Source organism: Mytilus californianus, unplaced genomic scaffold (assembly GCF_021869535.1).
Source record: "Mytilus californianus isolate M0D057914Y unplaced genomic scaffold, xbMytCali1.0.p SCAF_6, whole genome shotgun sequence".
Classification (NCBI taxonomy): Eukaryota; Metazoa; Mollusca; class Bivalvia; order Mytilida; family Mytilidae; genus Mytilus; species Mytilus californianus.
Window position 1 is genome coordinate 108756292 of NW_026262712.1, and position 111144 is coordinate 108867435.

Genomic DNA, 111144 nt, shown 5'->3' on the forward strand with positions numbered 1-111144 from the left:
ACTTCAAGTACCATGTTGATTCCAAAAAGATGGAATAAATAACGATTAAAAAGAAAAAGAAGATACTAATTAGAGAATCGAAACTCATAAGTCTAATAGAGACTGACAAAATCATGATTAAAATTGAAAAAGACCAAAAGACAAACATGATTGATTACAAAACACTACTTAAAAACTAAAGCCTGAGCAACACATATCCCCAAAAAAAACTCCCGGGGTGATCTCCGGAAGGGTAAGCAGAATCTTCTTCCCATGTGGCACCAGTCGTGTTGATCATGGTATGGAGAAATTTTGTTTGTATTCTCATTCGGTAATGTCACAATCGAAGAAAAGAGAATGAAAAAAATGGTAACGACAGTTGGAACATATCCATGGTCATCTGGGACACAGATTTTCAATGATGGCCAACCAACTCATGATGGCGCCTGTAAAATTTTCGAACGAACGAGTTAAACTTTGCCATTAGGAACCCTTGGTTCAATAGCTTCATTGTAAGCAGCAACCGTCTATGAAGAAAATTATAATAGGGAACGAAATCTCTGGATTATTAAAGATAAATTTATTGCAAATACTCCTTTTCATCTCAGGCATTGTTTCTCTGGATAATGTTGAAGAAGCAGCCGCGCTTGACATCTTTAAAAGCTTTTTTTTAACACACATGCTCCGGATGAAAAAATAAAAGGATGAAGAACACTCACGGACGTCAGATATAAATAGTGCTTGATACCAAGAGATTATTTTCATGCATAGAATTGGAGATATCTATAATTATAGAATATGGCGTTACAAAAATTAATATTTAGATTAGCCAACACAGGAAATATATTTTAAACATTCTATTTCAAATTGTAAATTTAAGATAGAAAATAAATTTGGGATGCATGTTAAAATTTTGAACCCGAAAAAATTCACCGTAATAATATAGTGTAACACTTTTAAATTAGAATATAAAAAAAACAGTGTTATTGAAAGGGATGTTGATATACCAAATACATTTAATAGACATTTCACAATGATGGCTGAAGGTACAGTTGGTAACAGTATAAGTCTAAATTTGACTCAACGGTTTTATACAATCAAAGTTAAATAATGAGAGTGAAAATTAGTATTTCAAACGTAAGAAAAGTATTTAAAGACCAAACAGCCTATTCAGTTCTACCAGTGATTTTTCCTTAAAATTTTGTGTGAAGGTATTTCATGATTTGAGGAACAAAATATGATAAAAAAAATTGGGGGTCACCTACTTAGTTTTGTCACTATAGCAACCTCAGTTTCGTGTTTTCCCGAATATTAACATGATATTTGCTTGTTATTTAAACTCTCAAAAAATCCCATTATATCAAACCTACAAGCATAATTCTTGTTTCACGTTAAACAGTAGATTTGTGTCTATCAAATACAAGTTCAAGAGTTTAAGACTCTTATTGTTTTGATCTTAAAAAATATGATTTATTTCATTCCCGCCAAAAATAAAACGCAAGAATGAAAAACGTTTCAAGTATTAAAAAATATCTACCAGTGATTTTTTCATAAAAATTTCAAGAAGGAAAGTGCCATGTGTACTCTTCAAAATAAAGCAAAAAAATGTATATGTCACCGACCTTTCAAAAAAGTTATGATGAATTTTCATGTTTTTTTCTCGTTCGTTTTGAAGAAAAGAGTTGTCTTTCTTCAGAACATTGAATCTGACGTCATAGTACAAGTTTTCATTGCTGGCGTACTGTTTGAAAAAAAATGCAAATTGGACGTTTGAAACCCACATTTAAATTTTCAAGAATCAAGAATAACAACTATATTCACCTACTTTATTATCCGGTAATACAAGAGATCATATGTATGTATCAGTATCAGATCTCATGATGTTGTTGCCGCACAAAATTAACCTTCAGACAAATCATCCGTCGGAATGAAAAATTGTTCGAAATAATCTTTTACGACGCTTTAGAAAGGAAAGTCTAGATCTATTTTTGTCCTCTCCCTCTCATTAGCAAAATCATTGGAAATAAAAAGAGAAATGAAGATGACACTGGCTTACTTACAGACTATTTGACTATATTAGACTAGATGTGTGGGTTTTTTGTCACGTCAATGTCAGAACTTCGTCCTAGCGCACTCTTTCGCTACTGTTAACAGACGGACAGACATTAGCACGGACGGACTTCTTTATACCATTATGTGTCCCGACTAAGACGAGCGTATACAAATTATTCCATCTAGTTTGTGGATTCATTATTTCTGAATATTTAAAATATAAGAAAATTAAAATTATAGGTATAATATATGAATTATGTTTTTGATTCTAAAACGTTTTACATCCATTTAACCTATGATAAAATACGATCCCCGTTATTACTACCTCACGTGTTTTGAATAAACGAGACAGTAAATATAAAATACAAATAAGTTTTTAATTCAAAAATTGGTTTAGAATCTAAGAAATAATTTTCCGTTGAAAACTATAAAGTATTTCTCAAAACAGGATGAAATATTATGAATCTAAATAGCTCATTTTGGAAATTAAAACAACGACAAGGTTGTATGTATAGATTGCCGGCATTGAAAATCGAAATTTGTTTTCAATCTTTCCGGTCATTGTAGTTTTTTGAGAGTCAGAAATTTTATGTTGGATTTTATTCTTGAAGCAATTGTTTTTTGTCATAAGTTAAATTTACAACACGTTTAGTTTTAAAAACCGTAAATTTTTTATTTTAATTCACATTCACTGAGTATATATTTATTTCTTATATTTTTTGCCTTAAGCTTCTGTGAGATCAGGCGAAATCTTTATCATTTCCCCTTGAGACAATTTGAAATGAAACAAATGACAAAAGACAATGAACCTTTATCATTTTTATTTTTACTATAAGATTTTGTCAATTAAGCAGTATAGATAAAATTTAACTTCATTGCAAGATCACCATTATTTTACGAGAATCTTAAAGAAGTAAGTTAATCTCAACCTGCATACGTTGCCAGTATATCGAAACTTCTAGAAAGTATTGTTTATCGGCCTAACCTTCTGAAAACTCAGTTTTGAAAATCACATATTAAGTTAAAACTCTAAGCGTAAGTCATAAAAATTTACCAGTGTAAAGTTACACGGGCGTACGAGATTTGCGTCGATTTAAAAAAAATTTTCGATCTTTAATTTGCGCCGATTTGATTCTTTCATTAGTGCCTATTTTATTTTTTTATCACTAGCCCCGATACTTTATTTGCTATACGAGTAAATACATGTACATGTAGTAAACCTAGAATGTATATTGCATGGTAATATATGGATATAAATAGTGTTCCCTTATGTTTAAGATAATTTTGGTCATATTGTTCGAGAACTTCGTTTTGACACGAGAAAGAAAAGATGGACTTCGTTATTGGCAAGTACAACAAGTATAGAAAAGATAAAATGACAAGAAAGGAATATATCAGATGTGTGGCATATAAATTCTCGGCAAGATAATAATTCATTTGTACTAGTATTACATTTTTATGGATTTTATTGTGGTGCTTTGAAATGCTGTAAATAGAGTTTTACTCCGTGCTTTTAGTGGATGTAAACAGAGTGCACAAATATCTTTTAAATTGACCTATCTTGCTCGAAATTCTACTCCCACCTCCCCTTTGTGAGCAGGGGACAACAGTTATATACATGTTATAATTGACAATTCATAACATATGTACAACTGGCTAACGGAAGAGGTTTATATGATAAATAAAAAAATAACTTTCACCTATAATTTACCTGTACACAATCGGCGCAAATGAAAGACAAAATCGGTGCAAGTGAAGGAAAAAAAGTGAAATGCAGATCGGCGCAAATGCAAAAAGCCGAGTTCAAAATTTATATTTTTATTATTATTTTTATTAGAACGGAGGTTACAGATAGTGTAGTATCTTTTGTGTCCATTTGTGTTTAATTTCCACTAGATATCAGTGCGACGCTTAATTCCACTTTTCTTGGAAGACGTAGTTTTAAGCGTACACTATGTTGGAATCCGTGAAAAACGCGAAATAGGACGTTATAATTTGACGTTTTTCTTTCATGGCTAAAAACAACGTCATAGAGCTTTTATGTCACTACCAAGTTGCGTTAGTTGATGCGCATCAACAATAGGCTGTTTGGTCTTTAAAAAACTTTAATAAGTCTAAAGTAACTCGTTATGAAGTTGCTTGACCAAATGTTTTGCAGCATCCGCAGCGACATAACTACACCACCTTTTAAATATTTATTTAATCATGGTATGAAATCAGGGTGGCAATTCCCTTGTCACCTATAGTAAGACTACAAGAGTTTGTCCAATTTTTAGAAGTGGCGATGTGTGTAATCCTGATAATTATAGAGGTTTTAGCGCCCACAAATTCATAATTCAAGAAATTTATTATTACGGTGATTTATATTTGCTTACATCTAGGTAATTTGGACTTTGATTGATAGCTGTCTCATTGGAACTCATACCACATATATATCCGTCCTTTACTATAAATCAAATCAAATCAAATCAAATATTTATTATTCCAATCATAAATCGGCAGAGACGTATATAAAATTAAATATATGTATAGTATATGTCTCTTAAATCGCGGCGCGGTTACACAAGACATTGTCACTATATTAAATGATCCTTATAAATTAATGAGAGCATTCTCCAAGATTTGGCAGATTATTTTTAAAACACAAACATGACAAAAGACAAATATGAGGTAGAAACTCAATTAATATCACCAGTGAATCGTTGTCCGTTTTCTTTCCTTTGTATGTTTCAGTAAGAAATTGTGTTTATGCTATGTTAAAAAAAAGTATGTAGCACATACTTATTTCTAAAAACTTTTAACGTCAATATACTGAGATGCAAAACACAGGCAGTTGTCTCGGATTTTTTTACCAATGTACTTTAATATATTATGTATTATATGTCTCTGATTAAAGCATATAGGTAAAACAAAAACCAGAGACAACTGCCTTTGATGCAAAAGCATAAAATGAGAAGGACCCCATTGGAAATAAATTTCATTAACTTTTGTGTGTCATCCGAAGGTATTAGTTTGCAGTGGTAACTTAGTCCATTTATTTCCACAAAAATTGAAATTATATATAATGAAAATTTCCATAATTTTATCTTTTGAATTATTATGTGTAGTGATCATAATTGTAATTCATTTAAGTGTCTGTTGCTGTAAAATCCTATTCATGTCTAGTGCTATATTTGTTTGTCATTTTACTGTAATGTGTCTGTCAATTTCATGCCTTTTATCTTGAATAAATATATATATATATATAATATATATATTTTTTCCAAAAGACAAAAAAAGTGAAAAATTATATTTTAACAAAACGCATTTGACGAACAGGTCGAACAACGGATGTTCTTAAACCCTGCTGACTGCCATTGGCGATTGCCAAATAAATGGATCACCAGATGTAACAAAATGGATCTTAATTATTAGTCTAATACCAAACAGAAAACAATAAACTTGCGGAAAAGATGGTATACCGCAAACAAAAGGTGCAAACATTGGTACACCATATCCGGATTTCGACAATTAATGTCTCTTCAGTGATGTTAAAAATCGAAATGGTATATGGAAGGCCATATAATTTACCTCAATTTAGGATAGACTCTTGAATTTTGAAGAGTCGAAATAGGATGAACGGATCATATAAACCCGAAGGAAAATATAATACAAGCCCAAACGAAAAAATATAAACAAGTCTAAATTGAAAACAACGTTCAAACCTATGATTGCGTTGGATAAAAACCGCAATTTTTATACGTGTGCATGCAAAACATATTTCTTGGCACAGGGGTCTAAATACAGCACAAACAACTTCTTCCAAAAGACAAAAAAAGTGAAAATATATATTTTAACAAAACGCATTTGTCTAACAGGTCGAACAACGGGTGTTCTTGAACCCTGCTGACTGCCAATTGCGATTGCCAAATAAACGGATCACCAGATGTAACAAAATGGATCTTAATTATTAATTTAATACCAAACAGAAAAGTTTAACAATAAACTTGCGGAAAAGAAGGTATACCGCAAACAAAAGGTGCAAAAATTAGTACACCATATCCGGATTTCGACAATTAATGTCTCTTCAGTGATGTTAGGAATCGAAACGGTATTTGGAAGGCTATATAATTTATCTCAATTTAGGATAGACTCTTGAATTTTGAAGAGTCGAAATAGGATGAACGGATCATATAAACCCGAAGGCAAATATAATACAAGCCCAAACGAAAAAATATAAAAAAAAGTCTTAATTGAAAACAACGTTCAAACCTATGATTGCGTTAGATAAAAACCGCAATTTTTATACGTGTGTATGTCAGTTGTTCTCTATTCTTTATACTTCATCACATCTTTAATATGTTTTCTATATTTTTGGGGCCCATTGTTTTCTTATCTTTACATTTTTGACCATTATTCTCTAATCTGTAAACATCATTTATACCCCCATTAACGGTAACCCATTCATATCTTCATAAATATAATTGGGCCTGACTAGAAAAATATACATATATTACTGTATTATGTCATAAAGAAGGTCATGCAAAAACACAATAGCATTTTATTTATGATTATATATAAGGCACTGACCCGCATTCAATGTGTTGTGGAGTGAGGAAGGTTTTTAAAACAAATTGTTGGTTTCCATTGAAAATAAGGGAAAAGAAACACGACATTCTGTTTTAAAAACAACTGTTCATGAAGTCGTTTGTTTTTTAATAAAGTTCGATAAAGATTGACTGTTCCAAGAAAGATATATTCCCAATAAAACGTTTACAATGTGAGTGTTTGGTAATAACGACATTTCTCAAATCGATACCAACATTTGTGATACTAAACATCTATTTATATTAATATTTCTTCCGATTTTAGTTGGTAATTTATTTCCTGATCAGATGATTTAACTTTTCACTCTCAATCTTAATCCTGTAATATTCGTATTCCAATCAGCATGTACATGTAGTTTACATAAATGCTTTTGAGTATAGCCATTACACATAGGTACGTGTCAATATTTACACACCCATCGATAAGTTGTGATAAATCACGCAAATATGGAAGCTGGGGGTAATTAACGGCCAGTTTAGGAAGTCAAATCAAGCTGTGACTTAATTTCCGATCTAGATAAGCAGAATCAGTAGCAATAAAATTATGTAAGAAAATTTTTGGTAACCCCGATTTGGGGGGGTTGGGGTTTTTTTTGGGGGGGGGGGGGGGTACGTGCCCCTTGTGCCCCGGTAAATCCGCCACTGATAAAGGACAATCATACATTGTCTCGAAATATAAATTTTATTTGTACTCGGCTCAAAACAGGATAGAAATGCTCGGCAATTCCTAGCATTCTATCTGTTTCTAAGCCTTGTACAAATAAAATTTATATTTCGAGACAATGTATGGTTATTCTATATCTATTTTAACGTTTTCCTAATGTTACGGTAAACGTAACGTAAATATAACGTTACCAACGTTATGTTTACGTTGTGTCACTGTGTTTGCTGGGTTGTTATGTCTTGTGTGTCGGTTAAAAGCTCATTGAAGCTTATGTTATGTCCTTGTTTGTAAATATGCCGACTCTAAATAAAGCTTATTTAGTTATTTATATGTTATATATGAAGTTGACAAATTTTATCACTAGTTTCTTTTTTATCTAAATAGATTTCGGTAGCATTTATTGACTGAAACCCAATTTTCAATTGTTGTCGAGCAAATTGAAATTGGTAATTTTAGTTCAATAAGCTAAAAAAAAATAGCAGAAACGACGTCATTGGCAACAAACATCAAAAGAAAAGGTTGTCGATTTCAGGAATGCAGTAAGTATAGGGGCGAGTTTTAAAAAGGGCGAAATCATCCAGATTCCCAACGGAAAATGCGTAAAATGATTGCGCATTGACATTATACCCTAGCAGTCGACGCAAGTGACAAGATATATAATTTTGATTGCAATAATATACAGAAAGGAAATGATACATAATACATCGGACTGACATGGGATGTGGCGGGAGTACAGATAGCCCAAAGGCTGAGCATGGACATCGACGTACTTCAATCTTTGCAAAACCTGTGGTCAATTTGGATATAGGAGAAAATGTTAAGCTGAAGGATTCAAATCCCAGATTAATATTTGTGTTCGGTAGGTGATTGTGATATCGAAAATATCTCTGATAAAATATTGACTACGTTACTACCCCTTTAAAATTTGTGAAAGGAAGCTAGTGTTTTTTTCTTTGCTTAACTGCTCCTGTCAACTCTGTCTTTAATTTACAAAGCCAACTGCTGTAAGATTTCAGTCACAGGCACTTGTCTTTGAAATTTTTCCCTCAAGAATACCTTGATATAACACAAGGTACCCAACCCATTTGTATGAAATGACACTCTGTTGTGTGAAGTTTCATTATATTTCGAATCTGCAGTTGTCTGTCTAAGTGTCTTACTGAAACTTGTCGTGTCCAAGATCTACATTGTCATATTGAATTGTCTACAAAATGATTTATGACATGCTTATTTATGTTGTCAGAATAAGTTTTGCAGGCTTTCCAAGAAGGTTATCTGAAAATTATTTAGTGTTCTCACAGCAAAATGACAATGTTAAATTCGCAGTGAATATTCTTTATGGTTTCCGATTGGTCTTCTTGCAAAAAACAAACGATTCTGATTTTCGCTATGTGAATTTGCTACAAATGTACATGTACTTCATGAAACCGTAAATGAAATATCTTTAAATAACCCATACAGTGAGGGGCTGTAATATTATCATGATTATGGCCTTTAACCAAAATACCAGTTTTTGGCTCCAATGGCTCTCCATACACATAAAGGGTCAACTGTATGATTCATATTTTAAAATTAATGCATGTTACCTCAATCAAAGACTATTTATTGTCATGTTTCTCAGGTTTAAGGTGCAGTTAAAGCCCAAATACAAACTTGGAAGATTGAAATCTGATAAAACTGGTTTTTCTGGAGGGGTCACCGGTGGGCTCCTTTCACTAAGTTCAGTGTCTGGCTCACAAAGTACAGAGGCCTAAAACTTTCAGAAATAGTGTAAACCAGTGGGCATAAGACTACTGATCGTGTTTGTTATTGAAATATGCTTAAAAGGGAACAACTACTTCTGGTTGCAGGTCAAGTGTAGCGAAAAATTAGATTTTTGTAGGAAATGACCTTCTTTAGACTGCCGTACCAAGATCAGTTTCACAAAACCTAAGCACTTTTGTGGCTTATGTGTTCACTGGGGTTCATTCTACATGCAGATAACAGTGAGGTTCATCTATCAGCATCCCTCAGTCTTCCGGTCAAGAAATAGTATTAAAAGTTCATGATTTTTGCACCAGATGACTAACTTTGGGCCAGCACCCCACCCTTCCAGCTCCACACTTTAACTATCCCACCCGTGATCACCTATCTTAGCTTTATTGTCATTAAAAAGCATCAGAAGCAGGGTATAGTCATTTGCATATTTTTGCAAATAAACAAAAATTAGACAATTTCTGAAGAGTTAATAGTTGGCACGTTTTAAGTAGTTTAAGCATTCTTTTCCTATTCCATTTCTTGAGATTAGAATTGTTTACCTGTATAGACGGTACATGTATCTCAATTTTTGTGAGCACCATTATTTATACATAGCTGGGATCGGAAACCATGACTGTAATCTGTATTCATATGTTGAATAGAACAGATGTACATTTGTATAAACTAATGTACAAATGTAGGACTTATCATCTGATGAAAGATTAATTCTATGTGTAATGAGCCCAAAAGTGAAAAATATGCATTCAACACGCACTCTGACACTTATACTCAATAAACCTTATTGTCACAGCATTAGAAAATGAGACCATATATGAGGGTTGTAGAGGGGGTACCTTCATGACTAATAACGGTAAAAAATCTTGCCAAATGAAGTTAACGGTAATTTTTGGAGCATGACTATAAAATGTATGTTCTTTATGACAATAAAACAATTGACTGATTTTGACAAATCACATTAAATTTTTTCCAAAAATAACGGTAACGGATAATTATTTGAGACCTTTGACGAATCACGATAAAGATATTTTGACGAATCATGATAAAATTTTTACCAATTTGACGCTAACGGTAGCTGAAAATGACCAATTGACGCCTGACAGTAAAAGGCATTCTTATCCTCATATATGATACTATTAACACATAACAGATAGTTCAAAACTAGATTTTGACCTTCTTTTATAAAATTGATATATTTGCAACTCTTGAACTGTTATTGACTCACCTAGTCTTCACGCTGAACCACAGGGCCAGCAGCCCAGGCTTGTAAAATTGTTGTCGGGCCTGTAAAAATCATATCTACAGCTAGGCCAACAGAATCTAACTAAAATTTTTCAAAAGTTGAGCTCTGGGCCTGAAGATTTTAAAGTTCATTGTGAAGACTGCAGTCACCTGAAAGGCCATGTGAACTTTTGTCATCATCCATCGTAAACTTTAAAGAAAAAATCTTCGCCACATGTTACCCAAATTTACCTGAATGTTCCTAAGTTTAAAAAAAAATTATCTGTTTTAATCGATTAACAACTGTTGCTAAAAAATAACACATCGGGGGAAAATGCAGTTTTGGGCTTATAAAACTAAAGCAGTTATAGCAAAACTGACATGGGGTAAAATATGATTTAGTAGGTCAAGGTCTATCTCCTATGAAATTTACAGAAAAAGGACATAGGAGTTATTGCCCTTAAAAGTTGTTTACCTATTTTTTGTATTATTTCAGAAACTATACTATATGATATATATTTATCCATATTTTGCATTTTTGTCAAGTGTAGTGTTCCCCAGAGTGATGATTATTATCAATTTTTATACGACCGCAAAAAAATTTTTGCAATCGTATATTGGTATGACGTTGGCGGCGTCGTCCGAAGACACACTGGTTTTCACACTCTAACTTTAGTTTAAGTGAATGGATCTCTATGAAATTTTAACATAAGCTTAAATACCACAAAAGAAAGGTTGGGATTGATTTTGGGGGTTATGGTACCAACAGTTAAGGAATTAGGGGCCAAAAATAAGCATTTTTGTAACTTCCAGACATAACTTGTGTATTAGTGTATGGATCTCTCTGACATTGTACCACAAGGTTCCATATCACAAAGGGAATGCTGGGATTGATTGTGGGGGTAATTGCCTCAAAATTTTAGGAATTAGGGGCCATAAAAGGGGAAAAAAACAAGCATTTTTATATGGACAAATACTTTAGTACAAAACATAATTTAAAGCAGTGTAAGGGAGATAAATAAAATACATCATTTAAATTACCTCCCTTACACTGCTTTTAAACTATGTATAAAGTAATGGTTAATGAACAATTAAGACAATTTAAAACAGTGTAAGGGAGGTAATCCACATACAAAGCTTTGATTACTTCCCTTACACTGCTTTTAAATTATGTTTAAAGAAATGCATATTTATAAAGGAAGACCAGTAAAAGTATCTGCAAATGTTGCATCTTTTTTTTTTTACAAAAAAATCCATATGAAAGATTTGACACCATATTTTAAATTCTATTATAAAATAAATTAAGTTAGCACTATGGTAAATTTAAATGGGTAATTATGGTTGCAAATTCCATTGGAAATTTGAATTGAGATTATGACCATATCTTGAGGGAAAGAATTGAGGGGTGTAAAAAGAAATTGTGGGGGGTAAATTTTTTCTCATTTCAGTTTTCAGAAATTAAAAAGAATTATTCTTCAAATATTATATTTTTTCAAATTTCAAATATTGAAAAATTTGAAGAAGTAATCTTTAATTGCACAGTATGGCGCATTAGATTTGTAAAATCTTTGACCACATTTATTTATTTGTTATGCCAAATCTGACCGTGTATTTAGAAATTTTAATTTTGGGTCCAGTTTTCAAATTGGTCTACATTAAGGTCCAAAGGGTCCAAAATTAAACTTAGTTTGATTTAAAAAAAATTGAATATATGGGGTTCTTTGATATGCTGAATCTTAAAATGTATTTAGATTTTTTATTTTGGGCCCAGTTTTCAAGTTGGTCCAAATTTGGGTCCAAAATTAAACTTTGTTTGATTAAAAAAAAATTGAATATATGGGGTTCTTTGATATGCTGAATCTAACCATGTATTTAGATTTTTGATTTTTGGGCCCCGTTATCAACTTTGTCCACATTGAGGTCAAAAGGGTCCAAAATTAAACTTTGTTTGATTTCATCAAAAATTGAATTATTGGGGTTCTTTGATATGCCGAATCTAACCGTGTATTTAGATTCTTAATTTTTTGGTTCCGTTTTCAAATTGGTCTACATTAAGGTCCAAAGGGTCCAAAATTAAACTTAGTTTGATTTTAACAAAAATTGAATTCTTAGGGTTCTTTGATATGCTGAATCTAAACATGTATTTAGATTTTTGATTATGGGCCCAGTTTTCAAGTTGGTCCAAATCGGGGTCCAAAATTAAACTTTGTTTGATTTCAACAAAAATTGAATATATGGGGTTCTTTGATATGCTGAATCTAACCATGTATTTAGATTTTTTATTTGTGGGCCCCGCTATCAAATTGGTTCATATTGAGGTCAAAAGGGTCCAAAATTAAACTTTGTTTTATTTTCATCAAAAATTGAATTATTGGGGTTCTTTGATATGCCAAATCTAACCGTGTATTTCAATTTTTAGTTTTGGGTCCCGTTTTTTAAATTGGTCTACATTAAGGTCCAAAGGGTCCAAAATTAAACTTAGTTTGATTTTAACAAAAATTGAATTCTTGGGGTTCTTTGATATGCTGAATCTAAACATGTGTTTAGATTTTTGAAAATGGGTCCAGTTTTCCAGTTGGTCCAAGATTGGGTCCAAAATTAAACTTTTTGTTTGATTTCAACAAAAATTGAATATATGGGGTTCTTTGATATGCTGAATCTAACCATGTATTTTGATTTTTGGGCCCGTTATCAAATTGGTCCACATTGAGGTCAAAAGGGTCCAAAATTAAACTTTGTTTGATTTCATCAAAAATTAAATTCTTTGGATTCTTTGATATGCCGAATCTAACCATGTATTTAGATTTTGGATATTGGACCATAATAGGTAAATTAAAAAAAAATTAAGTTCTTAGACCACATTCATTCTGTGTCAGAAACCTATGCTGTGTCAAATATTTAATCACAATCCAAATTCAGAGCTGTATCAAGCTTGAATGTTGTGTCCATACTTGCCCCAACTGTTCAGGGTTCGACCTCTGCGGTAGTATCAAGCTGCACCCAGCGGAGCATTTTATTGCATATTTTGTCAAGTTTATTGTCTTTAGATAATGATATTTTACTTATTTTGTATAATTTTGCCGATTTTTATTTTGAAAACTTAATAGATAGGTTTAAACATTGTTAAACTGTAAACAGTAAAACTGATCATCAACACAAGATCTACAAAAGGCAACTAAATAATACTTTTACAAATAAGAAAACATATCTGATTGCAATAAAAGTAAAATAAATATCAAAATGGCATAATTTTACCAGATGAGCAATTAACGTCTTTTAGAGCCTCTTGCTAAAGAAAGGCAAGATATACATGTTACTTCACAGAATATACCTTTCAGCTAATTACAGAATTCTCAAAAAAAAAATTCCCAGATGGTCCTAGAAGAAAATCCGCTGGCCCTCACTATTTTTTTTATTGCAAAAAAAAACAAAATTATTGGGTATTTTGCAAAATTTTGGTGGTCAAAACCTTCAGACCACCACTTTTTGAGAACTCTGTTACTTTTGAAATGAAAAAAAAGGTGTTGCTCAAAGACTTCCAGCAAATAAATACATGTAAGTCAAGAGGTACATTGAAAATGAAAAGGAAAGAAGGGATAGTCCAGGGAATTAAATATAAATAGCACCTTAAATAACAAAAGAAATGTTGTTTTTTAAAACATTTCAAAGTACCAGCCCTTATAAGAAACATGCAAAATGTTATTCATGGGTGAAAAGTCTACAAATGAATTCTTTTGATGTCTTGTTTTACAGTTTAGGATATACCTGATGTTATAAGATGTTGAAATTCATTTATATTTTTTTGCATAGAACCTTACCAGGTGAGATATAAATTCTATAGAATGCATTATAAGACTTATGTTGAGGGAGTTAACTCCAATAATATGCTATAGAATCTGTTGTATGCCAATTATCTGTCCTGGTAAGGCAGTGATTGGAAAATATCACCTCAAGGCTTTCCTCTACACCTATATTGCAACTGATTGACAAAAATAAACAATTTTTACTTGGATGGAGAGTTGTCTCATTGGCACTCATACCACATCTTCTTATATCTATCTATTTGTAGCCTTTCATGAAGTGTATCACCCTATACCGTTATTTATCAACTTACATGTATTTAATATTATATAAATTCAATTGCTAATACTCTTTGTTTCCATATACAATGTATATGTGTTAATAGATCTATATGTATATGTCTAGCGTTTATTGTGAAATTTTGGTAGCATTGCTACTAGCAATTCTGTAATATTGGTTAGAAACCAATAAAATATTCTTTTAGGTTGATTGATGTGTAAGATAGGATTAATTTAGGACAGAATAAATGGCTTATAATTGGTACCTAAATATAAACATTGTTATTTTTTTATAAGTTTTTATTGCTTGAACACAAATTAAATAAGATTTGGAAGTCACAAAAGATCCATAGGAACATAGCAAAATTTTATGTCAGAAATTTACTTTTTTCTGCTTATAATCAGTGTTATTGAACAAATTAAAAAATAAAACATTTGTAAAAAAATATGGGAAATTAATAATTCCAGGGTTGGCAAAAACCCGGGTTTTTCAGAGTCTTGCCTAGTCCAGTGGGAAATACTGGGAAAAACCCAGGTTTTACCAGGTAATACTGGGTAATATGAAAAATCTTAAAGAGGATTTAGTTCTAAATTACAAATGCAATGCATAAAACAAAAATATGTAAGACATTATACTTTAATTTATTTGTTTGAGACTCTTATTATAAAGTGTATAAATTTGAGAAAGTATTGGTCCGTTATGATTAATAGATAATCCTAAACATTTATTAAATTGCCAGAACTGTCTATATTGGACAAACTGTTAACATGAATCCAAAGTATTCAATTTGTTTTTTTTACAACTAATATTTAGAGTAAACAATGTATTATATTATGTATATGTAAGGAAAATGGACTGTTTTGTTCTCTACAAGTTTGGGTGACAATGTCCCCTAAGAGTGTTTATTTAGCAATATGATTGTATACCAATTTATCGGTGCTTTGCTTTTGCAGCATTTCATTTGCGCCAAAATAATCTTTCATTTGTGCCACAAACCATATTTCATTTGCGCCAAAATAAAACATTTTATTTGCGCCAATAATACAGGTAAATAGTATAAAAAAATAGTTTTATTCAAAAGAGACTTTTGATATTAACTTCAAAACACAGATTTTGATTGCATTATAAAACATATTCCTCCAAAATTAGTCATCGTAACCATAATGAAAGCACTATACACGTTCTTAAGAAGAGACTTTTCACAATAATGTTAAAACCCAGTTCTGTTATAATTTAACTAGATCATAAAACCTAAATGAAAGCACTATACACTGGAGTAAAACCAAAAGTTTGTTCTGACACAAGACTTGTAAGCAAAGGCTCAGATGTACTCATGTACACTTGATAACCTATATATGTGTCATAAAAAGACTTATTTCCTCTATATAAAAATAAGGAGATGTGGTATGACAACTATCCACCAAAGTTTAAATGAATTATGAAGTGGATGACAGCAAGTACAGGCAACCATACGGTCTTCAACAATGAGAAAACCCATAGCGTATAGTCGGCTCTAGAGTCTAGACGGCCCTGACATGAAAAATATGAAACAATCCAATTCTGAGAAGACTAACGGCCTGTTTGTCTTAAAATTGACAATGTCCATCTTGACACCTCAAACATGTGAACACTATATAATTTTAAACCTAAGTGACTCAGTTTTATATTAAAAAATTAATTAGAACTTACTTAGACTCTTAAAAAAACTTTTTTATTCACGATGTAGCAATGAATATTATAAACTTTTCCGTTAAATGATACCTGTAAAATGACGCAAATGTAGTTTTTATCTTTTGGCACAAATGAAATATAACCTTGTGGGGCAAATGAAAGATTGGATTTTGTAAAAATTGGCGCAAATGCAATGCACCCCAATTTATTACATTATACAATTCACTATTACACCACACTAAAATGCATTTTTTCAAACCTTGGCATCCAAAAATAAGCAAAACTTAAATGTATTCTGACTTTTTCATGTATATAGAATTAATAGTGACAAGAAAGAAATAGATTTTATCCTCTGAAAATGACTCCATGTGTATCTGTATAAAATGTGTATATTTAGCAGTAATACTATGAAACTTAATCTTTCTTTATTATTCTGTGTAAAATTCAGCTTAAAAAATCATATTGCCCAGTATTATCCATTTCTATGAGTATTGCCCAGCCCGGGAAAGTTCATTTCCCTTGCTACCAAAATTTCACAACAAACATTAGACATATACATGTATTTTCATTCACTAAGAGTTAAATAATTTGTCAAGCTAAATTAATCAATTATTTTCATTCACTAAGAGTTAAATAATTTGTCAAGCTAAATTAATCAATTAATGATTGGCTTTTCAAGGAAAACTTTTAATTCAAATTGAATAAACTCCACAGAGAACAATAGCTGTCGTATTTATTCAATGGGACAGGTGAACTTGCAAAAAAATTAGATACCCTGGCAAAGCGGAACTCATTCTGGGGAAAGGTTTCGTTTCTTTCGTAATAAATTAAATGTAACTCCATAATTGTTATAAAGTTTTGCAAAGGAGAAGGTTCACAAAGGGTCCATATTGGCCCTAAAATTCTCAGAATGATTCTGTGATATTTTTAACTTAAGATATGAAAAAAATTGATGACAAAATATGTGAAAATATCTGACTAAAACAAATTCAACAAGCTCATACACATTAGAACTATTGTGAAGTCATTATGAGGTCACAATTGTGCCCTCTAATGAAGATAATTTTGATTAATTTTTGCCTGAATTTTAATAGTTTTTGCCAGTACCATAATCATTTTTTGTTGGGATATATATGTCTTATCGCTATTTTGTGTATTTTTCCTTTGATCATTTTTTGTGATAATTTTCCATATCATGCTACTCGCTTGAGATAGAAAATTATCGTCCAAAACTAAGGACACACTTGATGTTGTCAATGTAAACATCAACGATGTCATATGCAAAATAGCGATAAACAGAATATCTGGTCTTTCAAACTCAAGGATGTTTCTCTGCCACTTCTCATCTCGGGTCTGTCGCCTTTCGATGAGATTGTAGCTGAGAAACACCCTCTCGTTTGAAAAACCATTGATAATCTACATATAATATTAATTGCCATGACTGTACAAATTTCAAGACTATATACCTTAAGGATTGAAACTGACTGTTTCACACATGAAAAAGAGGGAAATTGATTGTTTGATATTACAATGAGATTGTGTTGACAGACTATAAGTAACATGCTTTGACTGGATCAAGATTTAAATGGCTTAATTGATGAGTAGAGTATATAATCAAGAATAAGATGCAGGTTAATGGAGATTTCTTTCTAAAAAATCAAATATAAATCAATACTTTATGCAATGTCGTGAGAAAACATTGATTCATAACAATATTACTGTTCAAGACAGGCTTGATTAATTTGACTCAATACAAAAACCCTTCTCTCTTTACTTTCTGTTAATTTCAGTTTAGTGATTTGTGTAGGCTTTTAATGAAGCATTAGGTAAAGTAATCAGAAATTTAATATTGTAAAAATGTATAAAGGGTCTGTCAGTTGTAGCAGATTGATTATGATAGGAAGGAGTAATTTATTTCAGTAATCATTTATAAGCAAAGCAAATATAAATCTGAAGAATAAATACAGGGAATAGTCAAATATTTACAGACCTTTTAATATACATGTTATACATGTATATATATAAATTGTTTGTTTTCATGGTTCATATTGGTCTATTCTTCATTTATTAGATACTTTAGTTTATTCAGACTACTTTTAGCAACAAATGGAGTAATTTTTGTATAAATTGTTACAAAACTTACATATTTACAAACTTGAAAGAAACGTTATCAGTATTGTATGTGAATTCCAATGTACATTTTCACATTATTTGAAAAAAAAATTATAATGAACTCTTAAAATTCTGTATACATTTAATTTAATTTGTTTTTCTAAGTAAATTAGTCCTAAAAATTCAAAGTTGAATAAAGAATTTGAAAAGTAATTAAACATAAATTGATGTTTGCATGACCTGTATTTTAATCAGTTGTTACTGATATTTATTCAATACCGCTTGGTCAGTGAATTCGTATATAGGGATCATTGCATCTGTTGGTGCCTACACATTTCGTATTTACAGCACCTCTTTTATCAGTATCAGGTCTGTTTGCCCTTGGTTCATTTGCCCACAGAATCTGTTCGACCTACTTTAAAAAAAATATATATATGGTAAAAATTAAAGAAAATATATATTTCTCAAAAAACGTGGATTAAACTATTTAAAAATAAATGGCTTGTTTTGTAGCATTGATTGGCTTCGTTGTTACAGTTGTTTTCATTTAGAATTACGTTTAATGACTGTTAATTGTAATTTAGAATGGTGATTAGTTATATTTATGATGTCTTTGATCTCATTGATTGTTGCATTAATTGTCTTTGGTGGATTAATAATGAAATTTTGTTTTAAATGAACTACATTGTAGTCAGCTTGAAATGAGTAAGAACAATGATGTATGAATTGTAAGACATGAAAGGGAATTTTTTTTCGTGATTTGGCTTCTTTGATCTCGAAGGGGATTATTTAGTAAATAGTGTTGTTACTAATGTAGAAATGAAGAGTGAATGACTGCGTGATTGTGTCTTTTTAGTATTTTATTTTTATAGCCCCGCAATAAAGTTTTCTGGGCCATATAGTTTTACCCTTATCAGTCATTCCATCATTCTGTCCTTCTGTCATTTGGCTATGAACAGTTATACAGACTTTCATTCTCAAATTTCCACTCCTAAAAATGGCTTCAAGCATTTTTTTGCAAGCGGAGCCATTGGTGTCGCTCTGGCACATCTAGTCTAGAATATTTTGTCAGTGCTCTTTATAATAGTGATGTTAGAACATCATGTAACGGGTGTGTGTTGCGAAGGACTAAGTTTGACTGTTCAAGTTGGATCTTGTAATAACTGTTTTAAAATGATTGTTTTGAAATTGTCAAAATGTATCAATAAAGATTCAATTGTTTTATATTATATACCTTGTATTCCTGTACTCTACAGTGCAAATCAAAGGAAAATAATGATATGGTAGCAGCAATACAACATTAATATTTGGCCAAATTTCCAAAAAATTTTAACATACTCATTTTTTTAAATTTATATACATTAAACAACATGTCAACGAAATAAAGTAAAATTCAGGGCAAATGAACCTGGGGCAAACATGTTTTAGGGTGAACGGACATAGGGCGAACAGGTACTAGGGTGAATGTGAATAAGGGCGAATGGACCCAGATTCTCCTTTTTCAGTGGCAGGATTGCCAGAATCTTTAGTACCTCTTATTATACCTGAGCTTCACAGAAGTGGGAGGAGTATACTGGTTTACCTCTGTCCATTTATCCATCCCAGGAAATTCTTCTCACATTTTTCTCAGGAACTACAAATCAGAGCTTTCTGAAATTTGGTAGCAAGATTCATGTAAGCATGTTTTACTGTGATGCATTTTCACATAATCATCACTCATCAGTTTCCTGCTAACTGAATTCTTATATATTCTAACAATAACCCATAATGGCCATGTATAAATTTTCATCTAATTTTCTCTGGAACTACAGATCAGAGCCTGAAATTCAGCATCAAGCTTCATGTGAAGTAACAGTGAGCCTGCTATAACATATGATGCAGTTTCACATCCATAGCTTATCAACTTCCAGTTCATTGAATACATAAAGTGGGGTATCATTAGTATTGCACACATTTCATCTCGTATTTTTGATACTTTATTTCAAGGAAAATTTCATAGAATCTGTCCTATTATAATGTCTATTTAAAGCTGGGACAATTATACTAATAGTTAGTATCATAGTCCCAGTTTAACATGTTTAAAGCAATATATTAGACTCCTACTCATAAATATGCTTCAATGACTTTAGATTAATATAATCAGTAAGGGATAATAAAAAATTGTAAAAACCATTTTTAGGCAGTAAAGCTGCCTTATGCGAGCACCCTAGATTTGTGTTCTACCCAATAAATGCTGAAATACGTGCCATTGTTATTATCTAGCTGGATATAATGTTATTTATAACTAATTAAATAGTTTTTTCATACTTTTAATTCTGGATTACAAAAATATGACCAGAAAAAACCTTAAATGATCGTCGAACCACCCAAAAGTTTTGAAGTTGCACATAGGAAGTAGAGCACATTAGGAATCCTTATGTAGTTTATTATCCCCTGTGCTTTTGGCTAAGATGTCGAAGAACAATTGTATGAAATATTTAATCGCCGAAAATCTTTAAAGACAAGTAGTTTAGATTTCCCAAATGGCAAAAGTCGTAGGAATATTGTTTGTCGTCAATACGTGTTACAACTACGTCAGTAGTCTATTAATAAGTTCCACTGTACATGCTGTTGGCGGCAATTTCAAATTAGAAGACGAAATTTTCGTATCTTTTCAATTTGGAGGCAGGGATTCAAATTAAAGGTGGTCCGAGGTCCGCGACCTTCCACTTTTGCAATCGGACTCTCGACTTGGTTACTAGCTACGCCCGACGGACCTTTCACTTGAAAGAAAATTAAAAATAACTTTGCAAACCTTTTTACCAAAGTCTCTAAATAAACGATCTCAAAACGTATTTTCATCTTTATTATTCATGACAGCGATGTTCATTTTGTTCAACCGCTAGCTTTATACAGATAATCGCCTACAAGTAATGTGTAAATTCGAGTAAAATCGTATCTGACTGACAAAAACAACATTGAAAAACAATGGATGCCGTGTAGACAATTACAATATCGGGTCCGATTCCGGAAGCGGATAAGGGTAATTCCGGGTTTTGGAGATCAACTACAAAAAAAAATTTCAGGCAGGTGACAAAATACATCTATGCATGGTAAATAAATATAAACACTAGAAATGGAAACCAAAAGATATATGTAAAAGAAAGAAAAAGCAAAAAATATTTGATACAGAAACTCAAAATTACTTTTTGACAAATTTTAATGTCAAAATCCAATACAATGTGACAGCTGGGAACAGTATATCTAACAATATATATGTTCCTGGTGACAGTATAAATCTTCTTTATCAGTGATAAATGTTGATAATGCATGTAAGATGCTTTTAAAGTGTAAACACATTACTGCAATTTTTTTCTCAATTTTGAAGGGTCAGTTAACATAGCTGGAAGTTTCTTACTTTGTTTTCGCAAATAGTGCAACTAGATTTTATGATACCTGAATGTAAGCAAATCATATGATATAAATGTGGAATCCTTTGGGTCACTCTACCCCCTCCTGTTTGATAACTTTGAAACGGATGAGATCCCCACCCCTAAACCATATATATTCATGTATGGGACTATATAACTAATCAAATGAAATATAGGGGGAAGTCCCTAGGGTTACCCCACCCCTCCTATTTGAGAACTTGGAAACAGTCGAGATCCCCACCCCTAAACCATATGTATTCATGTATGGGACAATATAACTAATCAAATGAAATACAGGAGAGTCCCTGGGGTCACCCCAACCCTCCTGTTTGGGAACTTTGAAATGGTCGAGATCCCCACCCCTAAACCAAATATATTCATGTATGGGACAATATAATAAATCAAATGAAATATAGAGGGAGTCCCTGCGGTCACCCCACCCCTCCTGTTTGAGAATTTGGAAACGGTCAAGATCCCAAGACAAGACAAGACAATTTATTTAAACTTAAGCACACGTATGGTGCTACAAGAGGATAACAATTATACATTAACAATTACATATATACTTATACATTTACAAGCAAGACACACAATAAATAAATAAGTGATATCATACAATAAAATTGAAATAAACCATAGTTGGTTGATTTGTTTGCAAAATTCTTAATTGCAACGTGGATATGAAGTTATTGTAACATGCTTTGTATTATGAAAATATTTTTTCAATATGTCTTAGAAACATGCACACTTTTGTTAGCAGTGGCACGTTACAGTGTGATAATAGACCAGTATTTTTCAATTGGGAAGGATTTTGTGTGTAATATGTAGGTATATATCTTTCTCTTAAAGACATAATTTGTTCATTGGAGCATACAAAAAAATAATGATCCCATAAACCATACATATTCATGTATGTGACAATATAACAAATGAAATGAAATATAGGGGGAGTCCTTGGGGGTCACCCCACCCCTCCTGTTTGAGAACTTGGAAACGGTCGAGATCCAACCCCTTATCCATATATATTCATGTATGGGACAACATAACAAATTATATGAAATATAGGTTGAGTGCTTGGGGCCACTCTACCCCTTCCTGTTTGAGAATTTGAAAACGGTCGAGATCCCCACCCTAAACCATATATATTCATGTATGGGACAATATAACAAAACAAATGAAATATAGGGGCAGCTCCTATGGTCACTGTAAACCATCCTGTTTGAGAACTTGGAAGCGGTCGAGACCCTCACCCCGAAACCATATATACTCATGTATGGGACTATATAACAAATCAAATGAAATATAGGGGAGTCCCTGCAGTCACCCCACCCCTCCTGTTTGAGAACTTGGAAACAGTCGAGATCCCGACCTCTAAATTAAACCATATATATTCATGTATGGGACAGCAGAACTTATCAAATGAAATATAGGGAGAGTCCTAAGGTTCACCCTACCCCCTCCTGTTTGATAACTTGGAAACAGATGAGATCCCCACCCCTAAACCATATATACTCATGTATTTGGCAATATAACAAATCAAATGAAATATAGGGGAAGTCACCGGGGTCACCCCACCCCCTCCAGTTTGAAAACTTGATAACGGTCGAGATCCCCACCCCTAAACCATATATATATTCATGTATGGGACAACATAAAAAATCAAATGAAATATAGGGTTAGTCCCTAAGGTCACCCCATCCCCTCTTGTGTGTGTTTTAAGAACTTGTAAAAGTTTGAGATACCAACTCCTAAACCATATTCATTCCTGTTCGTCATTTCAAACAGATTTGAATGACATACAAGGTCAATCTCATAGGCATCACATATGCATATCACTTTACTAGACCTAATCAATGTGTACTAGACTTTGCCCAATGTCAGGCGACCATGGGAATGAATAATTATGGCAGCTTTGTTTGGGAGACTTCGTAACAGCATTCTGTTACAATTATTTCTTGTTTATTATAAAATTTTATTGATGCAAAAAATGAGTAGGTTTAAAGAATTTACCTTAATTATATTTTGAATAATTTCTGGTTCTATAAAAAATTTCATTTTAATATGGCTCATTTTAAAGAAAACATATCTTTCAAGCCCAAGAGTGTTTGACCAACTTTATTATAATCACCTGTCATTTTATTCCAAACTTAGACATCATGGACTTGGGGTGAAGGCGGGGGTCATTTACATTTATTATGGGCAGGTCAGTCAGACCTCACCTTTGATCCCCGTAGTAGTAAACATTTGTCTGATTTGTGTCTCATAACTTTTGCACTGTAGAACACAAACTCAGTTTTCTTTCCAGGGAAGCAAGTCCATGCATACTATTACAAGCTCGTACTAAGTCAACTTGAACTACTAACAGTCAACTAATACCAACGTTAACTATCAACTAGAACAACTGCAATCATTTCGAACTTGTACCACTGCAGACACATGACCATTAAAAATATACTTGATATATGCGTTGCTTTTGAAAACCTTGATAAAATATGAATTATTTGCCTTAATAATTAATTCATTAAATGAACATAAATGCACAATATATGAATGTTTAATGTTTGTTCTTTTAAATCTTAAAAAAAATGAAGCAACATAGCCACAGTTTTCATAATTATGTTTGCCTTGGTTTTTGGTTAACTGCCTACAGCGCTTACAGTGCTTTGATTGTTTACTGGAACCTTTTAGCCTTTGTTTTAGTTTAAGTATCCTTGTCTTAGGGAATTCTTTCTCATTAATGTAAATCCCACACTACCTCTTATTCAGAGGCTAATACTTTTAAATATAAAAATGAGAATGGAAACGGGGAATATGTCAAAGAGACAACAGCCTTTGTTTTAGTTTAAGTATCCTTGTCTTAGGGAATTCTTTCTCATTAATGTAAATCCCACACTACCTCTTATTCAGAGGCTAATTCTTTAAATATAAAAATGAGAATGGAAACGGGGAATATGTCAAAGAGACAACAACCCGACCAAAGAGTAGAAAACAGCCCAAGGCCACCAATGGGTCTTCAACACAGCAAGAAAATCCCACACCAGGAGGCGTCCTTCAGCTGGCCCCTAAACAATAATGTATACTAGTTCAGCGAAAAGTGACATCACACTAAACTCTGTAACATATAAATGAACAAAAATTATAAAAAACATACAAGACTAACAAAGGCCAGAAGTTCCTGTCTTGGGACAGGCGCTAAAATGCGACGGGGTTAAATTGTTTTGTGAGATCTCATCCCTCCCCCAATACCTCTAGCCAATGTGGAATAAACAAACACACAGCAATACGCACAGTAAAACTCAGTTTAAAAGAAGTCCAAGTCCGATACTAGAATAGGTAACATATAAGAAACTAAGCAAAATGACAATGATCAACATAAATTAACAAAAGACTACTAGCAGTTACTGACATGCCAGCTCCAGACCTTAATTAAACTAATTGAAAGGTTATGTCTTCATCATATGTTTGCTTTCAGGTGGGCCTGGTTCCAAAAAGGGAAAAATGGTGTACAACATAGCTCAAGTGTTTGGCTTTAACACTCTTAATGTGGAAAATATAATATTGGAAGAACTTGCAAAGAAGCTGGAAGAACCTGATCCATCTCGTCTAACAGCACAAGTTCAACAACTTATTAAAGTAAGTTACAACTTCTTGATACAAAAAATTTCACCATGAGCTCTGCTGATTTATTGATATAATTTTTAATTGCTGATTATGTTTATCATGTTAATTGGCTGATAGGATTGAACTCACCTTCTTTAATTGTTGAGTAATATGATGTTCATATTTGAAACTTGAAGTACAATGTACCTAAGAAACAAAAAAAATTATGTTCATTTGTATGTAAGTTACACAAACTGGCTTTCATATATTTTATGACAATACATGTAGTATGTTTACTATATTACATGCATGATATATCATGTATATATATATATTCATTGTTTTCTGTTTGGTAATAAATTAATAATAAGATCTATTTTGTTACATCTTGTGATCTGTTTATTTGGCAATCGACAATGGCAGTCAGCAGGGTTTAACAACATCAGTTGTTTGACCTGCGAGTCAAATGCGTTTTGTTAAAATATACTTTTTCACTCATTTGGTCTTTTGGAATATGTTGTTTGTGCTGTATTTAGACCCCTCTACCAAGAAATTTGTTTTGCATGCACACGTACAAAAATTGTGGTTTTTATCCAACGCAATCATAGGTTTGAACGATGTTTTCAATTTAGACTTGTTCATGTATATATATATATATATATATATATATATATATATATATATATATTTGTAAACTAAATTATGTGCACTAAAAATATTTCCAGCAAACATGTTTTGTTAGAAGATACATGTTGTATTGTATATATTTCATGGTGTTAATCTGTCATGTCTTGTAGGCACAACCAGAACTTCTCAGACTAGATGTTGTTTTGAAGTGGGTTGCCAAAGCTTTGAGTGAAATGAACAAAGACCAGACCATATTGGTGGACTGGATGCCCAATTTGAAATATATGCAGATGGTTTCTACATTCGTAAAAGACTGCCATCATGAATTTAGATTTTTTGAGGACAAGGTAAACATTTTGGATGAAAAAGCCACATGAAAATCTTGGGTTTCACTGGCATAATTCATATTACTGTTTACACAAAAATCAAATTAAGATACTAAAGCTTGTTTAAAGCATTCGTCATATTTTAAAACTTCAAGTAATTTTTCTACCTTGTTTAGATAATGTCTGTTTATACAGTAGAAATACTGTTATAGTTAAACAATAATCCTAAGTAAACAAATTCATTACATACTTGTATTATTAACTTCAAGCGGTCAGGCAGAGCAAATTATGTAGCATTAAAATAACACAAGAACAGCCCTCATCATTTACACATTGAAAATGAGATTACTACATATTTTCCTTTATACTATGCATAATGTAGTGATCCAAGGAAATATATATCGGATGATCAGTTTTCTTAGATGTCCTCTACTAATTACTTAGAAACATTACTAGATAATTATAGAAAAACTGTAGATCAATAAATTGTGAAGTAAAAACATACAAGATGAAATATAAAAATAAGAATACTTAAGGTGGTTCTGGTCTTTTAAAAAGAGTGAAGGTGGTTTGTATATATTTTGACTGGAAACCTGGAAGCTTGAAATAAAAATGAATTTGTTTGCATAAATTTAAAAAGTGTTTCAACAATCAAACATCTGTGTAATGTACATTGAAATTGATCAGGGAAGAAGAAAAGTGACAGACTGACACATCTTCAATTTTGAGCAAAGAAATACTGTTGAGGTTCAAGAAAAAAAGAGGTTTGGAAAAAAAATGTCATAAAACACAAATAATCTTTCTCAAACATACCACAGACACTAGTGGGAATATGATAAGATTACTGAAGATGCTTGGGCCCTCTATAGGATAAGCATTTCCTGTGTTCATGCTTACGCCTGTTCAGGTACTCATGTTGGATAATGAAGTAAGGAAAGAAAGACCAGTTGTGATTGTGACAAAGAAGATAAAAATGTACCATTTTTATGCCCCCCCCGCAGCGGATGGAACATTAAGCGTTGACATTGTCCATCTGTATGTCTGTCCGTACGAACATACGTACATCCCGAAATTGGTTCCTGTTCTCTTACTTTAGTTTGCCTCAACCAAATGTTATGAAACTTATTCACAATGCTTATTACCACAAAACACAGATCAAATTTGAATTTGGGTGGTGTTACTTTTACAGTTCTAGAGTTGTGTCCCTTTACAAATGGCATATTGCTGAATTTTTGTTTCCGTTCTCTAACTTAAGTTTGCCTCAACCAAATGTTATGAAACTTATACATTATGCTTATTTCCACAAAATAAGTTACCACAAAACTAAGATCAAGATCAGATTTGGGTGGTGTCACTTTTACCGTTCTTGAGTTATGTCCCTTTATAACATTATATGCAAGCGGGGGCATCATCTGTGTCCCATGGATACATTCTCCATTTATTTCATCCTCATTTGAAAGATTGCTTTGTCAGTTGACTTGCATACATTGACAGTTAACACACATATTCAATTCAATCATGTCCATGCAATTTGGAATGTGTCAACTAGTTACTTTGTATCAGAAACACAATAAAACCTCATACATGTATTAATTCCAGAAATGATCTGAAGTTAGAAAAGTTGTTTTCAATTATTTTTGTATTAGAGCCCCCATATGCACTCACCATCACAAGAGGGAGAAAAAGATATATGTAAAAGTAATTGTCAGTTTTGAAATCTACTTTGTTTAAATTTTGAATTTGTTCAATTAATTTCAGTATCCTGTATCATTTGCCTTCTACATGTTAATATCCCAAGAAAAGTTTGTAAAGAAAGCTGTAGCTGAATGTGCAAAACATCCTACAGCAACCCCAAAAGGCAAGGAAGGAGCTGCTCAAACAGATGAAGCTGATGTCACTAGAACTTCTGTAAGATTGATATAAAAATAAAGAGATGTGGTATGATTGCCAATGAGACAACTATTCACTAAAGTTCAAATGAAGTGGATGTAAGCAATTATAGGCAACTGTATGACCTTCAACAATCAGCTATAAAAGGCCCCAACATGAAATATATGAAACAATTCAATTGAGGAAAAACTAAAAATACAAAACAATTTACGAAAAACAAATATAACAGACATGAACCAACTACACCCACTGAACTATGTGACAGACTTGGGACAGGCACATATTTATATCCTTAAAGTGATTTAAAACTTGGTTCTTAGTTTGACAAGCAGATGGTTAAAAAAACAATTACATACTAAATTAAAGTTCACAAACAAATTTCCCCCTATAAGTTCTAACAATTGTAGTTTTCAAAAAACTCTAATCCTTCATGAAATAAAGTCCAATTTTCAACTTGCCAAATGTTGAGTTTTCAACCACTTGGTATCTGTTGCCTTCCTTTGGCTTTAACTTTTGTCTCCTTTCTGAAATTTTTTTTCTCAAAAGCCCTTGGTTAGGTTCTTTATATTTCGACTTGTTCAATATACCATAGGCAATTCATTACAGGTAGACTGTATAGAAGCCTTTTCTTAAATTCCTAGCCCATATGTAAACTTGGATATGTATGGATCTATGATCATGATTATTGTTCATTTCAAATCTTAGACATTTTCACATACTGTCTATTCATTTATTTTCATGGTACCAATTTTTCATGGATTAAGGAAAAAATAGTATTTTTATGGATATTTGATTTCGTGGTTTAACAAAAGTCTGCATACAAAGGGATAGAAAATTTGCACTTCATTGAACATTTAAATATGTGGTTCAATTGAACCCACAAAATCCATGAAAATTAGTATCCCACAAAAAAATAAAGAATCAACAGTCTGTGGTTAAATTTTGAGGTATGAATAGACCATGAGAAACCCTTTATGAGGCCTAAATTAATATATTGTTTGTTTCCCCAATCCCGACCCTGCCAAGCCAGGTGTGGGTAGGTAGGTAGGGAAATAATATTATTTTTCCAAAAAACTTGAACATTATCGGACGATCTGGCAAGCCTGAAAATCCAAAATGATTAAAATAATATTTGACTTAGTTTTGACAATAAAATTTTACGAGTAGCACCATTTTTGCAGGGTCGGTCGGGATTGGGGAAACAAACAATATTTTATTTTAGGCCTGATGCTGCTTCCTGAGTTTAAAAACCATTATTTTCACACAAAATGTTCTCTTGAAATTCAGTTCTTTGAAACCTTTTTAATAACTCCATAGTTATATATTTCGGTCCACTACTCTTCAAATCAGCAAAACATGTTTAATCTCTGTCCAATATAACTGCACAGAAACTTTTTGCTTACGTTTTTATGATTGAGATATTGACCCAATGAATAGAAAATTAGCACTTCTCCATAAATGTTATTGATGGTATTGAAAGAACCCTAATCTCTGAATGATATAAATCTGATTGGTCTGATCTGTTTCAGTTTAAACTAATCTCTCAATGATATAAATTTGATTGGTGTAATCTGTTTCAGTTGTATGTATTTTGTTTTGTCAATCTGTGTTGTTTTATTTATGTATATATTAAAACATCATAATTGTACATTATAACGTGTCCCTTTCCATATTGGCCCTGTTATCATCCCCAGACTACAATATCATTCCAAAGTGGTCATTTGTTCTTGGCAGAATATGACCAATGGATTTCTGTGGTTATTACATCTGCATTACCCAGTGTTAATTTTATCAATTATGTGATAACTTATTTTTAAACTAGAATTTCAACTTGAACTGATCTGTTGATGGTGTTCTTATGTTACAAATGTCAGCTCAATTTTTTTCTTTTAAATGAATGGACAGAAATAAAAAAAAAAATATCTTGTCCTTATATCTGGTAAACTTAATAACTAGGAACATATATCAAGAAATTTTTGTAAAGAAATAATGCACTGTATTCTAACATTTCAGAAAAGAGCAACATTATTTACAAATGCAGTAAAACCATTTATTGATCTGTTTTCCAAAACTGGCAGACTAGCAACATTAGATATGAGTACTGGAAATGCAGATGAGTTATGGGAAAAAGTAGTGGAATTTTTCTCTGAATTGAATATAAGTTTTACTAGAAAAATTGACAATGTCATCTTATTCACATTTAGTAAGTAGTTTTTTTCATGTTTGTAGATATTTTATAGATTGATAAAATTTGATATTAAAGTACAAAGGATAATATTGAAAAATTCTTTTATGTCCAGATTTAGGAAAGCTTTCAAACAGAAATTTGACTCTAGTTCATTCATCCTGCAATTAGCATCTATTATGTAGCTAACACTATAATTGTTATTAAGATCAAAACCATCAACAAAGTTTATAGAAGATGACCATACAACATTTGTAAGGAGTAAATTAAAGATTACATACAACAGGCCCTGAGAAGCATTCCCCTCTAAAGAGGCACAAGGCAATACAAGTTGCTATCAAAAACATTCAGAGGCAAGGCAATACAATGACATGGTTAATTCATTATTAAATCATTAAACCCGAGTGATATATTATGCTAATAAAAGTTTTTGTCTAGCCTCAATGAAGTTGCAGAAGTGAGAATAGGGTATGCCGTTTCTTGCAGCTGTGTCAACGATGTATTAGTTTGTGATTTGGTCAGATTAAGGAGAACCACTAGGGGCGTGTTTTATTGGTCTCTTCTGCACATCTCCAGAATGTCTTCTGGTGAAGAGTCCATTAAAATGAATCGGGGCCTCTTCTGGAGATATTATACGGAGGATCAACAAAACAAAAATTCAATTTGCCGTCGAATATAGCAGATTTTTGTTATGTTGGATGACATAAATGAAGTTTACGATGATTTTATAGAAAATTAAGATACGTCCGGTAGACATGCCTCTGTAAAAGTGAGCTCTGTTCGTGACATTTTTCTTTGTTCTTTCCTCTAACTCAATTTTGCTAGACAAATCTGGCTTAAACCCCCACTATTTGATTTTTAATTTTTAATTCGTCAATGTTTGTCTCGAATATGATCAAAAAGGACATCTTGTCTATCCATTTTTTTTAAAGTAACCAAACTGGATTCTTTTTGTATAAAGCAAAGATATCGGAAAGTTCTCAAATCATTTTTCTCTGGTGGTCCTTGAAGAAAATCTTCTGGTCCTAACTATTATTTCTATTGCAAAATTTCGATGGTCAAAACCTTCGGACTACCACTTTTCAAAAATTTTCATTGTATATGTATCAATATGCAAGTATACAATGTATACCAGACCAGACATTTAATTCTCAGACTGTTTTTTTTTCTTTTTTTTTTTTAATAAATCCGTCGGTTGTGTACTGATTGATACTTCAGTCTGGGAGAACAAGATTTATTTTAGTACTAGTTGTTATTAGCTTTGAACAAACTTCCAGTAATTGCAAATACTCTTATTTCGTTGCTTTGTGCATCTGTTGTCTTAATGTAAGTTTTTTTTTGTGTGTCTCGTACCGATCTTTTGAGTTAATCTAATTGCAATTGATTTGTGCAGGTAGTTCTTATATTGTACTGTTACACCACTGTCCCAGCTTCGGGAAGGATTGAGCGCTCACAACAATGTTCTTGTACTGTTACACCACTGTCCCAGGTTAGGGGGCGGGTTGGGCCGGATTCCGTTAACATGTTTAACGCCGCCACATTCTGTATGTATGTGCCTGTCCCAAGTCAGGAGCCTGTAATTTAGTGGTTGTCGTTTGTTGCTGTGTTACATATTTGTTTTTCGTTCATTTTTTTGTACATTAATTAGACCGTTAGTTTTCTCGTTTGGATTGTTTTACATTTGTGATTTCGGGGCCTTTTATTGCTGACTATGCGGTATGGGCTTTGCTTATTGTTGAAAGCCGTACGGTGACCTATAACTGTTAATTGCTGTGTCATTTGGTCTCTTGTGGAGGGTTGTCTCATTGGCAATCTTCGTTTTTATATCAACCCTGCCATATTCTTTGTGTGCCTGTCCCAAGTCAGGAGCCTATAGTTAAGTGGTTGTCATTGGTTCATGTCTCGACTCATATTTGATATTTTGTTATGTATAATTAGGCCCGGTTAGTTTTTTCGTTTGAACTGTTTCTCACGCTTTTCACGTCAGGCCTTTTATAGACGACTTTTAATACAGTATCGGGTTTTGTCAATGTTCAAGGCTTTAATTACGGTTGCCTATAATTGCTTACATCCACTTCATTATACATATTTGAACTCCGGTGGATAGTTGCCTCATTAACAATCATACATCTCTTCGTTTTTATATTATATACCTGACTTTTAAACTCGTGTTTTCCTGAACCGAGTCCTGAACATGCATGCCATATTTGTCACTGGGCGTTAAAAATAAGCAACAAACAATCAATCAATTTAAACTTGTGTTAAGTAAGAAGAAAAACCATTTGATATTTATTCATTTATTGGGGTGGGGGACAGGAGGATTTCATATATGAATATGGTTGCCTGGTAAGAGCTGAAAAAATAGGCAAAATCAGCAACAGATTAAAAAAGTTAATAATGCCCTCTTCCCTTCCCCATCCTTCATCTATAAATTTTAACTGACCACCACGGAATAGCCCAACTTATAGTGTTGAAAGTAGCGTTAAACACCAATCAATCAAAATCCCTTCCCTAGAATATCAAATAGTCGTCTCTTAACTGTTATTGTCCGTGTAGTTCTTATATTTATCCAGCTTATCGTCCTACAGGGATGTCCTACTAAGACTGTCATACCATAAAAACTTTTATAACACAGCTCACATTCTAATATATCTGCATTCATAAAATTATTAATGTCATTTAGACTAAACGACGCCATGTTTGTTATGTGCCTCTGCCGTCTAAACTACCTATCAAAAAAGAAGAGGTGGAAGAGAGCCAGAAGATCTTCCCTATTCAAAAAAACATAAATGGACCTCTTCTGGCTCACTACCGAAGAACAAAAAAACACGCCCTAGTTGTAGGTTAATGATATTTGATATGCAGTTGTATTAGCATTGATACTTCTATATTCCATTGAAATAATTTATATGTCTCCCCTCAGTCATTTTCTATTGACTTTGAAACTTTTGCATAGTTTTACATGTAAATGTTATGATTAGGTCAGTTTAAGATGAACCACTAATGGTAAGTAAATGATATTTGCTATGCAGTAGTACAGTGTACTAGCATTGGCATTTCTCATTTCTACAGAGATTATTTGGCCCGCCCCCTTAGTCACGTGACTTTGAAACTGTTCCATAGTTTTACATGATAAAAGTTTGTAACTAGGGTCAGTTTAATGAACCACTTATGATAGGTCAATGATATTTGGGTTGCCGTTGTATAAGCATTGGCAGATCTCATTTCCTTGAAGATTAGTTGGCCCTTCCCCTCAGTCATGGTCTATTGACATTGAAACTTTTACATAGTTTACATGTTAAAATTTTGTGATTAGGTCAGTTTAAAGGGAACCAATGATAGTCAATGATATTTGGTACACAGTTGTATTAGCATTGGCATATCTTACATGGTAAATTATTGCTATTTTAATTTCAACATTTGTATTTTACTATCAAAATTAGAAACAGGGGAGACGTATCTTTGTGTCAACAGTTTATATTTACATTGTGTGTTCCAATTTAGGTATGCTTCTATTATTTAAAAGGTGGCATTTTCAAAAGAAAGATTTGGAAAAGTGTATATAAATCATTCCAAACTTGATAGGAGTGATGTTTGGGTCACATACTGTGAAAGTATTTTTAATCGTGGGTATTAATTTTCGTGGTTCGATCTAAAGCTACACGTTTGTGGGTTCTTAAATTCATTGATTTTAGAACGGTATTCTCAAAAAAATCTAGTGTAGAATTTGAAGCCACCAGAAACGAAGATTCTTGAAAATAATCATATGTTGTTTTATAATGATTGCAAAATAAGGTGTTCATTTTCACTTACTTGCTCGTCTTTTATTGCTGACAACATTCATCAAATTTTTGATCAAATAATTGCTTTTGGTAATTAGCTGGTTCATCTATGCTTACAAATTGTCTCGATTTAAGGAAATTACAAAGTTTACATTTTAATTGTTGCACATGTATTATCAAAAGTGATGACACTAATTAACCCGAGATGGAATGATCAACAGATTAACGATCATCAAAGGTGTTAATTTGACCATAAACATGTCACTTACATAAAAAAATGCTGCAAATGTCAATTGTAGAATTATTTCTTATGAAATAAAAAAGCCAGCCCAAACGATTTTTTTTTTCTTATGAGAATTAGGTAATTAAGAAACGAAAAGATAAAATGAACACTTCATCATCGCATATCATCATTGGAAGTGTCTAGACTTTCAACGTTAAAAACTAATTTTTCACCAGAATTAAAAGGTTAAATGTCGTACAGTTTTTTTTTTTTAAAGATTAAATGGATAAAATCCTGTCTGAAGTTGTATATATACTTCATAGTGCGTTTGCTGATAGTAGATATATTTTCTAAATTATATGCCTATCTCCATTGAGGTCTCCATGTAGTCAAATCTACATGGGGATCTTTCCATGTCTTGATTTGGACAACAGTTGTTATATTTCGCTGGACACTTAAATTCGGGGATAAAGCCATCCACGAAAACCACGAAAATTGGTACCCAACGAATAAAGGTACTTTCACAGTAATAAAAAAGTCAGTATATAAGTTGCTGTGTGATTGATATATACTGCACATCTTCTATTTTTCATTTGTATTTGCAGCTGAAGCAGACTGTGTAAAGCTTGAGATAGATAGATATAACATAGATAGAATCTGTATTAAAGATTTACCTATTGACCTCGGTCAGCCTGCAGTAAGTAGATAGATATAACATTGATAGAATCTGTATTAAAGATTTACCTATTGACCTCGGTCAGCCTGCAGTAAGTAGATAGATATAACATAGATACAATCTGTATTAAAGATTTACCTATTGACCTCGGTCAGCCTGCAGTAAGTAGATAGATATAACATAGATACAATCTGTATTAAAGACTTACCTATTGACCTCGGTCAGCCTGCAGTAAGTAGATAGATATAACATAGATACAATCTGTATTAAAGACTTACCTATTGACCTCGGTCAGCCTGCAGTAAGTAGATAGATATAACATAGATACAATCTGTATTAAAGACTTACCTATTGACCTCGGTCAGCCTGCAGTAAGTAGATAGATATAACATAGATACAATCTGTATTAAAGATTTACCTATTGACCTCAGTCAGCCTGCAGTAAGTAGATAGATATAACATAGATACAATCTGTATTAAAGACTTACCTATTGACCTCGGTCAGCCTGCAGTAAGTAGATAGATATAACATAGATAGAATCTGTATTAAAGATTTACCTATTGACCTCGGTCAGCCTGCAGTAAGTATTTTGCACAGTTTAAAGGAGCTTCACTTCTTTGCCATTATAGACAGGATTGGCTACTTAACATAAGTTCTATACGGGAAATAACAATTGTGAAAAACAATAGAGATAACAGAGATATAAAAATTAGATAAAATAAGATATTGAAAAGCGAATATGTCAATTTTTTATATGCAAAATATATATATATACCGGTTTATATAAAACATCTAGATATGAGTCAACGATCTTTCTTATTAGGGTGCTGGATCGTTATGAGAAACGATTTTGTACAAAGTAGATATATTATATATACACCTGTAAAAAGTGTTCAAAACAACACCAATATTGATAAAAAGGACTATCTGGAAACAATAAATGAGAGAATCTATAAATATTTCAGATAATAGAAATCCTTCATCAGTATGATCATGATGATGTATAATGAATCGTTTCAATCTATTCTGATTTAACTATTACAACCTTTACAGTTATATAATTAAAAACTGAACAATGCTTGTATAATTCTAAAATTTCAAAAATGATGTAGGTTAAGTATTTACAACAGAGACTGCATATATATTTTTTCATTTTGAAAAAACAATTGACACTGACTAATACCCTTTGATCATGTTGATGTATTGAAATATTTGTTTTTCAATATCTTATTTCAACTAAATTCTAATTTTATATATATCTTTTATTACTATTGTTTTTGCACAAATCATCAGACGTACAATTATACCCTGTTTGTGTATTCATTTAATATTAAAAACACTGTAAAGGCCAATTAGGCTTGCAAAATTATATTGTTGGTATTCATCAGCATATAATACAAATATGACTAAGCCATGGCACTGTTAAAATCTGACTGCATTCAATTGAAACTGGTGAGAAGTTAGCAGTGTCATGATTTAGAAACTGGTCAAAAGTAAACATCACCTGAAGCTAGTTATAAGTTAACAGTGCCATTACTTTGAAACCGGTCAGAATATTACAGCATGACTTTATTTATGTTTGTGATTATATGATGATGTATACCAACAATAAAATTAAGATTAACCCTAACAAATGTGGGGGAAAAGAATTTGTAAATGAAGATCTGCACATCAGATGTTTATAAAGAAGTAAAAAATATATAGCTATGTTAGTGTATGAGCATTGCATTGTACTTAATTTTCAATTTCAGAATGTTCTAAATAAGTAGTTAATTGTACAATTAAGTGTCCACATTATATATTATATATTGATCTTTATATGAGATCCTTTATATTTCAGGAAAAGTTGATAAAAGTATTTGTTAAATTATTAGACACAACAGATCCCATAAAGAAAGTATACAATATTGATTGCTCAGGTACCTGTATACAAAAAGACAGTTTAACTAAGGTAAGAAAATGGAAATAAAAAAATTATAAACCTCAGGACAGAAAGTTTAAATGGTAAAATCTCATAAAATTAAAAAAAAAACAGTAAAAGCTACAAGACAGAAAGAGACAATTAGAATAAATAGGTCGTTTTTAAAGGACGTTGAAAAGAGAATGAATTGTAAAGGTCACATGAGGATGAAGCAACAACTGTCTGAGCATTGTTCATATATCAATATAAAAATAAGAAGATGTGGTGTGATTGTCATTTAGACAATGCTATACCTTGTGTAAAATCAAACCAATGGAATTTCAAATTAGTTATTATCCTGAAAAATGGGATGATGTATTTATTACCCAGAAATTAGTTGCAAATGTGTCATGTATTGCAATTAGCTAGCTAGTACTAAAATGGAATTTGAGAAATGATCACAATAAGTGTAGGCAACAAGTTACCTCCCCTGATGAAATTAATTTTAATTATCAAAAGATTGGGGCAATGTATTTATTAGGGCCCCGCCGAATGGCGGCTGCCCTATAGTGATCAATCTGTCCGTCCGTCTGTCCGTCCATCCGTCCGTAACAAATCGTGTCCACTCTTATATCTAGAGAACCGTTATGATTTCAAAGTTTATACTTGACATGTATATTAACCAACACCAGAGGGTGTGTCATAATGTATGTTCAACTTCCTAGGTCAAAGGTCAAGGTTAAAAACTTTGGTTTTAGTTGACAACCCCATGTCCTATGGTAAAGATCGTGTCCGCTCTATATCTTGAGAACCGTTATGATTTCAAAGTTTATACTTGATATGTATATTAACCAGCACCAGAGGGTGTGTCATAATGTATGTACAACTTCCTAGGTCAAAGGTCAAGGTCAAAAACTTTGGTTTTAGTTGACAACCCCATGTCCTATGGTAAAGGTCGTGTCCGCTCTATATCTTGAGAACCGTTATGAGTTCAAAGTTTATACTAGAAATGTATATAAACCAACACCAGAGGGTGTGTTATAATTTATGTACAACTTCCTAGGTCAAAGGTCAAGGTCAAAAACTTGGGTTTCATTTGACAACCCCATGTCCAATGATAAAGATACAAGTTTTTTACCACACATTATTCACAGCGGGGCCCACAGAGATGGCTCCCATCTCAATGATATCTAGTTATCCCTAAAAATATGTATTATATTTATCTTTCCAATTCAGCCCACAACAAACCTTATTTTGTTAAGAAAATGGAATTTGAATTATAAAATGATTAAAACATGAGCACTCATTGACTGTATTTAGACAGATATTTTAAAGGATTCTAATTTCTTGTTGAAGTATTATATGCTATAGAAATTTCTGTTGATTCAGTAGCTAAATAAAATTAATTTTGTTGTCCGTTCATGAATATTCATGACATATGACTATCAGTTTGCACTTAAAACCCATGCAATCATCTTTTTTCTGACCCTTGATTCAAGTTTCAGCATCAAGATTGATTTGATTTGATTTTTGGTGTTTTAACGCCACTTTTAAGCACCGCTTTTGGGCTATTTCGTGGCGGCCAGTTTTTATTGGTGGAGGAAGCCAGAGTGCCCGGAGAAAACCACCGACCTTCGATAGGAAAACTGACAATCCTAGTCAATTAAGATTGGAGTCGAGTGCACCCGCACGAGCGGGGTTTGAACTCACAACCTCAGTGTTGACTGGCTAGAGATTACAGTAGTAACTACTTAGACCACATGGCCACAGAAGCCCCTCAGCATCAAGAAAATATACGTTTATTCACTCATAATTTAATGAGCATATGTCTGTACGTCCCAAAATTGGTTTCCGTTCTCAACCAAATGTTATGAAACTTATACACAATGCTTATTACCACAAAACCCAGATCAGGTTCGATTTTGGGTTGCATCACTTTTACCGTTCTTGAGTTATGTCCCTTTATAACTTTATATGGAATTGGGGGCATCATCTGTGTCCCATGGACACTTTTTCCATACGTTTGTCTAGGCCATAGAATATACTTACAACTTACAACTCCTGTTAGCGCCATGTGTCGCATAGGGCGTGAGGCCATAGAATATAATTACTTTATATTCAGATGAACTTAGTAAGAGAGAATATAAGGACTTATTGTGCAGCTCTCATCAGCTATTGACATTTTGGTTGAAAATTTGCCTGTTTACTTTGCAGAGACGACTTCTTCATATGTTACTTGTAAGAAATAATCTCAACTTCAACTTTAATCAAAGAGATAAAAATTAAATGTGATATTATTGAAAAGTCATCAGTTTCTGATTTTAGTTAGTGGAGGATGATGCCAAGTGATGGCAGTAGTTCATATTAACCCTTCAAGTCAGATGTCAGAGCTAATTATGTTTTTAAGCTTACTTTACCTGAATGCCCAGTATGAGCTATTGCCATCACTTGACACTGCCTCTTCTTACTTTCCAACAAACATTCTGTTTTGATATCATTGAGCCAATTGGAACCAAATATCCACAATCATACTTGGGAGTATTTATCTTTAAAATTATGTCTGATGTTCCCACAGATTAATTGACATAGCAATAGTTATAGAAAATAGAAATCAGGGTACAGCAAATAATTTTTTTTGGTTAAAAAAAAAAGAATAGAAATTCAAGGCACAGTAAATGAAAAAAATCTAATAAAATTTAAACAGGTTTTTGTAAACAGAAATGTTACTTTTTTAACTTTTATTTACTTTTCAGGAGTATAAGAAAAAGATAGTATTTCAGGACTTTGGTTCATATGAACTGACTAAATTTGTACCGCTGATTCATCCTGGAAAGGTGAAACCTACTCATCTGAAGGCTATAGCTTCTACAGAAAATGAACTATGTCTATTCCCTGAAGATACACCCATCATTCTATGTCATTGGATTGTCAGTGTGATGAGATCTGCAAGAGATAAATGATAGTGTATTTAATGGTTTAGTTTTATCCTTAGATAGTGGCAATACTTGGTTATTGGGAGAGTTTTATATCAAATCAGAATTACTCTGTAATGCAAATTTTTAATAGTAAGCTATTTTTTTCTATAGAAATCCTAACATGTAGAAACTGAGACTTTTATAAGAATTTGAAGTATAAATTTTTAGATTAGAATTTATATTGTACAAGTTTAAAACATAAATTGATGTGTGTAATATTATGGTCATGTGAAGAAATAGTAGTCTATTAATGGAATAAGCTGAAGTATATTATGTTGAGTAATATATTGTCTATGCAGGTGTTTTTATTACTTTCATTATTGTCAATTTTTAGTAACAAGCTTATTTAAGATTAAATTGCACAGTTGGAAAGTGAGCTAAGTTACTCTTATGTCTCAAAATTGAAAAAATGCCATGCAATTGTCTCAATTATTTCATTTTCAATAATCAAACAAGCTGAAGATATTTTGTTGTATCCTTTTAAGTTTATAACACCTATGTTCCTACATTCTTAAAATTGGAATTAGGTATAAGAAAGGAAGAGAATGTTGGAGACAAATTAGTATAATAACTGATGAACTAATTGGGGCATTGTACATTTGTTAAGTTTTCTTTAGTTTTTGTAGATAATAACTATTGTCACCCATAATTTGTTAAATTGGAAAAATTTGTATCACCAAACAATGTGTGGTATGATTGTTCTTAGCTCTTCAGTGTTTGAAAACTCAGTTTGATTTTATATTCCTTAGTTTTTCAACTTTGAATGACCAAAAAGTGACCATGATTGCAGATTGAGTTCTTCAACTCTTATTAAAAAGTCATAGCACATTACTGACCTACTTATTTTCCAGAAGTAATGTTATATTCTTACTACTCCTGGTCTGTATAAATGGCAGCCAACTTTTTGGTTTTGTCACTTGTTTTTTCTGTTGATGGCCAGTTACATTTGAAAAATGAAGTTTTTTCTGTTGATGGCCAGTTACATTTGAAAAAGGAAGTTTTTTCTGTTGATGGCCAGTTACATTTGAAAAAGGAACATGGTATTGATTTAAGCTTATTTAGCCCAGTCACATTTGATTGTTTAAGATTAAAGCCAGATATATGATATTCTTGATTATTTTTTATTTGTTTTATTATTATTGATTTTGTATTTGGTATTTGATATATTTCTTTTGCTTGTTTTGCTGTAATTTTTATGCATTCTTCTTCAGGGTTTGGTATATTTTAGTTCATTCTCATTTGTTGAAGAACATTCAGATGGCTTCATTGATTTATTTGTTTTGGCTCTGTGTATATGGGATATTTTTGTGTTTACATCTACGCAAAACTTTTTGATATCCATACTCAAGAGGTCAAGAAAGAGGAAAATAAGATTCAACACATTGTAGAGAAAGGATATTAATCTTTTTCCACATCTAGTGCTAAAATTTACAGAGAAACAATTGAAGTTTACTCCACAACTCGTTTTATATATATTAAACATAACATCATATACAAAAACACAGTTTTTTAAATTTTCAAGTATTTGATTATGAGACTATTCAGAATTAATTTATAACTGTTAGTTAAATAATTTATATGAGCGAACCTGTGAATGGAAATTCACATTTTTTAGTCATTGTTAGATATTTAAAAAGAAATATATGTTCCTGCATATTTTAGCAGAGATACATGTCTGTTGATTTTTAAAATTAATTTTCTGATTAATGCATTTTTTTTTCCAATTTCTTTATTTTGCATTAATAAAACCATGTGATAAACATCTCACTGAAATTAAGTGTGTGATACTAATATTGGTCTCAATCATTTAACTGTTTAGTTGTTTTTTGTGTAGTACTTAAACTTATTGTACTTTTCCTCCTCTGATATTTTTGTGATTATTGTATGGGATCTTGTTTGATTCTTTTTATTACAAAAATTGCATGGATCATGGTGCTCATATTAAATTTTTGCGCCATTTCTCAAATGTTTTTGTTTCTTTTGACAGAAAAAATATTTCACCAGAACTTGTTTACTTTTATCTTATCATGTGCATAAGTTGTTGTTAACATCTTAGTCATTAGTTCTTTTGTGGATTATTGTCTCACAATCATACCACATCTCCTAATTTTTATATTTTAATTTGATTTTTCATTTTAAAGGTATTGATTTTTTCACACTGTATATTGTGTTTCAATCAGCATTAATTCAAACACTCCATTTTTACCTCTGAACTATATCACAGATTGTTATTAAAGTATATTATGGGGATTAATTTGCACACATTGCACGACTGCTGAATCAGTGGAAAAAAGTTGATGAAACTTTTCTGACAGTAGATTATTGTGTTTCTCCTCTTGTTTGCTTAAATATAAGTTTTTTTTATTTTTTTCTCATAGCAAAGCAGATTTTGTAAGGAAGGGTTATTAATCTTGCTTACAGTACATTTTGTTTGAACATACTAATGTCTATTAACAATTTTAAATATTTAGGACCACTGCACCATACCATGATGATTATTGGTTTAATTATATTTCACCTTATTTTTTTGCAATATTTAATGATATTCTTTACTGTGGCCTTATTGGTTATTTTTTATATTGTTGTGTTATTTTTATTATTTGTTATCTCTAATTTTTCTCTAATTTCTAGTCATTCTGGCATTTAATTTTGCATACATTTCATCCGTCCATTTTATTTTAGATAAATATGCTAGTATTTTTTGTTAACAAAAATGTGTAACAACAATCTTCACTAATTGAGGAGAGCTTCTAACCCTTTTGGAGCACCAGAGTAATGACCTATAATAATTTGATTTGGTTTGAGTTGATCAATCAGTTGTTTGTCTTTTTTCTTTGACTATAAAGCTGTCATCTATTACTTCCAATTGATCAAGATTAAGTTATCAAAAAGCATTAGTGTGCACTATCTGTCAGATTATTGCTTTGCAATGTCAAAATGCCATAAGGGCTTTGTAAGCTTTTACCAACTCTAAGAAAACCAATCTGTATTGCCACTTGGCTAATTAAATTTAAATTTTATAGCTCTCTTAATTGATTTAGATAATATGAACCTCCAAAGTACAAAAATCTAGCATGTTTTGAGTGAAAACAATTTCTCCCCAGCTTCCATAATTTGTCAACAGTAGATAGGGCAATATAAAGGTGTGGCCTGTTGATTTTGTTCTCTTTAAGCATTATATTTTAACATTGATGTTACTAAATGTTAAAGTATTGGAATATTTTTTTATATTTACAGGAAACATTTATTTACCATTTTGGGACCAATCATCTTATTTCTTTATGCATCTTCATTGTTGTAATTTCATCATTTTAATGCAGGAATATGTATTTGTTGAAATGTAATGCTCATCTGTTCCTTAAAGCCCTGTCAATTATTTGACGGAAGGCCAATAGTAATCAGCTTGTCTGTCTGTCCTTCTGTGATCACAAATCATTTGGAGTTTGGTAAAGGCACTTGGCTTGATTATTCAACACTACTCAAGATGAGTTGCAAGGAAGGAAAAAACTTCATTGATATTGAAATTCATGATAAAAAGTTAGCCACTCATGTGTCTAGGTACAAAAATTATTTCCCCTCTCCTACTTAAAAGCCTTCTTGGAGTTGGTTAATGAATCTTTGTATGTTTTTCATTACTAGTAAATGTAGTAGATGGTGTGTTACATGTAAGGACAAACATAGTAAGTTGAAAGTCATGGTAAAATACTTAGTTCAACTTAGCTACCCCTGTGTATATGAACAAAAATCACTTCCATTCTATAACTTTAAAACCCTTGCAGTTTGGGGATGAATTATTGATCTATCAATTAGATTACTGCTTCCCAGATTGCAGATTAATGCTATGTTCAAATGGAATAGTGCTGATTTTGAAACTGCATCACAATTTACAGACTTAATTACATTGGAGTGGATGGGACCCAAGGAAGGCACATTGACATTTCATCTATGGGTATGTGTTTTTGTACAATAAAACTGTAAAAGAAATTTTAAATTGCTTTTATAGATGGGTTATCCCATTTTTAAAGCACCTTCCCTGGGTATCATCCTCTCCATGTTTTAATGGAATAGCCCTAAGGTTATTTTCAAATAATCAATTAAGGCTTATAAAACATACTATTTCTCTTTTAAATCCATAACCTTATTTACAGTTGCTCTGTCTGCTGTCAGTTTTCTTTTGATGTTCAAATTTTACCTGCAATTTGAGATTTCTTATACCTATTTCATTATTAGAAAAAAATGTGATAAAATATTGAATTCCATGAATGTAATTTTAATGTTTGGGTTGATACTATGAATTTTATGAATTAGTTTAGAGTGGCATTGCCACTTGTGTTTTAGATTATTAAATTTTTTGTCGTTATGAGATATCACCATAGAATATATTTTTATGCTCCACCTAGGGGCATTATGTGTTTCGGTCTGTGCATCTGTTCGTTCGTTAGTTCGTCTGTCTGTCCGTCCGTCTGTCCTGCTTCAGGTTAAAGTTTTTGGTCAAGGTAGTTTTTGATGAAGTTGAAGTCCAATCAACTTGAAACTTAGTACACATGTTCCCTATGATATGATCTTTTTAATTTTAATGCCAAATTAGCGTTTTGACCCCAATTTTATGGTCCACTAAACATAGAAAATGATAGTGCGAGTGGGGCATCTGTGTACTATGGACACATTCTTGTTATTTTGTAAATTGATTATTCTTCATTCTTAAAAAGGTTGTTTCAAAATAATTGTAGGTCTTGTTTTAACTTTCATATATATAGATAGGTTTAAAGTTAAAAGTATGTGTTATTCATAGATTGTATCTCTGTAGAAAACTCACATGTTTTTTTTTTCTTTTTTCGCAAAAGTTATAATGTGTTCATGTAATTTATGTAGCTTTGACATTCCAAATAATAATAGGATATTTTTTTTAAATTTTTTTTTATGAAGATTGGAATATAAATAGCTTAAGAACTAAATTGTTCCTGGTGGTTTTTTTTCCACAATATTTTCAGTCATACTTTTCTACATATTTAGATTCTATAGTTCATGAATGGTGAGATTAAATGTTACAAGTTTGAATTTTGTTCTTGTAACAGACTAAAAGTAAAATCATGATTGACTCTTCAAGTTGAGGGCATTTCATCAAAATAAATTAGTTTGTTATAATAAAGATAAAGAACTTACTGCATTTTTGGTTTGCATTGTGATTATGGACAGAATGACCAGCTTATTTCTCAGAATGTTATTAAGATTAATACGAATATTAAGCAGCTAATTTGATGGGCTTGAAAACTGAAGTTATCCATGCAATTAAAAATCAAACGTGCTATATTATATTGCATTTTGAAATGTAGTTCTTGTATATTTTATGGTACAGTTTTCTGATTTTATATTGTTTTAATACTCAAAAGTTCCAGAAATAATCCTATTGCAGTGCATAATATTTATGTAACATGCCCTATGAATCTGACCAACTCATTAGAAACTGTATCTTATTTATTGTTATTTTTACAGTAGTTGTTATACAATTTAAATAAATCTTGAAGTTTATTTTGTTTTCCTTTTTAGCTCACCTGGCCCAAAGGGCCAAGTGAGCTTTTCTCATCACTTGGCATCCATCGTCCGTCGTCGTCCGTTAACTTTTACAAAAATCTTCTATTCTGAAACTACTTGGCCAAATTTAACCAAACTTGGCCACAATCATCATTGGGTATCTAGTTTAAAAAATGTGTCCGGTGACCCGGCCAAGCAACCAAGATGGCCGCCATGGCTAAAAATAGAACATAGGGGTAAAATGTAGATTTTGGCTTATATCTCTGAAACCAAAGCATTAAGAGCAAATCTGACATGGGATAAAATTGTTTATCAGGTCAAGATCTATATGCCCAGAAATTTTCAGATGAATTGGACAACTTGTTGTTGGGTTGCTGCCCCTGAATTGGTAATTTTAAGGAAATTTTGTCGTTTTTGGTTATTATCTTGAATATTATTATAGATAGCGATAAACTGTAAACAGCAATAATGTACAGCAAAGTTAGATCTACAAATAAGTCAACTTGACCAAAATGGTCAGTTGACCCCTTAAGGAGTTATTGCCCTTTATAGTAAATTTTTAACCATTTTTCGTAAATTTTTTTAATCTTTTACAAAAATCTTCTCCTCTGAAACTACTAAGACAAATTTAACCAAACTTTCCACAATCATCATTAGGGTATCTAGTTTAAAAATGTGTCCGATGACCCCGCCCGCGAACCAAGATGGCCGACATGGCTAAAAAATAGTACATAGGGTAAAAGGCAGTTTTTGGCTTATATCTCTGAAACCAAAGCATTTAGAGCAAATCTGACGAGGATATAATTGTTCATTAGGTCAAGATCTATCTGCCCTGAAATTTTCAGACCAATCAGACAACAAGTTGTTGGGTTGCTGCCCCTGAATTGGTAATTTTAAGAAAATTTTGCAGCTTTTGGTTATTATCTTGAATATTATTATAGATAGAGATAAACTGTAAACAGCAATAATGTACAGCAAAGTTAGATCTACAAATAAGTCAACATGACCAAAATTGTCAATTGACCCCTTAAGGAGTTATTGCCCTTTATAGTAAATTTTTTACAATTTTCATAAATTTTGTAAATTTTTGTAAATTTTTACAAAATATTTTCCACTGTAACTACTGGGCCAAGTTCATTATAGATAGAGATAATTGTAAGTAGCAAGAATGTTCAGTAAAGTAAGACCTACAAAAACATCACCATCACCAAAACACAATTTTGTCATGAATCCATCTGTGTCCTTTGTTTAATATGCACATAGACCAAGGTGAGCGACACAGGCTCTTTAGAGCCTCTAGTTTTAGAACACAGTTTGATATTTCTGGCAATTGCCTTGATAATAGCTATTGCTAATGAAGCCATGATGATGTTTCCCCACCCCTGTCTGGAAGTTTGTTCTCTTTCGTCCTAAGTGGCAGTCCCATGAATGAAGCAGCAGTGAAGACAACTTTTTATTGTGTTTTGTTTTACTTCTAGGATGCTGGACATCAAAAAGCACTTTGAACACACAAAAACTGTTTAAAAATTGAAATCACAATGTCTGAAAAAAGCTAAAACTATAGATTTTGCAATATTTGTGTTTGAAGGTATGCTGAACCTGAAAACAGAAGTAGCACTCCATTATTTCATCCAGTTGTTGTATTTCTATATGTTTATGATTTTTAGCTCACTTGGCCAAGCTATTGTCATCACTTTGTGTCCATTCATTTTCAGATTATTTGCATCTACATTGTCTTCTGTCACTGCCAGACCATTTTTGAACCAAACTTTGCAAGAATAATGTATGAAAGGTCTTTATAAATATTAATCATTTTGTTCTAATTTGATAAAATAAAATATATGGCAATCAGATGAAATCTTTTATTCTGACTGGCCAATTTTCAAAAATCTTATTTTTGGAAACTAATGCTCAAGTTGCAAACATGATGGCATTCTTGGGGCATAGTTCCAATAAAGACCCTAAGGGAATTCATGTTTTTATCTGCCTCTGTGAAAGCAATTACCGGTAACCAAACTTGGCTGGAGTTTTATTTGAAAAGGTCCTCTCCAAATAATAAACTATAGGCATTTTAAATGGTAGTTATTTCAGACAAATATCCTTGAAAGCAGTGAATTTATGGTTTCTTGTAGATATTCTCTTGCCAATCATGTTTGCTCTTTACAATTTAGGTTATATTACCGTAACTTATTTGTAGATCTGACCTAGCTGATCAGTTTTAGTTTATTTTAGTTTCTCTCTAGGTATAATACTTTTCATGAAAGGAGCACACGAAAAAACAAGACAAACAGCTTAAAGTTGAGACAATAATCCTTAAAACAAGTGAATTGATGATTTTTGTCTCGCCTTGATGGCGTCAGCATCTACAATGTATTAGTTTGTGATTAGGTCTAGTTTATGGTGAACCACAAGTGGTAGGTCTATCATATTTGGTATGCAGTTGTATTAGCATTGGCACATCTCATTTCCATGGAGATTATTTGGCCCTGCCCCCTCAGTCATGGTCTATTGACTTTGAAACTTTTGCTTATTTTACATGTATTAGTTTGTGATTACCGTAGGTCAGTTTATGGGGAACCACTAGTGGTGGGTCAATGATATTTGGTATGCAGTTGTATAAGCATTGGCATATCTCATTTCCATGAAGATTATTTGGCTCCGCCCCCTTAGTCATGGTCTATTGACTTTGAAAATGTAGCTTAGTTAACATGTATTAGTTTGTGATTAGGTCAGTTCAAAGGGAACCATTAGTGGTAGGCCAATGTTAATTGGTATTCAGTTGTTTAAGCATCAGCACATCTCATTTCCATGGAGAATATTTGGCCCCACCCAGCTCAGTCATGGTCTATTGACTTTGAAAATTTTGCTTAGTTTACATGTATTAGTTTGTGATTAGGTCAGTTCAAGGGGAACCATTAGTGGTAGGCCAATGTGAATTGGTATTCAGTTGTTTAAGCATCAGCACATTTCATTGTGATTAGATCAGTTTAAGATGAACTGCTAATGTTAAGTCGATGATATTTGGTATGCACATTTATTGGCATTTGCAAGGAACAGGCTATTATTTCAACTTAGAGTTATTTTTAATTATGGAATTTGCATAATTTCTTGTGCTTGAAATTTTTAATAAATTCCATGTTTATTCTGTATTATAATGTTTTGAGCAGTGCATAACACTTTCCATACAATGTATTTTGTATAGATAGTGTTGTGCGCCGCACAGTACATTCTATTGAAAATGTGCATTCTTCTTTGTAATAGTAAGTGTTGTACGCCGCACAGAACATTAAAATACAGAATAAACATGGAATTTATTAAAATTTTCAAGCACAAGAAATTATGCAAATTCCATAATTAAAAATAATTCCAAGTTGAAATAATAGCCTGTTAAGTATCGTTTCCGTGGAGATTATATAGCCCCACCCTCTTTTCATGGTTCATTGACTATGAAATGTTTACATAGGTTACAATTTAATGTTTGTATTTTCGGTTTGTTTAAAGGGAACATCTTATAATAAGTCAATGATATTTGGTATGCAGTTGTTTTAGCATTGGCACATCTCATTTACATGAAGATTGTTTAGCCATGTACCTCAGTCATGGTTTATTGACTGAATATTTGCATAACTTATGTAACATGTTAAAATATTGCTATTTTAATTTCAACATTTGCATAATCAAAATTACAAAAAGGCGAGACATATCTCTGTGATAACAGTTTATCTTGTAGATGTTCTCTTGCTAATCATTTTTGCTAATTAAGTTTTTATCATTTAAGATATAACAAAAAAAGAACAAAAATCATCATTGAGAAGCAATTTCTATACGGAATTTGTTAGGAGTTGAGTTGTGTAAACTGATTGTCAGCTATTTTGTCTGCTTATCAAAGTATAAACTTGAAATATGAAAAGGTATTTATTGAATGGACCAACTTGTACTAGATTGTCCTCAGATGGCCCCTTCGATCATTAGTACAGACTTTGGTATGTTTTGGTGCATGGGCTAGAGCACATTTTGTAAATCCCAATACACGTAATACATTACAACATATCAAAGTTAAATGAAGGAGTCTCTTCTTTGCAAATTTAGGAATATGTTGTTATTCATATATCCCAAATTGTTGGTTTGATGTTACTACATCACGGCTTGTTTACACATGGCTTTTCCCAGGAGACCTGTGGAGTTACCTTTCAATGGGCCCTAACATTACGTGTCTACATACATAAAGGAATAATGGTTCTTTACAAGCATATTTCTTGTTTGATTCTGGAATGTGCCTGCAAGTATCCACATTAAAATTCTACACGTTATCAGGAGTACACTAGTTTATGTAAAAAGAACAAAAAAGCAGGAATCATCATATTTTATTTCAGTTTGCAATCACTTTCTTAGCATATTCCACCTTGATCTGCCTACTCTGTTTCCTCTCCTCAGTACTCTATACTAGACTGAACTATCAGTATTTTGCAGTTCTCGATGACAAATGTAGTTACTCCATCATATGGTTGTTGGTTTCTCTCATGTTCGGTCTAGCACAATACTTCTAGATATCTTGAAGGCTAACAGAAAACAAGCAATCTACAAATTAAAACAAATACAGCATTTCCTGTCAACATTTCCATGGCCTACAATTCCTTGTACATTTAATGGATTATTTGTTCAATTCACCAAAAATAAAACAACTGCCATTTTACTGATACTTTTTTTATTTCACTAAATATAAGTTTACTTATGCTTCGATGACATATTTTGAATGACCTCTAAAGTGACAGTATAAGAGAGATTTGGAAGATTTAGGTTTATGCAATACATTGGTAACATTGATATGTCACATTATGTTTTTACCCACACAAATTAGTATATGATTCGCTTTCTGCTTCAATGGATAACACGGTAAATAATTTTTCAGCATTTGCCAGTACAATGGTCAAAATTTTACACAACATTTCAAATAAAAAAAGGGACAAACATTAATTTTACGGATATGCACCCTTTTTGTGATCCAACTACAACGCAAGGCAACATTACTCTCTTTGCAGGATCCACGCTTTGCAAATGAACATTTACTATAGGATAATTCTGGAACTAATACATGATACCTTTATATAAATTATATTGGTCCCAGGATAATTTAATAGTTTTTCTGATTTTAGATATTTTTGAACAATTCAAGTTCATTTATGTGTACTGTTGCTTTTATTAATGATAAGTAAATTCAATGAAAAAACAAATAATGTGGATTTGAACTTATCTATCTATAGAGATTTTTGCATATAAATTACCGAGGCCAGGAAAGCAATTGGTCCTGTTCTAAACAATTGTTATATCTTAACATTTTTGTCGAGCCTTCGACTTTAGTCGAAAAAGCGAGACATAGCGATCCTACATTCCGTCGGCGTCGTCGTCGTCGTTGTCGTCGGCGGCGTCCACAAATATTCACTCTGTGGTTAAAGTTTTTGAAATTTTAATAACCTTCTTAAACTATCCTGGATTTCTACCAAACTTGGACAGAAGCTTGTTTATGATCATAAGATAGTATCCAGAAGTAAATTTTGTAAAAATAAAATTCCATTTTTTCCGTATTTTACTTAAGGAATGACTAATATTTTTTCTGTCTATGAAGAAATAACATAAAAAGATGTGCTGCACACTGAATAACGCGCGTAGCGGGTTATTTAACAGTGTGCACCACATTTTTTATGTTATTTCGAATAGACGGAAAACATATTACAATCATTCCTTATAATTTAATTCTAAATTCCATTTGTAAGGAGTAAATCATGATAAAAACGTTGATGACGTAATGGTCACATGACAAAATTATGTCTATGAGCTGATAAACAAAATTCTCTCAGCCAATCAGAAGACGTGTTACATCCAAAATTAAATTATTTATAAATGGACTTAGTTTTTCTGCCGGTAAATATTACATTCACTCTGTGGTTAAAGTTCTTAAAATTTTAATAACTTTCTTAAACTATCCTGGGTTTGTACCAAACTTGGACAGAAGCTTGTTTATGATCATAAGATAGTATCTAGAAGTAAATTTTATAAAAAAATAAAATTCCATTTTTTCCTTATTTTACTTTTAAATGGACTTAGATTTTCTGCCAGGAAACAACATATTCACTCTGTGGTTAAAGTTTTTAAAATTTTAATAACTTTCTTATACTATTTTGGATTTGTACCAAACTTGAACAGAAGCTTGTTTATGATCAAATGCTAGTATCTAGAAGGAAATTTTGTTTTCTTCCAGTTAACATTACATTCAGTCTGCAGTTAAAGTTTTTAAACATTTATTAGATTCATAAACTACCCTGGAATTTTATCAAACTTGGACAGAAGCTTCTTACAATCAAAAGATAGTATCAAGAGGAATATTTTTATTGATTTACTTCCTCATTTTTGTTGAGCCTGCGATTAACAGAAAAAGTAGGCGAGACACTGGGTTCCGCGGAACCCTTACGAATTTTTAAAGTTAATTTTTGGATTTAAACAAAAAAAACAATAAAATCCTATTTTTGATTAAGATGTCAATTCTATTTTTATGAGCACACATATATTCATAATTTTCCTGATATATATCAAAACTGCTATTCATGTTTTGTGCATGGCCAAACACATACAGCACAATAGTCAAACATCAACGTTAAAATATGTCATTTATACCACAAAAACAGCCAGTTAAGTTTTGCTGTTGCTATATGATTTTATCAGTGAAGTATATAGGGTAATAAAAATTAGAGTCTTCTTCAAGTATAATTTATTGATTGAAAACCATTAAGTGCACAGATAAGTGCTTTTATTTAAAAACAAGGTAAAATCCATGAAATAAGCAATTAGAACATTTAAAAAAAACATGTATTTTCCAAATTTCAATTTTCTGGAAATCACTTGTTAGATAACAGTGCTTTTCAGCTTTATATTTCCCATCATGCATAATTTTCTGAAATTAATACAATTTGTGTTGTCATACCTCAACTAAAAATAGTCCTCCTAAAACTCCAAGTGTAATCAGGCTATTTTCTTTATACCAAATCATCACCATTTCTAGACAACCCTATAAAAAATAACAAAATGATATTTTCCAAGTATTTTCTTGCTCTTAATAACTCCTTTTATAAACACTCTCACCAGAGGTCACTTCTTCTATAACCACTCTCACCAGACGTCATCCATGCTGGTGTACTCTCACCAAAGGCCAATCGCCCTCTTCTATCACCAGAGGTCGGTCATCCTCTTACAATCCAAACAAAGGTCAACCATTCTCTTGTACTCTCACCAGAGGACAATAATCCACTTTTACTCTCACTAGAGGTCATTCACCCTCTTGTACTCTCACTAGAGGCCATTCTCCCTCTTGTACTCTCACTAGAGGTCACTTATACTGTTGTGCTTTCATCAAAAGTAAAGCTTCCTATTCCACTCTCACCAAAAGTTAATCGTGTTCAGAAAGTCTATATCTTCTTGCGAAAAGCTTCTTCTTTATGTTTTAAGTCATTTAAGACAGGAAATTACACATGCCATATTAAATATCTGGTGTTCATTATCAAAATAAAACACATACGTAAGTCATTAGAAGCTCTTAGAGTGCACTACTGGTGATTTTCTAGAGGAGATATTAGATAATTTGGTCGGAGTACAGAATAGTTCTTAATATGGTAAAATAACATTGCACTGAAGACTGGACTTGATAAACTTCAACATTGAACAGGTATGAGATTGAGACAAGACAAAACAGTTTTTCATTCTATACCTTTTGGTGGTAAAATCCACTGGTCTGCAAATGACACAGCATTGTATTTGTTGGCTGTGGGTCAACATAGTTTTTTTCTTTAACAACACAACAACTGTTCGGAAACTTTTTCTGGAGTTAAAATAGCACATATTAAAATTTGATCAAACACTATAAAATTCTACAAGATTCTTTTTTTCACTAACCTTGAACTCAAATTTGATTAAGAATTAATTCAAATTATCTTGATTGTATGTTAATATTTCAACAAAAGTAAAATAAATGTGATCATTACTGTCAAAAATTAATTTCCAAAATTGTAAATGCAGCGATCATAATTTCATGCATATTCAAGAGGAACCAAATATTGTCAAAATCGGTTCTACAAAAATACCAATATAACACGTTTCATTTCTACACGATTTTCAAGTGATTAGTCAAATAGTATTTGCATCAACAGTTGTATCAACTGTTATACAATTAAGTGTGAGCTGATTTCCTTGCAACATGTTGGTTTGACTTGAATTTGAACTACATCTTTTTTAACAATTTAGTTAAGAGACATTAAAATTGATATTGCTTAGGTGAAACAACATGCTTTAGTTGACTTTACTCTAGATCCTCCTCATTAATTTGGTTTTCAACAACTTTTATGTTTTTAAACCAACTATTAGAGTTTATATATAAAATTGACCAGTTGGGAGAAAATTGGTAAACAGTTGTACAAGTTTGTGTGTAACTTAGTTGAATTCTTTTTCTATAATAATTATTATTCATCACGATGTTTGATATAGAAATATTCCAAAACAGGAAAATGTCTTGGCTTCCCCACAAAAAAAAAATATATTCAGCAGAATTTTCTTTAATTGTTATAAAAAGTCAACAGTCAAACAGTTGTTTGAATGAACAAGCTGTAGTCTATTTAATTGCTCTGTATATTTGTTCGTGCATTAAAATTTTCAATATAAAAATAAGATGTGGTATGATCATTTCTAGGTCATTTTAAGTAGCATAAGTGTTATTTTCTATTATCTGCATGATTTGTTTTATGTGATGTTTATTAATTATTCAGGGAATTTAATGTAGTTTTATTATCTAGTATTTGAAGAGTATAAAAATACATGTACCTTTGGAAACGTCCTAGAATTATTAGTCCAAGCACTGTACGCATAGTCCTCTTTGCCCTTGATGCCACAACAGCTCTTCTGTTGAAACGAAGTAGTCCATGAATATTTAATATTATAATATTTTCTTTTTATTGCATAAGAAATTACAAAACTTCAGCGTATGTTTAAATGTGAAACGTAACAATAAGGTTTATTTTCAAACAGCACTCCACGACCTAAAGAAGTATGCGACCTAATTAGGTGTCTGTTCAGATAATTATTGATCACAAATTGCATGTTCCCTATAAAATTGCAAAAAACAAAACAACTTAAAACTTCTAATGTTCGTTATAATCATGACATAAATAGGCATAACATTTTCCTTCGTTAATAAAGGTAAAGAAAACCATTAATGATGCCAATTTTACTGCAATAGATGCGCATTACGACTATTAATGTCTCTTCAGTGATGTTCTAGGCCGTTTTATTTGACAACCCAAAATCTAATACAAATTTTAAAGAGCTGATAAAACTAAAAAGAACCAAAGGTAAAGCCCAAAACACGCGGACAGAGCCATGCATGAGAGAGCGATACATTTCTTGATTCAAATGATTTCCAAAATTTTATAACGACAATATTTGATAAAACAATATGCACAGAACTGGCTACTGGGCGGACTCACAGTCTACCAACAGAAATATCGAACCAATTAAGGGGTCCATGCTCTGTTAAAACTGAATATCATTGACCTGCGCTTGCTGGTGAGGAACTATCTTAATTCTGTTTTTATGCTTGGTTTACGTATGTAATGTTTACAACCAAGCTAACGAAAGGTGTGTTGTAGCAACCAAGCGACCGAAAATATACGCTGTATCAACCATGCAAGAAGCTGAAAAGATGTGCTGTATCAACCGATCAACCGAAAAGATGTGTTGTATCAACCGAAAAGATGTGTTGTATCGACCGATCAACCGAAAAGATGTGTTGCAACAACTAAAGAACCGAAAATATGTAAAGGATGAGTTGTAACTAAGCAACTGTAAAGATGAATTGCATCAACCAAGCAACCGAAAATATTAGGTGTATCCAAGCAACCGAGAAGAAGTGCTGTATCAACTAAGAAACCGAAAGATGTGTTGTAACAATCAAGCAACGGAAAAGATTAAAATATTAATTGTATCAATTAAGCAACCGAAAAGATGTGTTGTATCAACCAAGCAACCTATAGATGTGCTGTATCAATTAATCAACCGAGAGATGTATCGGGTCGACCAAGCAACTGAGAAGATGTGTTGTAACAACCAAGCAACTGAGAAGATGTGTTGTATCAACCAAGCAACCTATAGGAGATGTGCTGTATCAATTAATCAACCGAGAGATATATCGGATCTACCAAGCAACTGAGAAGATGTGTTGTATCAACCAAGCAACTGATGAGGAGATGTGTTGTATCAACCAAGCAACCGAGAGAGATATCGGCTCGACCAAGCAACTAGGAAGATGTGTTGTATCAACCAAGCAACTGAGGAGATGTGTTGTATCAACCAAGCAACTGAGGAGATGTGTTGTATCAACCAAGCAACTGAGGAGATGTGTTGTATCAACCTAGCAACCTATAGATGTGCTGTATCAATTAATCAACCGAGAGATATATCGGCTCGACCAAACAACTGAGACGATGTGTTGTAGCAACCAAGCAACCCGAAAAATATGTGCTGTTGCTGTTCTGTACCTGAAATGCTTGTATTGATTTCGGCAATAGCTTAATACAAGACATTTCTACCTCGATTTGCAGTCTGTTCCAGGATAAGGCTGTAGGTGATCCATCTAAGTAATTGTTCATCAGCGATTCCTTTAAAAACTTGGCTAGGTTTGTTTCTACCTAAAACAAATGTTATTATATTTCACGTTAAAATGCATGATTTTGATTGGCTAATACGAGGGAGATAATTTACTCTATACCATGGCTCAGCGGGAGACAATTTTTGAATGTCACCCTCTCGTGCAGACCAATCAAAAATCGATAATTTAAAAGACAATGAATTGAATTTACATCTACTATTTAAGACAATGCTCAAGTTCTACGTTTTGGCCTAAGAACTTTTTCATAGACTGTCAAAATCAAAAAATATATCTTGCTTATCTTCTGTTGTTTTTCTAATAAACTGTAACGTTGTTATGTACATGACTTCATATAGTTAAGTTCTTTCAATTTGAAAATTTGATAGTAAAAAACAATAATGATAGAACACTCAGTATAATAAATTAAATAACACATAGCTGAGAGGGTGATAGAGCAGATCGGTACCCCTTGAAAAACATTGTCAACCTAGGCTTCGCCTCGGTTGACCATGTTTTCTCGGGGTAACAATCTGCTCTATCGCCCTCTCAGCTATGTGTTATTTATATATTATTTCATTATTTGAGAGGAAATATAAATGATAATAGGAATTCGGTGAACTTTTCGAACATTGTTAATTTATAAGAATTCAAAACAATATCCGTTATTAAGATGCTTAGTGAAGGCAATGACATTGTTTAGGAAATGAACACGTATATCATTTTTTTTTCTGTGATACTCGAAACTTTTATGTTAAAGATAAGTCAGTGCTATAAGGTTATATTTTATATGTCACGTGATTACTCATGATTAATGCTGTCCAAAATAGAGTCATAAGATGTTTAATGGGTGTCGGTAAATATACACCAAGTGATGCCATACATGGAGATATGGGTTGGAAACCAGCATCTGTAAAACAATGGACAAGTGTATTTAGACACTGGACAAGATGTACAAATATATGAGTCATGATAGAATAAATTTTAAAGTTTTCAAATGGTCGATGAAGAAAGCTAGAGGTAGAATCAAGAATTGGAAACTTAGGGTAATGGAAATGTTTAAAACTCATTATTTTGAAGACTATTGTAACTTTGAAACTAATGTATTAAATAAGAGTATTGTTGTACCAATTGAACAATAATGTTTGATAAAAATAAAATAAATTAGAGTAATAGAGTATCTACGTTTGCTCAAGGTAACACATTAAGAACATATGAATTATTTTAATATGATTATTGTACTGAACCTTACTTACAACAAGGATTTGTATAGTAAGTCTTACTATACAAATCCTTGCTTAAAATGTAAATTGCCACCTAATTTTATGAGTGCTTTTGCAAAATTTAGATGTGGAGTTGCTCCCCTTAGAATATATAGAAACAGGCAGATATGAAAGAAAAGAAATACACGAAAGAACATGATTTTATTGTAATAATAGTATTGAAGATAAACTGCATGTTTTATTTAAATGTCCACTATACGAAGATCTTAGATGCATATTGTTTTATGAAGCTGCAAATTTTAATGTGGATTTTAACGTTTTATCAGATAATGAAAAGCTGATTTTCTTATTCAATAACGATTAAGATTTTGAAAGTGTGGCCAGAACCTGCTATAACATTTTAATCAGAAGAAATGGTTTTTTTTATATCATTGATTATGCTGTATTTTAATGATATTTTTAAAGAAATATATATTATATATAATATGTTCAATATCAAACTGTATTTAAATATTGCTTGTACAGTCTCTCATAAATCTTTTACGATTGGCACATACAATGTTAATGTAATGTTTCTTGTTATCTGTTTTACGTACCTGTATGAATATTTTATTGTGTAAATATATGTAATTGTATGTGGTGAGACTATAATAAAATATTGAATCTGAAAAACACTGCAGGCATCGTGAATCTGTTTTCCTTGTTTCTTCAAATATCTTAAGATTACAAAAAAGACTATCGGAAATTAAATTGCTAATTAAAAATGAAAACCAATGTATAGTCTAAGAAATATACGCAATCAGCAAAAGATTCGACATTTTCAACGATTGTTCTTCTTGTAAACTAAAAAAAAATTTTTTTTTTAAAGATTCAAAATTATTTTATTATTAGAAATTCGATTAAGCTAGTTATAACGACTTCGTCTTCTTTTGCACGTTACATCTTGATCTCATAATACACTCATTGTACAATTGCTTGTGGTTGTTATCTTTTTCAGTATTTTTGTACGTATAATCAATAACAATATCATTGATATACAGCCTGTTGCATATCGAATCGAGAGTATAATGCATAACTATTTCAATGTGTACAAAGACAAAAGTTAAAACTGCTGTTTGCAAGATGGACAATAGAACATGTGTTTACTACATATACAACTGTTATAATTATTATAAGCCAATAAAATCATGGAACAAGTGAAAAAAAAGGGTGACGACTGAAAGCTTTGTGACCATTTACTATAGGTCACAAAGAATTCACAGTTAATCTAATAAACAGTTAACTAAAATGTGAGCTCTAAGTATATTCTCCAATAGAGCTTAACAAACAAGCATAATTAAAACGTTGTGCTCTTAGTAATACTCAGAGGTAATATAAAAAACAAGCAATCTTTAAAAAAAACTAGGCATTAAGAAGTTTAGTTGGACGTGAAATACTCTGGTTATCATATCAAGAAGGTTTGACCTACCTTTCCTGTGACCAATGTCAGTACTGGAATATTGTATAGATTGTCCAAGTTCAAATAAATCAAAGCCACGATTGCAACAATCAAAGCAGCGCCGCCAATTTCTGCTGACCAATGCTAGAAATAGTAAAATGTTATATTTCGTTTAAATTCATATCTTTTCAATATAAAAATATAAAAATAAGCACAATTATCTTCCTTTTTGTCGAGCCTGCGATATTTATGTCGCGAAAGCGAGACATAGCGATCCTAGATTCTGTCGTCGGCGTCGGCGGCGTCAACATTAAGTTTCAGTCTGTGGTTAAAGTTTTTTTGGACATCAATAACTTTGTCTAACCTTAATGGAATATTAAGAAATTTGGATAGAAGCTTGTTTATGACCAAAATATAGTATCTAGAGGAAAAATTTTAAAATATTTATTTTCATTTTTCCGTATTTTACTAATACATGGACTTAGTTTTTTTTACAATTAAATTTCAGATTTAGTCTGAGGTTAAAGTTTTTCAGTCATCAATAACTTTGTCAAACCTTCATGGAATTTTATGAAATATGGATAGAAGCTTGTTTATGACCAAAAGACAGTATCCAGAGCAACATATTGAAATATATATTTGGTTTCATTTTCCGTATTTCACTGTTAATGGACTTAGTTGATATTACAGTTAACAAGTAGATACAGTCTTGGGTTAAAGTTTGTTACACATCAATTACTTTGTCAAACCTTCATACATGTAGAATTTTCTGAAACTTTGGCAGAAGCTTTTTCAGTATTTGTCTTATAGATGGACTTAGTTTTTTTTTACAGTTAAAATTTACAGACAGTCTGGGATTAAATTATTTTGACATGATAAATTTGTGAACCGTCTTGTATTTTTATGAAACTTAGACAGAAGCTAAATCTTAAAGACAAAGAAATAGCATATAAAGAAAAAGTTTGATTTTTTTTTATAAATTCTGTATTTTACTTATAAATGGACTCATTTTTAAGTCAACATTACACTTTTACACGGACAGCAGTAATCGCAGGCGAGACACAGGGTTCCGTGGAACCCCTAACGAATTTTTTATCATTATAATCCCTGAATTGAGGTGTTGAAAAGCTTTGAATTTGGAAACCCATTAATGCTTTTTGTCTATATTTAAAAGAGAACGAGTTTCTTGATAATAATTTTCTGGAGATTCAAATGTACATACCACTTTTAAACAGCACGGATTCAGCTTTAAGAGACCACAAAAGCCAAATAAAAAGGCTACAGTAGACAAGGTGCCCAAGAAACACAGCCCATAACAGAAGTATAAGAAGTTCTGGTTGTCCTTTTCTTGTATAACTTCTGTGTACATGGTAATATCTTCATCTATCATGCTCCAAACTCCAACACCAATCACTCCAAAGCCACATAGCTAAAACATAGAAGAAGATATATATTAAGATTTCATTCAAAGGATGTTAAAGGTTGTTGAAGGCTGTTCGGTGACGTTTTTAAGTTAGAGTCATTCACTTTACTAGGTAATCTGTTATGATATGTTACTTTGAAAAAATCTATAAATGATTTTCAGATTAATATATTCGAAGGAACACATTATGGGGACCAAAAGTTGCTATAATACACGTATACTCATAGAGTGGACTGTACAAATGATATAACGATTGTTCGTGCATTCTATACAAATGTACATCCATATGAAGAATATTCGTGCATGCATTCTATACAAACACTTCAGAAAAATATACAGATAATGTATATCATTCCGATTTTAAGTGTAAAGGTAAAGGATTTTCTATCCGATTTTCCATCCGATTCAATGTCGTTTCCTATACATGTAAATCGAAAAGCGGTCTGTTCACACGATTGGGATTTTCATCCGATTTTAAACGATTTTTGCAATTGCCTTAGCAATGAACTTAAAAAAAAAACAACTTGATTTTTTCAATCGACTAATACATTTAGTCAATTTGGCGTTCACACGATCCGATTACAGTCGAAACGTCGAATGGAAATAGCGTACGATTCGATTTCAAAACGACGTTTCAACTTCACATTCGACTTTAGCGTTCACACGGTTCGATTATAACCGAAAGCTGGTACACGGGTAAAAATTGAATGAAAATCGAAAGGAAAATAATACCGTGTAAACGCACCGGTCAAAAGCCGAAATTGAACGCCAATGTTCTTTAACTTGACTATCTGACATTTTCTCAGTTTCTAAAATTTCATTTAAGAAAACAATAAAATGAACATTATATCAGAGACATTGTGTCTAGTTATTATGAAATTATAGAAGAAGCATCCAAAAGAAAGAGAGCTAAAATCGTTACCCCTGCTAAAATGGTCAGTATAAGAGAAAGTGGACGAAGCTTTCCCACATTCTGCATTTGTTGTTCTTTTTTACTATGAGTGTTCTTTGGGTCTGTTGTTGACGGTAAACCTGAAAATATTAAATATGTTGTAAAAAAGCATTATGCAAATATTTTTAGTATTTCCGGCTAATAGTATTCATTTCACTGTGTAATTCAAGACTAACACCATTAATTATTTACCATGGTGATTGTTCATGCAATACATTTCACTTCACAAGGTCATATTTTGTAAAGAAAGTCAAGAACAGGAATTTCTATGAGAAAACACATGTATTTTCAAACCTACACTGAATTTACAGTTTTGATAATAAATATCTGATTTTCTGACGACTGAATTACGATTGTACTCTCTGACTTTAACTTGTACGCTTTTTTTTTTTTGTCATTTTTTTATTTTTCATGATGAAACATGTGAAATTACATACTACAGTATTAGATACACATTATAAAAAATTAAGCAATGCTTGAAAGATCAACCAACTCATAAAGATATAATAAGATATAAATATAAATATTACAGTTGATTTTGTTAATTAATTAAATAAAAGCTGCTTCTAACAAATACCATTTCTGATCAATTTTTACTTTTTGTACAGGGGTTAAGAAACATACAGAGTATTTTTCTATATTAATCCAATATTTTGAATATTCTATCCCACCATATTTTGTGGGGGATATGTTCTTACATCTTCATTTGTATATATAATATTTGAATAACAACAAAATATTATTAACTGTTTTACTGTTGACAAAATCCTCAGACACACCTAAAATGACTTCTTTTGCACTGAAAGGCAGGAGAATGCCATAATTTTTAATCCAACCTATAACGGATAGCCAGAAGTTTTGTGTTACATTACATTCCCAAAAAATGTGAAAAATATTTTCTTTAATTTCTGAACAAAATGTACATAGTTCAATTTCTTTTAATTTACATTTCAATAAAAATGAATTACATGGTAGAATCCTATGAACAATCTTAAATTGAAAGTTTTTTAAAAAAGAATTTCTGGTTATAATGAAGGACATGGAATAAATAGCATTCCAATCTTCAATCTGCATATTTAAATCTATTTCCCATTTATTACGGGAAGTTAAAGATACCACTTTATTATCCTCCAAAAATAATTTATAGAAAAATTTACAATATTTTGGTTCCTTTTTAACTTTATCTATTAATTTATTTTCAATAATATCCAGTTTTGAACTACCTTCTATTATACTTTTCCATCTATTTGGAATAGCACTTAAAATACCATAAAACTCTACAAAATTAGTATTGATATCATACTTTTTTTGAAATTCATCATATGAGAGTAATGTATTATTATCTGACATCAGATCATTAATAAAGAATATACATTTTTCAATATAATTGAACCTCAAAATCATCTTGCCATCCATTTTGATGTTTGGGTTCAGCCATATGGACTGGGCCAGAATTCCAGTATTGTTTTCAGCTTTTAGCTTATTTTTTAACATGGAAAAATTTACCAGGATATCATGCCAAAAGGGATTGACTTTTTCAGCTAAGTAAAGCAATCCCTCTTGACTAAAGTGTAAAATTCTGTCCCCCCCAAATTTTTGTATATAACTAAGTAGCAAGACTTTCCAAGGAGAGTAATTTTGGGGGTCTAATAATTTATACAGCCAAGACATTTTTACACTATAGCAAAAATAATAAAATTAGGCATCTTAAGACCACCACCACAGTGTTCTGACATTATCACTGCCCTTTTCACTTTATCAGGTTTTCCTTTCCATAAAAAATTGAAAAATATATTCTGAATCTCCTTCAAAACCCCTTCTGGGGGATTAGGAAGGACAGTCAGAACTTGAACCAAAATGGGAAGTGCTAAAGTTTTAATAACTACAACCCTTCCAATATATGTTAGTTCTCTATAAGCCCAATTATTGAGCAAATGACTTGATACTGTTTATCTTGGCTGTAAAATTACATAGAGCCTTATCCACTTTAGCAAGCTCAAACTTGTACGCTTTATTGTTATTAAAAACTTTTAAATGCACCTTTGTTTTCCGTATTTTCCTTGTTTGTATCTTCTTTGTCTACATTCGGTTGTTCTATTGTGATTCTTGAGCTACAGTCGGTTTTTGTTGGATCATTTGGTTGCTGTACGATTTGACCAATAGCAGAATGTACCGGTTGTGTCATCTGATGAATATTCTGGGATAATACCGTGCTGGGAAATACATTTTGCGGCAGTCCAGCTACTGGTGTGTTATTCTGTGACAATCCGGGCACTGTTGAGAAATTATATAATAATGCCGGTACCTGTGCAACATTGTGTGATAATCCCTGAATAGGTGCAGGCATACTATTACCATGTGTGGTTACTGGAAAATGTTGAGATGAAGCATTTTGACTATGGAAGTGTTGATTCACATAGTTATTCGATGGTAGATAATGTGTACCCGTTGTTGGTAGATTTTTATTATATACTGGGTTATTTGTAAATCCACTATGATTAGAAATTATGTTTGGGAATATGTTAGTTCCACTGTTTTTGCAACTGCTGTTGTTACACGTTCCACAGTTTTTACAACTACTGTTGTTACAATGATTCAAACTTGAGTGGTGATCTTTATATAAATTGTCAGAACATCGAGAATCACATAAAAGACCATGTGCAAAACAACAATCATCCAATTCAATGCCGTTATGACGCCCATCTGTGCCAAAATGTCTTCGTTGGTTTGCAATATTTTTGTTAGCATCATACCCATCAAACTCATCAGTATATTCCTTTGTAGGACGATAGTTGCCGCTGATGCTTCTTGCTTGAGACAAAAGATATGCGTTCATCTTTTCGGTTGTAGACATTCTTCGGTTAGATGTTAGAAAGCGCTCTGCATCATAACTACCAACCGATAAATACATATCGGTAGAAGCCATTGAATTACGTTCAGTCATATCTGAAGGCAAGAATCGTTTTGACGTGGTTATGTCTTTCTTCTTTTTCTTTACATGTGGTAGTAAAGCCACACCAGAATTGTTGCTGCTCGTATTTATTGTATCTGTGTCAGAAGTTAGATAATCTTCTTTTAAATTTTGCTTCCTTGTTTGATTATTAGTTAACAGCGATTTCATATCATCCAGTGATACCTGAAGAAGAACCCCATTGTTGGTAGCCTGTTTTCTATACAACCAGTTGGCATGGATGTAGCCATCTTTACTTGAGACGGACAAGTCATCTCTGTCGTTCAACTCTATTTTTACATTCTTAGAATTTCGTTTCCTTTTATATGAGTCTTTTTGTTTATTTAATGTTCTTTCGTTAAGCGCTATAGCAATCTTTTTACGTATTTCATCGTCTGACTCCGAATCTGTAATCAGACCTTGCTTTGCAATGGGTTTGGTATGGCGGTCGGGGCCACGGTGTGCTATATCAACTTTGTTTCTTTTTGGTTCCTCTAAATAATCTTGGTCAAGTGTATAAGTCTCTTCACTTCTTGTAACTTTAGATTTTTTATTGTCTAAAGCTTTACGATTTCCCAAAAGTGATTTCTTTGACGTTCTACTGTGTGGTTCGTGTAGTCCTTTTTGTTCTTCCAACTGTTTCCGTAAATTATGGACATTTCCTGAATTGTTTTGTCGAACATTTATTTCGACATTTGTCCGTTTTGCTTGTTTCTCATTAAAATCATCATTCCGAAATTTGCCACTAGCATCACTGAACCGATGCCCCCTTCCATTACAATCTTCATCATCGTCGTCAGAAAATGGATAATCGATTTCTGGGGATTCGGGTGTTTGTCTAGGAGTTAAGTTAGAAGTTGACGTAATGGAAGTGCGTCTATTTCCGAAAACGTTACCAAGGAAGGAAAAACGTCTCATGGTCAGTAACTTAAACTTTTCTGAAATGAAACATTATATGCTATAGTAAACAGATTAAGTAAAAATAGAAGTTCTGTGAAAGAGAGGCTCATTTTATTTTGGTTTCTCGCTGATGGACAGCGGACAAGATGAAACACAAAATGCCGTTTTGAGCATTTTCTCAAAAACTAATAAAAATAACTTTGAAATCTTAGAGATTATGATGAAATTTAGAAAAGTGTCCTTATAAGGGCATTATAAGCGCTATTTGAACTTTAATACAAAAATCAAGTGTAAAATGCCGTTCTTGTTCTTGGTTAAAATCTAAAGAGCACGTATGTTTACTTTAAAACCATAATAACTCTTCCTTAATTGTGTCAAATACCAGCTTTGCATGTCAAAGTTTCCCTTAAATAGGTAAATTTTCGCGTAGATGAATGCACAACGCATGAAAGACGTTCAATGACAAAGTTATGCATCTCATTTAATTCTAGTTCTGACATAGGACTCGCTACTCATTTAGATATTTTTTTTGTTATTGTCAAGAAAATATTATATATATATATATATATAATACATTACCCTCTAATGTGATCCTCTTCTGCGTAACACATGAAATAATTTACTGTATTAAAATGTCACATATTTGTTAGGAAATATTTGTGTTAGAATTGACAGATGGTCAGTAATGAGACTTGATTAATAAAATTATTGCTTAATTAATTATTCTGCTTCATAGAATAATCAAATCTGTCAATTCAAACCGTAAGTAAGTCTATGAGTGCATTTCTTTCTAACCAAAATTTTGTAAACGTTGTGTGGCGTTTGTTATCGTTTGCTAAACACTACAAAAGAAGAAAAAAATGCATCGTTTAATTCGTGTTTTCTGACCCTGTTTTGAACTTTCAATAATGCATGCACGTGTTGTTGGTAAAAAGATGTATCTCCATAAGTGAAATCAAATTCAAACCAGTCTAAAATATTACAAGAAAGGTAAAATATAGGGGATACTTGATAAGGATAGGCCTAGGTCTACATGACCATAACCGAAACACCTCTTTGTAATACTGGTAATAAAAACACATACCAGATATGAATTTCTATTCTTAAAATACACACATAAGTCTCATACTACAAGCATGCAAGTATGAATTATGAAAAATGTATTCCACAAGAAAAAATATGTATCATTCATAGAGTTATACCAGCTCTAAATTACTCTAAATATATGCACATAGAAAATGGATGAATTACGAAGGATTATAATAAGATATACTGGATTGGTCCTGGACCCGATTGATTTTAGTATATTAAAGGTTGAAGTTAGAAACAAATGTAGCGTTTGTACTAACAAACGACAAACGACAAACAACAGACGCATTTTTAGCGAGTGCATAGTTTGTCAAAGTTTATGTAAACTTTGCAAACGTATGTTTGAAACAAATGATAAAAACATGTGCGCGCTTAGTCGTTTGCATCGTTTGTGCTAGAAAGAAATGCACTCTATATAAGCTAGGGGAGCCACAGTATTTAAGTTGATTAAACTACTTAATTTGACAAAAGCTAATCTAATCTGAATATCAAACAGTACTCTTGATTCACCGTTAACAAAATAATAAAAAAAGCACGTTTAATCACATTTTCAAATTACAAAACTTTCATGTTAACTGTGAAATGTTAACTGATATTTGTTTTTTGTTTGTTTGTGTTTTTTTATCTCGATGACTTCGAATTGTGCGCCTTTTAAAAAAAAGAAAAGAAAAATGGTTGATTTTTATATGCTGTATCTTACAGTGAGATAACTGGTGAGTCGAGAACAATATAAAACTTAACTCTTCGAGCGATTAAGGTAACAGAAGTGAATAACCACAAGTCAAAAACCATCTATAAACGCATATGATTCCGGTTTTAAAGAAACATATATATATATATATATTAACTACTACACGGATTATATTATTTCTGAATTAACATGAAAGTTCTTGTGATAAAGATAGATATAAAAAATCCGGTTTTGTAAAAAGTTGATTGATTGATTGTTATTTGCTTTATGTCCAATGACAAACATTTCATACATAATAAATGCGAGAACATATTAACAATTTATACAATAAGTATGCTCATTAAGGTATGTAGATCTGGATGAAGGAAGGGAATTAGGGACTGATGATATACGTTGGACAGGGACAGTAATTTGCTTTGCAACAGGTAGATACGGACCTTTTAGAGAGTTGTTGCAAGGATTCTTTAACGTTCAGATCTAGAGAATGTGACCCCTACACGGGATATCGGATTTAAATTAAAATCCGATTAAAAGTAAAACTTCCTCTTATATTTTATTTTGTTAACATGTTGTTACAAGATTTTATACACATGTACACTGTAAAGTTTCAACATTTTTTAATTGACAATTTTTATAAAACAGCTCTATTATAATGAAAATGATAAGCTCATGTATAAATGTTCTATGTAAAGAATGGATCATTGGTAAGCACAACAATAAAGAACATAGGCTGAAAGTACCGTTCTAATGGTACTTGCAGCTACTATGAGTTAGTTTAAAGTCCAGTTTAAACAAATGACATAACCATTCTCCCCACCCCCCAAAAAAACCCGTTTGAACTTGCCTAAGTGACTATATATATATATACATGTATCACCGTACGACCTTCAACAAAGAGTAAACCCATACCGTATAAACATCTATAAATGTGAAAAAGTCTAAGGAGAACACCAACGACCTGATTTATGACAAAACAATTAACAAAAAACAAATATGACGGACATGTTTCTTTTATTTATTTATTGTTTTATTTTATTTTATATGTTTTTGTATTGCTGTCTTAGTGACGTTTTCCTAACATCTCTTGTATTCATATTTCAAAATATTTATTTGATTGGTAAAAAAATAAATATATCAAGGTATGATATATCAGAGATGCATAATGCTTATTTTCCAGCTGAGGTAACGTGTTTACAATGATTAATTTATACAAAATATATAATATATGGTTTAAATTATCTATTTGGTGGATAAAAACTTTTTAAGACGTGAAATCGAAATATATCTGGATGATACTTAAGGCGATTGTATATTATATAAACTGATATCACAGATAGAATTAAAACAGTATTCAGTTATCCAAGTGCAATTTTGACAAACATTCTAGATATACGTATATCATTAGGGCGTTAGTTTTCTCAATTGAATTGTTTCATATTTTTCATGTCGGGACCTTTTATAGCCGACCATACGGTATGGGTTTTTTCTCATTATTGAAGGCCGTCCGGTTGCCTATAATTGCTAACATCCACTTCATTTGAACTTTGGTGGATAGTTGTTTCATTGGCAATCATACCACATCTCCTTATTTTTATATAGTCCAACAACGATATACAATTTATTTTTAACAAGTACAAGATACAAGATGTTTACTTTCTAATTAAGGGCATAGCTATACAGATATATAAAAATAAGAAGATGTGGTATGATTGCCAATGAGACAACTCTCCACAAGAGATCAAAAGACATAGAAATTAACAACTATAGGTCTCCATACGGCCTTCAACAATGAACAAAGCCCATACAGCATAGTCAGCTATAAAAGGCCCCGAAATGACAAATGTAAAACAATTCAAACGAGAAAACTAACGGCCTGATTTACGTACGAAACAATAATTCTTTTATCTTTGTCAATCTTTCTATAACGAGCCTGCTCAATGGCTAATTTATGAGCACTAAATCTTATAAGTGTGAGATTCTTTTTAGTGTCAAAATTTCCCACAACATATAGATAAGTCTCTCTTTTAAAAATATCATTTAATTTGAAATAAGTTCGTAATATACCTTTTTTCACTGTATAGCATTTCCAAATTTGCATATGCCGTTATATGGGTTTTATTTTATTGTTTACTCATAGCTGAAAGGTATACAGATTTCTGGAAAGACAGTCTTTTTAACGACCAAAATAATCCTAATGGAAACAAATTAAGAACATACAGAAAATTAAAAAAAGAATACAAATTAGAAAATTTTTTATTAATAGGAAGACCTGTTGGTGACCTTCTGCTGTTGTCTGTTCTATGGTCGGGTTGTTGTCTCTTTGACACATTCCCCATTTCCATTCTCAATTTTATTAGATCGATACATGATATCAAATTTTATAAAAATAAGAATAAGTAATAGTTATCTAAATATTGAACAGGGTAGACACCGTAAATTACCTTTGGAAAAAAAGATTATGTCCTCTCTGTAAAAAAGAGGTAGAAGATGAATATCATTTTGCTTTAAAATGTCAAATTTTAGAAGAATGTAGGCAAAAACTTTTTCAGGAAGTAGAGAGTATAGTTCCAGATTTCACCAAAATGTCTGATGAGGAAAAATTTGCATTTATGTTTACATTTAATGAGTATGATGTAACTAAAATTATTGTCAAGGGAGTTAATGATTTATATGTTTTAAGAAATAGCCTAGCTGATAAGAAGAACTAATCGATGTAACAAAGTTGTGACTATTCAATATTTTTCTTATTGTATTTGTTATGATATATTTTATAACAATTGTATTATAATTTTTGTACTTGAACTTTTAAATTTGCAAAAGTATCACCTCCTCCAAAACATCTAAATATAGTCTTATAGAATATGAATGTTGTTTAAATTTAAATATTATATGTTTGTAATGATTGTCATGTTTGTCTTGGTAACAATCCAATATTTGGATTTTACACCAATAAAATGATTTGATTTGATTTGATTTGATTTATTGTAATTCATTTTCATTTTGAAATTTATATGCTACATTTTGTAATAAAGCAAATTTTCGAATACTTTTTTTTTTGTGTTTTATCTGTTTATCCTTCGTTGACAAAAGGACACTTGTGAGTGATGTACCTGGCTATTTATATGGATATATTTTAAAGTGTCACGTGTATTTCGTAACTCAGTCAGTAAAAATTTAAGCATAGATAAAACGTTAAAACCTTTAACATATTTAAACTGTGGTAGTTCTAAAAATAATCATTTGTATAATATGTACCTTCACCCGAGCCCGTGATTGTCAGTCCTTGATAGTTACAGTTACAGAGCGACCGAACCCACGGAAAATGGACCCTCATTAAATTAGGAATATAAAAAAAAACATTGGTTAAAACATGGAAGTGAAAAATTATTCAATGAAAGGATATATAATGTAAAATATATAGGTAAGTTAAATAACACAGCACTCCTATCTCCTTGATGGAAATTCCATTTTTAAATATGTCAAATGTAATCTATATACTTTGTGTGGACTTCAATTTAAGGTAGAATACTGGACTATTTTAATGATAGGCTAATTGATGTAGATAAAATTAACAAAAATATTGAAATAAAAAATCTACACAATATAAGTGGTGAATTTTGCATGAGAGCATTACTTAACAGTGAAGTTTATTGAAAAAAAAACGGTCAGTCAAAACTCTTTCCTAGCGTAGCTTCAGCCTTGCCTAAAACAAATTGTGGTATTTTTATTTACACTAACTTATTACATTTACATGTACTTTTTCTAGAAAAATAAAGTGTGTTCTGTTACTCCTGCGCATGAGTATAGTCTTTACATATTTGTCAGAGCAAGGTTACAGCATTTTGATAAAGACTGTGCAAATTATGACTGTACAAAATAAATATAATGAGACGTGGTATGACTTCCAATGTGACAAACATCAACAGAGACCAAATGATGGAGATGTAAGCAACCGTTGTGTTGTTTCCGTTTTTAAATCATTTTATAATTGTAATAATTAAAGTTTTAGTCCTCGAAATTGATAACATTAAAAAAACTGGTCATGATTATCATTAGAATAATACCAATAGATAATTTGGTGGAAATCTGTTTTTATATATATTTCTGCATAAATATAGATATAGGAGAATAAAGGGGAATGCACTTATAATACTCATGAGATTTGTAATTTTATTGTTAACTTGCACTGAAATCATATCTTAATTTCTAATTACTGCCACTGGGTGTGTATGGCTGATGGTTGATTGTCAGTACCCAAGTGTATCTATAATCCCATGACCAATACTTTGGTATTTACATAATTTACATAATTCATATTACTAAATTTTCAGTTTATGAATTATGAAATTCTAATAAACCTAAGATTGCAACTCCCCCAGGCATAGCTTGACATATTGTGTAGGCACTCCTCTATTGTTGATGCCATTATGTTACCCTTAAGATGTATTAGATGTTTCTGTTATTTGTGTCGTCGGGTCGCTGTCTCATTGACGAATATCACAATTTCCTTTTATTCAATTAGACGGTTTTGGCCCCCTCCTCAGGTTCGATGCTCACAAACGTTGCGAAATTGACTCTGTTAAAAGAAAAGTGTGCTATAAACATCAATAACCCCCCCCCCCCCCCCCACACACACACACACACACTGACTTATAACTGGACGTGCTTCATGTATCACGATTATTTGACATTACAATGTATATTAAAACTATTTTGCGCTAAGTACCAATCTAAAGGAACACATGCTGTTTTTGTTACAAATATATATAGAATTTTATTGATAATCGGTAGAGCAAACAAAGCCACAGTTTATGTTTTTGAAGATTATTTTGAACTCCAGTTGAAACTTTAAATCTAGTGTAAAACTATAAATTAGACAAGATCCTACTGAATCGAAGACACTATAATTCAAACAATATGATAGGTGTGAATACTTAACATGACTTGCAATTCTCAATACGAATGTATTCTGCAAATAAGAAAAGGAAAATCAAAAAAAGTTTCTTCAATAAAACAATTTATTTCAAACATTGAAATCAGAGTTTTATGCATCATTTTACGACTATTAAAAATTTGTCCAATGTTTATCTCATCCATTAAAACAGATCTCAAAAGGGCAAGTTAATTGCAGTAGTATTTTTGATTCATTTAAATCTAAATCTGATTAAAAAAATATACATATAAGTAATAGTGGACATTGTCTGGCGATGGAACATTTTTTACAGATAAAGACGAAAACATTATTATGGAAGGTAAAATCACTAGAACCTGAGTTAAACAAAATCAACAAAATTTACAGCTTAAGAGTTTTTTCGGTCATAGAAAAAAGAAATTTATTTTAAAAAAGAGTTATAAAAACGGGAAATAGACACAGACGTTTTGTGTGACTTTCGAAAGTTATATAAAGGAAGAGGAAACAGCAGTAGGTTGGTTATGAAATCAACATGTAGTAGTAAACACAAACTGTTGCCTCCTTAAATTTCCTGTAGCATTGTAATCTGTAACCCACATCTTCTAATGTCAATGGACATCCAAACAAATCCACGACCACTTCATAAATGATGTAATTATTTAAGAAATTCCAACTTTTGTCAATAATATTTGTATAACGTGTGCACTTTATAATAACGTCCTTAAATTATCTAGGTTAAAACAAGTGATAAATCTTTTAATCTGTTTACTCGAGTTGATTTAACATAGAAAATTTGCCAAGAAAAGCAAAGTTCACGTCTTCAAATAATGATACGAAGTTGTGGCAGAATGCATGACCAATTCTTGGAAATCTATTTTAAGAAGCTTTCCTTCTCTCAAATCAAGAAAAAAAGACCTCAATTTTTTGTTGCTAGCATCTACACAGTTATACAACAATATAACTAAACATACAAAATATTCAAATAGTAAAATATTAGAATATTAGCGTTGTTCTGCTTTTGTTTTGAAAGTTGAGGGAAAGTTAATATTGAAAAAAATCGGCAGTTTACATTGTAGTTCATTTGGCGTCGTCTTCGCTGTCCGCGATTAAAAGCAATGGCAATTTCTTGAAAAAAAATCAAAACATAAAACAAAGAGATTAAAAAGTGTGAAACAAGCCGAGCTTGGATTTCAGATTATTAATGTTTGTCATCAGGAAGTATACTTAATTAACAGAAATGTAACTCAGTATGTTATCTGTTAATTTGAGATTATACTAGATCGCTGAAATGGTTTATTATTTTTTTTCTATTTGTGCATTACTAACGGATATAGTACATGTAGAACTTACTGATATGAACTTTCTTTTCAAGTTGAATTGTATTCTTTTCTATTTGGCATGAACTTAATTTCGTTAGGCTAAGACCAATTTGATCATTTAAGAACGTTCGGTGCTTTGTTGTTTGAACATTTTGGTTGCATTTTGGTATATTTTATTTCATGTTGATAGGTTGCGATGCGTTGATTTCACATGCTGTTGGAATTGTTCAAATCTTTATAAAATACTAAAGGGGTAGGTATTCACTTAAGGAAATTTGGATGTTATGTTTTCTTCAAACTCTTCGCCAGATATTTCGAACGAAGAGAGGCGAAAGATATCAAAAGGGACATTCAAACTCATAAGTCGAAATAATCATAATCTGACAATGCCATGCCAAAAAGAGAAAAAGACCGACAGACAAACAATAGTACACAAAACACAACATTAAAAACTTAAAGACTGTGCAACGCAAGCCCCACCAAAAATCCGGGATGGATCTCAGATGCTTCGGTAATATATTACAGATGCTCAGTGTAAGCAGATCCTGCTCCGCACGTGGCACCCGTTGTGTTGCTTATTTATGAAAAGCGAGGATAATAATAGCTTCACCAACACCGTGATAAACGATTGTGTCCCGACTCTAGCATGCACAGGACATTCTGACTCTAGCATGCACAGGACACAATCGTTTATCACGGTGTTGGTAAAGCTACCTACAAAAACATGTTTATAGATAAAAATCGTGGGTATGTGAATTGTGTTATCTTGTTTTTTTTCAAAGTAACTATTTTTGAAAGAAGTAAGTGACCTATTTTCGCCAAGTTCAATTGCTTTATTTTGTTTGTCATGGACTCAATTATTTGCATTTCGTTGAGTTTTTTTTGGATAAGTTTTTTTTATCATCAGTCTTGTTTCATTTAGGTACGTTGTAGTTCTTCAAATTGTTGTTTGGATATATTTTTAATCCTAATATTTCATTCGTTCGTTATATTTCACTTCTCTACGATGGATACTTGTTTTGAAATTTCAAATTAACGAAATAAGATATATACCATATGTATAAACAACCACTTGAGGCTTGGTGCATTATCTTCAGGATCCAGTTATACGACCATGATCGACCATGTCGAACCAGTTAGAGAACGACTTTAAAACCAGGTAAAAATGTTTATGTATCTTTTAAATAAACATTTTGACATTCGGACGATACAACTTTTTAGGCGATGTCATCTCTTGGAAAATTGACTTTAAGCACATGATTATTAAGGTCAAACAAAGAGTAATGTGTGTTTTCGGCTGTTGTCTGCTCTTTGGTCGGGTTGTTGTCTCTTTGACATATTCCCCTTTTCCAGTCTCAATTTTATTAGTGACATTAGTGTTTCCAAGGATTTGTATAGTAAGACAAATCTAATTACTATATATATATACTAGCCCTTAATTGGTGTTTCCTTCGTTAAAGTAGGTATGTAGAAGTTCTTTTTGTTTTGCTCAATTATATTACCTTGAACATATGAGGAGACCTGTCTCAATTCACTACCAAAAGTGGCAAGAAAGACTTGTGATTAAGTTTGAGGAATACAGATATTGGATAGGTACGGCAATCTCAAACATTACGGTATTTCTTTTATTTGGCCCGAAATCAAAGTAAATCGTACGGTAGGAAGCCCGTTTTTGTCACACAAACAGATTTTATCAATGTTCTCTTAATGTATGTCAGGAAAAGGGTTTAACCTTTCATCTCAACTTTGATAAATATACACTGCACTTCAGCATAGAAAAGTTATCGTTCAGAAGTGCACATGGTTTGATAATTACGCTTGTGATCGATCCAGATAATGTTAACAAAGGTCAAAATACGAGCACTTGTTTACAAATACCATGTATTAGGTTTTGTCCTGATGTTATATACCATATAATTAATCCACGAGCTATTCAAATGAGAAAAAATATGTTTAATGAATAACATTAGTTTTGTCAATTTTGTTTTCGTGGACTAAACTTTGACACTTAAATAACCATTGGTTGTCTACAAAATTTACGAATTTAGACGTATCTTCTAGGATATAACACCAAATCTTTACTTTAACAGGATCTTTACAATGCTCATTGGTAGACTATCAGACTCCGAGGTTAATATACATCCACTAGTTGATAAGAATATACATTTGATATAAATTCATGGTTACAAAATTCGGAGTATTTATCAAAACTGAGAAGGACAATTGTTTGATTTAATCGTGACTTCCGATTCGGCCCTATACGTTTTTATGCAACTATTATGTATATTTGAAAAGAGGCATTACGAAAATATGTATTATATAAGATGGAAAATTGATCTGTCTATAGTACTGTCCAATGTACTGATCCACTCACAAAACAGATATGCCAAAGTCTTCGTAATGAAAGATCATTATATGTTGCATTTGACTTAGATTTGATTTCACACTATTTGAAATCATTGAAGTCTAGTCCGTATCAAGGTAGTTTTTATAAACTAAATTGGGTCAAAGCTTTGTATACTGTAATCAATATAATTTTGTGCATATTCTTTAAATGAATGGTTGTTTACGTGGTAGCGTACAGTTTAGTGTATATGTTCAAGGTTATATGTGACTAGGCGCATTTTAGGATTGATGTAGTTAATACAAAGACAGTGTCGAAAGAATATTTTGTTAAGAGCTTTATTTATTTTTTTGTTTTGTTGGACCTTCACATTGAAAAACAGGAGTATCAGCTGTCAAAACACAAAAACAAGAAAATTTACCTGTCTGTACTATACCCATGCATCGGTTTACTTACATTAAGCAAATAGATCTCAATACTAAAGATTGAAGAAATTTTTAAATTTCGCTATACTAGTTAAACAAATTCAAAAAATCCTGGCCCAACCTGTTTTCCCTTATCCAATAAGTATTGATGCGATGGTGGACCATATGATAGGTGTTATAAAGTATTGATGCGATGGTGGACCATATGGTAGGTATTATAAAGTATTGATGCGATGGTGGACCATATGATAGGTATTATAAAGTGATGAGCGTTTCCGAAGTCATCTCTTATGCACCATTTGCTTTTCCACAGATCAAGATTAAAGGAGTTGGCTATCATCTTAAAAAAAACCTAGTATAGCCCCACCAAATGTTCTTGTGCCTGCCCCAAGATCATAATGACTATGTTTTCAAAAATGAAGTAAAATCCTTAATGGTCCCATTTCATAAAAATTATTGAGTTCCGATACATCATCGCATTATAGAGCTTTTTTTATATGAATATTTTGTCACTTGGGAGATTTGGTTGTGACGGCGGATGTGTCGTTGTGTCCCTATCTAATTGGCATATATCCAACATCTCCTTTTATTCATGTTAATCTGTTTATATAGAAACCACACCTTCTTATGTTTTGACTAAATATAGAACCCTGTAAATCTAAGTAAATTTATACAATAAAGTGACCAGTGCAGAACATACACGGTTCTGTAGCAGCTTTGATAATTTGCTTGACCGAGTATAATTCGACAAAAAAATAAAGTGCCAATACTAAATTGTATCAATAGCAAAACTATAAATTATATAACCTTGAATTGCTATCTTCCTTAAGGATTACTAAATTTTCACTATTAAAAAAAAGGGTAAAAATAAATATATCTAAAATGGGATCTAAAATATATACTAATGATAAATATATTACTAGTAGTTAAAATATTAAGAGAACGCTCATTCATCCTGTGTCTGTGTGTGGGGGTCGGGAGGGTTAAGTTTGTTTTAATAGATTGTTTGTTACTTAAATTTTGTTGTTGATGGAAGTTCAGAAAAATGTATATTTGCAGAAAAACCTTCCCCCATGCACAACTGATGCATGTTCGTGCATAATGATTTATTTTTCTCGAAGTAAATATTTACATTTTTCTTTGTCAGTAATATATTAGATCTAATAGTTTTTACTATATAAACGAATGTAGCATATAAATCAGTAGTAGCTATTAAATTTAACCTTTGATTTACGAGGCGCATGAAAGGAGGACTGGGTGGACTTAAACCCCTCCCTTCGCCTTAACTTTATTCAATAAACTGTCTGAATTTTTTTTAGTGCAAAATTTTATGTCCTCATTTTGTTTTTGGCAAACCCTTGATCTCTCGCTGGATTAACTGTTTATCGAACTTGAACATTCCCACCAGTAAGAATTTGTTAAAAATGAATGGCATTCCTTACAATATATTGGAAAGTGTGATTGCAAGGTTTGAGTTCAATGACACCCTTTAAGCAATTGTTCTATCCTCCGATTACTAGCAGGAGTTGAAAGAAAGTGAGCATATCGAATTCTCATTTTAAGTCCTTTTTTGAACTAGCATATGATTATCATTGGGTAATATTTTTATACCTGTTACTATTACTTATTAAAGAATACTTAAATTCAGTATCAATGTACTTACTATTAATTATGCAATTGTCGTGTAATATATAGAACTTATTTTAAGTGATAGAATGCTAACAATGTGTACAAAAGAACGAATTTTAATTTGCGTATCTTTAATCGGTCGATTTTTTTATGAATGAGTGTGTGGAAATTTCCGATGGAAATTGCCTAAACTTATTAATAGTAGCAAGGTAATTCTCAGTATGAATTTGACCTTGAAAGGTTGTCTAAAATATAGTACATAACACCAACTGAGTTAATTGACAGTATAGTTCATCTGATGGCTCTAAAACAGGGAATTATTACTCAATAAATTAGAGAAAAATCATTTTCATAAAATTTTTGAAATAAAGTTTGTAATTTTTGTTACCAATCAATACTTATAAGAAATGAATAGTAAATAAGTATTAGAAAAGAAAAGTAGTACATTCCCACGTGAAATAAGGCAAGTCATGCACAACAACTTTGTCAATAGACTGATAAGAATGCTTATACTGTGATAAATAAAAAATGTGCACAAATTTTGACAAGACAATTTGATTCACTGATCAAAACAAACAAAAAAGATCAATGAAGTATCATATGGTAGGTACATAAACATAGACAGGTAGCTATTTGACGAGCTTACTTCTTGGGAAGAAGAGGAATTTTGGTGTAAACCTGTGTCTTGATATGACAGATAGATAGATAGATACATTTTGTTTCAAACAAGGACCCGTTGTAGGCAACATCAGTACAATGATAAGCACATTAAACATTTACAATACAGATAATACAAAAGACGAATCGCGCAAATATGGAATATAACATGAGTTAATAATATAACCATATAAACCATACTGTTCAGTGTTAGATAACCATGCACCATCAGACCAAAAAGCAGCATCATATCCTATGTGGAATAAACTTTAATGAGTTAAATCCTCGTGGTTGATGCAGAAGTTATCCAAATGAAGGAGTCACAATGGGCAGGTGCTTAAAGGACACTCAACTAAATAAACATAGATATGAATATTTTAGCTCAAAAATGTTTTATCTAGTCCTCCTCGTAGCTAATGCAAAAGAACAAGAATACTTAACAGCTATCAAAAATGCAAGAGTCACCAAGGGAAGGTGGTCAAAGGACTTTATAATATATGTTAAAATTTAGTGCAAAAAATATTTGAATTTGGATGCAGCCTTAAGCACAACTTGTCCTAATTCTCCGACTAAAAATTTCATAGAAGGTAATTATAAACAATGGAATAAATTATGATGATTTTTCATTATTTCTTATTAAAGCACACATTTCAAACAAGATATATTTATTTCCATTTTTCATTAACCAAATAAAATTATCCATGGTAGTTAACACACTATTTCCTAGCACGCAGTACTCGTTATTTATTGAAATTAAAAATAAAATGCAATTTATCTTCAACATCAATTCTTGATATGTGTAATGAAATATACTCAGAAAATTAGTACATGTACTACTGTTTAATATAAATATCCACAGTGGTTTTTAAATATTTTATTTCCTTGTTTTTAAAGTCAATTACTTGACACACACTTATGTTATCCTTTGGTTCGATGAACTATTTTTTCGTATGAATATTTCACAAAAAATTCTCTGAGTAACTTAAATGTTAGAGATACATGTAATCATTTTTACTTAACTTGTCCCAGAGATCAGCACGAGAGTCATCCATCTGCCTGTCTGGTTTTTGTTTAGATTTTACATCTACAATGATCACTACCCTGCCAACAATGAGGTTGAGAGTTCGAACCTTGCTCGTAGCAGGTACGTTCGACTCGATCTTAATTGACAATTTTCCTGCCGATGGACGGTTGTTTTCTCCAGCTACTCTAGCTTCCGCCACCTATACAAACTGACCGTCATAATATATATAGCAAAGAATGCTGAAAGTGGCGTTAAACACCAACAATCAATAAATCAATCAATCATCAACCCCCTCCCCCTCCCCCCCGCCACACCAAAAAAAACCCCAACCACTGTTGCGCTATTTAACAACATCATCTGGGATACCACTCTGACATTGTATTTGGTTGCAATGTATTTAAAAGTTTTTTTCGTTCTTTTTTTATTACTTAATTTTAAAACTCGTTGGAATTCTAAGAGAAGCTGTCTTACGATCACGAGTTATTCAATTTGGTTTTATGTTTTTCTTGACAAATTGCTGTATTACATGTATACGGTGCCCGGTCGTAAGTAACAGTAAAGTATTTGATGTATACGGTGCCCGGTCGTAAGTTACAGTACAGTATTTGATGTATACGGTGCCTGGTCGTAAGTTACAGTAAAGTATTTGATGTACACGGTGCCCGGTCGTAAGTTACAGTAAAGTATTTGATGTATACGGTGCCCGGTCGTAAGTTACAGTACAGTATTTGATGTATACGGTGCCTGGTCGTAAGTTACAGTAAAGTATTTGATGTACACGGTGCCCGGTCGTAAGTTACAGTAAAGTATTTGATGTATACGGTGCCTGGTCGTAAGTTACAGTACAGTATTTGATGTATACGGTGCCCGGTCGTAAGTTACAGTACAGTATTACATGTATACGGTGCCCGGTCGTAAGTTACAGTACAGTATTTGATGTATACGGTACCCGGTCATAAGTTACAGTAAAGTATTTGATGTATACGGTGCCCGGTCGTAAGTTACAGTACAGTATTTGATGTATACGGTGCCTGGTCGTAAGTTACAGTACAGTATTTGATGTATACGGTGCCCGGTCGTAAGTTACAGTACAGTATTTGATGTATACGGTGCCCGGTCGTAAGTTACAGTACAGTATTTGATGTATACGGTGCCCGGTCGTAAGTTACAGTACAGTATTTGATGTATACGGTGCCCGGTCGTAAGTTACAGTACAGTATTTGATGTATACGGTGCCCGGTCGTAAGTTACAGTACAGTATTACATGTATACGGTGCCCGGTCGTAAGTTACAGTACAGTATTTGATGTATACGGTGCCCGGTCATAAGTTACAGTAAAGTATTTGATGTATACGGTGCCCGGTCGTAAGTTACAGTACAGTATTTGATGTATACGGTGCCTGGTCGTAAGTTACAGTACAGTATTTGATGTATACGGTGCCTGGTCGTAAGTTACAGTACAGTATTACATGTATACGGTGCCCGGTCGTAAGTTACAGTACAGTATTTGATGTATACGGTGATGTATACGGTGCCTGGTCGTAAGTTACAGTACAGTATTTGATGTATACGGTGCCCGGTCGTAAGTTACAGTACAGTATTACATGTATACGGTGCCCGGTCGTAAGTTACAGTACAGTATAACATGTATACGGTGCCCGGTCGTAAGTTATAGTAAAGTATTACATGTATACGGTGCCCGGTCGTAAGTTACAGTAAAGTATTTGATGTATACGGTGCCTGGTCGTAAGTTACAGTAAAGTATTTGATGTATACGGTGCCCGGTCGTAAGTTACAGTAAAGTATTTGATGTATACGGTGCCCGGTTGTAAGTTACAGTAAAGTATTTGATGTATACGGTGCCCGGTCGTAAGTTACAGTAAAGTATTTGATGTACACGGTGCCCGGTCGTAAGTTACAGTAAAGTATTTGATGTATACAGTGCCCGCTCGTAAGTTACAGTAAAGTATTTGTAATCTTGAAACCAAAACATTGAAAAGTTTTACGCCACGTGACTACTTGCTGTAATTGGGTAACTGTCAGCTGTCTTAATCAATAAAATAAAAAACAAGGATCATTATAAAAATATATAGAGCAATGCAAAAACATCAGAGATATGATTTAAAAAAAATGAACACTTTTTGTCCCCTTGAATTCAATTTTAAGTTTTATAAACCTTTAAAAAAACATCCTTCAGATGTGTACAAGATATTTAGCCTTTCAGATATAACTTTTCCTATCGTTGCATAATAGCTTATTTTGAGATTGTCATATATTTAGATACGAGCCACAGCCTTAACACAAATTAAATTTTGCAACAAAATGTCTTATTCAGCGATGAAGATGTGGGTGAATAAAATATGTTTTGAGTTGCTCATATTTAATAATGCCAAAAACTATGTACAAAATGGCTAATCAGATTTTCAGATTTAAGAAATTTTGTGCAGGGTCAGATAATGATATTTCAAAACTTTTAAGGATGATAAAAATTAATAATATTTAAAATTCTTGAAGTTAAACTTGTGAAAGTAAACCACATAATATGGAATTATAACAAGTAATACATATTTATATTTTACATTCTAGATAAATAAAAATGGCACAAGGTTATCCTTTCCACATCCAAGAGTATCCATTATACTACATTGGCTTGAAATATTTACCAGAAAGTGCCTTAGAAGAGCTGGCAGATTTACTAGATGTACCTGGTATTGTGTGCATGGAGTTATTTGCTGAAATGATAAATAGAGAGCATGAAAATAAGCTAGGCCTTCATACTAGCAGAGTACAGGTAAAATTCATTATTTTTATACGCCCGTTTACGGGACGTATTATGGTATACCGTTGTCTGTCCGTCCGTCTGTCCGTCCGTCTGTCCGTCCGTCTGTCCGTCCGTCCGTCCGTCCGTCCGTCCGTCCGTCGTCAAAATGTCGGACAATAACTAAAAATCGCTTTAACCAATTTGCATGAAACTTTGGTGAATTGTTTATATCTATTGACGTGAGCTCCTTTTCGAATTTTATAAATTTTGGATTTTACGTTTCCGAGTTATGGGTTTTTGTTCATAAAAGGGGGATTTTCCAGTTTTCGGACGATTACTCAAAAATGGTTTGAACAGTTTTCATAAAACTTTGGTGAATTGTTTATATCTATTGATGTGAGCTCCCTTTCGATTTTTATAAATTTTAGATTTTACGTTTCCGAGTTATGGGGTTTTATTCATTAAAAAAGGGGGATTTTCCAGTTTTCGGACAATAACTCAAAAAATGCTTTGAGCAGTTTTCATGAAACTTTGGTGGCTGGTTTATATCTATTGAAAAAGCGACGCGTGTATCATGCGCTCATGGCGCAGCTGTTTATTAAAATCGCTTACATCTTTGTAATTTGGTATTAGTATTTTTGACAAGTCACTGATGTGATGGCCATTTTATCGCTCATTACAAATAATATTTTTGGATCGACAGGTCTCAGGTTAGGACTGTCAATCATCGATATTTTCGTTTTTCATAGGGCGCTGACATGTTGCATCGATCCAAACATACGTACATTGGCATGGATTCTAAATAGTGATAACTATACTCGAGGAGATTTAGAACTTATCGTGAAGCGAAGATGAGTGACTCGAGGAGATTTAGATCTTATCGTGCAGCAAAGATGACTCGAGGAGATTTAGAACTTTTCGTGAAGCGAAGATGAGTGACTCGAGGAGATTTAGAACTTATCGTGCAGCGAAGATGGGCGACTCGAGGAGATTTAGAACTTATCGTGCAGCGAAGATGAGTGACTCGAGGAGATTTAGATCTTATCGTGCAGCGAAGATGAGTGACTCGAGGAGATTTAGAACTTATCGTGAAGCGAAGATGAGTGACTCGAGGAGATTTAGAACTTATCGCGCAGCAAAGATGAGTGACTCGAGGAGATTTAGATCTTATCGTGCAGCGAAGATGAGTGACTCGAGGAGATTTAGAACTTATCGTGCAGCGAAGATGAGTGACTCGAGGAGATTTAGAACTTATCGTGCAGCGTAGATGGTTCACCTGTAGATGTCTATTTTTCAAAACCTTTTTTTATAAGCTTTCTTTTCTCACCTCCTTCATATTGATAAAAATATAAGGAATCTATGTACCTTTGAATAGTATTATGTTATTGGATATTAACAAAAGGACTTTTTCACTACTTATTAGATATTAGTGTTTATATATTTTTTAATTTGAAAAATAAAAACCCATCCCGGAGTCAGCTTTCGACCATATTTAACATGGGACATTTGCATTACCAAATGTTTAGATGCATAAAATATTTATTTCAGGCTTTTCGATATCAAGTGTTTCAGAGGCCAACAAAAATTTTATTTAGACACTTAATGGCAAAAGGAATAACAATTGGACAAGTACAATGTGTATTGGATAAAATGGGGGCAGCGACTCGGGACATCTTTAGAAAGTGTCACACTGGTATGTATATATGTCCGTAATGACGAGATATAAACAAGAAGTCATGAAATAAACTACTATTGTTAATTACTGTGTCATTTGGTCTCTTGTGGAGAGTTGTCTCATTGGCAATCATACCGAATCTTCTTATTTTTATATATACTAGTAACAGAAAACACTATGAAGGAAACATAGAGTAAAGAACACGATTGCATTGCTGTTCTTTATCTTGAATAAATAGTGAAGAAAGCGTTTGGATTACTGCTCTTTGTCTAGCTCACGCCACGTTCGGGTATTGTTCATTTTAATCTGGAGTTAAGAGTAAATAACACTTAGAAGTTTTGTTATGTATCTTGATTAAAACTTAAGTAATATGCAATTCAAGGCCGATAACATATTTCAAAGTGAAAAAAGCCAGTCAGTCTTTTAAAGCATTTGGCATAACGCGTAAGATATGACTATTTTTTTCAGACATAGTTAAAGAAAAAGATTCGATAATGCTAATACTGGAACAACAAAGTGATGAACTTTAGATATACACAACTGTTTTCCGATTACCGAATCAATCTAAGAACATTAATTGAGAGTTCCAATATTTCAAACTGCAACGCAACACAATACAATAGGGGCACATTAAATGTCGACGAAAAATAAGAAAAGCATTGGACTAATGTTATGACGATTACATAAATGCAAGTCTACACAAAACACTGAACTGTGTTGCACCTGATGTGATCAACTAATAAATTCTTATGTTCATTAGGTAATGTTTAACCGTTTGTCAGTTTGTAAAATCAACCAGTGTCTTCGTTAAAATACCTTAAAGCTTATCGTAACTTTTAAACCAATAAGTTCAAACCTACAATGAAAATCAAATACTTACATTCATATACCATTTGTTCATTACAGATTGTATTCAAATGTTCTGTCACGATATGGCACATCATAGCACATCTACCACCCCAGCATCAGAAAACAACTGTACCTGCACAGGTTGTGGAGAAAGGAGTGCTTACGAACGTTACAATCGAAGATATTTAGCAGAGAGATATTCTGCTTCTCTAACAAGTCAAGACAATAGGAGACCAGATGGACAAAGACAACACGACCCTAACAATCAAAGATATATGGAAGAGCGGTTTCCTTCTTCCCGGATAAATCCAAATCCACACAACAGGAGATCGGACGGACAAAGACAAAACGATCCTAATAACCAAAGATATGTAGCAGAGAGGTCTCCCCCTTCCGGAACAAACCAAACCAACAGGAGACCAGATCGACAAAAACAAAACAATTCAAGACATGATAATACAGATGTTTTACTAAATGAAGGTAGATTACCATATAATGTACTGCCTGGACAAAGAGAAAATCTGCATGCACAACCTGGACAAAGAGAAATTGAGATTGATTGGATTCATCCGTCCGAATGTGACTGTCAGTGTGGCGATACAAACTGTAAAGAGTGCGAGGAAAGACGACTGCTTGACCCAGATGAAACAACGGTATTGTCATCTTATCCGCGTAGAGAATACAGAAATCAACCAACGATCACGAGAAGGTCAAACAATCTTTTTTCTAGGACAACGGGACATGTGCCCGTGAATAATGAAATGAATATAAACGATGATATTCAAACAGATCATGTCAGTTATTCAGAAAATCCATCAAGTTCGTTAAGTCTTCGAGCATGTCCAGACGGCAATTCTCATTCGTCTTCCATGAAGTCTTCAATTATAAGTAAACACGCGTGTTCAAATATCAATAAACTTAAATGTACATGTAAAAAACCACCTGAGTGCACGTGTAGAAAAGAAAAGGTTCATTTACATAAACAAATTTCGCAACCGTCAAGTTCATCTAGTGGGGATAATCGAAATAGATGGAGTACACCTGAAGAAATGTTATATGCAAGGGAAATCGATTCCTCTAGGCTTTCAGTAACATCAATTTCTGATTCAAACTTATGTCCGTATCCAGGGAATAGAAGGACCACCGAAGATCTTTCAGGTAAGAGGCTTTTATCCCCGAAGTTAGTAAGATATTTTTAGTCAGATATTTTTTAAATTTTTATTGGTGAACATGGTGAGTAAAAAACAAAGTATGTTTATTTTTTTTTAAACTTAAACGATTCATACTGTACATATTGTTAACTAATGCTCTCGGTATTTCCTTATGGATGTTGAACATTTTGATAACCCGTGCAGAACAACAACGAATCCGTGTTTGTCAGGAAACAAACTTTCTGGACATCTGTTATTGAGTGATGGAAGGATATTCAAACAGACAGTTATCGTTATTCCAATAAATACTAATTATAAGTCATTGTTCTCGTACTTGTATAACGCAACTTTATGCAAAACATTGATTAGGAAAATCCTGTAATTTTAGATATACAGATAATGACCTTTCACTCATTTTTCAATGGTTAACTATATCTTGTATATCCCATTGAACTTAATCAAGTCAGGGTACTGCAGAAAAAAAGATATATGGATCTTTTTCTTGAAATAATCATTGATGAGGTACTTAAAACTAGGATTTATGATAGCGAGAGGATTTAAGTTTGGCTGTTGTATACATCATACTCGTTGCCACAGTCTATGGTTTTAATGTATGTTAGTTGACACGATATGCAAACTCATGTTTTTTTACTATAAAAAAAATTCACAAACATATGTATGATGTAAACTGCGATCAATAAAAAACTTCTCCAGAATGGTCTTAATATGAAGAAGGAAAACAGAAATCCTCTTCTAGGTAATGGTCTCCCTTACGACCCAGTTGAGACCACCTCGATGGCCTCGTGGTAAGGTGTTCGCCTCAAATCAATTGGGCCGTTGGTTCAATCCAAATTATGAAAATTGGTATTTTCTACTTCTCCACTGAGCAGTCGGCAATTGTCAACACACCTGCGACTAAATTCACTAAAAAACTTGCGAAAAAAAATACTAGTAAGTCATGAACATTTCATTATAACTCACGATCAATTTTTGTCATAAGATTTTTTTCTGAAAAGAGCCCCAGTTCCATTTGAGGATAGTTAGCTTTATTTTCACTCCATGTTTGTCTGTTCGACAATGTTATTGTAGAAAGATTGATTCTATCATTGTATATTTAACACATTCGACCCCAATACTGATCGCTACAGTATTATTTATTTAAGTTTTGATTTAATCAATACAGATGTACATATGCTATGCATTATATAATGTTTTTACTTCGTTACAATATCATCTGTTTTTTCTTCAAAATTTTATGAACAAAGATATTCAAATCCTTGTTTTACTCACCTGACCTAAAGGGCCAAGTGAGTTTTTCTCATCACTTTGCGTCCATCGTTGTCCGTTAACTTAAAAATGTCTTCTCCTCTGAGCCAAAAATGTGTCCGATGACCCCGCCTGCCAACCAACATGGCTAAAATTAGAACATAGGGATGAAGTGCAAGTTTTGGAAACCGCTATAGATAGAGAAAATTTGACAGGAGGACAAAGTTCAAATTGTTGTAATCTACCTACTGTCACTGATGAGACTTTTGTAGAAAAAAACTCGAGTCTGGCGAGCAAAATCTTAATCCTGGTATCTATGGTGAGGTCATTTACATCAAAACTGTCAAACGACTTTTAATATGAGTTATTGCCCTTAAAGGACATATTTTACCGTTTCATTCTGAGTTATGCTTTTTTATTTTGAAATTATAATAGATAGAGAGAAACTTTGAATAACAAATATGATTTAACGACCCAAATCGTCAGTTAACTCCCGATAGAAATTAATACCCTGTAATGACGATTTTACCTATTTTTACGTTTTTGCATAAAATCTTGAAAACTATATAACAGATGGATAGAAAGTTGAAATAGCGAAAAAGATCAACACAATAAAATTTATAAATAAGTCACCATGGCCTAAAACGTCAGTCGACTCCTTATTGGAGTAATTGTTCTTTAATGACGAATTATACCATTTTATGCGTTTTTGCATATTATCTTGAAATTCAACAGACAAAAAAATTTTTAGTCATGAATTATATTCTAGTCTGCAATGTTGGAGAGTTCCCATTGTTGAAGATTCACAAAGACCTAGGTGAACGACACAAACTCTTTACAGTCTCTAGTTTAAAAACATTAACCTTTCATTAATTGTTACAGGCAAAACTATTTTCATCTCCTATACTGATGACGCGAAAGCTGATGTGATTAACTTAGCAGGACAAATAAAACGACAAGGACACAGCGTGAACACAGATCTTCATAAAGAATCTTTTGTTTCGGCTAAGAATCAAGGATTTGTTAGTGAGAAGGATCAATATACCTGGCTTCGGAACCGATACACTAATGCAGACTATATCATAATTTGCTCATCCAAAGGATATATTGAGGCCATAAACTTGGACAAGGTTTGTCCTAGTCCACATTACTTAAACGCAAGATATATATTTGACCTTATTATGCTGGATCCAAGAAAAAGCGAGAAGACAATAGAAATCTGCTTTCAAAACACGCACGTCAATGACAAACTGTGCTTGCCGTTCACTAGGAAATTTATTCTTCCAAATGAGATGGCTTCCTTAAGTGATCAAATACAAAGATAACAGACATCCATTAAAAGGGATTATAGTGATATCATTATCTTTTCATTTCTTAAAGGAAATCTACAAATAGCATACGAAATTGCACACAAATATCTATTTTATTCTCTAATTTTAATCTTAGAGTAAAATTTTCGTATGTCAGGGACATTTCTTGCAATCAATGTTAAAAGTAAGATGTTTGTGAATGGGTGCAGTTGTTCTCCTATGTACCATAGTGTTTGTCATATTGGCATGATTTGTTTTGTTATAAGACGATTACTACGACTATGAACATCATGAATAATTGCACACGTCTAAACTCGGCCGATTCCGTTCGGTAGTGGAATCGACCGAGGATTTGCCGATTTGAATAATTGATGATTTTGTTTGAACAAGAGAATGTATCTGTAAATAAAAATAATTCTGCTGGTCAGATGATTGAGTGAATAGACGCAAGTTGCCAATACGATCACTGCTGGGCAGTTGTTGTTTGGAGGTAACTCATTGTGCTTATAGCTAAATATATATATACATAAAAACACATTGAAATGATCTTAAGGTATTTTTGGTGTTTGTTTTGCCTGTATTGTTGATATTATACAAATTTTGTAACTTTGCATATTAAAATAAAAACCAAATTGAAATATTTCGTGATTTTAAAGGAACACATACACACATACACACACACACACACACACACACATATATATATATATATATAATTCGTCTAGACATCAGCCCAACAATGTTAGATCTGTAAATTTGCGTAAGCAAATTTTTTGTTCTTCCCTCGCCGGGATTCGAACTCATGCTACTGAGATATCGTGGCACCAAATCGCATTGCACTATGACCGACGCGCTAGACCACTCGACCACCTAGGCACCGGGTGTTACCTTTTCTCGTCAGTTTTAATCTAGCGTCGTATATATATGTATTCATAACTAATCTAAATATCAGCACAACAATGTTAAATCTGCAATAATTTTACTAACAGTTACGCCTACTAGTTAGGAAATAAGGAAAGGTGTAAAGTTAAAAAAAAAAAGAGGTATAGTTTTTATTAAAAATTTCAACTGTATTATATTACCTCACTGCATCTCAGAATTTAGAAATAAACAAACAAAAACGACAAATTTATTATCTGAATTTAAAAGTTTTAAGGTAACAATGCATGTGTTTTAAATTTTTTTATTGTCCGTTACTAAATGTAGACATTTAAAACAGATACTTAGGTTTTGGTCATAGGTTTGTCTTTTATTCGTTGATGAATGACTGTGCTTTATATTTATTCATGTCAATAAACCGAATAAATATTGGGGGTAATTCAGATGATCTTTTTGTACTTATTGAATCTAAAATTGTCAAATATGACAGACAAAAAAATCTTAAGTCGAATTTATGCAGTTAAAACGTCAATACACAATAAAGACAAAACACTTTACAAAACACTTTACAAAAACTTTAAACTAAGCAACATGAACCTTACTAAAACTCAGAGGGGGCTCAGATACTTCAAACGGTCAGCAGTTTCTGGTCCACAAATGACATATTTTCTTGTAAGTGTAAAGTAAAAAATTATTATAAGTGTTCACACGTTTCCAAAATAAACACTAAAATTACTCAAATGTCAAATAAACAGAGTGTTCATCGTTGATCTTCATCTTGACAGTTACTTGAATGTCTTCAGTGATCATACTTAGTAGCAATTTCAAGACAGTATTATTGTCGACATTTCCCTGATATTTACCGAATTCCTCTACAATGTGCTTGATGGTGGTACATATGCTGGAGTTTTTAAATATTACGAGGCCTCCCTACACATTACTGTCCACAATGACAACACAATACTATCCACAACCGGACATAACATCACTATTCACAACTCGATAAAACGAAGGCTTATCAATACAACACTGTCGACCATCCGACAACACCTTTATTGTTTAGAACATGACATCACAAACCTGACACAAGTAAATACACACCTTTACACAATACTGTCCACGACCTAGAAACAAGATTCTATCAAATATCTGGCAAACCAATACTATTGACAAGACAACAACACAATTCTGATAACATCCCGTCAACGCTTCTGCTTACAACACGACAACACAACACAATGTTACACATAACCTGACAATATAAAAATATCGACTCTCCAGTAAAACAATTTTATTCACAACACGAAAACATAAAGGTCTTTTTTCTACACAATACTACCCACACGCCAACAACACAATTCTGTCATCCCCTAAAATTAAACCCGACCACACAATTCTGTCAACCCCCTCCACCACCCCAACCCAACGAAAATAAACCGGACAACACAAGTTCATCTACAAACTTACAACCTTACTGCACAATAAAAGCCTTCGTATATAATACTTCCACACGCCGACAACAAAATTTTGTCAACAACAACCTCTAAAATAAACACGAACCCGACAGCACAAGTTCATACAAAACATTACAACCTTACTTCATAATACTGTTCATGACTGAAAAAAAAACCAATACTGTTAACAACCTGGAAAAAAGTTAAATCACAAAAATACTGAACTCCGAGGAAAGTTCAAAACGGAATACCATACTGTCCTCAAACCAACAACACAAAGTTATATAGTATCTCCCTCAATTTAATTGTCATACAATCTAAATATTGTCTGGAATTAAAAAAAAATGTGGAGCAAATTCTTTTACCTGCACATGCATATAATAAGCATAGAATGGAAGTGATTATTTGACGGGAACAATGTTAAAAGTCTTGAGGTACCTTATACACTATACAACACAACATGTGATATCAATTAAGTTTAAACATATATGCAGTGCTGCATAACGATAATTATGTTAATACAAAACCTGTTAGAAAGAAAAACATTCTTTTTCAGTGCAATTGTACAAAGTTTTGGCTGTGTTCCAAAACGTCTGCCGCATTATTTAAAAAACTAAATTAAAATGTTTACCGTAGTTTAATATATATAGTATAGTGGAGTGCAGTTTAGGAAAAAACTTATACCTAAATATTAGACAAAACAATGTATTTAATTATCGGTGGGATTCGTGCTGCTCAGTCCTTTTGTTTTTGTTATGTAATGTTTTATTGACTACTATTATTATTGTCCATTCATGGTTTTTTTTCTTTTGGCTACTTTCTCGTCTATTTTTCTTTGACTTGTGTTTATGGTATTTCTCTCCTCCTCTTTTTATTTAATGATAAACCTTTTTCCTTCTTTACCTCATTGGATATATTCATAGTTTTTCAATTCAAATCCATTATTTGAACTTAGTTGTCTATATCTTTTGAAGCAGTGTGGTGGATCAAGGATATTCCGGACACGATGGTTTTGCCTTACAGGGGGATGAGGCAGTAAAAGTTCAGAAAATGTACTGAAAGCATATATTTTCCGTCCTTTAACCCATTGTTCCGCCCTTGAAGCTGATAGGTCATCTACAACTTACAAAAAGATACGAACTATACCCGACCAGACGTTTCAGAAAACTAATGCTGTTATTTGCTCTGCTTTATAATAATTGCATTCTCATGTTGATTGTATCATTTGTATATATTCAAGTATTAACTTAAACATGTGTATTTGATGAATTAAAGCAAAATGGATGAGACACAGGTAAATCATATCTTCTCCATAACACAAGATGAATATATACAATAATAATTTAATGAGCATGCAGGTGCTATGGGCCGTCTTAAACTTGCAGTGAGGTGAACGTTTTTTGCTCCGTGTTGAATGCCTCATTGTGACTTTGAGATGAAGAACAGCAATAAAAGCGCTGTTCCTTTGCTTTTTTTGTGTGTTTTTGCTGTGCATGAACTGATTTTGTGTCATGGATGGATACCCCATATCCTTTGTTTTTCTATTAAAGCAAACAGTTTATAGAATATTATACATGTTATATGAGCTAAAGTTAAAAAAGGACAGAGAAGATAAACAAAGATACAAAGATTGAAAAATCATTGTATTCGAATATCAGTCTTGCATTTTATGTCGGTTAAAACTCTACTGATCAATTTGTCATAAAATTCACTGACTTTAAATAAAACTTTATGCTTTATGCTTGATACCATTTACAAAAGTATGGAAATGGTTGTTTAAATTGAGAGAGCGCGACGAGATGTATTTGTGATATGTTTCATGTTGTGTAAAAGAATTTATCTAATTATTACAACTAAATATTTAAATAAATTATTTTGGAATGTAATTTCATGTGTACAATAGATGATATAATTAAAGAAGATTTGATTCGACAAACACATTTATGCAGGGCAGTATGCATAGCTATAACACATATTTTGGGGACATACTCAAAATGTATTCGACAGTATGCACATACAGTTGTTTGGTTTGTTCCAGATCATACAGGTTACATATTAAGGATATGACAGTTTTGTATTGTTGTGTCATTTTTGTAATTTGAAACAAGTTGTAGGGCTTATAAGATCTGTGAAAAATAACAAAAAAACATAGGTTATCGTGATTTTTTTTGTAGAAAATTTAACTACAAATCTGGGACTTTATGATAAGGGCCCGTCGACTAGTCAGCGATTCCCTATAGTAATCACTGTCTATCTGTCTGTAAGTCTGTCCGTCCGTCAGTCAGACAGTCCTTCTGTAAGAAAGTCTTTGTCGCATGATAAGTCAAGATTGCCTCAATTGATTAAATGCTTTTTACGCACCGTGTTTATATCTATAAAAGAAAATTCTCTTTTTTGTAAAAAAAGTCACCCCGTTTAATGCTTGTATTTCTACAAAATTGTTATAAACGTATACAACGCTATTTCAAATTGCCATCCAGTTTCAAAAAGTATCAGTCGGTCGCAAAGTTCATAGAGTTTGGATTTTTAACGAAACATGATATCTACGTAAAACCGTGAATTAATTCCTGGCGTTAAGGTTTAGGAAAATTGACACCTGATGTACATGTATTACGTCGATTGATTCAGTATTTATTATTTGTTTGTGTATGTCACACAAATGTGCAAGAGAGGTCATTGCTGACATGTCAGTTTTCTTTTTGTAAATTTGTAATTTCATTGCTTGTTTTGTTTAATCATTTTTTTTAAACTGTTATTTTAAGCAATAAACAGATTAGTTTAATTTTTAAGCCTCGATAAAGGTGCCGTATTGAAAACTAGTGTTACATGTCAGCATAATTGTTTATTTCCAAACTTGATTGATTTATTATAATACATTTCGAAATTGATACATTTGCCAATCTTCAGAGGACAGGTTTACAAGGTTCTGGTATTGTCATTTGTATAGTTTTCCCGCTTTAGATGGCTATGAATTATGCATTTTGAAATAAACACATATAAGGCATGTGTTACCCTGCTTATTTAAAAGAAAACCTTAAAAAAAAACATGCTTGCCAGATAGTACAATGGATATTCGAGTGTTAGCAAAACAGGTTTTTGCTGCCTAGAGTATGTACTAAGCTTCACCTCTATTGTCTTTCGAGTCTCATTATATTTTTCTATAGCGCTCTGGTTCTAACTTTGATATTTTGCTATTTTGAAAATTTTTTGAATTCTTTTGTTGAACTACGTTAATATTAACAATTCTGCAAATAAATTTTCAAATTTTCCAAGTTTTGCATCTAGCACATCTATAAGACCTTTTTGTTTCGCTGTCAAGACGTTGGATACGTTGGTTATTGTAATTTTATATTGTGATGTATCATTTTGTTGAGTAAAATATACTGAGATGCTTGATAGACAGAAATGAGATATAACACTTGACAAAGAGTGGGAAGGGGGTAGGGGTTGGGGAGGGTGCTCTTCAATATCGGCCATGTCGAGCATTTTAGATGAATGACTACATCTTTGTTATTCTCTTGCACAATGTTTCTGCGCAGTGGTTGTACAATATATATATATATATGTTTTCAATTTAGATTTGTATATATATATCAAATATCTAATCATTATTAATATTAATATTGAAAAAAAAAGGTTGCAGAAAGCTATTCTGGTATTTAAACCTCTAAATGGATTGGCGCCTCCTTATTTAGAAGAAATTTCAATACGCGTATTTTCCAAATCATAAGTTACGTTCTATCAGCAATAAAACTTAACAAATGAAGAAGCCATTGACCATTTTTTTAAAAAAAATTTAATGTATTCAGGTGCAGACATATGGAATACCTTGTCCTTAGAAGTAAAAATTCCAAATCGTTAAAACAGTTTAAAGATAAATTTTATAACTTCTAATTTAACAAGTAGTCTGTGAAAACTTTGTAGAAGTATTCGCTGCAAATAATAATATGAAAACGTATTTATTTCACCTGTATATAATAATAGTTAGCAAGCGTTTTTATATGTATTTAATATCAAGATATCTTATAAAGTATATGCGAGATCTTGTATTCTTTATGCGATATCTTATTCAATTTGAAGTTAATAAGATATCTTATCAACTTTATAAGACATTTCATATACTTTATAATATATCTGTTCCACAAAATTAGATTTCTTATAAAGATTATAACATATCCTATTTATTTTTTTATGATATCTTTTAAACACATACTTAATGATAGACCTTGAATAATTTATAAGAGTTATTACTTTATTAAATATAACTTTAGAAAACATCTTATTAGCCATAAGCACTATCTAATACGATTGATTATCTAGTGATACGTTATCGTATCTTGTTACCTCTATCATTTTCTAAGATATCTAATAGTATATACGATATCCTGTAGTCATCCTTTTAACATTTGTTAAACTTTAAAAAATATGTTTACCTCGTAATCATATTATCTGGTTTTATTTTAATTTAATGAAAAAAAAATATTTAAATCCCCTTTTTTATATTAAAATGCCAATTATTCTTACCAATCATTAATCAATTCAGAAAATGTTTAATACTTAAATTCAAGGTTAAACCAGTCATAGTTTGAAATTGTTTTAAACTTGTTAAACAATTTTGATATTTGCCTAAAATCAGTTGCTGTGCGTTAAACTTATACTGATCTATATTACCACTTTATAAATGGTTTTGCAACAGTTAAATAAAAATTATCAATTTAACAATTATGATTATAACCACCCGTATATCGAGTTTTTTTTGCGTCGGCTTCTTTTCGCGATATGATGATACAATGGGCAGGTTAAAATTTTCACTGTGTACAATTTTAGCTGAATGAGAAAATACATGCAAAAAAGAGTACTAAAGACTAAAATACCCATATTTTGGAGAACATTCATGGAAAGAAAGCTATGTGAATTGTAGCATGCTATAAATTAAAGGTTTTGAACAGTTTGGTAAAGGCATAACAGGGGATTTTTAAAACATTGTTGTGAAAATGTCTGACATTAACTGCAAATTGTTCGGGTGGCGACAGAAATCAAAATATCGTCGCTTATGGACATTTTTGAACATGTTGTAAAGCAAAATATTGTTCTCCAAGTCAATATTTCATGACATCTTGTCCCCATCTATGAAATAATGTCCAGAGAAGGACAAATTTCCATATGAAATTTTGTCCATATACAGACAATATGTCATAGATGGATAGTATGGAATTTTGTCTTGTTAAAAGGAAATTACCCAAGGTTGTATATTGTGTATATTGAGACAATATTTCATAGATAGATTGTCTGTAAACATTTAATATTTTGGATAATGATATAATTACAGTGTTTTATTTGATTGAAAATAACAAACAAACCTGCACGATTAATTTATGCAGCAATTTATGGGTATACACATAATTTTCATGAAAAATATTAAAAAAATTCCAGAAATGCTCTCTTTTCATGACAGAGGATTTCTCAAATATAAGAAGATTATGAAATATTTTCACGGACATTATTTCACAATTAAATGTTGTCATGGACAGAATTTCACATTGAAATTTTGTCATGGACAAATTTCATAGTCGAATATTGTCCCGATGGAGGTGACAAAATTTGATAAACAAGAACACTATTTCATAATGAAATTATGTCCAGGACAGTATTTTATTATGAAGTAGTGTCTGCGGACAATATTTTATATGAAAATTAATGCCGCGAACGAAGCGAAAATTAAACACACGCGAAAAAAAAAACCCGATATACGGTAGCATTCAAGTTTATTTAATTGAACCTGTAAATAAAAGTAATATCATGTTATCTGCCTAGTAACCAAAAATCTCAACATGTTATGTAGAGGTCCCCATGTGTGAGTATTAAGTCTTTAAAACTTATTAAGTAAACACGTTAACCTTTTCTACATTGTCAAGACAGAAAAAAAAAACAAAGATACTCTGTAATGTTTGATAAAAAAATTGACAATTATCAACTTAAAATTTGAGTTATCCTGCATCATCGTTCACGCTACACATGTATTACATTATTTTCCACAAATTCTACTTCAGGTACATGTAGGTTCCATCATCAGAGATTTAACGATTTGAAAGTTCCAAGGATTGAAACATATTGGACAATAATAAAAAATGATTGCAAAAGTAATTTATTTTCATGTGTCATTCCGTTAAATATAAACCGAATTTTTAGATATTTTTCAGCTTCTGTCTTCATTAATTGAAAGGAAAGAGGTGTCATCATTCATGTGGGCGATCCACAAATAACCACGGGAGTTTCCATGTTTATGAACATTGGTATTCATAACAAATCATGTGATAAGAGTAGCCTCAGTAAACTGAACAAACGACGACAGCACATACCCCACAAAGGGTTAATACTGTATCAGGACGTTTTCTTTTCTAAAAAAAATAGTTTGGATGGGTATGTGTTAATTTGTCGTTGCAGTTGGAGTGTCTGTCAATATAGTACTTCCAAGGTTAAATAAACATAAGACGGATTGTAAGGACAAAAAGAAGATGAGTACTTTTTATTTTATGTTATGTAAATTTGATATTTGAAATGCAATTTTGGTTTGAATTCCAAGATTTATTTTGATTCCTTTAAATGCAATAATTGAACTTATGAACACGTTCTTATAATAATAACGCCTATAAAAGGATGTAAAAAAAAGTATGGGCCAAAAATTGTATCTTCTTTTCATTGTATAATATAGTTGTGTAATGTCAGACTTTTTACGCCAATTTTATTGATCATCGTTTTATTAAGTCAAAGAGTTTTAGCCAATACGCCTTTTATTACTGCTTTTTGTGAGTATGGTTCTTCTTTTAACATGAAGATTTATTGTGGGAGTCGATAATATTAGTTTATCATGTCAAGTTTATCGGAAGTTAGGTTTCGCAATGCTGAAGGTTGAGAACAGCACATTAAATACCGGTACTACACAAATTGAGTAGGAGAGGGTCTCACGATGCTCCACAAGATTTGAGTCTACCAAACCCTGTTCAGCCAAATCAGAATGTTCAAGCCAATGACATTCAAGTTGTTACACTTGTACCCAAACCAATAGGTAAAGTTGTTGATAATATAAGATTTGGTGAACCAAATATACTACCAAATACAAATGAAACTGATATATTTATGTATTAGCCGAACAGTTAAAGAGAAAAATAGGCAATTTCAATATAATGACTTATCAATGATGCATAAAAGCAATTTCAGTAGTCAATTTGATAGGCAAAACTATCTTGGTTAAAATGAAGATGGAAGATTGTTTACTCATACAAATCTTGCTAAAATAAAACCATTATTAATATTGTGACCTGGGCTGATGCCTTTTTAGCTTATTTCACACGTTTTAATTTAGAGACATCAAATGAAAGCTATTCAAATGTTTGTTTACATTGCTATAATAATGGGTGCTATGACTGATAGTACCATTGGAAAGTGGTAAACTTTCGATCAGCAGTTCATAAAACGAGTTACTAGAGATCCTATAAAATATGGGATATACTTGATGCCCAATTATGGCTTATAATAATGGATTTTGTTTCTTCTAATATGCAACAAACACGCATTAACTAATGTTATGACTTTAATTTTAAAATGCTCTCTAAATGTTGCTGGATCAGTCATACATGTTTGAAATGTTACACGAATCACCAAGCTATCAGATGTAGGAGGCATTTAGGTTTAGATGGCAATAAGCATAGCGTGTCGAGTACTGTTAATAGAACTTTCAAACTAATGGTTCTAAATAATAACAGACGTTTTCAGCAAAATGTTGGTAATGAATTTGACCAAAATAAAAAATAAATCCGTTTGACATATCCTCGTCTCATGGGTTTTCGTGCTATCAAGAATGCATTGTGACGTCACAATTTCCATTGATAAGCATGCATAGTACGAATTCATATAACGTACAAAAACATATGATCTGACCATATGCCAAATAGACTTCTCGCCCATCAAAGTTGACATATTTCAATCTATCCTAATAGGGGATAGATTGCTTTAACTTTGTGAAGTTGCATTCGCCGTTGGTATTCGAGTTTGATACAGTTTCTATATAGGTTGGTCTGCGATTTTCAGAAAATCAAACTTCGCTTCTCGGAAAAGCGTCATGTGGCCCAGTAAACCAATACCATTGATATTCTAAAGAATTTGATACTTTTTTTTGTCTATAAGAGAGCCCAGATGAGGCGGTTTAAATACTTTTTGCCTAGTTGCCACCTGTTTAGTGAAGGTTGCCCCTTACTTGTCAAAGAATAAAGCCTAGTTATATCGTCAATTTATTCCTTGGCCTGTTGAAAATGTTATTGTTTTTGGGATGTTGTTGTGAAATTTAAGCCATGGCAATTCGCCAATTCAATAATAATGTTGTTTTCATTCAAATTCATGAGACAATTACTAAATGGAATCGAGACATTGAACCTAATTTTACGTCTTATGAATTATATTATTCGACTAAACAAATTTTATAAATCACAATTTACGTATAGTGTCAGTTTTGTCTATTCGTTGTCATATACAATAATGACATTTTAATTGTTACAGGCAAGCATATTTTCATTTCCTATACTGATGACACAAAAGCTGACGTGATTAACTTAGCAGAAGAAATAAAACGACAAGGACACAGCGTGAACACAGATCTTCCAAGAGAATGTTTTGTTCTGGTTAAGAATCAAGGATTTGTTAGTGAACAAGAACAATATACTTGGCTTCGGAACCGATACACTAATGCAGACTATATCATAATTTGTTCATCCAAAGGATATAATGAGACCACCAACTTGGACAAGGTCTGTCCTTATCCTCATGATTTAAACGCCAGATTTATATTTGAACTTATCATGCAGGATCCAAGAAAAAGCGAGAAGACAATCGAAATCTTCTTTCAAAACACGAACATCAACGACAAACTGTGCTTACCATTCACTAGGAAATTCATTCTTCCTAATCAGATGGCTTCCCTAAGTAATGAAATACGAAGATAACAGTTATGCCTTTAAAAGGGGATAGTTATATAATTATCTTCTCAGTTATTAAAGGAAAACTAGATATGGCATATGTAATTGCATACGAATAGTTATTTTAGTGTAGCAGTCAGCGACTCTTTTCACTCTTAAAATCTTAAATGGTAAGTCAGGAACATTTCAATTTAACTTGCAATCTATTTTAATGGTAAGACCTGTGTGTGCAAAGATTCACATTTTGTCTCCGGTGTACCATAGTATTTGTCTTTTATTTACATGCCTTTTGTTATTAGACGATGACTACGACTATGTCTGAACTCGGCCGATTCCGTTCGGTAGCAGATCCACCCTGTGCCAAATAGTGTTTGTCTTTTATTGGCATGACTTTTTTTTATTAGACTGTGAACATCATGAATAATTGCACACGCCTCAACTCGGCCGATTCCATTTGGTAGCGGATTCATCCGCTGATTTCCGATTTGAATAATTAATGATATAGTTTGAACAAGAGACTGCTGGACTTATAGCTATACAAACTCATTGAAAATGATCTTATAGTATTTTTATATTTGTTATGCCTGTATTGTTTGTCTTCGATAAATTTGTAACTTTGAATATTATAATAAAAAAACAAATTGAAATATTTCTTTGATTTAATCGGAATATTTTTGACTACAAACATATATATGTATACATGTATTATTTTACTAACAGTTATGCCTAATGTGTTAGTAAGTCAGGAAAGGAGTAAAAGTAAGAGGTATAGTTTCAATTCAAATTTCCAACTGTATATTACAACTTCACTGCATCTTAGACAGCACAATGAGCAAAAAAAAAAAAAAAACAAACAAACCCATTTAAAATCTGAATTCAAAAGTTTCAGATGGCAATACATTAAATTCTTGATTGTCCGTTATTGAAAATATACATTTAATTAGATACTTAGTTTTTGGTCTTACGTTTATTCGTCATTCGTTTCACGTTGCTGAATGACTGCGCTTTGTATTTGTTAATGTCGATAAACTAAATAAATATTAGGGGATATTTAGGTGAACTTTTGGTGCTTATTGAATCCAAAATTGTCAATGATGACAGAAAAAAAAACCCAAGTCGTAGTTAAAGGAGATGCGAAAGACACAAAGGAAACGTCAATAGAACTATAACAAAACAGTCCACAAAACACTTTACAGAAACTGAAAACTAAAACACATGAACCCAACAAAAACCTAGAGGGGACTATATTACAGGGTAAACAGTTCCTGGTCCACAAATGACATGTATTCTTGTTAGTGTAATAAATCATATTATGAAGAAAGAGATCACACGTTTCCACATATACACTTAAATCAATCATATGTCATCAAATGAACAGAACATTTATCGTTGATAATCATGTTGACAATTACTTGAACGTCTTCAGTGATCATACTTAGTAGCAATTCCAATATAGTATTATGGTAAACTTTTCCCTGATATTTACCGAATACCGATACATTGTGTTTACAAATGCCGGTGTTTTAAATATATCAATGAAGCATTTTACGAGGTCTCCCGACATATTACTGTCCACAACGACAATACAATACTATTCAGAACCGGAAAAAATTACTATTAACAACCTGATAACACATAGGCTTTTCTATACAATACTGCCCACAATCCTACAACACGAACCCGACACAAGTTAATACACAACTTCAACTTTAACTTTAACCTTATCACACAATACTGTCCGCGACTCAAAACACAAAATTATCAACAACATGCGGCAAAACAATACTAACTTTCACAAGCCGACAACACGATTATGTCAATAACCCGACAACACAATCCTACACACAACCTCACAACATAATATTATCCATAATTCAGTAATAATATTATCCACAACCCGTCAACATAGACTTTTTCTTACACAATGCTGTCCACAAGCCGACAACATAATTCTGTCAACAACCCAACAACACAATTCTACCGAGGACACAATAATTATAAAAATATCTACAAACCGATAACACAATAGTACCCTCAATACGACGACATAAAGTCTTCCTACATTATACTGTCCATAAACTGGCAAAACAATACTGTCCATACGCCGGAAACACAATTCTATCCACAACCCGACTACGCAATTCTGGTCACCACAGTCAAAACATTTGTCTGAATACTTGAATATAAATTACGATTGATTTTGATATATCCTAAACATTCAAAAATGATGATTGAAATAGAAGTGCATTTTGGAGATTGGAATGAGGTCCAATATGAATTAAAGACTTAACTGTGAGTTATAAGACAATGAGGCAGCAACTAAATGACAAAACTATCCAAACACAAAGATAAAATATACCAGGAAATAAGTTATACATATAAAAGGAACTGCATTTTGACAACGACTGTTTGACTTTAAGGACTAGGAGAAGAAATCGACCTTAAAGGCAGATCTTTACGGAAACGAGACAGGTAACTTCAAGCATCACGTGCTATGCAATACAATAAGGACCTGTTTTACTTCTTATCTTGTCGGGGCTTTTTAAAGCTTATTTAGTGGTATGAGTTTTACTCATTGTTGAAGTCCGTATGGTGGCATGAAGTTGCTTATTTTTACGTCATTTTGTCCCTTAAGGATAGTTGTCTCATTAGCAACCATACAACATCTTCTTATTTTTATATTATGTTCCCAATCTCATGTCTTTTTGCAAGTCTGAAGACACAACATGCTCAAATCACCTTATTGTATAAAAGTCATTCATACTTTTAAAAAATAAACGAATAGAGCACGTTGAATAGAATCAAATAATCTGATTAGAATTGATAGTACTTTGGTTATTTTCTAATATTCTTAAAATCTGTTTGATGCCCCACCAAACTTAAGTCAATAGGTTTATATGGACACAAAGGGTTGACCTTAGTTGGGAAAATGTTTTAATTAGTTTTCATGAGTCAATACCACTGTTAGTGGACGTTTCTTTGCCGACAGTATCACCAACCCAGTAGTCAGCACTTTTGTGTGGTCATTGTTACTAAGATTCTTCTACCCTCATGCATAGATAGCCTTAGCCGTATTTGGCACATTTTTTTCGTATTTTGAGGGTTATCGATGCTAAGTAACTTTGTATTTTCTTTGGCATTTCAGTTGTTTTATTTTAGTGCCAGTGATGAGTCTTATGTAGAGTTTAGCATACCAAATTATAAGCCTGGTAACTTTGATGAGTTTGTTTTATCAGAGTTAAATAATGACGCTCTCAATCTCATTGTCATGCAATCTAAATATTGTCTGGTATAATAAAAATATGTGGAGCAAATTCTACTACCTGCACTTGCAAAATACGTATAAAATACAAGTGATTAATGATGGTGAACAATTTTAGAGTCTTGATGTATCATATATCATGTGAATTCAATTAAGTCTAAACATCTATGCAGTTCTGCATAACGATGATGTAATATCTTTTAAAAGAAATTCAATTCTTTTTTAATTCAATTCTTCAAAGTTTTGGCTGTGTTCCAAGACGTCTGACCCATCATTAAAAAAACACCAACAAAATTTACTGTAGTTTTATTTTAGTACAGTGGGAATGCAGTTTAGGAAAAAAGAAAACCTAGATATTAAACAAAAACAATGTATTTATTTATCGATGGGATTCGTACTGCTCAGTCTTTGGTTTTTTACGTTATGTTTTATTGACTATTATTGTCCATTCATATTTTTTCTTTTGGCTACATTCTCGTCTGTTTTTCTTTGACTTGTATTTATAGTTCTTCCCCTCCCCTTTTTGTTTAATGATTAACCTTTTTTCCTTCGTTAATTCAATGGATATAATCATATTTTTTCAATTCAAAAACTATATTTGTACCGAACTTACAGTCAGTTGTCTATGTGTCTTTGATATTTTTGCCTTTAACTTGTATCAATGTGGTGAATCAAGGATTTTCCGGACATAAGGAAAATTTTGCCTAACAGGGGGTAGAGGTGTTCAATTTTGAAAGTGTACTGAATATATATATATTTCCCTCCTTGGATCCCTTGATCCACCCCTGAAGCTGATGGGTCATCTACAACTTACATACGGATACGTACTTTACCCGACCAGACCTTACAGAAAGCTCTTGCTGCTTTTTTGCTCTGCTTTATAATGCGTGCATGCTAGTGCTGATTTTAACATTTGTATACTTTTAGGTTTGTTTAAAACAAAACTGATTGTTACATGTCAAGTATTCGAATATCAGTCTTGCATTTTATGTCGGTTAAAAATACTACTTATCAATTCGTCATAAAATTCACCGACTTTTAATATAACTTTATACATTATACCAACAGTATGGAAAGGTTTGTACAGAATTCAGAGAGCACGACGAGATGTATTTGTGATATGTTTCATGCCGTGTAAAAGAATTTATCTTATTATCACAACTAAATATTTAACATTTTTATTTTCTTATGTAAGTTCATGTGTACAATAGATGATATAATTAAAGAAGATTTGATACGGTAAACACATCTATGCAGGGCACTATCAAACATATTTTAGGGACACACTCAAAATTTATTCGATAGTACAGCTAATACAAGACTGCCTCAAATGATTTGATAGTTTTTATACTCTGAATTTATATCCATAAAAGGAAATTTACTGACAATTTTAGGGAAGTTAGCAAAAAGAAATTGCATTAAAATAATGGTTTTTGTTTGAAAAAATAAAAAAATGAGAAATAATTTTTTGACAAAATTTAAATGCAGGAACATGCTGTTCCTTTATACCCGTTATCAAAATTAAATTTGTGGTCAAAACTTAGCGTTAGTAAAAAAAAAAGTCCCATATTTTGATAAACATATTTTGATGCTAGTATTTCAACAATTGATATAAAGGAATCCTAAGCTATTTTAAATTAATTTCCGGTTTCAAAAAAAAAAAAAAAAAAAAAAATCAGTCGGCCACAAAGTTCATAGTGTTTGGATTTTAATGAAAATTGATATCTACGTAAAACATATCCTGAATTGTTTCCTGACGTCAAAGTTTACGAAAATTGATACCTCATGAACGTGTATTTTTTGTTTGTTTGCTTCAGTATGTTTTGTTCGTTTATGTGGCTCACACATAAATGTGCAGGCGAGGTCCTTGCTGACATGTCTAGTTTTTAGTTGTACTTTTGTAATTTCATTGCTTGTTTTGTTTAATTTTCATTAATCTGTCATTGTTAGCAAAGAACAAATGGTTTTATTTTTAAGCCCCAATAAAGGTGCCGTTAGAAAAAGTACAGTTACATATTCAGCAGTATTGCTTCATTTCTTTGTGAAAACATATTGCTAATTTGATGCATTTGCCAATATTTAGCTTGAAATGGCAATTATTTATACAAATCTGAAGTATCAATTTTGCACTTTTATTAGGATAATATATTGTTTGTCTTTGTTTTTCAGTACTGTTATGAATGTTAACAATGAATTTGTTAAAAAGTTAACAATTATCAATAAAACAATACTTTTAAGTCTAAAATTGTGCCACTTAAAAGTACAATAATTTGTAAATACTAACATAGAAAAATAGTTTGGAAGTGCTAATATAATAAGTGTTGTGCAATCTAAAATTGTTTTGAGGGTAAGAATGGCGGACCATATGTAGAACTTTCTTCAAATAATTATTTCGACTGTTGCCAGGGAAAATTAAAAAGAATGAAAATAAAAATTCAAAATTTTGAGGCCAAAACAAAACGTAATAATAAAAAAAATGTATTATACGACAATACATAAGGCTGAAAACGAAAGTGGTGAGCAAAAAGAACTGCAAACAGCACCAAAACGAAAGAGGTGTGGAAACAAAACTGAAAACGAAAGAGGTGTTGAAACAACACTGAGAAATAAAGAGGTGTGGAAACAACACTGAGAACCAAAGAGGTAATCAATCAACACTGAGAACGAAAGAGGTGTGCAAACTACACTGAGGACTAAAGAGGTGTGCAAACTACACTGAGGAATAAAGTGGTTATCGAATAACACCGAGGTCTAAATAGGTGTAGAATTGCAAACAACACTGAGAACAAAAGAGGTGTACAAACAACACTGATGACTAAATGGGTGTGCAAACAACACTGAGAACGAATGAGGTGTGCAAACTACACTGATGACTAAAAAGGTTATTGAACAATACTGAGTACTAAAGAGGGGTACAAACAACACTGAGAATGAGAGCAGTGTGCAACATCACTGGGGGACGAAAGAGGTGTGCAAACTACACAGATGAGTAAAAAGGTTATCGAACAACACTGATGACTAAAGAGGTGTCCAAACAACACGGAGAACGAAAGCGGTGTGCAAACCTACTGACGAGGTTATCGAACAACACTGAGGACTAAATAACTGTACAAATAACACTGATGAACAAATAGGTGTACAAAATTTGAAGACTAAAGAGGTGTGCCACAACACTGAGGACAAAAGGGGTGTGCAAACAAAACTGGGAACGAAAAAGGTGTGCAAACTATAACCGAGGAATAAAAAGGTTTTCGAAGAACACAGAGGACTAAAGAGGTGTGCAAACAACAACAACACTGACAATGAAAAGGGTCTGCAAACTACACTGAGGTCTAAAGAGCTTATCGAACAACACTGAGGACTAAAGAGGTGTGCAAACAACACTAAGGACTAACGAGGTGCAAACAAAACGGATGACAAAAGATGTATACAAACAACACTGAGAACATAGAGGTTATCAAACAACATTGAGAACGAAAGAGGTGTACAAACAACACTGAGAACGAAAGAGGTGTGCAAACAACACGGAGGACTAAAGAGGTGTGAAAACCTCATCATGAACTAAATATGTGTACAAAGTACAAACAATACTGAGAACGATAGAGGTGTACAAACAAAACTTAGAACGAAAGAGGCGTTGAAACAACGCTGAGAACGAAAGAGGTGTGCAAACATCAACATGAGAACGAAATAGGTGTACAAACAGCACGGAGGAATAAAGAGTTGTGTAAACAACATGAGAACGAAAGAAGCGTGCGAACAGCACCGAAACGAACGAAAGAGGTGAGGAAACAATACTTACAACGAAAGATGTGTTAAAACAATACTGAAACGGAAGCGGTTTGCAAGCAACACTGAAATCGACAAAGGTGTACAAACGATACTGAAAACGGTAGAGGAATTAAAACAGCGCTCAAATGGATTAGGTGTGCAAACAACACTGAAAACGAACAAAGTTTGCAAACAACACTAAACACGAAAGAGGTGTTCAAACAAAACTGAACACGAAAGAGATTTGCAATCAAAACTGAATAGTTCAAACGACACTGAATAAGAAAGAGGTTAACAGACATCACTGAAACGAAAGTGTTCAAACAACACCGAAAGCAACAGAAATGTGAAAGCAACAGATATGTGAAAACAACAGATATGTGCAAGAAACAATGAAACGTAAGAGGAGTGCAAACAACACTCGGACATGAGAAAGAGCACTATTATTTAATGAAAAGTTAATTCGTTATTTTGACAACTCGTGGTGATGACAATTGATAATGTTGTGACAACACTATTTTTTAGGTTTAAATAAAGTCCCCTTAAGGTAGGCGATTTGCCACAAAACGTAGAAATAACACATTAACATACTCCAGTTATTTTTCAATAAAAACAAAGGCTATGTTTTATCTAGGTCAACAATAGTAGTTTAGTTGCTACCTTTATCAAATCTGTATCAAAATAATGACCAAGGTAAACAATGATACGCCACAAAACAATCAAACTAAACAACAACATGCAGACAAGCAGGTACACCAAAAAGACCTTGACCATGGTGGAGAAAAAATACAAGATCGACGTTTTCACAATACATTTAATGTACACCTTACCTTTTCCCAAACATGACCGTATTAGCACCTTAAATTGCATTCTGCGTACAGACAAAGAAATGATTTAAAGTATGGTTGAATCCAGATAATTAAAGTTACAATTAATGTGTTTCAGAAGATTAAAACATTCTTGGATCAGTGTTTATCTTTTTTAATCTATTTTGAAATAACGCTACATAACACAACAAATTTTGAAATATTTCACTTTATAACAAACTTAGGCAATGAATTAGGGGATGAACATTTGATTTTCGGGGGGTGATTTTGAAAATAAATATCCTGGCCTAGTAAGAGCTGAAAATAAATAATTTGTCAAAAGACATGCTAATAAATTGCTTCGCTGAGCGCAGCTGGATACGACCGCAGATGTCCGAAACCCTGAAAAGTTGGGGCCAAAATGGACACAATATTCACGCTTGGTACAGGTTTGAATTTGGATTGTAATTAAATATTTGACACATAATTGGTTTCTGCCACAGAATAACTGTAGTCAAAGAACTTAAAAATTGGTTATATGATTTGAATTTATATTCATTGTTTTTGCTTTTGTGCAATACACTATGCTGTTGCGAATTGACCCCCTCCCCCCTAAATAAAATTGACCCCATTTTTTTGCTTTTGTGCAATACACTATCCTGCTGAATATTAACCCCCCAAAAAAAATATTTGAAGAAATTTTCTTTTTAATTTCTGAAATCTGAAATGAGAAAAAATAGCCCCCCCCCCCCCCCATTTTTTTTCACCTCCCCCTTTCCCTTATTCCAAAAAAACAAATCATTCCCTCAAGATATAGTCATAATCTCAATTCAAATTTTAATAAAATTTGCAACGATAATTACCCTTTTAAATGCATCATACAAGTCTTAAAATATAAAATGACATACATAGTCATGGCTAAAATTAATATTAATTAATAGTAACTTTTAAAAATAAATTGACAGCTAATCACCTCAAGACAATCATCATTTCTTAATACATAATTTACAAGCAGTGTAAGGGAGGTAATCAAACATTATTGTTTTAAATTGTGATTGGATTACCTCCCTTAGACTGTTTTAAATTGTCTTAATTGTCCTCTAACCAGAAAAAAACTTTTTTTTTTCCTTTTTTGCCTCTAGTTCCTAAATGGTTTAAGCCATAACCCCCCATAGTCAATCATAACTATCCCTTTGGAGTATGGAAACTTGTGGTATAATTTCAGAGAGATTCATACACTTTAACACAAGTTATTGTCTGGAAACTACAAAAATGCTTATTTGGGCCCCTTTTTTGGCCCCTAATTCCTAAACGGTTGGGACCATAACCCCCAAAATCAATCCCAACCTTCCTTTAGTGGTTATAAACATTGTGTTAAAATTTTATTGATTTCTATTTACTTATACTAAAGTTATTATCCGGAAACCATCTGTCTTCGGACGACGCTGACGCTGACGACGACGACATCGTGATACCAATATACGACCAAAAAATTTTAATTTTTGTGGTCGTATAAAAATGAATAATCTGCAATACAAAATGCAGGAAATAAGTGTGTACAAAAGTGAAATAAATTTTCGTGCAACATATAAAAATAGCTACGTAGCAACTTAAATATACAATTCCTTGCTTGGACATGATTAATTGACAATATACTATTCCCAGGTAGCAAAAGATGAAGATGAATATGTGATCCGAAAAAAATCCTTCTGACCTCCCCCAGAATATCAAATGGTCGTCCCCATTTCAGTAACTGTAGGTAGAAAAGGGTACGTTTTCATCAATTGTCACTGGGTGAGATTGTAAAAAAGTAGTTCATCAGTTGAAAGGAAGATGATCGTAAACATATGTAGTATTCCAGATAAAAGAACTTAAAGAGTACAGACACCGGTATGGGTTATTCCAATTTGCAGGTATAATCTTAAATAACATGTTAATCTATTATAATTAAATATTTTATCTGTACTTTCAGACTTCGTCGGTATGGAACTTGACTCAGTGAACAAAATGGCGTCAATGTTAACTATAAACAGTTTTTTGAAGAATCATAGAAAATTCATTGTTATTACCATTTTCATAAAACCAACACGATGTGATAGAACAAAGGTTAAACTGTTGAATTGTTATTTCATTTACATAGATATAGGAAGATGTGGTATGAGTGCCAATGAGACAACTCTCCATCCAAGTTACAATTTATAAAAGTAAACCATTATAGGTTAAGGTACGGCCTTCAACACGGAGCATTGGCTCACACCGAACAGCAAGCTATAAAGGGCCCCAAAAAATTACTAGTTCAAGTAATGTCTAGTTCAAGTTGTTATTTAACCTTTACCAGAATATAATTCGTAATTTAATTACACCAAATTGTAGCAAAATATTCCTTCTTTAAAATAATATCTCAACATGCTCAATGACATTTTGACGCCTTGTTCTTTTCTACTTTTCAACATTTTTAAAATTCGTATACTAAACTGCCGGATTGAAAGACACGTTTTGACAGAATTATGAAATGCCAAACTGAAATTATACCAGAAACATAAAAAAGAGTCCAAGTTCTAGAATAAGGTTTCAGCTTCATAATGATACCAATTATTTATTTTTTTGCCTTTCCTTGTTGTCGAGCCTTTAGAAACAAGTTGCTTTCTTTAAAAAAAAGCAATACGTGAACCTAACATCGCTGACTGGTCACCAAAATATTGTTGCTGAATTTTTGTTTGCTTTTGAATTGAAATAATTGACTCTGAATAGAAGGAGATAATGATGAATTTAAACTACCTTTATTAAAAATTTGTAATAGTGTGTACATTCTAGCACAATTCAGTTGAAAGCAATGTTGGATAGGTGTGAATAGAAAAATGTATATACAGCTGCTATTTGAATATACATTTTAAAGCTCGACTATTTCATTTATTACTTGGGATTGTACATCATTTTTTATAATCCTATTGCAAATCCCAGTTTCTACAAACCGGATGTATAATGCAAATTGCACAAACCAATCGCAATATAGATTTAAGCACTCAGTTTGCTTTATAATCTGGATGCATTAATTTTATCTATCGCATCTTTATATTTTGTTTCCTACATGGATGCCTTCATATTCTCAACTCGTTATTGAAGTTGTCTGTACTCTTGGTAGATGTTGTACAGATAAATTTAAAGTCCATTTTCCATGTGAAGTGAAACCCTGTGGCATGCAACTTATAAGAAGGTTTCGTATATTTTTCACACCAGCTTCATTTGGACCTCTTATATATATACTAGAGACTAATTTTGGTCTCATAAAACATCTCAAACTTTAAGGATTTCCTGATTTTACTTAAATCAATCCAAATATTTTACAGGAAAACTTGGTTTTGAAGAATATCTTATTTTCAGAAGTTTTATGAACACCTGAACATACTCTCAAAAGAACCAATTTATATAAAAAGACATGTAGATATAAAAAAAAAATACCAGGATTAACATGTTGTACGCCAGACGCGAGTGAAATTAATATTTATGCATGAACGTGGTATTTTTGCGCAAGAAATAGTAAATAGAAAGCATACGCATTGATACTCTGGATAAGAATACGCATTTGCGTCATCACATATATTGATATAATAATTGAATTCGGATGTCAAACTACCTACCTTTAGTGTTTTGACTCCGGATTCATTGACATTTTATCCGGAATTTTTGTGAACGCAAACCGATAGGTGCGTGTAAACAGGATGGTGTATAACGTGAATTATCACATATTTTGTACTGATATGTACGTTTTTGCATGGCCAATAATAGCCGGAAGTCAAGGTTGGTTATCAGCCCTCGGGGCCAATATCGATATCAGCCCTTGAAATCCATATCGAGCCCCCGAGTTTAACTTCCGGTAACCTGTCAATCAAAAACTATTTGTAAACAAGTTGTCATCCGAAGCAGTTAGACGATCAGGAGAGGTTTCTCACAGATCAAATGACGATGTATGTAAATTCATACAAGAAATGAAAAATGAGACTGTGACACAATGAAAAGAAATTTAGAAATTTACGAATCTGCTGTAGTAGAAAAAATGTAAAAAATCAACAGTGGAAATCACAAAAGT

At 32.3% G+C, this 111144-nt stretch overlaps 3 protein-coding genes across 3 annotated transcripts; 2 read left to right on the forward strand and 1 right to left on the reverse strand.

Annotated features, from left to right (window-relative positions):
- The first annotated feature begins 7900 nt into the window (after positions 1-7900).
- Positions 7901-45244, forward strand: LOC127704281 (uncharacterized). Its single transcript, XM_052208288.1, has 8 exons — positions 7901-8140; positions 25003-25163; positions 25928-26104; positions 27842-27991; positions 29987-30176; positions 34769-34860; positions 36681-36791; positions 39494-45244. The coding sequence occupies exons 1-8, from the start codon at positions 7996-7998 to the stop codon at positions 39698-39700; spliced, it is 1233 nt and encodes a 410-aa protein (XP_052064248.1). The 5' UTR covers positions 7901-7995; the 3' UTR covers positions 39701-45244.
- Positions 45245-49623: 4379 nt separating this feature from the next.
- On the reverse strand, positions 49624-64842 carry LOC127704257 (uncharacterized). The gene is made up of 9 exons (XM_052208222.1): positions 63005-64842; positions 60935-61044; positions 59812-60018; positions 58616-58733; positions 55873-55967; positions 54110-54187; positions 53004-53114; positions 52224-52307; positions 49624-49825 (listed from the first exon to the last, which is right to left on the reverse strand). Exons 1-9 carry the CDS (start codon positions 64830-64832, stop codon positions 49766-49768), a joined length of 2691 nt encoding a protein of 896 aa, XP_052064182.1. The 5' UTR covers positions 64833-64842; the 3' UTR covers positions 49624-49765.
- A 4974-nt stretch (positions 64843-69816) lies between these two features.
- On the forward strand, positions 69817-88554 carry LOC127704264 (uncharacterized). The gene is made up of 5 exons (XM_052208253.1): positions 69817-70015; positions 81491-81695; positions 83214-83358; positions 84247-85347; positions 87489-88554. The coding sequence occupies exons 2-5, from the start codon at positions 81501-81503 to the stop codon at positions 87929-87931; spliced, it is 1884 nt and encodes a 627-aa protein (XP_052064213.1). The 5' UTR covers positions 69817-70015; positions 81491-81500; the 3' UTR covers positions 87932-88554.
- The last annotated feature ends 22590 nt before the right edge of the window (positions 88555-111144 follow it).

Bases quoted from the DNA above. Each gene is read 5' to 3' on its own strand.
- LOC127704281 (XM_052208288.1), top strand. From the start codon at position 7,996: ATGGGATGTGGCGGGAGTACAGATAGCCCAAAGGCTGAGCATGGACAT. The intron at 27,992-29,986 runs GTAAGATTGATA...CTAACATTTCAG, and splicing joins CTGATGTCACTAGAACTTCT to AAAAGAGCAACATTATTTAC. The intron at 34,861-36,680 runs GTAAGTAGATAG...TTTATATTTCAG, and splicing joins TTGACCTCGGTCAGCCTGCA to GAAAAGTTGATAAAAGTATT.
- LOC127704257 (XM_052208222.1), bottom strand. From the start codon at position 64,832: ATGAGACGTTTTTCCTTCCTTGGTAACGTTTTCGGAAATAGACGCACT. The intron at 60,019-60,934 runs GTAACGATTTTA...TCTATGTTTTAG, and splicing joins TACTGACCATTTTAGCAGGG to CTATGTGGCTTTGGAGTGAT. The intron at 55,968-58,615 runs GTCAAACCTTCT...TGTTTTAGGTAG, and splicing joins ATTGGTCACAGGAAAGGTAG to AAACAAACCTAGCCAAGTTT.
- LOC127704264 (XM_052208253.1), top strand. From the start codon at position 81,501: ATGGCACAAGGTTATCCTTTCCACATCCAAGAGTATCCATTATACTAC. The intron at 81,696-83,213 runs GTAAAATTCATT...TATTTATTTCAG, and splicing joins TTCATACTAGCAGAGTACAG to GCTTTTCGATATCAAGTGTT. The intron at 83,359-84,246 runs GTATGTATATAT...TGTTCATTACAG, and splicing joins CTTTAGAAAGTGTCACACTG to ATTGTATTCAAATGTTCTGT.